The 121,413-nt window shown below is 34.0% G+C and overlaps 1 protein-coding gene across 2 annotated transcripts; it reads left to right on the forward strand.

The window, feature by feature from the left end:
• Positions 1–9,671: 9,671 nt before the first annotated feature.
• Positions 9,672–92,340, forward strand: TfIIB (transcription factor IIB). 2 transcript variants are annotated; one of them, XM_067275461.1, is made up of 10 exons: positions 9,672–9,772; positions 15,072–15,182; positions 24,833–24,914; positions 40,141–40,245; positions 60,110–60,196; positions 63,180–63,309; positions 65,969–66,078; positions 74,899–74,993; positions 91,942–92,018; positions 92,087–92,340. In XM_067275461.1, exons 1-10 carry the CDS (start codon positions 9,747–9,749, stop codon positions 92,218–92,220), a joined length of 957 nt encoding a protein of 318 aa, XP_067131562.1. In that variant the 5' UTR covers positions 9,672–9,746; the 3' UTR covers positions 92,221–92,340. The 2 variants fall into 2 exon arrangements, with proteins under 2 accessions (XP_067131562.1, XP_067131563.1); XM_067275462.1 differs by lacking the exon at positions 9,672–9,772 and adding an exon at positions 9,986–10,104.
• Positions 92,341–121,413: the final 29,073 nt, after the last annotated feature.

Genomic DNA, 121,413 nt, shown 5'->3' on the forward strand with positions numbered 1-121,413 from the left:
ACCGTCATAATTTTACCTTACAGGCATCCAATTCGATTACGGTCGAACTCAAATTTCTTTAAGTTGTCTCAAGAAACTAGAGACAAGATTTATATACTAATGACTAACTGAGGGACAACAACAATGGCGAGCGACACAACGCCAGAGGAAGATCGGAGAACAAACGACGACTCTCTTCATTCAGTCTTGTCGTCGCCGAAGAAAACATAGATCGTTCGTCATTATGTAGGGATGTGTTGCTCAAGTTTTTCGACTCGTAGAATTTGAAGAAAAAACAAACAATGTCAGTTTATTTTTAATCAAATGCAGAATTTACACGTTAAAGCTTATTTATTATTTTTTTCAATTCGGAGTTCGATGCTTTCTTCCAATCTAAAAAGTCTTTAATATCTCATCTTTACGTAGAAATTGTTTGTTTTATTTTAAAGTGTTAGCCTCTAATTTTATCGATATTGTGATCGTAAGCCGATAGGCTTACGATGACAATATCGAAACTCTTAATGTAGGCCTATATAATCCACATAATCTATTGCTATCGAAAAAATGAATGTGTGAGTACCCACATGACACTGATTAATGATTTTAAGTAATAATTATTATATAATGACTATAATTAATATAAAGACAATGAATTATTTATTTTGAAATGTCTGAAGTTTTACCAAAAAGCAACGAGTGAAGCGTTTAAAAGATTTTCAATTGCAAACCATATTTTATAAAAATTTAGATTTTTTTTAATAAAAAAGAGTATTTTTAATGTCGATGAAACGTACTGTACAATTTAAAACCAATTACCGAAATTACGAAAATTGACATTAGCGAGATTTAGGCCGAAGTTTTAAACGCCAGAACGTATGCGTCGGACGTTCGGCGCCGCTTTCCCGTATGTCTAGAAGTTTGACAATGGCGTTTGGAATGTCCAACGCGATTCCACCAATTATCCAAACGCCATTGTTAAACTTCTAGACATACGGGAAAGCGGCGCCGAACGTCCAGCGTAAGCTTAGTTCACGCCGAACGCGATTCGCCGGCGAAAGCGAAAAACGGAGCGAATAACGCGTCAGACGCGACGTCGTTTCCGGCGAATTTTACCATTTCGCCAATCGCTTCGAAGTTCGGAACCGTCGAGCTTTTTCGCTAGCGAAAAAATTTCGCCACCAATCGTATTCCCGCTATTGTCACGTGGTTCTTGTTGTTTTCGAGATGGTTACAGAAACTTCCTACGCAATAGAGTAAATGTTGTAATTACGGATTTTTAATATTCCTCTCACCAAGCACGGTTTTCTTTTCGACGTATCGTTCTTTCTCGATAAATAAACAAACGTGGTTAACGACGGAATGTCGGAAGCGGCCATTTTGTTTTTCGAGATGACGTTTTCTCTCGCAAATAATCGGCTGGTTAAAAATCGCTTTTCGCTATTCGCTCGGTGTGAACTAAGCTGTACACGTTTTCGCATTTAAAACTTCGGCCTCGACCTCGCTATTAATTAATGTCGACGCACTCGAAAATGAATAGGAAAAAATTAATTTAAATAATTAAACTTTTAAAAATAAAATAAAAAGAAGCCGAAAACAGTGGTGGGAAGACGAAAGCGACACCGATCGCGCTCTGTTTTCTATTTTTGTTATACTGTATATGTATTATAATTATATTATTGTTCACGTTGTTAACAATTCAATTATTTATTGTTCGTTGTTTTTAACACAACTTTTATTGTATTGTATCAATAAATTTGTTTTGAATTAAAGCCTTTCTACGATTTTGAATTTTCTTGTTTATCGAATAGCGACAAAGTAGTGACTTTTCAAAATATCTGTGGCGAAATCGGCGACATTTATTTACGAACGAGTAATGTTCTAGAAAGGATGTAAGGCTGCTACACCCGCGTTCGAGTAAATTATAAGATTTTACTGTTTTTCATTCCGGCTTTATTCGAGCCCAAGCAATAGGAAGAAATTTCCGAGTTTAACGATTTGTTTTTAAGCTGGCGTTTCTAGGAAATGAATAACCAAACCTTTTTGGATATCCAGCACAAAAGTTTTCGTTACATTTAAGCATTAAGAATGCAGCCAAATATCTAGAAGGGTTGTGTTATTCTTTCTTTAAATACATCCCGGTTGGCAATTTTCTGTCGACTACGTTACTTCCGATTTCTTTCAATACGAAACCATTTTTGTACTCTGTTTGGTGTTAAAAGCTACACGTATTTTCGTGTTTAATCGAAAAGTCTGATAACAGATAAAATTTGTGCCATTCGTAAAAGAAATTAAAACAAAGTCGCCGGCGGTCTAACTGGACCTACTCGAACTGATCCGTCTTATCGTTACTTTTATTTTATTTCACGAAAGTATTGGTCCGAATGCAGTGGCGTAGCGAATATAACTGGCGCCCGGGGCACGACACTTTATTCGACACGCACGGAGTTTACGTTAAACGACGTTTAACGACAGAACGGCCTATAGACGTTGGTTGGCCGAACCGCGGTTTAAGATGCGTTGCAAAGACGACGAGCGTCTATTTCCGAACGCCCTCTACACGATCTTCGGCAAAACATTGGCTCTTACTTTCTTGGCCATTACTCCCGTTTTAGGAGTCGTTCGGCCAATCGGGTTATTCGTTTGAGACGTCGGAAAAGAGGGCCGACTATATTCCGAAAGCTTCCGGAAATAAAATCTTAAGGCCGTCGACAACCATTGTTCGGCAGTTAATGACGACCCTTTTCCGTTTCGATATTTAATTTCGTCGCCAATACGGTTAAAAATACGAACAAATCCATATTTAGAAAATTTGTCTTCGGAATAGATTTTTAAGGAATTATTTCGACATGGTATTAGCGTCTCCCTTCGTAACTGTAGAAATAAATAATTTTAAATTTTTTATTATTACTATTACATTTTTTTATTTCTATAAAAATATTTCGGTAATTATTAAAATTGTCTCGTTTGTTTAACAGTATGTTCTGACTAGGGGGTTAACTACAATGACTCCGAAGTGCATTAGCGTTTTATAATCGACACGATACTCCAATTTTAAATAAATGCATCTAATTTATATTAACTGTAATTTTAAGTCTTCGCTCATTCGAATATCGAAATTGGAACATTTAAACAAATTTAAAGTATTTAATTTTGTTATTTTTGCTCCAAGCAATTAATTAATGAATAATTTTGTCGATTCGTACCGTTTACGACATTTATCGAAGCAACGATATTCTTATTTATCTAAACTTTTCCGCCAATAAACCTATCACTCGAATTAAAAAATTCCAGTGGTAGCCCTCTAAACCTGCTGTCGAGTGAATCTACAAAGTAGGTCAAGTAACTTGTTTCTAATCGCTGTCGACATTGTGGCAAGCGAGAAACGCCTCTCTGCAATGACATTTATCTGAACCGCGGTCTACCCGAATTGTAAATTGTCGTCGGCCTCTAAACGTTGTCTCTGCAATCGCGTGATATAGTTTGTCTCGGACACCATTTGGGCGCCCCTCTGCCAGTGGCGCCCGGAGCACGATACACCCTGTGATACACTCCCTTGCACCCCCGTCGTCACGCCACTGTCCGAATCAGTGGCGTGCCGTCATTGGAAGCGACGGAAGCGCCGATTCCACCTTCCAATGACCTTCCCTCGTATTTTATAAAAAATAAATTTTCATATTTTAACGTACAGCATTAATTAAAATTAATATTTTATTATAACTGCATTATGTATCTTTTAAAAATTTCTATACTACGTGTGAAAAACACGATAAGATTGCTATTGTATATTCGAATAATTCGGTGGCGAAAGGAATGTCGAAACCGGGTCAGTTTCCAATCAGCCAGATTATATAGGCATTGGCACGTGCGGTTTACGGAGCACCAACCTCACCCGGTTTAGCCGATAGAAGCGACACACGCGTAAAGAATCCGACTTTATATCCCGAAGCGGTTGTGGGCTGTTAGCCGCCCGCCCGTCAACTTCCAAGCAGCCAGATTATAGGCATTGGCGCATGCGCTTTACAGAGCACCAACGTCACCCGGTTTAGCCGGTGGATGCTTCACACATAAAGCTTCTAATTTTATATCCCGGACCGGTTGGGGCTGTTAGCCACCCGCCCGCACGACCGGATGGTCGAGCGGTCAAGGTAACAGCCTACCGCTCTGGGGGACCCGGGATCGAATCCGAACGGGTCGAATAATCCCCAGGAATTTTTCGGGGGTGGTCCGTTCGGATATGTCGAGCCCCGTCCCTCACCACCCGGTCGCCCCATTGTGGGCCTGGCCGAATCCATAATGGGCCTACTAAAAAGAGGCCCTCTTAGTGCCCACAAGGCGGAAAGAGTTAAAAAAAAAAAAAAACTAGATTTATAACTTAACCCAACCGATAGGAGTTTACTGGCACGTTTTTTCGATAGTTCTGTATAGTTGACAGGAGTTTAAAAAAAATCCATTAAAATATTTGATATATTTATTCCGCGTTTATTTCGCTCTCCCATCTTATATTACTTACGGATTTCGATGTTAAACCGGTGATATTACGATTTAGTACGTCCCATCTGTAAGGGGATGCAGAAAAAACGTGTACAATTCTAGTACAGTGTTAAAAAATTAACTGTTACTTTGGCAGCATCGTTTACAACCAAATTTGATGAATGAGACGTACGATGGTACAAAAAAAAAGCTCTAGAATTTATTTTCCTTAAATTTACGATTTACATATCGGTTGTCATAAAAATTTCTTTTCACTTCTTTCCCGAGACTACAGATATTCGAGTACAAAGTAACCGGTTTCGACTTATTTCTACTTAAGAAGTAGTTAAATAATTAAGCGATTAGGGAATTAGAAACATAAATAAAACCCCGACGAAAGAGCCAAAATTTTACTTAAACAAAAGCTTAACCGAACCGATCCCTTGCCGGGTACAGTGGGGACTGATTTCTTCGTAATATTAGACGTAATAAAGACAGAAATTTTTCCAGTTCAACGAGAGTGACCGAAAAGTTGTAAATTTTGGAAATTTCCGCGGACACTCGGTCCTAAAACGAATTAGTTAGAAAACAAATGACTATTAAGTTTAACATATTTAGATTTTTACAGCTACGATGAGAAATGTTTAAAATTTACAACCCTATCGCGTCTTTTGAGGTATACTAGTGACGCGACAAAAGAGGCATTCGACATCGACCGGTATCGGCACCCTCGGGATTTGGCACGCACTCACCTACCCGAACCGTCTCCGATTCCATTCGTTAGCCACTGGTAGGGAGCTACAGTATTTCACTAAGTGGATTGTTTTAAGATTTAAAAAGTAAAGAATATTTTGTTATTTTTATGTACGTTTCTTCACAAAGTTATATTTAATGATAAGTTTCTTTAAAAGTATATTCGTACAATCGAAGAATTTTTTGTACTAGGCACGTATATTCGTCACACATTTTGTTTTATCGAGTAAGCTTTTTTTATAATTTTAATTTTAGCCCTTATATCGTGGCTAGTGATTCAAAAATTTATTGTAAAAAGTTTTGGCTCGAGACCGTATAACGAAAAAGAAAACGTTATTAAAAGAGAAAGACAATGCCTGAATTAAATATGAATACGTCCACAAAAAAATTTCGACATTTCGACGATAAAATTTATGACGAATGACGATTCTTTCGTAAAATTGAAGCAATTTGAAAATCGAAGCGGAATAGAATTTAACATTGGTAGACAATATAAAATAAATATTGAAAATTATAACGAGATAATTACGATTAATAGATATATGTAAATTAATAGACGTTATATGTTTTTTCTCGAAGCGAGAATTGGCATTTAGGGGCCGTAGGAAATTTATTGAATCTAATAACGGAGGTAATTATATTGAACTTTCTTATTTATTAAGTATCGTACTTAATAAGTAAGAAAGATAATCTATTAAAAATACATTTAAAGAAGTGTACGGTTTTTACTGGCTTATCGAACGAACGAATACGAACGGCCCTGACGCGGAATTGATTGATTGCCCCTGTAAGTCGGCTTCTTACAGGAACACGGCTTCCCTATCGTCAAATGTCGCGGCACTCCACTGGTCCGAATGAAAAAAATCTGGGAGTGTGAACATTGCTCTGAGGCGTGTTGCATCTACTGTTTTTTATGTGAAACATTTCCAAACAGGAAAGTCTATGTAGTAGCCTATTGATCCCACATCTTACATATAAATTATTGTTATATAACAAGGGTGGGCAAGCGAGAGTTCAGTAGGAGCCGAAATGTAGGTTTTGCAAAATGCGTGGGAGCCGCAGTTCTGTACTGTCGTGGCAGATAGTATGGTAAGGCGCGCGATTTTATTATATAATATAAATATAATATAAAACAAATATTGGATGTTTTAATAAACATATTTTCACAAAATTATAACAATAAAATTGTAAAAATAATAATAAAAAACAGAAATTAACACTTTCGACAAGAGCCACACCTAACTCAAAAAGAGCCGCATTTGCCCGTGTCTGGTATATAACTTTACTTTTTAAATTAAAAGGATTAGTTAGGCTATATAAAACATACATGTTCATAAATTTAGATAATGAATTTATGACCGTCGATGGTCGTCATGTTAGCTTATATATACTGGAGGAGGCGATCGGACTGAAGGTCCGGGTAGCGTAACTGGTAACGTGTCTGCACGGATAGCAGAAGTTGCGGGTTCGAGTCCCGCTTCGGGCCGATTTCTTTTCCTCCAGTTCCAAATTATTAAAATTATTTATTTAATTTAATTATAATTATTAAGTTTAGTAAGAGATGGCGCGTAACGCCAAGCTCTAGTGCCAAATTGTCTTATTAATTATTTATTTATTATAGCCAACTCTAGCCCGATAATTCGGCTCTTGTGGATGTTTAGCTTTGTAACGGGTTAGTTGTTATTTATTTATATTTATACGCCTTGCCGGGGTTGCGATGGCCGGTTGAGTGCCTTGGGAGGACGTGGGCACTGGATGTGTCCCCAGCCGGCATTGTGATGGTCGTCATGTTAATAAATTTATAGTTATATGCATGTAAAATAATTTGATTCTGTTCTCTTTTTAACGTTAATCTCGGAAAATAAATCGTCGTTGTCAAATCTTAACTCGTGAATTTCGTTATAGAATGTTACGGTGTTACGGAAGCGTAACTCGAGCAAAGTTCGTCAAACTGCCCGCGCGGGTTGCCCCCAAGAAGTAGCCATGTGTTAGCAATAAAGGATAACTCCGAACTCGTTTCTACATTCTGGCGGGAAGCGCGCTGTCGGGCGCAACAACGGGCGTTTGTAATAGTAGTTTACGGTAGGAGGTAACAGTGGCGTAGCTAGGGAGTGCGGTAGGTGCGGTCCGCACCGGGCCCCTGAAAAGCGATAGGCCCACGGGGGCCCCAAAATCGCAATAAAAAAAACCCGAAAAATTTTTTACGGTAATCGGAACAAAGCAAAATTTGGCATTTGGATGCTCGAGCTGAGACCCCTATTACACAGGAAAACCAGCAACTCAACTGTAATCTAGTTATACACTATATAAACCACTATACAAAAATATTTTAGTCCGTTTACGTAAACAAAAGAAAAAGACGGCCGGATGGCCGAGCGGTAAAGGTGGCAGCCTACCGCTCTGGGGGACCCGGGATCGAATCCGAGCGGGTCGAATAATCCCCAGGAATTTTTCGGGGGTGGACCGTTCGGATATGTCGGGCCCCGTCCCTCACCACCCGGTCGCCCCATTGTGGGCCTGGCCGAACCCATAATGGGCCTACTAAAAGAGGCCCTCTTAGTGCCCACAGGGCGGAAAGAGTTTAAAAAAAAAAAAAAAAAAAAAAAAAAAAAAAAAAAAAAAGTACCTAACGCATCATTCATCAAACGAAAGAAATTGAACGTCTAAACGCAATGTTTTTAACGAAATAAATAAATTCAAAAGCCAAAATTTATAGAAAAAATTACTTTTTTTCATTTGGACGTTCCAGATTACCATTACGGAAAAGCACACCCCTGCCGAAAATTTTTTCGGGGGCCCACAAATCTGGTTCCGCACCGGACCCGGAGAACCGTAGCTACGCCACTGGGAGGTAACGTGGCGTGCTTCGTGGCTCAGAGAATTCCGTTTTAGTGTCCACTATGTGGTTTCATGAATGAAAAATTACAAGTTGTGAAAGCGCACATCAATATACAGTATATATACCCACACGGTGGTGTAAGTGGTAAGTGTCGTCTCGAGTATGTTTCGTAACTACTTTGACTGCTATTGGAAGCCTGTTTTAAAATTTTCTCTCTAAAAACGCATATTTTAAAATTATAGATCCTGCCGTCACGATACTGTCGAACCTACGGACGTCGCCATCTTTTTCTTTCTTTGTCCGTCGTTCGCAATAGAGAGGTTTCAAGGTCGCGTGTCACGTGATAAAACACGTTTGCTCCGCCCATTCGCCATTTTTGTGGTAGTTTTCGCTGGCTTAGCTTGCACGTGGTCTGTTATTCGACGTCTTTTTTTTAAGTTTAAACGTACAAAAATACTGCAGTTCTATTATCGTGGATTAAGTTAAAAAAGATTCTTTTCTCGCGGGCTATACTAGCGGTCTAACGGGACGAGATGCGGCTCTGTACGAAGAGAAAATTTCGTTATTTCAAGACGATCCATACGAAGCCAGTTTATCAGACTTCGTCGTAGATCGAGAGTTGTGGCCGAAAGTAGAATTTGGTGACATTATAAACTATTTTGTTTCGACAACAAATTTCTACACCCTGTCACAAATGAAAGCTTATAAATCTTTAGAGGCCCATAACTATTTAACGAGTGGCTGGGTTTCTAGTGATATAAAAGTAAAAGTAATGAATAACGGCGAAGTAATATTGCCTGGAAAGATATGTTTTCTTTTGTTTGTTTAAACTCGTGTTTTTACGTATTTCTTAACTAAGAATTTTTGTCTGAAAGTAAAAGTCTAATTAAAAACAGCTGTGGAAATTTTTTTAATTCAAATTGTTCAGTACCTTTATTTTCTAGTTGAAACTAGCATATAATAAGCCTACTTGCTTTTAGTTTTAATGTGTAATGTTTATAACTTTGCACTAGCTAAATCCTGAAATTACATTAGTTATTCGTTTATAAATGCACTATACCTAACTAAATTAATATAAGCAAATCAGTAAACTCTTTTAGGTTTTAAAATATAACTTAGTGTTTATTAACGTAAATATTGAAATGAAATGTTTCCGACAAACTCTTGTATTGATATTCACTTTATTCGTAACGAAATTTTTCCGGTTAATTCTCGACAGCCATGCAGTTTGCCTTCGTCGTGAAAGCTCCTCAGTTTGGGATCCTCGATGACAAATAATGCCGGGAATTTTAAAAAATGATGTTCCTTTGTTCTCGAGTGAACTAGCGTTACACCCAATTACGCAACAAATCACCATAGTGATATTCGCGACGAATAAAACAACACAAAAACTCCAGTTAAAGCGCACGTGAACACACACAAAACGTAAACGAGTCACAAAGACTCACAAAGATGGCGCTGGACAATTGCGCATCTCATGACGTCACTCGTGATGTCGACACGAAACCTCTCTATGTCTACAAACGACCGCTATTAACGAACGCACTTTACGACGTCTTTGCTTTACCACGTGACATAGTTGACCGAAAATACGTCAGAGCTGTAGTCACGTAACCGACGCCATCGGACCGAGGTGGTCACGTGACACGAACTGTAAGCGTCCGCCGTCCAACGTGCTACTCCGCGATGTGAACAAGGTTAAGCAATGGCGGATTCCACCTTGCCGAGTCGGTAAGTAATCCGATGAGTTTTCGCTTATAGCTCTTATTAAACGTGTCGCCCCGAAAAATTTCTATGTAACTACGACCCGAAACCGATACAAATCCAGTTCTCGCTGTTGGCCGTACCGGCATAATTTAGAACTAATGATCGCTGGGATGCTAGACGCCTGTGCTCTCGACGTTCTCCTACCGGGGTGTTTTCGGTCGGTAGAGGACGCCACCGGCCGGCCGGAAAGTCGTGGTGCTAGGTGACCGTGCGACCGACGTGTGTCCGTTCCCGACGAATTTGCGCTGGGGAAGAAATCCGGATCCGTTTGGCAATTGTTGAGACCGGGACGACAGGTAAGCGGTTAAAAGTTTCGACGTGCCTCGTCTTCTCGGGGCGCGGACGCTTGGGTATTTTGGTTATGGACGACAGAGGGGCAGACCGATATTTGCCCCCGTACTCCGTGTCGTAATAGAATTATGGCGGTAAGCCAGACGTTTTATCGTAGTGGTTTCTAACGTCAAAAGTGAATAAATTGAAATAATAAATTTTATGTTTTATGTCGTCGAGTCAATCGATATATCTAATAACGTAAAAATCAGCTTGCTTCTAAGTACAATATCTTATACATTAACAATGTGTACGAATATGTCGATATGTACAGTATATACAATGTAAACCAGGCCTGGCCAACCCGCGGCCCGTCACGTTAAATTGTGCGATATTTTATATCTATTAGAACTTTTGTTTCCCGTTATGTGTATACCAAAACACTTAAATAAACGAAAATTTGCATGTGTCGTTATTATAATGCGCAAGTATGAGTACGAACTCTTGGTATAACAATAAAATCTCATTTAGTTTGTTTTACTTTTTTAAAAGCGTGTTTGCCTAAATTGTGGCCCGCCGTAATGTTATGCGTGATCGAAGTGGCTCGCCAAACAATTTGGGCTGGCCCGGTCCGACGTAAACGAAAATAAAATAGGCTACGTTTCGCTTTTGGACCTTTGCTCCGTGGGCGCTAACGGGGTCCGAGTTAAATGTCGCCGTTGGCCTTCGTCGCTATTCTTGTACTTCTCGTTTTCGACTTCGGTCCTACCCGTGTACTTTGGTTTTGTTTCTCGTGCTCTGAGTGATAAGTGAGTTTTTTTACCCCGTTATCTGTGCTTTTTCGTATTACGAAAGTAACAAGATCGTTATTGGAGTGTGTGTTAACGTATTTTTCTTATTCTAACTACTTGCTAGCAAATTCTTAACAGACCGATAAATACGTGGCAGAAGAAATTAAAAACTTGGCGGGCTAACTCCGAGCTTGCCGCCGATCGAACTTTGCGACGCGACGCTATTCGAACCGCCGACCGGAGCCCGGATTTTTATTTAATTTTGCCAAAGTATTGGTCTGCCGGGTATTAGAATGAAAAAAACTGGTGCGTGAACACGCCGTGTAGGGGAAGTGTTTCTCTAACGTGTATTGTCTGTTATAAAATATTTTATTTCCAAACTGAAAAAATCTCTCTTTTTCTGTTTGGAAATAGAATACAGTTGTTTACGTAGTATTAGTCACACATCTTACATACAGTAACATATACTATTGTTATATAACTTTAATTTAATCTCTAATTTTAAAATGTAAAGAGATTGTTTGTAAATTTAGATAATAAATTTATAGTTACAAGCATTTAATCTGAATTTTCAAGTAATTTGGTTATTTATTATTTTGTTTGTCCTGTTTTTATGGAGTTAATATCAAAAAAGAAATCGTCGTCGTAAAATCTTAACTCTGATTTGGGCATAGAATGTTACGGTGTTACGGAAGAATAACTAAGCAAAGTTTGTCAAACTGTGGTCCGTGGGCTGTTCGAAATCATAACAGAGGTAATTGTATGTTAATAATAAGATGGCATTACTCTATCACACGATCCCTCAAAGTTTAGTGCAAAAAAAGTAGATACCAACAAGAACTGGTTCTTCCACAAGGAAAATAAGCTGTTTGGAAATGATCGAGGTGTAGTCACGTGACAGAAAGACTGCGGAGTAGGGTGACGTGACACACCTTGTATGCACGGGGCTCTCTAGTTTAAATAATGGTGTCTCGAACGGGGGTACGGTCGGTAAGTAAACCTGTGATTTTATTTTTTTTGTTTATAGCACTTTATATGTGGGTCACCCGGAATGTGTATTTTTGATATGTCTATTAAATATGCCTCATTTTAAAATAATAATAAAATGAATGGTATTTTTATGTGTTGTACAATAGATCCATTTTTTCTCTATTTTTCTTCTATAGTCGATTCGACCATGGACAGCACCACATGTAATTAACAATTAATGGCAAACTACATTTCGTAATAAATAAATAAGATCTAACCTGAGAATAAGAAACAGTAAGAAAACAGACCACATTGTACTCCAGCAGTTGATGTAATAAATCATAATGTTTTTGACATAATACAATAGGCCTTGCTTGGTCAATTACAGCGTTTAAAATAAGAGAACGAGAATTTCGAATTCGACGGAAATAATTTAAAAATTACGAGGATTTCTAAAGAGAACGCTATTGTAACTATTGAGGACCAATAAACAAACAAATAAAAATAACAATTAATATACACAAAAATAATTAGACGACCGATTCCGGGTTACATTTCGTGTAAGAACGCAAGTTGCCCGCATCCTTGTAGTCATACAAAATAATTTCTGGTTGGCTTTAGAAATTTCCAACATTTTTAAGAACCTAACCTTTCTTTGAGTAAGGCCTGTCGTATTGCGTCGAAAACTTTACGATTTATTTTGTCCACCGTTGGAGTATGAGGCAATCTGTTTTTATTACTACATTTGGTATTAAGTGGTAAACTTGGATGAACTTACACAGATTTTTATCGTTGGTGGTTGTACTTCTTTAAAATGAAATTTTGTAGACCCAAAGAAATCTTTTGAAGAGGGGAGCTATTTTTATTTGATGTAAAAGTTCTTTTTGGAGTTTACCTAAGGTTTTAGTTTAGTATTTTGGTTAATTCCTCTTTGTGACTATATGGATATGAAAGTCAATATTTCTGGATGTAAATTATAAAAGAAGCTTTGCACATTAAAGTTTTTTCTTTGTTTTTAATGGAATGATGTCTCGATTTCCCAGAGGGCTCTTTTTGAGGCATGGATCGAAAATATGAAGAATTAGAAGTCTAACACGTTATTGCATATGTCGTTCGAGAAATGGGAGATGTACCAAATTTTGAATTTGCTTTAAAACATAAAACAGAAAATTAAAGTTTGCCAAAAAATTGATAGCAAATGGGAAAAGCATTGATGGGTAGAGCACAGATTCATATGCATAAAAAAATTTCAATAAACAACACAATCTGTGCTTAATGGAAGCAATTTAAATACATAAAACAGCTCAAAGGGAAAATTGTATCAACAGTAAGGATGAAGTATCCTTATCAATAGCATGGCAAACTCTTATATATGATACATGACAAGGCAAAAGTTATATTTCTCGACAGCGCAGGCAATGACGACGATCGCACGGGCTTCCTCTGAAATTCCATTTCAGAATTCTTTCGAAAAAAAGATTTGTTTCATCAAATTTTATTTTGTTTTGTCGGTTTTTCACCCGAAGAAGAACCGTCGATTCGAAAACGTTAGCGAAAGACGTATTTGTCAAATTACGCACCGTTTTGGTTTTGGTTAGAAGTAAGTGTTACAGATTACTTTCTGGTGCTTGCACAAACCTTCATAAAAATAACACATTTAATAAAATTATTACTGGGATGACAAGAACAACACTTTTAAGTTTATCCATAGGAAGTTTTGTAATTTTTCCAACTTTAAGCTTCGTAGTTCACATTTTGGATAAAAACACGTCAAATTGTTTTTGAATAAAAAGTATACCAGTTAATTTATGGTTTGTGAGTTTTGAAAAGGATACAATGCTGTAAAAGCAGCAAAAAAAATTTATAGTGTATATGCAGATGATGTGCCTAAACTTTGAATATGTCAAATGTGGGTTAAAATTCTGTTTGGGAAACTCTTAACTAAAGGATACAAAATGTATGGGGACACCCAAAGCTGTCGACAAAGAAAAATTGCAGGAATAAATTGTTAATTGATGAATAACAACAATATATATAACCAAATACACCAACAAAAAAGCAAAAAAAAGCACTATTGTGAAAAAACATACGAACAAATTGCAAGAGAGGACTTAGGCACAAAATAGCACATTTATGCTTCAAATGTAGTTTTTTTTCACTGTGTGCTATTCAAACTTTAAAGAATCATTTGAACTTTTGCAGTTTGAGTTTGAAGTGTGAGGTATCACTTGTATTTATTATCAATTGAAAATGCAATTTTCTTGTTTTTAATTGACATATTTGTTGTACTTTAGAGTATGCATTGAAATATATACACTTTCTTCAAATACCTTATACACGTGCATGCAGGTGCCATTTATCTTATAATATAATCGAGATGGGTTGATGATGATGATAAAGTGCATATCCCAAACAGTTAGGAGTTGAAATTTGATACACAGTTAGGGTACCTCACAAGAATGTACACTATAAAGGGATTTTTCGAAATTCCCCCCACAGGGATGAGGGAGAGGATTAAGGCTTATCCTAAGAAACAGCTTCTACTGTACTATGTTAGATGCAATTTTATATTTTAAACTGTGCTTTAGTAGAGTACACCATGAGAATGCACTCTAATAAAAAATTTCTGGAAATCCCTGCAGGGAAGAGGTAAAGAGTTAAGGATTTACCTTGAAGAACTTGGCTTCTATTGTACTATTTTAGTTGCGACGTTTTGCATTTTTGACTGTTTTAGTAGGGTATGTCATGAGAATGCACATTAAGAAGGGATTTTTGGAAATTCAACTCTACCAAGGAAAAGGAGGAGAGAGTTAGTTTTAGTCAGTATAAAGTGTAAATAATAATGAAGGGTAGTAAGTAGTGGCACATATACTATAAATTTTGGAAATTAATAAATATTTTAATCATTTCCACTGTTTGGATAACCTGAAAATAATAAATCCAAAATAAATGAATTTGAATGAATATTTGAATTTGTTCCAAATTTGAAGTATAATGTTCCAAACAAGTTTTCTTAGATTTTAGAATTTAAAATTAATCATTTTATTCAAATAAGGTTATCATAGTTCTTGCACCCTGTGAAAACGGGTAAGATAAGCTATAATCTAATAATCGTATCTTCGCTACCGTTACTTTTTGTCCGAGCAACGTCGGGCTCGTCTGCTAGTAATAATATAAAATGAAGAAATCATTTAAATTTTTCTATTAGGACAATAAAATTTCAATATTTTCAGGAATTCCATGGCGAAAGTAGTGTGTCCCGAGCATCCCGACGCGGTGTTGATCGAAGATTACCGTGCCGGCGACATGATTTGTCCTCACTGTGGTTTGGTGGTCGGTGACAGGTGACTCTTTTGTAATTTAATTACAAATAGAATAACATATGATGTGAACAATAATTTAGAATGTAGAATTAGAAATAACTTTTTCATAATGTTCAAAGTCAATAGTACAAAAAAAAAATCTTAAAAATGTTTTATGTTCAATTTAAAGCAACTTTTTATTTTTTAAATAAAATAAAGAATTCATAAACAAGGTAGCTGTAAGAAAGAAACTTTTTCCACTTGACAAAACAAACAAACAACTTTAATTAAAAAGAAAAAAATTAATAATATAGGGACAGAGCAAAAGTTTCTGGAATTCTTTAGATTTTTATAGTAAAATATTTAATTAAAAAAAAACAGTTTATTCAAGAAAATAACTGTTATTATGTTCAATTATTAATGGAAGAAATTCCATTGATTGGGCAGGTCACGGATTCTTGCCGAATAAAACTAGCTGTTTTCACTCGAACTCTGCAAGTGCAATTTTCATCTTGTCAGAGACCTGCTCTCCTTGCAAGAAGTATTGTAAGGAGCAGAAGAGCTGATAGTTGGATGGTGCAATGCCTGGGTTGTATGAGAGAACCTACTGGCTGAGATGAGTCAACCTTGATACATGTGGCCTTGCATTTCATGAAGAAAGTGACACAGTGTTTACCTGTGGCAACTTAGTTTGGCTAGCATTGGCCAAACATTGCAGCCAAGTTCGGTAAATTGTGGAAGTTATAGTGGTACGATAACAATTCTGCAAATATTTTACCAAATACGCAGCACAACCTTGTACTGATAAAATTTCGGTTTCGGTGTGGCTTGTGTTGCTTGACCAATGTTTGTGCACAATCTATTGTGCTTCATGTTGATGTAGAGACATCATTTTTATCTCTAATGATGATATCAAGTCAAGTGTAAGAATGCTTCTTAGAGAGAAGTTTAACCTGTCCCGTTGTTTTCCCGAAATATCTCGGGTCGAAACGTAATGACCTTGCTCGGTGGACCTGCTATATCTTGTTTCTGCATTGGAACGTTTTTGACACTAGATGTCGCTAGTTGTTATAATTTTTATATTAAAACTAACTTCTGAAATATAATTATTTTTATTTTTACATTTGTTAATATGTCTATTTTGCTTGCATGAAATAAAAAATAATTTTGGATGATACAATAGCCATGATTATTATTAAACCAATACTGGAAAGATAATCTATTAAAAAACAAAAACCGTAATGTTTCCAGCAATAAAAACTATTTAATAATAACGTTTTCGACTGTTTTAAACAGCCATCATCAGTTACAACGAACTTAAACAAAAAAGAATGCAGAAAAAATAGAACACAAGCAATACAAATATTTAAAATTCAAAAATAATTCCAAAGTAAAAAATGCCGTCGTATATTAGAAACTAACAAAACTGCGCATGCGCTAAATATCGTAGTAAGAATAAAAATAAAAACAAATAACAAAAATACTTCCGCAAAAATATTTCTATTACAAGAAAAGAAACGTTATGCATTTCGGTAAAACGACTTCCATGCCGTGGATAAAGCATCTGCATCCCTATGGTTAATGCAACCCGTGTTAACGTGGGCTTTGTATATTTCCAGCTTTTCTAGATGTTTCAGCATTTGTTTGTTGGTCGTGGCCCTAATAATAGATGCTTTGTCCCAATGAACGTCGACATCTTGATGCTTAGCGAAAGCTGCTAGCACAGTAGAATCTAAGCTCTTATTGATGGAGTATCTATGCTCCTTAAGCCTCTGCTTTAAATGTCTCATAGTTGCACCAACGTATACCAGATCTGTGTTAAATCGGCGATCTTTTAAAGGTATAGAATATACCCCCGTCTTAAAACTCTGGTTTTCTTTCTTCTTGTCGTTTCTTAATAATCGATATACTGTAGGATTACGCCGATACAACACCTTCATGTTGTTATTTCTGGCTACTTTCTTAATCATCGTGTGCAAGAATGGAAAATAATTGAGAATCACTTTTCTTCCTTGATTCATAGGAGGAAGCTGCCGATTTTTTGCCTTCCGAAATTTGTCGATAAGCCCATCAATCTCCTTACCCCGATATCCGTTTTTCGAATTTGAAGATGAAACATATTTGCAAGAAAGAGGGGTGCCTATGGGGAGCCCTATGTCCTCTATTTTATGTGAGCTTGTATTACGTCGCTTGGAAAACAAAGTCATACCCTTCTTTCAACATCAAATCGTTTTATATGCAAGATATGTTGATGATGTTTTCATCCTTTGGAAAAATAATAGTAGCGCTCTGCAGTTCCTTCAAGAAATCAACAAAAACCCGTATGGTTTGACTTTAGCGCTGGACCAAGAAAGTGCTTCTAATGTAAATTTCCTTGATCTTTCAATCACATGCAAGGAGGGTCAAATATGGACGGACGTTTATAGAAAACCCAGCTATCAGCCCATTATTATACCAAAAAATTCTTTCGATCCTATGAATTTTAAGTATGCAGCTTTTCATGCCTGGATCAAACGTGCTCACACACATTGCACCAGTGTTATTGACACCTACAAGGAGTTAGGTTACATCCGCACTACAGCATTACAACACGGATATCGGGGTAAGGAGATTGATGGGCTTATCGACAAATTTCGGAAGGCAAAAAATCGGCAGCTTCCTCCTATGAATCAAGGAAGAAAAGTGATTCTCAATTATTTTCCATTCTTGCACACGATGATTAAGAAAGTAGCCAGAAATAACAACATGAAGGTGTTGTATCGACGTAATCCTACAGTATATCGATTATTAAGAAACGACAAGAAGAAAGAAAACCAGAGTTTTAAGACGGGGGTATATTCTATACCTTTAAAAGATCGCCGATTTAACACAGATCTGGTATACGTTGGTGCAACTATGAGACATTTAAAGCAGAGGCTTAAGGAGCATAGATACTCCATCAATAAGAGCTTAGATTCTACTGTGCTAGCAGCTTTCGCTAAGCATCAAGATGTCGACGTTCATTGGGACAAAGCATCTATTATTAGGGCCACGACCAACAAACAAATGCTGAAACATCTAGAAAAGCTGGAAATATACAAAGCCCACGTTAACACGGGTTGCATTAACCATAGGGATGCAGATGCTTTATCCACGGCATGGAAGTCGTTTTACCGAAATGCATAACGTTTCTTTTCTTGTAATAGAAATATTTTTGCGGAAGTATTTTTGTTATTTGTTTTTATTTTTATTCTTACTACGATATTTAGCGCATGCGCAGTTTTGTTAGTTTCTAATATACGACGGCATTTTTTACTTTGGAATTATTTTTGAATTTTAAATATTTGTATTGCTTGTGTTCTATTTTTTCTGCATTCTTTTTTGTTTAAGTTCGTTGTAACTGATGATGGCTGTTTAAAACAGTCGAAAACGTTATTATTAAATAGTTTTTATTGCTGGAAACATTACGGTTTTTGTTTTTTAACATGATTATTATTTTCTAAAACATGTAATTTTTGTTAGGCTTAACATCGACAAAACTTCAACACGAAGCAACATGCATCGGAGAAATATTTCAACATGGAATAGGTTAATGCATGCCTCCATATAATAAGTTTTTTATTCAGACTGTGAGAAATTCAAATCTTGATCTTGCAGACTTTTCCAATGGCACGTAAATGACAAACCACATTGGATCGGTCACAGCCAAGTCTGTTGCTCGTTTGTTGCATGGCGGGCATGGGTCGACTTATGCTGGCTGCCACAGCTCGTCATGGGACAGAAAATCTTACCGACTACAGTTCATCTCCACCTTCACATCGGTTTGATAAATTTAAATTCGTCGAACCAATCACAGATTGTAGACTTAGAGACAAAATTCTTGCCAAACCATTGCACTACATGGCAATAAGATTTGGCCTTTTTTTATACAAAATTGATAATTCTAAAGTGCACATGCAAATTTGATCACAAGAAAGAGCTGAAAAACTCAACATATTTAAAAAGTTTATATTGCCACAGAATATCTTTTTACTTGTGATTGTGCATCTCAACATCCATCATTCATGTATAGTACCTCATAAGAAACTGATATCAGAGAACTTCAGATATTCTACAGAGGTCTAGAAAATTCCAGAAAGTTTTGCATCAACCAAGTATATAAGATGCACATATGTTTTAAAAGTAAAGATAAAAAATGAAGCTGTAAAATCAATGGATATGTACAGGTAAATACTGGTTAATACGTGCAGAAAAAGCCTAGAAAGTAATATGGTATCAGGTATATCTGATGGAGTAAAACCTAAAACACTTAATGATTTCAATATTTAAGATACATAGTAAGAAATAGTAATTAAATGAGTAAATTGAGGAAGTATATCAAAAACATACAAATTGGAAATTAAACATGAGGAAATAAAGCAGATAATGACATGAAAACTTTGTATGTTTGAAATCATGTAAGATAGATTGTGGTGATGTATTAAATTTGATGTGGATTTATTTTTGACCTGTGGAGTCGGTAGATTTTTACATGACTCCGACTCCAACTCCGACTTTTTCTTACGATTCGACTCCGACTCCAACTTTGACCAGGGGTGGACTTGTTAACAAAGTAGGCCCAAAAATTCTGACATAATCATGTGACCTCAGAATATTAGCATCAATACATATAGTTCTAATAAAGATAGAATGTAAAAACTTTTTTTATTCCAAAGCTAAAATATTTCTCTGAGTAATGAGTCAATATGATAATTTTTACTTTTTTTGGCTGTTGTATATAACAACTATACTTCTTCCTGTAGACTGGATGAAACTTAATTCTTTCTTACACGAAAAACCTTGACAATCCAGTGTTTTTATATACAACTGCTAACGTTTTCAACCCCTTCGGGGTCTTCATCAGGCACAGCACAAAGGTAGTTTCAAATGCCCATGAATGGAACCAAGAAACCAAAGCGAGTTCTATTCCAATTTTTGAAATCAAAGAAATTGGAAGATAAAAATGGAACATTATGCACGAGCTATTATCTATTATCTACGCCTGCGTACTATTTACGTTCACCGCTTTTTAAATTTAAAACAATTAATGCAATATTAAGTTATTTGTGGGTGTGGGATTCCCTCATAGCAAAATTTCCATGCTTGCGAGATGTTGATTGCATCCTTGTAGTTGATGCACGTGTTGTGCAAACCCGCTTTATATATCTCTAGGGTCTCCAGCGTTCTGAGTTGGTCCGTGTGTTGTGACATTCTGATTATACGGGCGTTTTTGAGGTCGGCAGTATAATTGCTACACTTTTCCTCTGTTATATATAAAAGAGGAAAAGTGTAGCAATCTTTCAAAAATGATCCCGCCCCAAATTTTTGCATTTTTTGGACTCGGAACACCTCAAAATGTCGAGATATGCAAAAGATTCAGTTTCTTTTTTCCTGTATGTACGAATGCTAACTGTATGGGAGGCACAATTTTGAATTGGAGTTGGATGCTTTAACGCAGGAGTTATTAAGCTTGAAATGGTTGGTACACATTCTAACATCTGTTTGCACTTCTCTACGTTTTGAGGCTTCCCGAGTCCAAAAGAGTAAAAATCTGAGTGTCATTTTTTTGACTGATCGTCATTCTTTTCCTTTGTTATAGGCCTATGCTGTATAACAGCCAGGAAAGTAATAATGATGACGATTCTGATTATTTTTAAAAAAATACAAAATAAAACAATTTAAAAAAATTAATTAAACATTAAAATTTGACACATCTACTGAATATATAAGTTCACGTTTATTGACTTGTTTGATGATGGCATCGGCATTGGTATTTGGTATGCATGTGTGAGGGCCTGACTGACTGGAAACAAAAAAATACCTTTTTCTTTGTTTTCCCCTCGATTTCCCTTTTTTTTGTTAGTCATAGGATCGGAGGATGATACATTTCCTTTCTCCCGAAGTTGTTTCCTTTCCTCGAGGAAACACATTGAATGTGTCACGGGGAATTAGACGCTAAATTTCACGATTGGCGTAACAAGATAATGTGACTCGGGGGATAAAAGGGAGAGCCCGACAGACCGAGGGGGTCGAGAGCGTCCGAGAAGAGGCTGCCGAAAGTGAGTCGAAGAAAGAAACCTTTGAGCAACTCGCCGAGACGACCCTCCAGAACTGGAATCATCTGCTTGACCGATCACCCAATGACCTTAGAAGTCTCTCTCTTTAATTTTGTTGAAGATCTGCCGCTTCGTACGAGGAATCGTAGAGGTATGATAAAGAACTAATGTAAACTCTCGGATCGCCCACGTGTGTTAGGAAACTAGACCCAAGTTAGACATTTGTAACCTAATTTGTTATCTAATAATACAGTAGAGCATCGATTATCCGACCCCCGATCAACCGTCACATCGGTTAACCGACCACGTTCTAGTCGGCAAATTCAAATGTCTGCTAGTGATGTGGTGCTACAATATTTGGCTATGTCTTGGCTACTTTAATATTATTTTTGTTAAATTTTTGGTGTTTTAGCTGGCAACACTGGCTCGACCTTGAAAGGGAGGCCAGTATTTAAGCCAGGCTTAATTTTCTATTTTTCTTCATTTCTGTATTTATTTTGTGCAAAATAAAGAAATAATTTAACGATGGTTATTATTTAAAAAAAAATGTTGTTAGGCTTAACATCGATGAAAATTCAACGTGAAGTAGGTTAATAGCGATACACTAATATGCTTATTACATGGGATATACTAATACACTATACTAATAATGTATTTTTTCATACTTTTCGGTTATCTGTTTTTTCAGTTATCCGACCAACCTCAGTTCCCAATTGAGTCGGATAATCAATGCTCTACTGTATTTGTTTTGTTGTTAAGTGGAATCCCTTACTCATATATCGCAATGCCTTACCGACGAACACACCCACCTCCTTCACTCGACCCGACGAATTAAATCCCGACCCAGCAGGACCGTTACTTCCGAAGCGGAAACCAGCCATCCTCGACACGTGTGCCGGTCATTGACCTGTTTGCCAACAACAAGAGGTAGGACGAAGTCGTACCTCTGTTGGTACCCACACATGTATGAATAAAAATAGTAAATACATTCTTATACAAACAAATCAGTTTAATAAAAATATTGTACAGTATATAATATACGAGTATATTGGGTAATATATAAGTATACAGATACATTAAACTAAGTCAAGAATGAGAAATATAACATTTATACTGGTGAAAAAGAGGTTGCTTATTTTGCCATGTTGATTAATTTATTATTTTTCATCTCTGTTATAAACTGATTTACTCCTTACAAAAAGAATCGCTTCTATTAAGTCAGCATTCACCGAAGCTCTTAAATTATATTTAATAATTTTAAGAGCAGAAAATAAACGCTCTACCAAAACTTGGTTAATGACAATGTCGTGACAATCAATGTTGTATTTTGGATAATGTCTGGATAATGCATTATTGCCATTTTAACATCCAAACTTGAAGAGTGGCCAATGTGATTTATTTTTCCAGTGCATAGTAAATCTCATCTTCAAATTTTGTAAGATTTCCTTTCCTCTCTGTTCTCATATTAGAACTCAAGCTTAATTTTGAGGGTAGAGACAAGTTTTATAAAAAAAACTAGCAGATGAGCCAGATGTTGCTCACGCAAAAGTAATTATAACAAAGATTAAGATATTTAGATGGTTAATGTGAACCTAGGTATACAAAATGGCGACCGTCGACAATAACCTAAACGCACCTATATTTAAACTTTTTCTAAAACTAAATCATTTTTAAAACAAAAATTTGCTATTTACCTTTTTCCTGCTTTTGGTTACTTTTCCTACTCTTGGACCAGAAACGAAAAATAAAAAAGTCATCATACTACCTATAAATTCAATCGATGCATGGACAAAGTGAATTGCGAGATTCTATACGTCAGTGGTTCGAACAAAGTTTGCCTGTATTGTGCATAAATTTTACTCCTCTTAAGAACTGCAGCCTTACGATTCACATCTATAGCCTTTTCGTCTACGATAGGCAGTTTACATAGAGGGTGGCACCTCCGATCCACGGCCACCTAGCATTCCGTGTGTCGTTCACATTGTCTTTTGGAGTCGGAAATCACTATTACATATCCTTGGTTTTAACAAATTTAGCACAACAAAAATTTGAGTAGGAAGCCTGTGTACGAGAACAAGTGATTATGGTAATGTCTACGTATATAATAACAGTATCGTCTTACATGTATTGAAATAAATCATTTATGTATATGTTATGAAGCAGTGGACCTAAGAAACAGCCTTGGGTAATGCCCTTGTCAGTTTGAAACATCTGAAGATAGAATTTTTGACTTTTACATAATAAAATATATTTGACAAGTGTGACTTCAGCCATAGTAGGGGCTAGGGTTTCTCATTTCTCGGTCTTTTGCTTGTCCCGTATTATGTATTTCTACATAATTCAAAATTACTTCTGAATTATGTAGAAATTTTCACAAATAGAAAAAATTTATTACAGTTTGTTGAAAACTGCTTACAACAAAAATGCCTTTGAATTGATTCGAAAATTTAAAGAAAAAAAAGAACTTATATCAAACTTCTAACTTAGAAGGTATTTTTGTTTTTTAAATAAAACATAATACAAAATATTATTGTAAATTTTTTAAGATTTTAAAAAGCAAAGATGGTCAATACTCCGATCACTCAATTTGATTCTTATTTTACTAACGAAAAGTCCTGCTATCGAGAATTCCCTTTTTGTTTCAATTGATGTGAGTGGAATGGTCTTTAATGCATTTAAGAGAAGACGGATTTTGTTTTTTTTTCATCTGTAGCCCGAAAGATTCTAGTTTGTTTTCGAGATGTCTTACAATATGTCTTTTGCTCTCTAGTTTTCTTGATATGTCTACCTTGGCTGCTGTAATAGTGGCATCGAGCTTACAGCCCTATAATTCGGCAGTTCGTTTGCTTTAGTAATCGGGTTTATGAAGAAAAACTTCGTACTTGTTTGTATCCTGGCCCAATTTGCACAACCTGGCATAATGCAGTTATTCGAGCTACTCGGCATGGTTAAAAATTAAGACGGCATAAGCATATTTATTCCAGATATTACAGGTTCTGACATGTAAAGAATTTTCAGAGTCCTGTCACAAATAGGCTATATATTGATTGTTAACAATCTGTGACATTCCATAACAAGCAGAAATTTAAAAAAACTAATAAGTAGGCTTAAAATTAATAAATACAAATTATTCTGACAGTTTATGGGTTAATTATACTTTCTATTTGCAAAATTTATTCGATTTTAGCACAAAATAAGAAAAAAGTGAATTTTTAAATTTGTGGTATTTCCCGGAATGAGAAAATTTCCTGGGTTAGAAAACAGTTGGGATCCCGGGTTTCCATTGGAGAAACCTTAGTAGGGGCAGTTTTTTTAAATTGGCACTGTGCAATTTTCTTTCTAAAAGTTGGAGATCAAGACTCAAATTTTTTCAATTCAACAATTTATGAAGACAGAAGTCATTGAATTAGATTTATCCAATTTTGACATAATTAACTGCTTAATGTATAAAAATTGATAATTATCCCATCACTAATGAGCAAAAATTTGTATCCTTAATATAATATAAACATCTTTGAAATGTCAGTAATACTTTATTACTGGCATTTCAAAGATGTTGTTTATATTACATGAATTTTATAATGTATTTATCTGTAGTATGTTTTTGTTGTGTTTCAGAGTGATCGACGTCGGTTCGGAATGGCGAACGTTCTCCGACGAAAAGGCCGATTCCGATCCGTGTCGTGTTGGTGCGGCCGAAGTAAGTAAATGAGACTTTCTTATCTGATAATTAAGTAATAAATTATTATGATTTACAAAGTCTGTTTTGATAATAATGACCCTGTATTAAACAGATGTAGGGTCAAATGTTTTTCAAGACATTCCATCTTCTCTTAGGATTTTGGGATCCAAAGCTACTTGAGATCTAAAACGGAAACCTATGTTTCCTAGATACTGTTTGTGGTTTGGTTAATAATTTTTAATGGATTATCTGTTTTGGACATGCATAAATTTGAATTAAACGACTGGTTACGTAAATAAAAATTTACGTACTATTACTAGTACTGATATTTACTGAACATTGCATAAATGAAAGAAAAACAAATGTTTTTGGCCATTTGGGTTACAAATAATTGTTTACTTTTAAAATGAGCTTGTCTGTTTGATAAAAGAAATTTTTAACTTCTTTACTTAAATTTGAAGTTAAACATTTGAAATGCAGAGCATTCTAAGCTTTGATGATGCTACATAAATCAATGTAGTTATTACCTTTCTGGTGATTTATGTGAATTGGTTTCATGTTTTACTGAACAGCAAGCCGTAAGGAACTTCCTTCCGTGCATATAATTGTATGCAAGATTAATGGACAATATTTTTATTATTCGGAAAGACAAACCTAAATTAGATGATCTCCTGTGAGTATTTAACAACAACTATTGCTGAACCGTAGCTTTAGCTCAGTCCAGCAATGCAATAATCCAGTTCTTACACCTGGAAATTGAGCTAATTTATAAGAAAATAATTACAAGAGTCTATCTCAAGCCAATGTATCAAGTGATATAATCCATACCATCTAATTGTAATTACCTCAGGAGATTTATAAAATATAAAAACATTAATGTCAAGTAATGTTACAAAATTAACAACACAACTGTCTATCAGCATTACAGAAAAGGTTTGTTTAAGCAAGTACTTTCAACAGTATATAACAGAGGTGGGGAACCTTTTTACCATTAGAGGCCACATTTAAATTAGGCAGCAATAAGAGAGGCCGCATAAGCTGATTGACCTAAGAAAGTGACTTTTGTGAAATTATTATAGTTTTTCTATAGATTTAACAATTTATTGCATTATATAGAAAAAATGAAATATAATACTACAAAATTTTAAATATAATATACATATAAAATAATATAAAAATATTATAAAAAAATACAATAAAAAATATTTTTTTATTCACTAAGTTAGTGACTTATTTGGCTTTGTTTTTTGTTTGACAGTAATTGTATATTTGGATCAAGCTTCGTAACACACAGCTTTAATTGATTCTCTAAATGTGCATCTGTAATTTGCGTTCTTAAATTTGTTTTTATTTTTGACATGAGAGAAAATGTTTTCTCGCAACAGTAGGTACTTCCGAAGCAGGAAAGTAAACGGCGAGCATGTTCTCGAAGGCATGGATATTCAACAGCATTTTTCCAGATTTCTATGGGATCCTTTTTAGCGTTAAAAAGGGATTTGATGATACTATCTTCCCCTAAATCAATTAACTCCATTTGTAGTTCTGCAGGAGCCTCGGATATATCTATTAAATGTGGTTCAAATGCCAGTTTCGTAGCAGGAGTGTGCTCGTCAAAATCAGAAAATCTATTAGTATACTCTTCTATTAAACAATCCAAGACACCTACATATTCATCGAATATTTTATTTTCACAGTTCTGCTCATTTAACATTTTAGCTAGCTCCGGGAAGTGTTGTGCAGATATTTCCGATCGACAAAGCAATGTTTTGAAAAATGATAATTTTTTTCTAAACGCTTGGATCTTTTGCCACATTTCATAAATATACCTCGTTTCACCTTGCAGGCAAACATTTAAATTGTTTTGTTTTGTCATCATATCAGACAAAAATGCAAGGTTTCTGAGAAATACTTCATCTGATAGATCACATTGTTTTCCTTGTTCTTGATAAAAGTTTAAAATTTGTCGTCGTAAAGACAAAACTTTTATCAAAACCTGACCTGTTGATAGCCAGCGAACCTTGCAGTAGTATGGTAGGTCAACACTATACGTTTCCTCATCTAAAGAGAGCATCTGCCGAAATTCACGATGACGCATTGCATTTACGCGAATATAGTTGACAATGGCAATGGTTCTATCCACAGTGTCTTGCAAAATGGTAGATTTTGCGCAAAGATTTTGCTGATGCAAAATGCAGTGAAATGATATCAATTTTTTCAAGTTTAAGTTTTCCTTTTTTAACAAAGCAACGAATCCTTCTTTTTTGCCTCTCATGGAAGGTGCGCCATCGGTGCAGACACTGACTAAATTACTGACATTCAATTGTAATTTATTACATACTTCTTTGAAGTTTTCGAAAATATCGGCTCCGCGAGTTCTTCCAGTTAGTGTACCCAACGCAAGTAGTTCTTCGTAACATTGAAAATCTTTAGTTATAGCACGAATAAAATATAAAACTTGTGCCGAATCTGTTTTATCAGTGCTTTCATCTAAAGCAATTGAAAAATAAACATCTTCATTTTGTATAATTGTATGAAGTTGCTCTGTTACATTTTGCGCTAATTCGTGCTGTCGATCTGTTACAGTTCTTCTTGAAAGAGGTAATTGTTTGTATTTGTCGACATTTCTTGGATCTAACATACTCACTGCTTCAACAATACATTCTTTAATTATTTCAATGTCACTAAATGGTTTGCCCCTTTTTCCAAGTATATGTGCTATTTTATACGTAACAGCAACTGCAGCGGAATTTTGATTTACAAAGGCACTAAAAGATGCCTGCTGATGATGCTTCTCATTTTTCAACTTTTGAAGTGCAGCTTTTCGTGATTCACCTTCTAAAGCGAAATATTTGTTCTTTATGAGTCAAATAGTGTTTATTTGCATTCGCTTTTTTTAAAGTATTTAAAACTGTATTGCACAACAAACACATCATTTTATCTTTCTCGGCAGTAAAGAAAAAAATCTAACTTCCATTCTACATTAAATGTTCTGTTTTCATCACCTAATTTTCTTCTCTTACTATTTGACATGATGGATAAAAAAACGAATATCAAATAATATCTTTAACAAAGTGTATACTTTCTAGAAATACAATAAAACCGTGTAACTGTTATAAGCACGCACTATTAACTACAGTTTGCTGAAGATTGCAACAGGGAAGCGTTGAGAGATGCGAGTCAGAGAAGCCAAAGCAAGGTGTGACACTCAAATGGGAGATCTGAAACCGAGTTTTGTTTACTTCTTAGACAAGGTAGATGGCGCTGCTAGCGCTAATTTAAATTTTTTTTTGCAAAGACAATCAGCTGACTAATGAATTGTATGACAAATTTTGTAAATAGTATTTTGTAATTTTAATTTATTTTCAAATAAATATTACATAGAACATTATTTGTTTCTTTTAGATATGTAAATTACATAAACATACAGACTAGTATTCTGACGTCACGTTACAATATGACTGTCTTTGGCGGGATTTTTCGCGCAACTGTCATGGCGTTGATGTACAATAGTTGTTTGAAACGAACTCTACCATTTTGTACTAGGTGGCAAAGGGCCGCACAAGAACCTCGCGGAGGCCGCAGGTTCCCCACCTATGGTATATAACTATTCCCTTCAGGTGATGATGATATTCACAGAGAACAGAATTTCTCTATTTCAAAAATGGAATATAAAAGGTAAAGAGCATTTTTCAAAATTGTTTCTTGTACAGAAGCATGGAAGGTAATTGAAATATATAAATTACAAAAGTTTTAACAACCAGGGTACTCAAAGAAATAAAACTAATAAAAATTGCCAAACTAAAATATAAAAGTAACAAAATTTACTAATTGTAGATTGAAGCTGATATATTAGAGTGACTTCCAGAATGCACTGCCTCCGTCTTGTGGAGTATTGCGAAGATGTTGCACATAATAGGTGTATAACAGAGCTTGCTAAACAAGTAATTGAGGATAAATTTGATCCACTTTGGTTACAAACTTCACTTCTAAGATGTTGTAGGGATTGAAGAATCACTATTTACGTGGAAGTCTCTCTTCATTGCAGCTCCCATGCTGGAACTGTGGATAGTGCTATTTAAGCTTCTAAAATTATAAGTTGTGTATTTCATGGTAAAAAGCATTTCACTTCATTAATGGTGCTGCTCTGTATTAATTTACTTTTGTAAGTTAATTTGGCAATTTTCATTAGTTTTATTTCATTGTGTAACCTGTTGTTAAAAATTTTGTAACTATGTATTTCAATCATGTTTCATGCTTGTTCATGAGAAACAATTTTGAAGAATGTTCTTAACTAATTATATTCCATTTTTCAAATAGTGCATTTTCTTTTCTATGAATGATTATATTGCCTGAAGAGGATAGTTATATACTGTTGAAAATACTTGCATAAACAAATCTTACCTGTAACATTGATAGACAGTTGGGTTGTTAATTTTGTGACCACAGGAAATACAAAACTGCAATCTTTACTGCCTGTATAAATCATGCATTGCTCTTTCAAAGTAGACACTAATCAAGAAATAAGTCACGTTAGTGAAATTATCTTTAAACATGGGTGCAGCACAAGTTTTATTTCCAACCTAACTTGAGATATAAAAGCTAAAAGCAATAGTGGCATGGCAGCAAGATGAATAATAACATGGAGCAAAAAAGGAGTCATAAACTAACAGCCTAAATTACAAACTTGTTTACAAAAATAGTGGCTCATGTAAACAAAAAAAATAGCCTGCACACGTTGCTCTATTATATTTAAACTGCTAACTAATGGTAGAGATGAATTAAATTTAGAAAGAATCTTTAAGGTCTATAGAATACCATTAGTGGACACAAGATGTAACATTTCTTTAGCATATATAGGCTCCACAGGTAGATTGTTAACTACCATAAAGAACACCAGTATGACATCCAAAAAGTAACATATATAACAGCATTGGCCCAATAAAAACAAAATTTACTGGAACGTGAATAAATAAAAGAAATCCCACCTTCAATATGCATCCTTCTGAGCTTGGATTAAACGTGCCTACACTTATTGCATGACCATTTATGATACCTGCAAAGAGTTAGATTACATTCTTAAGACAGCAGTTCAGCAAGGATACCAGAGAAGCGAGATAGAGAGGCTTATTGCATTTTTCCAGAATCAGTGTCTGCATTCTCCCAAAGTCAACCGTGGAAGAAGAATAGTGCTCAATTATTTTCCATTCTTAAACAAAATGCTTAGGGAAGTTGCCAACACTAATAATCTTCAAATCGTTTATTGGCGTAATCCAACAATTTATAGATCGTTAAGAAATGATAAGTAGGAGGAGAATCGGGATTCTTTGACGGGGGTTTATTCCATACCTTTAAAAGACCATCGCTTTGGCTCTGACCTAGTTTATGTAGGGACAACTAATTAAAACAAAGGCTCAAAGAGCACAGATATTCCATTAATAAGAACACGGATAGTACTGTACTTGCATCATTTGCCAAATAGCAAGAAGTCAACATCTATTGGGATCAAGCGTCCATCATCAGAACTGCGACAACAGACATTCAGCGAGGCATCTTGAGAAGCTAGAGATATACGAGGCACATACGAGAACAGGTTGCAGCAATCACAGGGATGCAGACACATTGTCCACTGCGTGGAAATCTGTTTACAATAATACACGTTAATACTGTGTGGTCATCCTGTATTTTTCCTTATTGCGACCTTATTTTTATGTTATTTTTCTTGTTTATAAGTAATCCTCGTGCACATTTTTCTTTATTTTTGTATTTATTCTACACATGCACAAATCCTGTTTGATTTTTCATATGTATTCTATACGTTCTATTTTAATGTTCTTTTTTAATATTTGATTAACTGATGAAGACTGTGAAAAACATTTTTATGTTATTAAATATTTGTTGCTGGATAGATAAAGGTGGGATTTTTTTTAGCATTGGCCCTATTTGTGAATGAGTCCAAAGTGTTCTCGAGCGGGGAGAGGTGAAAAGAATGCACAGAATTTACAATTCACAAAAGCTCAGAACAGCAGAGGGTGTTGAAATTTATAAGCAGTTACAAAAAGGAGGGTGTATTAATAAGAGACAAACTGAATCTGCCACATGCATGACAAGCATTGTGATAGCATTGGATTGAATGTTATAATCTTTAACTTTATTTTAATTTGTTAATTCAAAAACTGCACTTTCAATACACTAATTATTTTACACCAATACTTTTAAATGCACTAATACATTTTTCGTTATTTTTAACAATTTTTTTGAAGGAAGAAAAATACATTTTAAATATACAGTAGAGTGTTGTTAATCTGAACCCCGGTAATCCAAATCGCCGGTTATCCGAACGATTTTCGGTCGGACTGTGTCGTGCCGAATCAAACGTTTTTGATACTAGATTTACTTCTAAAGTATAATTTTCATGTTTTTATATTCTTCAATATATTTATTTTGTTTGTACAAAAGAAAGAAATAATTTTTAACGATACAATAGCCTCGATTATTATTATAAAAATTTTTGTTAGGCTTAAAATCGACGAAAATTCAACACAAAGCGACACGCAATGGAGAAAAATTCAACACAAAGCGACACGCAACGGAGAAAAATTTGAACATCGGCCAGGTTAATATATTTTTTCGTACATAATCGGTTATCCGAACAAATCACTAATCCGAACAACCCCAATCCCCAATTGATTCGGAATAACGACTCTCTACTGTACTACAATGCTGTCAATGAACTTATTAATTCAGTTTGAAAATCAATGCATTAGAATGTATTTTCACAAATTCAAATGCATGTGCTGAATGCCTGTTGCATATATATAAATCATACAATAACTATCAAATATTTACTGTAAAATAAAATAAAAACAACAAAATAGTGTAAGCTTAATATAAATAAATGTGTGTAGAGAACTAAAAGAAAACTCAATACATACAAATAAATAAAATCTTATATCCTTCCGTATCATATTAGTATTGCTTTTCATTTTCTCTACACTGCATTGCAGTCTCTGTAATTGATTCCTTGCCCCTTTTGAATTGCTATGTACATTTGCCAAGCTTTGGAATATTTTATCTGCATCCTGTTGAATTTTTTTGTATTATTGTAGCTTGGTTCCAGGCTACAATAATACAGAAAATTTAGGAGGGAGGTAGGTTCAGCAAGCACATATACTGTGAGCACTGTTTTATGGTTGGGTTTATTGATGATGTCTTTGTTTGTTAATTGTTCTGCTAGTGATCTATAAGTAGCTCCAATGTAACATAATTCTCGTCTTACTCTGCTCTCTTCTACGGGTATTTTGCATGTTCCCGTATGTCGGACCACTGGCTGTTTATCATTCTGGAGTAGCTAGTAAACTGTTGGATTTTTTTTGAAGATTATTGTTTTTCTTGTATGTTTTAGCAAGAGGAGCCACATACTCCATCACACATACTTCTGTTCATACATCTGGTGTCCGCATTTCTTTCTACTTTATCAGACTTTTCTTGATCAGCAGACTTTGATATTTTTCATTTAAATCTAAATTGATACCCTAAAGATCTGATGTATTTCACCTCCTGTTCTTTATCTTGCATACTTATAGTGTGTGCGCACGCACGCGTGTGTGCTCTTTGATCAATGCTTTAAAATCAACCATCTTATAGTTGATTGGGTCATGAGATGTCCATGGTGTAAATATTGGATTATATGTGGGTTTTCTATAAATACTTGTGATTGTGCCTCTTCAGCATGAGTGTAATAGAAATCAATCCTCATACCGGTACATATAAAATCCAATATATCTTCCTAAACCTTTAAGTTCCCAGTACCCGAGACAAAAATTTACAAACAACTAACGTTTTCGATTCTCCTCCGAGATCTTCGTCAGGTTCTTTGACGGTTTTGAAAATCATTTTCAAAACCGTCAAATAACCTGACGAAGATCTCGGAGGAGAATCGAAAACGTTAGTTGTTTGTAAATTTTTGTCTCGGGTACTGGGAACTTAAAGGTTTAGGAAGATATATTGGATTTTATATGTACCGGTATGAGGATTGATTTCTATTACACTCATGCTGAAGAGCCCCATTTTTAACCAGGATGGGTTAGCACTTATGTCACTGATAAATTTCTTGATGTCAGGTTATTTTCTGTAAAATTATTAAGATGTCTTCTGTGTATCTGGCATAAAGTGCTATGCTTTCTTTGTAGTTAGGTAGGATTGCATTTTCAGACAACCTGAGTACCATTTCACTTGTGTGTTCCTGAAAGGGGAGTCCTCATGGGAGCTTGTTTTTTCTGTGGGTATGTAATTCCAATTAATGAGGAGGAGGAGGAATATGTTGTCATGTGTGCTAACTCCATTATTTGTGGAAGTATTTTCACAGTGGTGTTAACTTTCTCCAATAAAAAATGTCTTAGTGTGGCAAAAAGACGGCTTTAGCTTTAAGACTAAAAAATTATACCTCTTCACGAAGTCTATTATCATATTATTTCAATTGCTGGAATTCCTGTACTAGCTTTAATGTTTAATTTCTGCAAAATATGTTTTAAAAATATTTTAAGTTTATATGATGTCATCAAAGTGTAGAATTCTCTGCATTTCAAATGTATAACTTTATTTAAATTTCTAGAAAATTTTTTGTTCATAAAAAATTTCTTATGTTTAATAGCAAGCTTATTTAAAAATTAAAAAAATTTTTTGTAACCTGAGGCAGACCACTAAAGCAGCCTAAAATGTTTGTTTTTTCATTTATCTAACGTTTATTAAACATCAACGATGGGAGAAGTATGTACATAAAAGTATCTGGATGTGTTTGTTGAACTGTTTCAGCTTTTGGGAGTTATATGAGCCATTCACAAGCCAAATTGATTAACTCCACATTTCAAATTTTTTAAAATTTTAGTGTGAAAGCTGTTGATATACTTGTATCTTTTTATATAAGCTTCCCTAATGATAAGGAGCAATACCACTTCATGACAAAATGTTATTGGCCATCAAAAAAAATTTTATAAAAATAAATAAAGATATTTAAAACAATGGAGTCAGAATTTTCTAATCTTACTGAATTGTACTTTGAATGAGTACACAAAAATACAAATTTCCTTTCTTTTCTGACTTATGGAGGCATAAAACTTTCTGAACTCTAAAACATGTACTAAAATGAAATAGAATTAGAATAAAAGGTTAAAAAGCAAACTAGTCTTTCTTAGAGAGAGACTTTTTTAATACGTCGTATTTATACTTAGGAAAGAAAGGAAATTTGTATTTTTGTGTATTCGTTCAAAGTACAGTTAAGTAAGAAAAAAAATTTTATTTCAGAAGCCAATCTAATTAACTCCATACTGTAACGTTAATCTGCCAGTGCACATTGCGATTGCAATGCTGCAGTGTGTGCTGACCGGTGCTTTGTAGATAACAGTAAATTATTTGATGTTATTTCATCACAAAAAGTAAGTAAAAGAAATTAATTAGTTACGGTCCAACTGCTGCAGAAGTGAATATACTTGTGGAATGTTGAACAATTGTTTTAATTTTAGTAGCAATTGTTTTTAGAAAAAAGAAAAGTTATCCCCATTTAATATCGATGGATAAAACTAAAAATACTTGTTTTTATTCCTCCTCTTAACCTGTCCCACTCTGTTTCCAAATATTTTTGTCTCGACCTTATTCGACCCGATACGTCGACCCCGAACGTGCTTGTTTTTGCATCGGAATGTTTTTGATACTAGATGTCTGTGTCATAATTTTTATATTAAAACAAACTTTTGAAATATAATTATTTATGTTTTCGTGTTTTTTAATATATTTATTTTGTTTGTGCAAATTTAAAAAATAATTTTTAACGATACAGTAGCCACAATTATCATTTAAAAAAAAATATTTGATAGGCTTAACGTCGACAAAAATTAAACATGGCGGCCACACACAATGAAAAGAAATTTCAACGTGGAATAGGTTAAACATGATTCTTATAAAAATTTAAGAACAAATCGACATGATGGCACCTCAAATATATCTGATGAAGAAGGCTTCATTTCTGTTGCTGAATTCTCAATTTAACAAAATAATAACAACAACCATTGTAACAATAACAGAATAGTTATTATTCGTTTTTGTGAAAAATCTTTAATCTTACTTGCCAAATCAATTAACTCCCTCAATCACACAAAAAAATGTAATAACAGTAATGATTATCTACAATAATATTTCTACATCTACAATAATAATTCTACAATGAATGAAAGGAATTTAAAAATATATATATATTACTTTGTCACTTATCTTTACTTTTTGTTTTATGGAGTTAATCAATTTGGCAAGTGAGCAGCACATAAAAACTTATTTATTTTTGGGATCTGAAACTGAGATGAAACTGACTTGTAGAATTCATACTGATAAAAACTAGTCTGAGAAGCATGACTTTAAGAGAACCATAAAACTCAGTTTAACAAGTAAACTACATATGAATACTCCCATTGCTTTCTTGAAATATATGTGAATCAAAACTAAACAGTCAGTTTTTATTTACACATTTGAAAACACACAGCAGATGAAGTGCTGTGTGTTTTCAAGTGAAGGCTATATTACAAATCAAAGTTTTTAGGGAATTGATGTTTATGTTTTTAATAAGTAATTATTTTAACATAAATGTGTGACAATGCGCGAAATGCCCACTATGCTTCGGCACCAAAGGACTGAAGGGTTGACATCGTGTTTGCAATGACTAGTTTGTCAGGACTGACAAACTAACAGGTAGACACAGAAACCTATATGGCTGCTACTTTCATCTTTTTAGCGCGAGTGGTCATGTTGTAGGCATTTAGTTTTGAAAGATGGCATAGGTTGAGGAAGTGCACAAAACACAAATTTAACTTTAATAAATGCTCAGAGTTTTAAAATATTACTACTCAGACACCTTATACCTCTGTGAAATTATTAATTTAATATCGCAAATGTTTTCCACCTGTTCCACAGGTCATCTTCAAGCAATTTTTACTTTTGGAATGTTATCTCGTGCAGGTTCGAATGTATATGCGCAAGATATTTCACATTTTAAAAACCGTTGGAACATTCCATGTAAAATATAAAATATAAACAAATAATAAAAACATTAATAAAATTAATTAAATAAACGTATTGATTCGCTAAATAATAAGTTAAGGGACGTAAGCTGACATAATATATATCTATATTTTATACGGGATGAGGATGTGCTGTATGTTTGATTAAATGGGGTGTTTGTCAATCATGAATTTCCACGCAGTTGGCAAATTCGTTGCATCTTTATAGTTCAAACATCTACCTGTTGTCCCTGGTCTGTACATTTCAAATTTTTCCATGGTTAATGCTAACGATGGTGAGCGTACTTGTTTGATAACTTTGGCTTCATTCCAATTAATTACTGATCCCTCCCCGTTTGTGCCATTCTTGATAAGGTAGTAGTGCAGTGTCCTTTACTGATGTCATACATATGTTCTTTTAGTGTTTTGTTTAAGCCTCTGCTAGTGACTCCTATGTATTCTTCATTCAGGTCCAATTGATCATTTTTGTATGGTATTTTATAGACCCCAGAGCATTCATCCGCTTTTGTGCTGTCTTTGTCGTTCCTGAGGGCACTGTAGATGGTGGGTGCCCGCTTATAAATCAGCTTTGCATTCTTACATTTGGCTATTTCCTTCATTATCGTGGACAATCCTTCTCTGTACGTGAATTTAGTTATTTCTCCGTTTGAATTCCCTTTCCGTTTCTTTTTATTAGGTGTTATGTAAGATTTTATTAGGTTTTCGACTATTGACTTTTTAAATCCTAGGGTTGTTGCAATGGTTCTAATTCTATTCAACTCTTGTATTCTGTCATAAATGTTGGATCAATAGGCAAATGCTCTTCTAATAATGGTCCTAAATGCCGATAGTTTGTAAGTGGGCGGATCGTTTGATGTGGAGGGAATGTATAGTGGGTCATGCGTGGGTTTGATATATACTTTCGTGGATAAGGAACCTTCTTTAAATGTAACACTGATATCCAAAAAATGTACCTCTGTTGTGCTGAGCTGTTCCAGTTTTAGCATTAGGCCATGGTTATTCGAATTCATCGCATTCAAAAAATGTTGTATTTTTTCGTCTTTCTTCCATGCAATTAGTATGTTGTCCACGTATCATTTGTATAAAACGATATCATCCTTAAATGTTCTAATAGTAGTTTGCTCCAACTTACGTATCACCAATTCACAAAGTAGCCCAGACATTGGGCTGCCCATGGGCACACCTTTCTTTTGCTTATAAATCTTGCCATCAAAAACAAAAACTGAATGGTAACATATTAGGTCAGCCGGTGGTTTTATGTCTTCAGGATAGGCTGTTATCCTTGGGTCCAACGTGCTGAGGGTGTCCATCAAAGCTTGAAAACATTCGTCCAGTTTAATTGATGGATATAGATTTTCGAAATCCATAACTGAAGCAATTTCTTCTTCTACTAAAGATATGTTTTGGAGCTCGTTAACCACGTTCATTGGGTTCTTTGTGACATATTGGTTTTTCTCAATGTGCTCTGACAGATATCTATGCAGGCTCTTTTCTAGTTTGTAAGTTGGTCCTTTGTGCTTTTCAACCACTGGTCGAATTTGCTTTTTATCTTTATGCGTTTTAGCGAATCCGAAGAGTCTCGGTATACTTGGGCCTGCTATACTTGAGAAATGGAAGTATTGTGGTGATTGGTGATTTCTGTAATTTTTTTACCTTTCTGTCTAGGTTATCAATTATATTTTGATTCACCCTTTTGCATTTTGTATTTCTTATATATTCTTCCAGTGCATTGATATAATGTTGCTCATCCATTATCCATATTGTTTGGATATTAGTGTTACATTTAAAGAAGGTTCCTTATCCACGAAAGTCTATATCAAACCCACGCATGACCCACTATACATTCCCTCCACATCAAACGATCCGCCCACTTACAAACTATCGGCATTTAGGACCATTATTAGAAGAGCATTTGCCTATTGATCCAACATTTATGACAGAATACAAGAGTTGAATAGAATTAGAACCATTGCAACAACCCTAGGATTTAAAAAGTCAATAGTCGAAAACCTAATAAAATCTTACATAACACCTAATAAAAAGAAACGGAAAGGGAATTCAAACGGAGAAATAACTAAATTCACGTACAGAGAAGGATTGTCCACGATAATGAAGGAAATAGCCAAATGTAAGAATGCAAAGCTGATTTATAAGCGGGCACCCACCATCTACAGTGCCCTCAGGAACGACAAAGACAGCACAAAAGCGGATGAATGCTCTGGGGTCTATAAAATACCATACAAAAATGATCAATTGGACCTGAATGAAGAATACATAGGAGTCACTAGCAGAGGCTTAAACAAAACACTAAAAGAACATATGTATGACATCAGTAAAGGACACTGCACTACTACCTTATCAAGAATGGCACAAACGGGGAGGGATCAGTAATTAATTGGAATGAAGCCAAAGTTATCAAACAAGTACGCTCACCATCGTTAGCATTAACCATGGAAAAATTTGAAATGTACAGACCAGGGACAACAGGTAGATGTTTGAACTATAAAGATGCAACGAATTTGCCAACTGCGTGGAAATTCATGATTGACAAACACCCCATTTAATCAAACATACAGCACATCCTCATCCCGTATAAAATATAGATATATATTATGTCAGCTTACGTCCCTTAACTTATTATTTAGCGAATCAATACGTTTATTTAATTAATTTTATTAATGTTTTTATTATTTGTTTATATTTTATATTTTACATGGAATGTTCCAACGGTTTTTAAAATGTGAAATATCTTGCGCATATACATTCGAACCTGCACGAGATAACATTCCAAAAGTAAAAATTGCTTGAAGATGACCTGTGGAACAGGTGGAAAACATTTGCGATATTAAATTAATAATTTCACAGAGGTATAAGGTGTCTGAGTAGTAATAACACAAATTTAACAATAACAAATTTTTGTTTATTTACTGTAACTACCAAATTTTACACAAGCAAGGTTAATATCTCAAATTTGAAACATTGACCTTGATGTTAACTAGTTCGAAGTTCGAAGTTGGAGAGAGAGTTTACATATAAGGTTCGTAGATACCTGGTAAGGGATCTGAGGCAAATTGAAGGTTTGATGGAGTTCACTTTAGAAGGAATTCTCTTTGATGGAGTTCACTTTAGAAGGAATTCTCTTTGATGGAGTTCACTTTAAAAGGAATTCTCTTTGATGGAGTTCACGAAGGATTACTAAGGATGGAGGAAGGTCACTAAGGTGTCTGATCATTGAGGCAACTCTGACTAGGGTGAACTTTTGATGTCAATGGATTTTTGGACAAACGAACTGTCTTCTCGTCAGTGGATAAACTTATGATAAGCTGGACAAACTGTTGTCATCATCAGTCATTGCCTTTTATTGGGTTCTCCCTCTTTTCTTCCTTGCCGTTTTTTTTGCAAGCGCCTATGTCCAATAACAATTTCTCGTCGCCAAGTTCCTGGTGACACATTTGATGTATCATCTTGGAAGGGAAGTGACTCCACAGAGGAATAAAATCATATCCTTTACAATTTTAACAATCGTGGAAAAAATTTTAAAAGTTTTAATTTCAAAAATTTTTTTTTGTCAAGCCTGGACTCTCACAAATGTGCACTGCAGAGAATATTAGTGTCGTTTAATTTTCCAGATTTTTGGTGGTATGCAAGAGACTGATATGTTACACTTTTTAACCATTCAGTACAGTCAAATTTTGAATGATCCTAATGTAACATCTTCATCCGTTCGTATCTTTGTTTAACATATTTTTGGATAGTCTTATTGTTTTTGAAGTTTAGTCTCAAATAAACTTTAATGTTTTGCCCATTGAAATCTTAGATTTTTTAAACATTTAAGTTTATTATTGGAATATTGGAAAATTTATTATTGGAATATAATATTATTTTAAGTGAAAAAGTCATATTATTCATGGACTTTGGGTAACATAAATTTCAAAGAAATGTTTGCCTTTTGATTTTGTATTTCTTTAGAACTTGATTCAAACAAATCCTAATGGTGCTACTTTACAGTTACTATAACTTTTCTATTTCCAAAGTCATATTGCCAATTTACATTGTATAATTTTTATAATTTAAATAATACAAACCATTTTAGAATCAACAATTTTAGTTTAATTAATTTTAAATACAAATTCGTGTGATGTATTCAAATCTAAATGAAATTAAATGTTTATATTTTATAGAATCCTTTGCTTAATGGCAGTGACTTGTCTACAGTAATTGGAAGAGGTTCTGGTGAAGCAAGTTTTGATGAATCTGGCTTACCTAAATATCAAAATAGAAGAACTGTAAGTCTTAAATTATGTTTTATATTGATTTTTAAAAGTAAACCTTTTTCCACCATAAAAAAATACAAATGACTTTTGCGATGGAAAAAATGTAAAATCAACCTCTTCCCTGACATTTTTAAACAAATATTGCACGGATTGTTAGCATGTTTCCAGCAGTTTGGTATAATAAAAAGTAAACATTTTCTGTAGGGTTTCTCATTTCTCGGTTCTTTGCTTGTCCTGGGATTTTGAGAAAAAAGTGATCTATATCCCGGGATCCTGGAAAATCTTGTGATATTAATTGTTTTTAAGATATCAAATAAATCTTGAAATCGAATGATATAATTATTTTTCATGTTTAAGTGATTTAATACATCCTGCAACTTCCAAAATAATAATAATAATAATAACTAAGAGTGACCACACACCCACATTCTGTGGAGATATGTATCATGGTAGTAACCAGATCTAAATGTGATACCGGTTCGGATGTCGCCCGGGTTAACAAGGTCCGCGTTCGTGGGTTAGGCAGAGGCTCACGTTCGAAAAATAGGCCACAGTCTCCCTTGGTTACCTGTGGCGAAAGCAGCACCGGCCCAAGCATGGCTACTGCAATGCCCTCAACAGATGTTTCTGTGGCAATGCATCCACAGACCACAAAGGCTGGAAAACCACGCCAATGGATGAAATGGACAACGGAGATGAACAAGTTTGTCATCCGTACTTATTACACCATCACAAAACTCGAAACAAACATGACAGCATACAGACAACAACTACACCATAGATTCACACGACAGTATCCTCACCTCACTGTCACCGAACAAAGGCTTGTTGATCAAAAAAGAACAATTATACACAACAAACTTATTCCAGAAACAACACTTGAACTTATCAAACAACAGGTTGCTGATCAAATACATCAACAGACAGAAACATTTAACATTAATGAAGATCACGTAACCTGTCAGGATAATCCAGCAACAAGCACTGATTATAGCGCACACACAACAACTACCACTATTGATACTACAAACACTTCCTTATTCATCACTGATAACATAGACATAGATTTAGTTAATATGCTCTCACTTATATTTCAGGAAACACTCACTAAGTATACAGGCACAGATCCCACACAACGACCACGAATACCAAAAATCAACACGTCAAAGGAAGTAGGAAAAACACTAAATTACGTAAACACTCACTCACTACCACACTACATTCATTCAATTTCTACACTCGCAGACATTCATACATTAGTTTATGTTGGGGCAGTCACAGTAGTGACACACCATGGACTGAAAGTACAGTCACAGACAAATACACAGAAAACACAATACTATCACAAGCCGGCCTGGCAGAGAAGAATAGAAACACAAATCAATGACATTAGACAGCAATTAGGCAGGCTGACACAATACACTAAAAGCAACATAACACCCAAATTAAGGAAACAGCTCAAAAACATTTTCAAGAAAATAAAAACACATACAAAACATGAACATCACAACACACACATTACAGAATACATTGATACACTAAAACAAAAACTTGCTGCCAAAGCACGTAGACTCAAACGTTACAAAACATGTACACTACGAAAACAACAAAATAAATTATTTACAAACAATGAAAAACTCTTTTACAGACAAATTAATAACAATGCAAACACTGATACACAGCACAGTGGCACACCAACAGAGGAAGAACTCACAACATATTGGTCTTCTCTTTGGTCTAGTGCTGTCACGCACAATGCTGATGCAGGCTGGATTGAGGAGGAGAACAGAAACTTGCACAACATACCAACTATGCCCTGTGCTGAAATAAACATACATGATTTCCAATACACTGTTAACAGAACACACAACTGGAAGACACCTGGTGTAGACAACATTTACAATTTCTGGTACAAAAAGTTCACATCACTGCACCAGGAACTAGCTAAACACCTAACACACATCATCATCAATCCACAAGACATGCCAAATTTTCTTACTCAGGGCATCACCTACATGAAACCTAAAAACAACAATACCACAGACCCCACACAATACAGACCAATTACATGTCTTCCAACACTCTACAAATTATTGACATTCTGTATTGCAAACAAAATATACAAACATGTTGAAGAACACGACATTCTTATGGAACAACAAAAAGGTGTCCGTAGAAATCACAGGGGATGCAAAGAACAGTTACTCATAGATTCAGTCATTCTACGACAAGCACACAAACAACACAGAAACATACATATGGCATATATAGACTACAGAAAAGCATTCGACAGCGTTCCACACAGTTGGCTGCTATATATCCTACACATGTACAAAATACATCCATCACTCATTGCATTCTTTCAAAACACTATGCAGCACTGGAGAACAACACTACATCTGAGGGTTAGTAACACTTCCATACAAACAAACCAAATTTTTATTAGGCGAGGAATTTTTCAAGGAGATTCCTTGAGTCCTCTCTGGTTCTGCTTAGCCCTGAACCCATTATCCAACATGTTAAACGACACGCAATATGGTTACAATATCAGACACGAAAAAACAACACAGTTTACACTGTCACATCTCATGTACATGGATGACATAAAACTTTATGCATCCACACAAAAACAACTTTGTCAACTCCTACAAATCACACATTCATACACCAAGAACATACAAATGGAATTTGGCCTAGATAAATGCAAAACACTTCACATAGAAAAAGGAAACCTGAAGAAAAAAGATTTTGCGCTTGGAAATGGAGACGTTATTGAATCCATGGAAGAGGGCGAGTTCTACAAGTATTTAGGATTCCAACAGGCCAAACTAACAGAACATACACAAATAAAGCAAAGATTAATTAAAGAATACCAAAGTAGGTTAAATGCTATTTTCAGAACACAGTTAAATGCAAAACACACAGTTAAAGCAATAAACACATATGTCATCCCAGTACTCACATATTCTTTTGGAGTTATACATTGGACTCACACAGATCTTGAGCAACTCCAGAGGAAAACAAGAACAACACTTACTAAGCATAAACAACATCATCCTAAATCTGCCACAGAAAGATTAACCCTTCCACGTAAAGATGGCGGACGTGGCCTGATTGACATAGTTAACCTTCACTACAAACAAATACAGTCACTGCGAGAGTTTTTCTACATTAAACAAGAAACATCACAATTACATAAAGCAGTAACTCTAGCAGACTCGAATAACACACCATTAAACTTACACTCACATCATATGGACACAACACAACATATAAAAAGCATAGACACCATTAAGCAATCGTGGGCTCGAAAGGCACTCCATGGCAGGCATCTTTACGATCTGGCCCAGGATTTTGTTGACAAAACTGCATCAAACAGCCGGTTAGCTCGGGGATGCCTCTTTGGGGAGACGGAAGGATTCATGATCGCCATACAAGATCAGGTCATAAATACTAAAAACTACAGAAAACACATACTCAAAGATGTAACACTCACAAATGACACATGCAGAAAATGTCGCATCATGCCAGAAACTATACAACACATCACCTCTGGTTACAAGCTCTTGGCACAGACAGATTATTTACACAGACATAATCAAGTAGCAAATATAATACACCAAGAGCTTGCAAAGAAACACAAATTAGTAGACATCCACGAACCATACTACAAATACATTCCACAAACAGTATTGGAAAACAACACGCACTAAATTTACTACGACAGAGCCATAATCATGGATAAAACAATTTACCACAACAGACCAGATCACTCTCATTGATGAACACAATAAAATCACATACATTATAGATATATCTGTTTCAAACACTTACAATGTACAAAATGCATGCACTGAAAAAATTAGCAAGTACACACAACTTGCCCAGGAAATAAGGCATCTGTGGAGGATGGATAGGGTACTTATTGTACCTGCTGTTCTCTCCTCTACAGGGTGTGATACCCCACACACTACACAAAAGCCTGGGCACGTTACAATTGAATAGAAACACATACATCACACTACAGAAGGCCAGTATATTGAATACATGTCATATTGTGAGAAAATTCCTGAATACAGACACACACACTGATACACTTCTTTAATTTCTGTTTCAGTTACTATGCTTTGACTTTGGTCCGGCATAGTACATAGCCACCGGTGTTAACTGTGTATATCTTACTAATAATAATAATAATGCTGTGTAAAATATGTATTAAAAATTATCTTTGAATTGAGTTGAAAATTTAAAGAAAAAAATTGAGATCAAACTTAAGTTAGAAGGTAATTTACATTTTTTAAATAAAACATACTTAAAAATTTACAATAATATTTTATATTAAGATTCTAAAAAGCAAAGATAGTTAGTGCTCTGATCACTCAATCTGGTTCTTATTTTAAAAAAATTACTCACAACCAAAAACCAATAACCGATGTGAAAACTCCAAAAAGCAAATGTTTTCGATGCCCCTCCTGGGCTCTTCGTCAGGCTTAATTTTCACACTGGTCATTGGTTATTGGTTGTGAGTATTTTTTTTACACATTCCGGTGTGGTGAGAAAGTACATTAAGTTCTTATTTTAGTAATGAAAGTCCTTCTACCAAGAATGCTGTTTCCGATTCAATCGGTATGGGTGGAATTGTCTTTAATGCATTCAAGAGAAGACATGTTATGTGTTTTTTCACCCATTGCCTCGAAGATTTCTAGTTCATTCTCGAGATATGTTGCGAGATATTTTTTTATTTGTTTACCTTGGCTGCTTTAATAGCAGCATCAAGCTTGAAATGTGATAACTACCAAGACTTCATTTGTTTACATCTTCTTCTTCCTCTAATAACACAAAGACAGATTCATGCCTTAAACATATATGATGTGTTCTGTATACAACCTTCCCAATTTTTTTGACCAGTGTGACATTTGGTTAACTCATTGCAGTCAGTTGATGTTATGGGGAGGCACAGAACTGTCAGTCAGTTTAACAATATTGTGTACTGGCCATTTTGGAACATGTGGTGGATCTCACACAATTTATGTATTTTTATTCGTTGTATTTGTTACTGGTCACATACAGTATGTGGCAATAATAATCTTGCCAATTTTGACAGATTGATGATCTGTGCTGTCTTCTCTCTGCAAATTTTCATCTTCAGATGGCCTGTGGAATTTTGGAAGTATATCAAAATATCGCCACAGAGTTAAAATTGAGTTTTCAAAATACCATTGATGATGGCCTGTTTTCTCGTCAAAATTCTGCTATTTTCTCTAAGTTATGGGGAAGGATGGAAAGAAATGTAATGACCTTGAATGGGTCTGTGCTGGACCATGTTGGCTCTGACCATTTAGTGCTATTCTGAAGCGATCCCATTGCCTTAGTCACTGCTCATGCACAGTAAAATTGCCTTTCGGTTAGAATTACCTTCAAGTACTTTAGTGACAGAGTAGTGGGATGACAAATATTTTTGCATAGTGTTTCTGTTGCAGCCAATTAGCATGCAGCATCCATAATTCTAAGTAAATGTGATGCCATATTTTTGCCCATCATCCTTAGCACTACATATGATGTGGGTAGAAATTCTGAAAAGATGCAAGAAATAGCAAATATTAGTTATTAACTGTAACCTGAAGATGGCCCATAAATTGGGCCGAAAACGTTTGTTATAAGAATAAATATATGTTCTCAGCAATAAGGTGTATTGGATGTATCTAGTAGATTTATTAAGAAGCTGAGTCTGAGTAGGTGATTAGTTATTAAATAATTAACATGTTGACTACCAACTACGATATAACTCAGTTTGCGTTATTGCGTAGGACACCAACTACGAGTTATATTGTAGTTTGTTTCCTTGCCATATTTGTGCAGCTACAATGAAATTCATTGTATATCAGTGTAAATGTTAGGCTCAAAGACTGAAACTGCTCATTGAGCGAAAAAAAAGACCACAATGCATTGTGGCTAACTCAAAACAACTACAAAGCAAAATTCGTGTTGTGGCTTTCACGATATTTGACCGTCACGCATTGTGGTGATTAAGAAAAGCCATAACACGTTCTGAACGTTAGCTGATAGGAAGGATAGATTGTAACTTGTCAATGGGCAATTTGCAAATACTTGCAGAGTTTGTATTGCAGAGTTCATTTTTGACCGTGATGCCATTTCTAGGGTAATTACTCTTTTTTAGAGTAATTTCAACCTCTCAGAATAATGTTTCAGGTAGCCTTATCTTTAGGGTAAATCTAGGGTAAAACTACCCCATGTTCTTATGCTATTACCCATTGCACCACAAGTATTGCTGGAAAAAGTTTTAGCCTAAAACCATTCTGTTTTTCCCTATAACTGGAGGGTTTTAGGATAGGACAACAGGATGTTTGAAAACAATTGGTGAAAATAACTCTGTAACATTCTCGATTCTCATAAAAATGACTGATTTATTAATAAAAGTTCCTGACAAAGTAATTACTTTTAGTAAATTAGTTGTTAGAAAACATTGACATCTCGAGCACCACAACAGATTTTCCTGAATGATTAAATGTTGAAAAGTAACAAAGTTACATTTCTGTATGTGATGAATAATTTTGTTACCTAGTTATATAAGATGATTGAAGATAAATAACTCATAATGAAAAAGAAAGTTTTATTTTCTTGTCATCATCTCGTTATTCCATCCGGAATGTGTGGTGGCTTTTAACCATAATAAATCCATTGCACAGTGGTTTTTAACTTTAGCAGCTGATTTTTATTTCATCCTGTATAGTATATCAAGCACCTACAAGTAGTTAGACCTTTAGCACTTTTTAGCAAAACAAAAGAATTAAATGTGTATTTCTCTCCATATATTTTTCTTTGAAATTTTTTTTAAGTATGAAAATTAAATTTCTAGGAAAACTTATAGAACTATAATGTTGTTCAGCATTAAAAATTGTAAATAAAAATGTTTTGAAACTAGAATCTATATTTTAAAGTTACAAACTACTGTGTGTCGTATTATCCTCTATTGTGGTTGCATCAGCTGACGTTCAGAATGCGCTATGGCTTTTCACCACAATGCGTCGTGGTCAAATATGATGAAAGCCACGACACGAATTTCGCTTTGTGGTCGTTTCGAGTTAGCCGCAACACATTGTGGCCGTTTTACAAATGCCGTAATGCGAAATTCGTGTCGTGGCTGTTTTGAATTAGCCATAATGCGTTGTGGTCGTTTTTTTCTTTCAATGAACAATTTTAGTCTTTGAGCCTAACACAAATATGAATAGATAGCCTCAGGGAACAAGAAATCAAGGTTGGCTTACATGAACAGAACATATATTAATAAATGAACAGAAAATATAATCATAAAAAGTTCATTCAAAATCAAAAGCAAAAGAATATTTTTATTGTTTGTGATAACTTTTAAGACAATCTTCTGCGCAAAGGGCTGGCTTCTCTGTCCAATCTGTCCAGAGATAACGTGTATCTCGGCATTTTTTAGCTTTGGTACAAATTCGACATTACTTTGTTGAATGCTATTTTTTTTTTCAGTAGATGGGATACTCTGTAAATAATGAAGCTCTTGCAATCTATTTTTTTTTTTGAAACTGGTTGCATCTCTTCTGCAATCAATGTCTTGACGAATGCTTCTGAGAACTTTATAAGTTTTGTTTTAGAAGAAATTGCATTTTGAAACAGTTTGTGCACTTTGTGTATATACAGTATATATCTATAATATGTAATGCAATCTTTTTGGCCCATCTAATAGTCTTTCTTGGAGCTGTGTAGTATGATAGCACTTGATCTGATCAGTCAATGCCAGACATTCCGTGATTGTAATCTTGAATTATATTCGGTTTCATCAAACATTTTTCGTTGCAATTGAACACCTCTACCATTTCAGCAACATGCATGTTTGAAATGGTAAGGACTTCTTGTTTGTCTTTCCATTTACATACGGTAACAGGACCATTTTGCTGCCAAATAAACTCCCCTTTTTTCTGTTTTCGATTAATCACATCTCTGGGATTCCCCTTTCTGTTATTTTGTAGAGTTCCCCACACACAAGTTTTTTGTGTAGTCAGTAATTTTGTAAGAGCAACAGAATTATAAAAATTATCCATGTATACTGTATATCCCTTATCGAGATAGTCCTCAAGTAAGTGTAAGTCAACATCAGTAGTGTTGCCTAAATTATTGTCAATTACCTCAGATTTTCTGCTGTAAATTGTTATTTTCATAACAACAACATCAGATTCACATAGGTCATACAGTTTGACACTGTATTTGCGTTTTTTATTTTTTATGTACTGGTGAAAATACAATCTTCCATCCCACATCATTATTGATACGTCGATACACATATTTTTATTCTAACACACAGTTTTGGTACATAATATTATTGAAATGATTCAGTATAGGTCGTACCTTATATAATCCGTTGGAAGATGGTATTGAGCTATCGACTAAGTGAAAATAATGCAGTAACAATTGGAATTTATTTTGACTCGTACGTGATCATCAAAACATTATATTATACAGTTTGTTTGTATTCCAGTAATGTTGTATTGAAGGAAAAGAACAAGAGCCTATTTGTAATAAAGTCCAATAAAAAACTTTCATTTCTGCAGTGCTGATGTCTTTCTACTGTGATACCCTTTTAGATTTTTTTTATTTCTTTATGTTTTGCAATTTCTTAAGCAGCATACCAATTTGTTTGTTTGAGTAATGCAAGAAATTCTTTTAAAAAAATAAGTCCACCGGCATTTGCACTGTAAGATTTGCCGTATCCAATTTCAAACCAATATTTTCTTGGAAAATATATAGTTCAAGATTTTGTTGATTTTCTGTCCACAAATTATCCTTTGGATTTGATGTGGTTGATTGAGAAGCATCATGATTGCTTTCAGATTTGAGAATAGTTTCATCTTCAGGTTTGGAGACTTCATTATCACTGTCCTCACTTAAATCCTCAGAAGGTACATAATCGCTACTGTCGTTACCATCCTCACCAAAAATTTTGTCAGATTCTGAATCACTTAGATTAGTGTAGTAATCAAGTTGTTTTCCAGTCAGTTGTCTTTTCTTATCCATATTGGGATATTTATAATTTGATTATAAAAATAATATAAAACAATACACTCAAAAAAGATGTAAATGAGATGTGCTCGACTCTATATCTGATTTATTGCGAATGAATTTAGACGCATATCTCTGACTCAGCTGTAGCGAAGTAACAGGTTCAATCATGTCTGTGCATGAATTAACTTGTAGTTTGGCTTTGGCGAAGAGCTTTCTATTACAAAAGCCAACTATGAGATAATTCGTAAGACCTTTTTTTTTTAAAAAAAAAAACATATTCTATATGTGTAAAGGACCGCTTTTGGCAGAGCAGGTGTAAAAGCAACACGCCCTTAGTAATTGGTCTCACCTGGCGTTATGTCTGTGAACGGCCGGGAAGACAAAGGGTGTAGCGTCTCTGTTTATGGGACTTGTGTGTAGGCGTCAATGTGTTTACCACATGTTTGTTGACTAGAAAAAATGTAAACAAGGGACGGATGTTACGGTAAGCTGTTTCGTCGGGAGAAGAACGGACGTTTTTGAAAGCTTCCGAGGAAAGGAAGAACCCTGATTGGTCGTAAGTTGTCGTCGAAGAACTCTTTAAATAGTAAGAGTGGCGAGAGAAACAGGGAGAAGGGCAAGAGACTGATAATACAGTAGTCTCGGGCACTTGGACAGCCCGCTGAGCGTAGAGAAAGTGTTCTCCTCTGACAACGATCTCGGGGACGGGTAAGTGCAGAGACTGGATAGGCTGTATAGTTGAGCCAACTCAACAAACTGACTGAAGTTTCCCCAGAGTATAATTGTCCCCGAAGGACAAGCTGTTAGGCAAGACACCACACTTTGTTGTATCGTATGTGTAATGTTGTTAAACTTGTATATTCTGAAATATTTTGTTTGTAAATAAACTGTAAATATTCACTGTATTGAGAGTGGAGGTGTACTTTTCTACAAACCAATGTAAGAACATTCTCGAGTCGTAGGAACGAACTTGAGACGGATTATAGTAAAGATCTTCACTATATGCTTTTTGATGATTACTATGTACTATCAATATAATTAGAGTTTTTAATAATATATAATTAAAGTAAGTTGGCTTTTTACACCAGAATCCTGAAAAGTACCATGGCAGTCAACTTGTTAAACACAAAATAAAAATAAAGATTTATATTTTTAAATTTAAAGTTAAAAGTTTTGCAGTTATTTTAAAAATTCCTGTACTTCATTGCAAGTCTCCTTCCACTTTACACGAAGTGTGAAAGACGTGGGATGGTGACTATGTCGCTCTATGAATCGTCATGTGACTGTGACAGTGACAAGTCACGCTAAGTGGAGAGCCAGCATTTCTTTTGTTCAAATTATTTTGAATTTATGGCCTCCTTGCTTTAAGGAAATTTGATTTTATGACATGAATCTTATTTAAATAAAATTTACGAATTAATTTAAATTAAATCATGAAATTTTCTTATACGACGTCGAATTGGCATAGCTAATACATAATTGATTTTATGCAGTTTTAGTTTTTGTAAGTGAATAAAGTATTATTAATAAAAAACTTTATATAATGAGCACAAAATAGGCTTAAATAGACTTGGTAGAATATTATTTAATGGAAAGAGGAAATACAGAGATGTTAATAAATCAGGGAATAATGTCATAATTAGTCAGGGGAAGTCAGGAAATCACAGATGGAATCAGTTGTACAAATCCTAAAAGTACATCCAACAATTGCTGCATTTTTAGAAAATACAATGCAACATTATTTACATCAACGTAACTAAATAGCTTGCACATAAATACAAACTAGTACACACCCAAGAACCATATTACAAATACATACTTTTTGAGGTTATAGAATGCAACATACACAGAATATACTAGGACTGAGCATAATTGCAGATGAAAAATTTCATTAACACAGACCAGACATGACATTCATTGACAAACAAACAAAATCACTTTATAATATAGAAATACTGTCCAAGCATTCACAATGCTCAAAATATACTGAAAAAATAAGTAAACTACTTATAATTTGCTTACAAAATAGTGTCTGTGGAGAATGGATGAGGTAGTTATTGTGCGTATAGTTTTTGGACAGGCATCTTACTCCATAACGTAATGTGTAAACAAAACAACATTATTATTGTTTGATTTGTTATCATTACTAGGTGCTTATACAGACACTTGGCAATTCTATCATCAACTTTTATTTGGGAATTTTTTTATTTGCTGAGGCGTATGGAAAAATATTCTTTATTTACAAAAAGTTTAAATTGAATTAAAATATGATGTGTTTTAAATTATCATACTACAAGATATCCTGGGAAGTAATGTCAACATACACAGAATATACATACTTCTTGAGGTTATAGGAGAGAAAGGGGCAACAGAAGAGGGGCTCAGGCCCGAAACGCATCTCGGCAAATAAAAAAATTCCCGAATAAAAGTTGATGATAGAATTGCCAAGTGTCTGTATAAGTACCTAGTAATGATAAAAAATCATACGAAGAAAAGAGGACACAGTTTTGAATATACAATAATTATTATTGTTTTTACATTAAACAAGCTCTTTTGTTTATTTCATTTAAATCCTCATCATCAACAAAGCTTTAAATAAAGGGCAAGATGTTGGGATTCCACATACTTATCTTACCTCAGGCAGTACACAAAAATCTGGAAACAGATGTTAAGAGAAACACTTACATCACAATACAGAAAGCAGCTGCATTAAACAAGTCATGTATTAAGAGAATATATTAATCAACTAAATTTCAAAAATCATACTGATATCAATAAAATCTCACAATCCACTATGGGATTCTTTGGAGATTCTATAAAACTGTATCAGCCAAATCCATATTATGCTTAATGTTTTTCTAATTTTCAGTTATTAGTTGATTACTGTCTTCCAGTTTGGTCTATGACTGCTCCATTACTGATTTCCAAACTTCTGGATGAACTCGATAAACTGTATTTATTATTAAATGAATTTATGTAACTTGTCACACACTCAATAGTCCTGCTGTTGCCTGAGTATGCATCGATCTTCTAGACTTTAAAGAATGCATAAAATATTTTGACAAAACTCTTTTTTTATAAATATTTTAATGGTTTAATAAGTCCTGACTGATTTTATTTTAAAATTCCCAATCGATCTACTTGCATCTTACATATGTACTTCTCATCTATGTTCAACCGTGTCACACGAATCTATTTTTTATTTTTATTGTATCTAAGAAAATATAAAACTGGTAGAACATTTACCTCATGAACGTCTCATTCATTTTAAAAGGAACTGTCAAAATATTAATATTTTATATTAGTGGTGAAATTGGATTTTTTCAGGTTTTAGGTCAATTAGTGCATAAGATCTTTTCTTTGTTGTTTGATTATTATTCTGTTTGATCTTTATAATAACTGTAATATTATATTTATATATATTTTAAATTTTTGTTTTATTATTTTATTGTATTAACTATATTTTTATTATAAATTTTTAATTTTTCATACATTTATGCATTAACATGTATCATGCTATTACATAAATTGTGTTATTTTTTGATTTTAACTGTACTTCACTGTTGGAGTTTTTGTTAATTGAGGGTGGATATTTTTTGCCAGCTGGCAGTTCTTAATTGTGTATAAAATAAAATAAATATTATAAATGTGTTTGCACTTAAAGAAGATAACTGTTTTTACAGTAACTATTCATTAATATTTGCTTAGACTTGCAAAACTTTTTTAATGTAAAATTATGGAAAAAATATTTTGTGAAAATTCAAACCCACCGGAACAAAAATCTAGCAATAAAAATATTTTATTGTATGTTTCCCACGGAGTCGGGAATGAATCACAAGGAATGAATCAGGAACTAAATCCAAAATGTGGTGGTTGGTAAAGAAGAGTAACGTGACCAAGAAGATAAAAGGGGGAACAGAGAGGGAACGGGGGGTTAGACAGTGTCCGTCCATTCCTATCAAGTCCTCTTACGCAGTGTCCGTGCAGAAGGAAGCCGACGTTGGAGACGAAGACCGAGCCGAGAATACTCTTCCGAATTTCACACGAGGTATGATTTTCCAATTCGTGTGAATCTCTCTCTCCGGTTTCCCAAAACTTAGGGAAGTGATGTATATCATCCATTATTGTAGATGCAAGGTTTAGTTATTAATAAATTGTTGTTATTTATTCCATTGATGTCATTTATTCGAGTATCGCCATCGCTCTATTGTCGGACCCATCCTCTTCCTCCACTCGTGTAATGCGTAAAACAAACCCAAACCGCCATCTTGACTGTGGGCAGGTCTCACCGACCTGTTAGTTGGAAAAAAGGAGGTATGACTCCATCCACCTCCCAATGAACCCACAAATTGGTTTTTCAGGAGTGGGGTTCGACTCCTTCAAATTATTGATAGAGCGAAAAGGATCATATTTGAATAATAAGGGCAATTCCAGTTGAATTAGGGATTTAAACCTTAGGTAGAAGGACTAGAATTATTATCGGAGGTAGGTCCAATCTAATCAAAGCTATTAGGACAAATGGAGTGCGATCCGCAACTCGTGGCAGGACCAGCTAACCTGAATCCCGGTCCAAATCCCCTCACGCTAGAAGGTTTGGGCAGAATAGCTTCGTTACTGCCTGTGTTTACGGGAGAAACGAGAGGCATCAGAGTCACGGATTTTTTTGACTCATTAGCGGACGTGAGGAAAGTAGCGGCATGGTCAAAGGCCCAAATGCTGGCCATAGCCAAACTCAAACTTACTGGGATAGCACGGGAATTCGTCCAGAAAGACAGACAAATTAAAGAGGTAGACAACTTTGATGAATTTAAGCAATTAATGATAGCGCGTTTTGAACGGGAACCATTTTCTTTTAGGCTTAGTAGATTTTATACCTGTGTACAAAGACGGGACGAGGATGTACAAGCATATGCTGCCCGGCTCCAAGCATTAGCCATGGAAATTGAGATCATACCAGAGCCTGGTGCGGATGCCGCGGAAACTGCTATTTATTCAGCGCGTTCAAAGAAAGGAGTTAGACGAACGTTTAAAAGCGCAATTCCTCAACGGAATAGATATCAGGATCCGCCAGCGGTGATGAGCTACGAGGCTGAAACCTTTGATGAGGCGCTCAAAGCAGCCATCAGTGAAGAGACGATTGAACAGCTTATCGCCCATCCTCGGGGAATTATGCGAACAGTTAGGGATAGCGAGTGGGTGACAGACTCCCCCTCACAGGACGATATCGCTCAATTAACGTCGGCTATGCAAGAACTTAAAGCCAAGGTGGAAGGTCTAACCCGAACCTTGTCGGCAAGTAATGCTAGAACCCCTCCAGGGAGGCGAAATAATCAAGGGAATTATAACAACCCGCCTTTCCGGCGAGGCGGATATCGCCCAGTTAATACTAGCTGTAGACCCAACCGACCAAATGATCAAACCTATAGGAACCGGAACTCACACGGTCGCAGAGATACTAAAAGTAACGCTTCTCCTACGCGTCAACGAAATGAATCTCCAAGAAGATGCGAAAGCGAAAATGATCGAAATAGCTCTCAACCTATGAAAGAAAATCGAAACGGATGGACAGGCATTATTCGGAGCATCCAAGATCAGCGACCTCGATATAATTACTTTACTAAGTTTCCTTATCCTGTATCTAAGCAAAAGCCACGCTATACCGAATCGAGTAGGAACTTTCCTCCACCCCAAACAGATTTGTCTGATGAGAATAAGATGAGGTGGAAGGGCACGATGGGAATAACTAGAACTATCTGAAAGCACGAACCTATAATATTAGTTTATATTAACAATATTCCAGTAAAAAGGCAAGTTAATACCAGCGCAGAACGTACACTCATATCAAATGACTTAGTGAATAAATTGAAAGGGAAAGCTCCCATAAAATTCGGGTGTAGACAGAAATTAGGAAACGACTTAGGGGAGCCGATTACCGCTATAGGATCAGCGACGCCCACATTTAAATTACGGGGAAAGAAATATTCCATGCCATGTGCCATCGTACAAGCCGAGGTCACAAACCTGTGTGAAGGAATCTTGGGGCGAGACCTCATCGAAACCGCACGATTAATTTTAGATCTTGCTCATGATCAAGTCATCCTACCAAATGGTAAAACAATACATTTTTGCACACCTAGATCGCCGTGCAGAGGGAGAAAGTGGTGTAAAAACCGCAATAAAAGAGAGAAAATCCTGTCATACATTTCCCGAGCAGAACGGATACCTTCCGCCAAAGGGAAGGAGAGACAGAAACTACAAATCTGGAGCGCGAGAAGAAGGACCACTGCCCATCGAAAGGCTAAGTGACCCCGAATACAACAGGATAACACGGACATAATCATCCAGCCACCTGTTGCATCACCTGTCGAAGACACATTAATGACTGTACTCCCTTCACTAACAGAAGAGCAATCTAATCCGAGCGATGAAATGGAACCAGGAAGTAAAAGCGAGGAAGCGGAATCTGAGCTCAAAAGTGAGGTTTCCAAAACAGAACCGGAAGTTGAAAAGCAGACTACACCTCCATACGCCCTTCGAAGCTGAGGGCCAGTAGTAGACCAACCAGGGGTTATGCCACAGCCCATTTGTAATTGTAGCCAGATACCTCAGTTTATTTCTCCCGCTACTAGTCATACCTCTTCCCCTTAAGCTCCGGGAACTAAACAAAAAAAAGGCACCAACGGGAAGGTATCCCAGAAGGTGGATGAAGATAACTTATCTAATAAATTTATTGTTAATCTAATTAATCACGTCACTCTAATATATCTTATCCACTTTGCAATCTGTTCATTGGATAGTCCTTAATGAAGCTGTGAATATGCGCTATTCAGCAAAAAGGAAATCCAGGTCAAAGACCTATGCAATCGGCAGATCATCATTAAATATACGCTGATCTCTTAAAAGTTAGATCAACCAGGAGCATGGATTTATTCCACTCTCGAGCCTCTCACCTTAACTATTAAAGGCCCTAATAGGCATCAAAAGGCTCCTTTTATATCTACGACCAAAAAATTAAATAATACAGGGGATAATTAATTTCCCAAATGCGTATACAGGCTATTTGCCAGGAGTTATCCTCACATCACATTTCCGAGGACAGTCAACTCTATCGCTACAGTTGACACAACAATCGGTTGTCCCTCAAATTGACCATATCGTCAATCAAACGGAGATTCAACTCCTTCAGAACTGTCTTAAGGAGCTGCAAACGCAAGAGATGTTAAAATTATCAACGGACTACGATATCAGATTGGCAGATCGGTCCTTATCTAATGTCCCATGCGATCTCAACCACTTGTTACGAATGACATCAACCCCCACACCAACTTCCTACTTACTTCAACCACCATACTTGCTAGTTGTTTTGGTGCTGCTATATTGTTTATTTGCCTTATCTATATTGTCCGTCCTATTATATGCCGCCGCTGACAAACTCCGGCAGGCCGACAACAACCGCAAGAGAACAGACAGGAAGAAATCCCTCTCCATGAAATGGAAGCTACTCCACTTCCAGGAAGTGCCCAACCCTTCCGAGAAACACACCCTCCCCTGGAGTGATATAACACAACCAACCCAACATCCCATTGTTCAAACTTACTAACACCGCCATTTTAAGGTCCTTTTGTTTAGACCCCTCTATCAAGAAGTTTTTGAATTTTGCATAAGCATAACAATATATATCATATTATATTATAAAAATATATTATATTATATTATATTAGCCTAGAATATCCCATTTACTTGAATTTTATCTATTTTTTGAATTACAAGAAAAGTATTAGCTTTTCCAATTAGAATTAATTTAGAATTTTTTCCGTCCTACCAGTCTGAGAGAGAGTACCCTCAATTATATCTGTAAATTGCCTACCTCTATCTGAGCACAAATGAAATTCTCATTCAAATAACTGTTTTATAATTAAATTTTGTGAGTACCAAACAGGATGACTTCATCGCCTCAACAGGAACCTTCGCCTAGGACTACAATCAAACACCAAAGTTAAGAACAACTAACACCGACGCCGCTACCCTATGACAAACTACAAAAAAAAAATCACGACTCACCTGAATCATCCGCCATCTATCAAAGTTCCTGGTCCTATCTCCAAAAAGTCCGCAGAGTAACACTATCCAACGAGCTCACCTCAACCAAAAGAAAATAATGAACACGTGAGACCTTGAACCTTTACTCTCGTACCCCAGCGACCGAAGGACGCTATGTAAATACCATGTGCCACCCTGGAGAACAAGGCTACTTCCGGGAAATTTCATTGTTATTTACGAAAAATTGACAGTTCTAACTCGGGAAAGAAAAATTTTGTAACGCGAAAAAATTACAACCCGAAAATTTATAATAATAATCATAATATTATATTGTCGGGGAAAAAGAATGTTAAACTCTCAATTTAAACCACTGTAATAAACTTATTAGGGAGAGAAAGTTCACTAGGTATATCATAAACATCCTCCCAGAATAAAAATTGAACCTGCCCTTTTTGGACAAGTACGATTTTGGAAAGCCCAAGGTGATGTGAAAATTCGAACCCACCAGAACAAAAATCTAGCAATAAAAATATTTTATTGTATGTTTCCCATGGAGTCAGGAATGAATCACAAGGAACTAAATCCAAAAATGTGGTGGTTGGTAAAGAAGAGTAACATGACCAAAAAGATAAAAGGGGGAACAGAGAGGGAGTTTGACAGTGTCTGTCCGTTTCTATCAAGTCCCGTTATGCAGTGTCCGTGCAGAAGGAAGCCGACGTCGGAGACGAAGACCGAGCCGAGAATACTCTTCCGAATTTCACACGAGGTATGATTTTCCAATTCGTGTGAATCTCTCTCTTCGGTTTCCTGAAACTTGGGGAAGCGATGTATATCATCTATTATTGTAGATGCGAGGCTTAGTTATTAATAAATTGTTGTTATTTATTCCATCAATGTCATTTATTCGAGTATCGCCATCGCTCTATTGTCGGACCCATCCTCTTTCTCCACTCACGTAACGCGTAACAAACCCAAACCGCCATCTTGACCATGGGCAGGTTTCACTGACCTGTTAGCCGAAAAAAAGGAGGTACGACTCCATCCATCTCCCGGTGAACCCACAATTTGTTTATATAATTTGGATTTGAAAATGTTTTGCTATTTTAATGTAACATTCATGATGATTATATAATAGATTAATGGAAAATCTTGGTTTTTATTGAATTTTGTATTATCTCTATGTGCAATACTCAAAGATGTTGCAGTTAATGTAAAAATTAACTCAAAATTTTGTCTTAATGTGTGAGATTGCAACCAAAGGTAGTGAGTAACTTTTTGATTTGTCTACCACTTAATCGGTAAACTCGCTTTTTATAGCAAGCTCTCGGCTGTCATAAGGGGATGGACACTACGAGTGGCGGAGGGTCTTTTATCGTCGAGTGGGGAAACTATGGCGGAAAGCAGATGTTTGTACAATCACTTTCCTATACTGTCAGGGTCCCAACACCAGTTAACCAATTAGTTAGTGGGCTAACACGCTATAAAAACGTCTTGCGAAATAACAAGTGGGAGGGATCGCGAGTAGGTTGGAAAGAAGGTCATTTGGCATTGAGTCAGAGCACAGTCCATTTAACAAATAACAGAGTTTAAATTTAATGGAAATCAAGATAAAATAAAATACAAGTGAATGATAAAAATGGAATGTACGACAATAGTTTACAACTTGCACTATCTTAAGTCTAATGCCTAGCATGTGGTGTGAGAGAGCTTACAATAATATTTTTGTAGTTTCATAATACCTTATTAAATTTGTAGATTCTGGACGTTTTCTATTTAGAGTTCATAGTCTTCTTCAAATGGCACAAAAGTAGGCCTTTAATCTTCTACTAAAAATAGTCATGCATATGGAGGTCCTTTATTCACTTCTTCTCACGATGAGCTTAAAATAGACTCGTAGTCAAATATATGTATGGAGAACCCTCACTTGCTTTAGCGATGAAAGCTGTCAGTGAACTCCTAGATTTTAGCACAAAATTTGCTAATATCCTTGAGATGTTAACCAATCAGAATAAACAAATGTCCTTGCGTGAAAGGATGTCTAGGGTAAAAATTGGGGGTAAAATCCTCATGTTTGACATCAACTGGACGGGGAGATAACGATTTAGAAAAGGAAGTCAGCTTCCGTCGAACCAGAAAACAACTAAGTGTCTTTCCCCTTTTCTGTCGAATGCATTTGGAGATTTAAATAAGGTTTAAGACCTATTTCTTACCGTCATTTAACATTAAGTAGTAAATTTTACAAAGTTACAGAAAGTATCATATCTTCTGCCAGTTGTATATAACAATTTATACGTGAATCTAAGAAATTGAAAGTACCGTGTTTCTTTCCTTTTTCAAGGAAGTTCCTTCAACCAACATCTGTTGATGTAGTTACACAAAGTTTAGTAAAAATGTTCTCAAATATTAGAACATTAAAGTAATTTTTAAATTTAATAGAATTTTACCAACATTTTTAGGAATTAGGGGGGATTTTCACAAATGTATAATCTAATAAACTTGACAATTTTAATTTCTATATTGACTGCTGCCTAATTTCAAAATTTCTGTTGTTTATAACATGATAAAAGTAAAGAAGGCATTTGAATTTATAATAATTTGGATATATTGTTTTCAGGCAGAACATTTATATGATACATTAGTTTGATGTTTGTTAACAATATATTTATACAAACTCACAAAGCAGAAACAACAGTTAATAATACAGAGTAACTTTAGTATCTAACCTAATTTAATATGCATTATTATTATTTTAAATAATAGATTATCAATTTCATTTCTTTATATTCTGCAGATGAGCAGTTCAGACAGAGCTCTTATTAATGCATTTAGAGAAATAAATAATATGGCTGACAGAATAAATTTGCCAAAAACTATAGTGGTGAGTATTTGAATAATTCTTTGATTATTTTTGTTACTAGTTCACGTAGACTTTTTTTAAGCCTAAAATTTTTGGCTTTTTTTCATTAACCTGCTTTGCACACGGAACTCTTATTGGTATAGGCTTTATTATTGGATGTGGATATGCATTTTGGATCTTGATGATCCCTCCTCAGTCCTTATTTTTTATACAGATTTTATTAAAACAAACAATGGTGTAAGGAACTGAGTCCGAACGTTATTTTTATTTTATTATTATTTCTGTTTTATTATCTTTTGTTTGGGGTTTATGTTTATTTAGGACGAAGGTTCCCCACCACTCTCTTGTTAGTAATGAAAAATGAAGATAAAACAACTCGCGGAGAAATAAGCGCCGTAGGAAAAATCTTGCGCACTTGCGCTGCCCGGCGGAAGTAACAGTCCGCAGAAAAAAAAAATGGAGGGGGAGTCCCCACAATCACTAGTAGAGAAATACTTGATAAACCGTCTTAAACATCCCAGAAAATTATGATAAATATTTTGTAAACGGTTTACAAGCTTTGTCGGAAACTTAAAGCTGCCAGAAAAGAAAGTTAATGTTAGCAACTAAGTATGTAAATAAGGGGAGTAACCCAGCTCAAGTGTGCTGTCACCTCACAGTATAAAACCCGTACGTTAACCGAAGAAGGAGAGGTGATTTCCAAACCGAGGTGAAATCCAAATCGAGACGACGTTGAGAGCGAGGTTAATTCGAAAGCGAAGTATTTTCCGATAGAAGTCCAGATTGATAAATGGACGATCCAAGGTGTTAAAGAGGAGTTCGATTGACGATTTGACGATATCGAAAGTATTGAGGAAATAGTTTCTTCGTATAGTGAGGTGACGGATAGACGTTTAATTAGTAAGAGATTTTGTTCATAGTTTCTAAGTATTTGATTGTTGAATTTCAAAGGGGAAATTAATATTAAGTTAAGCTAAGTAGCTAAGTTTATTGTCGGGTTGACTTGTTGATTTTCGTTAATAAATTTTGTTTGGATTATTGACATTTGTACGTAGTACGTTCTAGTTGCTAATTAAATATATTTGAACTTTTGATCTGACTTGATATTTATCGTTATTATTACTAATTTTTCGGTGCACGCTTAAAAGCCCAGGCCTGGCAAACTAATCTCGAATCCGCATAAAGTACCCGTTAGGTTAACGGAAGTTTCACCGACCGTAATTATAGTCGGTTTCCTAAGATACTAAAATTAAGTACTTTACAATAGTTATAAATTACATCACACACATGTTTACAGAAAATATTTACTAAAAGATTTTTCTACTCACATTAGCTGAATATTGAATACAAATTGAAATTAAAAATTGGACAATGAATTGGATGTTATAAAAAAATCTTTTAAAAACATGTCATATAAAATAAAATTGAAGTAGATAAAGAAAAAAATTTATATTAAAAAAATATAGTTTTACGAAAAATAATCTAAATTGCTACTACCTGTAGATGGATAAAATTATGAGTTGGCAAGATTTAAAACAATTATTAAGAAATGTAGGTTTAAAAACTTTTCTTTAAAACAGTTGAAATGAAAAACTTTTATAACCATTATAAAATTTACAAATTACACTGTGTGAGAATCAACATAAATTGACAGGAATACAAACACTGTATTGAAACTATATGGGGGAATGGGGTTTGAAAGGGATCTCTAGTGGACTCTACGTGTTATGAATAAATGGCTGCCAGATCTCACTAATCGTTAGATTATTGTTTAACTTTATTTTATTAATTCTGTTTATTAGTCTATCCCAGTGAGTAATAGTATCATTAGAATATGCCCCTGAGAACATACTTGGAAGAGTAATAGCCTTGTTACCATGTTACTTCACTGCATACAAATTTTGACTGTCCACATTATCTACTTTTTCCTGAAAGGATCCCCCCTTTCCTTTCTTTTTATTTCTTTCTCAGAGAGCATTTTACAGCCTGCAAGCTTGTTCTGTCTTACAGTACACAAATAGTAAATGCCAATATCTGCCGTCTGTGACTTGCAGGCACAACTGGCAGATATTAATTCAGCTTTTGACTTAGATTTTTTGGAGTTATTTGGGTTAATCTGATTGTGATATTCCTGCTAACCTTTACATCTGGACCTCTGCACTAGCCCTAAAACATATGATGCATCATATGTTTCAGGGCTAGTGTAAACTTCAAAATTGTAAACTAGACTACACAGTCTTTCATATCACTGAAACTACACAATTTATATTTTAGCATTTATTATTGAGTTACAATAATTAATTGTAACAGAAAATAGCTACTTTTAAAAATTCAACGATCGTATTATTTCAAAACACTCTCCCTCCAAATCTAAATCAGGATTTTATAGAGCCTGACTAAAAGCAGATTGACTAATTTTTGCAGAGATAAAGTTCTCAACCTCAAATTCACTGTCTTCAAAAATATCACCAGCAGATATTCTAAAAGCAACTTGCAAAGCTCTATTTTGTTTTTTGCATTGAAACATACATCCATTTCATTATTGCATGCATGATGTTGCTCTGAATCAACATTTACTAATATTCCAAATACTTTTCTTGTGTCTTTTATTTACATACTAAGAAGTATACATTCTTTTAAATTATGCTATATAGCTTTAAATTAAAAGAAAGATTTTATCCAGATAACTTGAATATTTGTTATAAAATGAAAATGTTTTGCATGTCTCTTCACTAATAATGGAAAATGAAAGTAAGTTTACTTTAGATCCTGCTAATGAGTAATAAACACACATTTATTACTTCAAATGCTATTGGTAAACCGAAACAAAGCCTTGAAACGACATCATGCAGGTATAAAAAAAATTGGTTGTACTGCCTATTAATGGGAACTACTTTTTAAGAGTTTCTGAAAGCAATGCCATGAAATAAAGGGTTAAATAATAATTTACTTGTTTATTTTATTGTATATTTATTTTACTGTATTATTTTATTGTATATTTTAGGATCGAGCAAACAATTTGTTTAAGCAAGTACATGATGGCAAGACATTGAAAGGTCGAAGTAATGATGCAATTGCCTCGGCATGTTTGTATATAGCTTGCAGACAAGAAGGAGTTCCCAGAACCTTTAAAGGTACGTAAAATTATTATTATTACTGCCGAGACTTTATCGTAATTTTTTATACCTCCACAAAAATTATAGTCAAATAGATATTCTCGTTCTCAGACAGATATTATTTGGATTGACAAATGCATTTATACTTGAGAATTAAAATTTAAATCTAGAACAGGGGTGTCCAACTTTTTTGTTTCTCTGGGTCACATTGGAAGAAGTCATGGAGTTTTGGGCCACAAGTATATTATATATACTTGTGGTCCAATCCCTTAATATACAAGTATATTTCAGGATTAACATGTCTAGATTATAGTAATAAGTATTAAAACTTTATCACGGAAAAGGATATTTAAAAAAATTCTACAGACACTTTCAATTTTTACTTAGAAATAGATAAATTCATTTATTATAAAGGAAACAAACAAAAATTTATTTGAAAAAAAAACAAATATTTTTTTATTTGGGTCTGTAATTAATAAAAAAAAAGACAAACACCATTTTAAAGTGCATTTTTATTCAACTAATATATTTATAAATACAGTAGAGCATCGATTATCCGATCCCCGATCGATTGTCACGTCGGTTAACCGACCGCGTTCTAGTCGGCAAATTCAAATGTCTGCTAGTGATGTGGTGCTACAATATTTTGCATGTCTTGGCTACTTTAATATTATTTTTGTTAAATTTTTGCATGTTTTAGCTGGCAACACTGGCTCCGCATAAAAGGGGGGCCAGTATTTAAACCAGGCTTAATTTTCAATTTTTCCTTTATTTTTGTATTTATTTTGTGCAAAATAAAGAAATAATTCTTAACGATAGAATAGCAACAATTATTATTTTAAAAAATTTTGTTAGGCTTAACATCGATGAAAATTCAACACGAAGTAGGTTAATAGCAATATACTAATTACATGGGATACACTAATATACTATACTAATAATGTATTTTTCCGTACTTTTTAGTTATCCGACCAACCCCGGTCCCCAATTGAGTCGGATAATCGATGCTCTACTGTAATACATAGCCCATAAAGTAGCCAATGCGCCAAATGATATTTTTTACACCAAACTGAAAAAATGGTAGCCAAATCTTGCAATACTGGAAGGAATACTAAATAAAGCTGGAGTTGGGACTCAAAGGATTATGGACTCAAATGCAGGGAAAGGAGAGAAAGAACAAAAGATAAAGAAGTCAGGTAGGTTGGAAAATTAAGGGTCAATATTTGCATAACCGAAGGTCATTTAACCTTTCTCATTACTTTTTATCTTTTGATCTTTCTCTCTTTTCCCTGCATTTGGGTCTATAATCCTTTGAGTCACAACTGCAGCTTTATTTAGTATTCTTTCCTCATTCATTTCCAAGTATTTGAAATGTGTGAAAAATATTTCCACTCAAAAATAAAATATGTATAAACTGTATAAAACTTATTTTTTGAGTTGATGCCATTGAAATAAATAAATAAAAAATAAAAATATTAGTCGGTTTTGTTTATACATTTATTGCACCGCATTGGAACTTGCCTTGGGCCACATGCAGCCCATGGGCCACAGGTTGGACATTCCTGATCTAGAATTTATTAGAATACAAAACTACCATAGCATATAAGATAGGTTTGATGCCAGGAAATAGAAGGAAACTTGCTGGTAAAAGTGACTTACTTTATTTCCTTAAAATACTGGTAGGTTTTCATTCTGAATCCTTATTTCACAAAGTAGACAAATACCGGTCTATTAAAAAGAAATTTATTTGAGTACTTAAAATTGATAGGAGTGATATAGTGCATTATACCTTATAGTAAAATTATACAGACAAAAGTTAATGGTGTCTCATTTTGTAAGTTTTCAGTATGTGCATTACCAAGCGTAATAAATAGATTGTAACAATTTTTGAATAAAGCACGAGAAGGTAAGATGTCCTCAGACTTAGAAAGATCGTAACAAGCATTTACAAGAAAAATTCTATTACAAAAGAGTTACAAAATTAAATAAAGTTATCAACAAAAAATAATAATTAACTATAGTAAAATCAATGATAGAGAGAAAACTTCTCTAATATGGGAACTTAATTTCTGTAATTGCATTTATTTTGACATTACTGTTAAATCTCATCCATAGAACCTTTTTTTAAGGCAGAATCTGTTTGAATGCAAACAAACTTAAATGTGTGGCATCATCAGACTGAAACTGCAGTGAGTGTTGAATGGAAAAGCCTGACCAACAAAAAAAACATTGGAAACGAAATTGGATCTGTCCACATTTATTGACAAGACTGTCTTGTTTATAAAATCGTATTGTCAGTGGGGTATCAGCTTAGAGGTATGAAGGAGTACATGTCAGGACTTGCAATTTGCCACAGAGTATTAAGTGCCCAAATCATGTGCGCATAAAAAAAACCCAGACTGGTAGGTACTTGAGACCTACAAGTCTGGTTCACTAATGTGCAGAATAAACTTTAACTGTCTAAAATTGGTCGGTTGACTTATCCAGCAGTCTATTCCAAGATTTATATTTGTGCAGTGCATTGAGCATAATTCTACAGATTAAAGTGCATTTATTTAACCTTGAGATTAAAACTTGTGGAACCAGCTCTTAGTTGTCTTTCTAACATATGTGAGAGAATAAAATTAATTAATTTTCATTACAATTTTTATGAAAATCGTATTTTTAAATCTTTCAGAAATTTGTGCAGTGTCAAAGGTATCCAAGAAAGAAATTGGCCGCTGCTTTAAATTAATTTTGAAAGCTTTAGAAACCAGTGTTGATCTAATCACTACTGGTGATTTCATGGTAAGTGAAGTCCATTTGAAATTCTAATTGATATTTTCAAGAGAAACATTGTATATTTTTGTTAGAACATACAGATGTATACATTTGTCTTGTACTGACATAATTTGTTAAATAACACAAAATATTATCATAAGAGGTAACTATTTCTTTTCTTGGCTGCATGGTCAATCATTATTTTTACATTGCTTAAAAGTGTCAATTTGATTGATTTGCACAATTCTGTTTCTTAAAGTGAATTATTTTAACCAAAAAAGAGATGCTCTGATTTGTTTTCCTTTGGTGAATGAAGAGGTGGGAACAAGTTTTGGGCAGAAAGATATGAAATTAGGATAGTTTGTTACGTTAGACATTCTTGTAATTGAATTGAATGATGACAAAATATTTATGCTAAAATTCATCATTGATAGTTGATTTTTCATTGAGAGTGCAAAATATAGTTTTATAGGAGTGGAATATGTTTTTGAGACCTAACATTTTCCCAGAACACAATTTTATGTACAGAATTTTCCTGAAAATTATTACTCTCTAGCTTACAAAATAAGACATTTTATGATCAAATTAATAACTACTACTTCATAGTTTGAAATATTGGGTTGTTCGGAAGGTAATTTCATTTTTTCATTACTAGAGGAATTAGATGTATTTTTACCAGCCAATTTTATTTTAAACCACATTTTCATTATATACTTCGATAGCTGACATTTTAAGGCTTATTTGTAAAAAATTTTGTTTGATTCTGTACAATTGTTTCTTTTTCGGTGACCCATCAAATATGGTAAATCGAAAGCGTCATTTTCGGCATATTTTGATTTTTTATAACTAAAAAATCAAAATGCTGTTCAAACAAGAAAAACATTGTGGTACAAATTTAGAGATGTGTTGAGAGAAAGACAGTGCCAAAACTGGTTCACAAAATTGCGTTCTGGCAATTTTAATATCGAAGATACACCTCATTCTGGATGGCCATTCGAAGCCAACGAAAACAAAATAAAGGTACCGATCGAAGCAATCTGCCGTATAACAACACGCGAAATCACTAAGAGATTAAATCTGTTAAATTGAACAGTTTATTATTACTTAAAACGAATTGGTTTCGTTTCAGAGCTCAGTATATGGGTTACCCATGTTATTAACAAGAGATGCTCTGTATGGTGGGATTTTAAAGAAATTTGTTTTTGAGCTTTTACCAGACAATTTAACAATTGATTCGAAAGTGTACTGCCATCGAGTAAACAAATTGAGTAATATCAAACAGAAAAGGCCAGAATTGATCAACAAACAAAGTGTAGCGTTTTACCACGATAATGCCAAATTTCACACAAGTTTGGTAACTCTTCAGTAACTGTTCTAACTTAGATGGGATGTGTTATCGCACCGACCATATTTGCCAGATCGGGCACACTCGGATTATTACTTGTTCCGGTCTATACAAATTTTTTTTTAACTGTAAGACATTTACTTGAAATGACAATGTCAAAAGTCACTTGGATCAGTTTTTTGTAAACAACGATCAAAATTTTTATGAATGTGAAATCGTGCTACTACCAGAAACAATGACAACAGGTATTTGACCAAAATGGTCAATATATAATTTAATAAAATATTTATTTACTATAAGATTATTGCGTTTATTTTTATACGGAAAAACGGAATTACTTTTCGAACAACCCAATATTTTAAATAGGCTTACTGTATGAAAAACACTACAGAAACTGGATGTATTTGAAGTAAACTTAATATCAAAAAACCTTAAATCTGGTAAAAAATAAAATGTTCGTTATCAAAACTAAAGCTTTTGACCATTCACAATGTCCATCTTAAGGTTCTAAAATGGAATTAACAAATAGAATAGGAAGTACATTTAAAATTAAAAACATTTGAAAATTACAAATTTAGGTAACGAGTCACGTGCACAAGAGCATAAAATATATTAAATAGAACATGGAAAATTGGAATAAATAATTAATAATAATAATAATAATAATAATATATTTATTAGTCATATTAGGCAAAAGCCTGTTATTACAGGGAGTTATAACATAGAATGAACATTGATCATAGTCATAATTATAACATATTCAGTTTTTATCAGTTAGTATTATTATATACAATGTTCAGGTCAATTCAATTTCATTCACCCTTTTAGGATTGATTACAAAAGGTTTTTGTATAATTATATAATTTATAAATCATAGCAGTATTTGCACCTTGGAAGAAACAATACATTTGATTTTCTTCTGTGATGAAATTTAATTGGTTTAAATCCATTTTAATTCTTAGTTCGTAGCCTTTTTTACATCCACAGAAAACGTGATACTTAGTGAATAATTCTTGACATCTTGGGCAGCTACTTTTGGAAATTTCATAGATTCTAATAATTAAAACCATATTGCTATTTAATCTCAGTTGAATGAAAAACTTCTTGACTGTAAACGACATATTAGATAACATATAGTTGTTATTGAAGGGGTAATTTAGCAATATTTTATACCATTTAGGCTCTCTTCTCTTATGTATTTCTTCGATATCTTGAGCTAATGAGATTTCCAGTGCATTATGTATTAGTTGTTTCCTTATAAAGTCGCTAATTTCTGAATTTTCTAGTAATGGAGCTATAGAAACTCCGTATTCATTGATTATATTCTTCATTTGACTAATCCAGGTATTTTTTTGGGGTTTTTGACACATTTTTTTATACAGCAAATATAATAGTTTTGTTGGAAGGTTGTTATTGTCTCTGATCTTATATAGAAAATTAACAAATCTTTTGACAAAGAAAGGAGCCAATCTAAATCTGCTGAGTTCGATTCTAAGAGCGTAACCAGCAATATTGTATTCCAATGTAAAAATTTTTCGAATAAACTTATTTTGAATGGATTCAAGTTTCTTATAATTTGTTAGACTCCAAATTGGTGAGGCGTAGGATATCGCATTAAAAATTATAGAGGTAAACAGTCTAAAATGACTAAATATATTTTTAAGCTTAATATGTGTACAAAGTTTCACCATATTATTAATCAGACAATTTGATTTGTGAACGACTTTTTTATATTGCTTTTCAAAAGTTATTGTGGGGGTCAGTATAATTCCCAAAAATTTTATCTCTTGTACTATCTCTAATTGTACTTTGTTCATCGAGAATGATGTGCTTTTTTTGCAAGTTTGGATCCATTACGAAATATCATGACTGAGGATTTTCTTGGATTGATGCTTAATTTTAATATATGGAAATATTTTTGTATATTTCTAATTTTTCTTCGAAGACCTGCTGCTGTGGGTGCGACTAGTACGATATCATCCGCATATGCTATAGAGTGGATTACTTGGCCGTCTATATAAAATCCATCATCTTCTTTCTCAAAACATTCATTTATGTCTGCTAGGAAATAGTTAAAAAGATGTGGAGACCAAGGGTCACCTTGAAGAAGACCTCTATCCACTTGTAATTCTGGCCATTTCTTATCAAATTGTTTAATGATTACTTCGTAGTGTCCGAACAATTGATCGATTATTCTAATCATACGTGTATCTGCTCCGTTTTTGCTTAACTTCTCTAGTAATACTGCAATAACCACTGAGTCATATGCTTTTTCAATGTCCAAAAACAAAGCAAAGACTTTTTGTCTTTTTTTATATAATTGTAATTGGATTAGTGTCGTCAATGAAAATAATGCAACTTGGGTGCCTCCGTTTTTTGTAAAGGCAAACTGTGTATAATTAAGTAGTTTATTATTCTCTGTCCACTCGTTAAACTTTTCTGTTAGTACTGCTGTAAACAGTTTGCGAAACCCAGACAAAAGAGCGATAGGTCGATAGTTGGCTGGACAGCTTCTTTCACCTTTTTTAAATATCATTTGGAAGATGATTTTATTCCAATCTCTAGGTATTGTACCCGTATTATAGAAATTATTGTATAGATTAGCCAATAGACGAATTCCTTCGATCGAAAAGTTTTTGATTATCGCGTTGGTGATGGAATCGGCACCTGGAGCGGTTCTCTCTTTTATTTTTTTGATACACCTGTGTAAATTTTCTTCATTAAATATTTCTGTTAGTGGTTCAGTCGTAACAGTTAAGTGTGGTATACTCTGCACATTGCATTTATATTTGTAGGAAATGGAAAATTCCTCAAAGTATTGTTGCCAATTATCATACGTTACATAGCATTTAGACTCAGGAGTTTGTGTTTTATTTCTGACTAAATAATTAATACAAAAAATATTAAATATGAAATAATATAATAAATAAATATAGAAATATATATAAATATTGTAGGTAAAGAAATATAATAAATATTGTAAAATTGGAGTTGGGCTGCTAAGAAATGACTGCAATTAACATTAAAGATTCTGTAGTTGTGTTATATGCTTGGAGTGCATTATTTGAAGTTATATAGTAAAATGGTAGTAAACAAAACTGTATCATATTTTTTTTTCACCTACAAGATTTATATATATTGCTGTATTTATTTATTATTTTATTTGGTATTTAAAATTTTTTTGTGTTAATTATTTAATCTTATTTTTTATACTTTATTTAATATATGTTATGCTTTTGCACTTGTGACTTTTTATTTAAATTTATAATTTTTGAATATTTTTAATGTCAAATATAATTCTTGTTTTATTCATTAATTCCATTTGATAATCTGAATATGGCCATTGTATGTGGTCGAAAACGTACATTTCGATAAGAAACATTCTATTCTCACTGGATTTAAGGTTTTTAGATATTAATTTTGGCTTAACATGTCAAAATGATATGTTAAGCCAAAATTAACCAAAAATAAAAATGCACAACACTAAAGTGATAAATCAAGTCTTTAAATTAAAAAAAAAGAAAACATATAATCGTAAGATAATGTCAACGATTATAAACTTTGATGTAATATGTTAATTAATGAAAATAAAATTGTGACTGTTGTTGTTGACCTGTTTTTAGCAGGTCAGCTAATTAATGAACTTTCAATGTTCAAAAACAAAATTTTGTTACGACAATGGTCTCGTAAATTTTTTGAAAAATATTTAAAATGCAGTTATTTTTTCGCAAAAAGGTAGTAAAAATATTTAGTTTTTCATTATTTTTGATCTTTATAAAAATATGACCATTTTTTTTAATGATACTTTTTATTTTATATTGTACAGTTTCATTTGTACAGATCTCATTTTACATCAACAAAAAATATAATTAAAAGGATTACTGACTTTCAATGTTAAACAGATTTATATTGAAGCAAAACTTTTCAAAACTGCAAGAACTTCTGACAGCTTTCATTTCTTCAGGCAAAAATATTTGAACACCAAATGGTACTTACATAAGTAAAATGGTTGAGATCAAACAAATAGAAAACTTAGATTCAAATATAACTTAATATAAAACAAACAAAAACATTTAACAAAATTTTATTTAAGTATACATTTATACAAAAATTGGTACTTCAGTCACTATCCAAGGTGTACTAGAAAATGTACTTGTACATGCATTGCCCTCATACTACAATCCAGTAAACCACATTACACCATTATACAATAAGGATCAACTAAGCAGTCTGTAGACCTGTAGTGTTGTGGGGAGACGAGGATAATTGCAAGAGTGATTTCTCTGCATATTGCTTAGTTGATTTTTATTGTAGTGTGGTATGGTTTACTTCATTGTAATGTGAGGGTGATGCAGGACAAATACATTTTATAGTAAATCTTGGAGTAATGGCTAAAGTACTGTTGTTGTATAAATATGTACTTAATTTAACTTTTATTGTATTTGAATGTAACAAGGAAAACAAATCAGATGACTGAAATATTTTAAAATAAAAATTTATGTGAAATTAAACTAATATATAATAGTTAAAACTCCTTGATTCTTCTTTGCAATTGTATAAATATTCACTCTAATAACTATTTAATGCAGTAATATTTCTTTATTCTAATGTTTTTGATTGTCTTAAACTATCTTCTTCAGTTAAATAACATTATAAAAGAACAAAGACCAACAGTTTTTCTAGAATGTATTTGATTTACAGAATGCTGTAGATCAAAAGTGTTTTGGACAGAAAAAACATTAAAATAATTCTCAATATGAAGAAACATTTGAAAAATTTCAATTGAATTATTTTTGTCAATATTATTTAAAACTTTTAGTGGCAACATATTCTTTTTAAAATATTGCTAACAATTGAAAGTTGATGGAGTAAGTTGATTGATTCCACATCAGAATTGTTATTGACCATCAATCCTTTGTATGTAAGTGCTGACAATGTTTAAAAATAAGTAGTGTCCTTTTTGGCTGTCATATAAAAACTCAAATAATTTATTTTGATTTTTTCCAATTGTGAAAATTTTTCTTCTTGGAATTTATATGAATATCCACAAAATAATTGAAAAAGTTTATTCCAAAGATTTTTGGAGGGACCATTTTTAGTTCTTCTCCATTATAATCGTAATGTTTTTTTGGCCCGGTTCTGATCCGAGGTTTGTGCTCAATCTGCAGATATTTCCGTGACAGTAGCTATTCTTTTGGCACAGCAGCATTTGATGGAATCCATTGAAGCAGTGTTTCTCTAAAACTGAACTAACACTTCTTAAAATTCTGATGCATTCTGATAGGTCTGTATTTGAGCTTTGTAATAACTTTGATGCTATGTTAATTTTAGATAACATTTTGTACCAAATAACACCACCACCCAAATTTATATTGCAAAGTTCAGATATTTTAAATGTTAGCAATTTACTTTTAGTCTTAGTATTGTCATCTTTATTCATCCAAATAAATTTCTATTAGCGCATCATATACTTCTAAATTACATCTCGACGGTTTTAATGAAACAATGTGACTTTCGCATCTCGTATCACTTAAACCTTTTCAAGCTAATGATGTTATTGTTACGAGCTGTGAGGCTCGGGATATAAAGCCACAATACAGTTTACCGAAACTGACACTTTTTAGATACGCTAACAACAAAAACGTTATATAATTCGTTAAAAGAAAAGCAAAAAAATTTCTAATGTTCTTTTTTTTCGAATTGTTCTTTTTCTTTTTCTACTCTCCGCACCGTGGTGCTAGTCTCCCCCTGGAGCCGGCGCGACACTGCCCTCCTCTTAAGGCATGCTCGTCCCGAGCATCATTAGACCTATAGTACCACGCCAAACGAGCCACGTGAACAATCTCGGGTGCAGTTCTCGACCTCTTCTGTATTCGGTAGGTGACATCGTTGATTTTAGTCACAACAAGATACAGCCCGTCCCATTTTGGCTGTAATTTAGGGGACTCGATGCTTAGTTTACGATAGGATCCATTTTGCCGGTGGTATTGATCAAATAAATATTGACCAGAAAATGTTAACAGTCAGAGGATCTAGACAGTGATATATTGCATCTCTGCAACATTAAAAAAGATATTCAGAAGCAGCAGGCATTGAGGGCTGAAGAAAAAAGAAAACTTACACAACAACTTAAGGATTTAAAACAACACAAGAAAATGTTAAGAAAAGATCACGAAAAGGAAGTAAAAAAGATTGAAATGAAAATAAATACACTCGAGGAGAAAAAGCTAAAACTACATTAATATAATAGTTCTTGTGTTCTGTGAATTGTAATTAATTTTTTATTTTGTAATTATGTGTATTTTGAAAAAAGAGAATTAATACTAAGAAGTTTCTCTGTATTTTGGTTGTCCATTTGTAAAAAATAAAAAGATTTTAGAATAAATTAGACGCATTTCTTAGAGAAGCTATAGTAAAAACTTACACCTATCCCTCTTTATATACAGTCTATTTTCACGCAATGGTTGACAAAAGAAAACTATTTCTTTTTTTTTTCAAGATTGATTTTTTTACGAGGGATAAAATGCATTATTTGAAAATTTTTAAATTTAACTTTTTGTTAAAATCATGTTGCTGTTTAAAAAAGTTACTCTTTTTGTTGAAAGATTGGTTTTAAAATTGTGTGTTTTTAAGTCAAGAGTTTAGTTTAATTAAGCACAGTATAGTACTATTTGTACATCAAAGAATACTGTTCGTTGATTTTATGCTACCTTGTGTTTACTAGATTTACATACGAATAATAATGATAAATGACGATAAAATAAAAAGCTCGTGTTTTGTTTGTAAATTGCGTATTTTTTCATTACATTTAAGTTGTGGATTCTATCGAGCATTTTTCTACAGGATGTATGTACTGTGTTTTTTTAATGTGGTAGTCTTTGAAACATAGGCTCTATCAACTGTGAAAAAAGAGGGATAGATGTACTCAATGTTCACGGTAAATGAAATGCTGGTTTATTATGTCAATATTCCACACTGTAAGGAATGTGAGGATCAGCAAATTTGGACAAAGTTTGTCAGGCAAAGTCAGGAAATTCAAAACAAGAATTTGAGTAGGAACCCTGTATCTACATCTTATTTATCTTCACCAGATAATTTCCTACCATTAGTACTTTTAATAATGTAAATTTGATAGTTTAAAAATGCATCCATTTTCTCCTTTCCAAGAATAAGTATTTTTTATTTTTTTATTTTTAAACATTGAAAAATTAGTTAATGATTTTCTAAATATTATTTTTATGGTAAAAATAAAATTATTTGTTAATAGGAAAGTGAATTTATTTTGAATGAAAGTTTGGAAATCAAATGATCTTATATATTCCTTTTTTCTTAATAGGAAGTATCACTGGATGACAAAATGACCATGAGCCTTAACTTTGCATTTAAATTATTTTTTTACTGTTCAGTAGCAAAATTTGTTGTTGATGGAAAATAACTGAGTTGTTTTAATTTTTAACATTGATGAGTTTTTGATATTTGAATAACAGATTCTTATGTTTCAGTCACGTTTCTGCTCCAATCTGGGACTTCCGGCCTCTGTACAGAAAGCAGCCACTCACATTGCCAGAAAAGCAGTTGAAGCAGACATTGTTCCTGGGTAAGTTATGTATTTATGTTTGGTCTCATTCTTCCTTTTTAATTAACTTTATTAGCCATTACTTTTGTTTGGCATTCCAATATCCATCCGTAACATTGCCTGTTGACATTTCTTATAGAACTTATGACCAATTAGGAAGTTTTCTTATTTGCGTTGCAAAAGTATCGTGGGTATAGAACCATAGCAACTAAACCTAAATTTTGCAGTTTTTCAATAAAATATGCATATTATATTGAACAAATTCTGCTTGGGACCATAAGCAAATACATAAAATTTCAAATGGTTGGATAAAAGAGCAAATTAGTAGTGTGCAATAGCCCACTAAAAATTTGCTATTTTTGGTAGGTCCAGTTTTCAAATCCCTATTTCCTGATTGTTAGTTTTACAGCTAGTCACTTATGGTTTATGCCATCGTATTGTCAGTTTGATTATCCCTGACTTAATTCACCACACTACACCTTTATTTGTTGCTGCGGTAGTTTTATTGAAAGAACTAACGTTTTCGTCCTACTCGATAGGCCATCTTCAGGCTTAACTTTCGAAAACGGAACCTTGGCATTCCATTAAAAGAATACATTTGTTTAAAATTCAAAGCCTTGGTAACAGAAAAAAAAGAAAGAACAAGGTAATATATACAAATAAAAATATACAACAAAATCAAAATAGTGAAAATAAGAAGTAAAGAAATAAAAAATAAAATAAATAAAAATAAATCTACTGGTAATACTTTATATAAACATAGTAGCAAATTGTTAAGGAATAATTGATGAAAGATGTAAATATAAATTAAGGCAAGCCTATGAGGTCGTGTTAAATTTCTTAACTACAAATTTCCAAGCTGTTGGTAGGCTGTCTGCATCCCTCGCATTTCTTTTAATGGAACGCCAAGGTTCCGTTTTCAAAAGTTAAGCCTGAAGATGGCCTATTGAGTAAACTGAAAAGTTAGTTCTTTCAATAAAACTACCTCAGCAACAAATAAAGGTGTAGTGTGGTGAATTAAACTAATTATTTGCTGAGCATGTATCTGCTTTATGTTATCCCTGGCTTTTGATCTGATTACTTTTAGCAGATATTTTTATGTATTTCAGTTTAGTTTATTAATTCAAATGTAGTCCTTGTTCTACACAGCACTAAAGTAAAAAGAAAGTAAAAAATGCAGTGTAACACATTGATTTTTAATACGTTATATGAAAGTAAATTTTTTGGGCTATTTGGTTACAGAAACACTTCATCTAACTTTTACGTAAGAACTCAGATACATTAAACTGGACAATTTTAAATAAATAAATGCAAATTGAAGAAAAATATACAGGGTGATATATAAAATATATAAGGGGTGCCCAAATAAAAATGAGACTTGTTTTTTTTTCTGTAATGGTCAATTGGTTGGAATTTGTGAACATACAGGAAGCTGTAATAATACATGGACTACATATATGCTACACATAGTCACCTTGTTGGTTCAAGCAAGCATTCAAGTACATGACTAAGTTTTTGATACTTTAACTCTTTAAGCATTAAAATTTTTGTTTTTACTACGTATTTGTAGACTGAATTGTTTTTACCCTAAGGATATACTTTAGTGGGGATATATGGTCTAGTTTCTCCCCAGTTGTGGAACAGTTCAAATATATTATTGGGGGGTTTCTATTTGTGAAGTTTTGTGATATTTTCTTGCTATTGTTTTTGTCAATATTTCTAAAATTAACATGATTTTAAATGTTGTCATAAATGTATACAAAAATATGATGAGAAATGCACATTCTTTGCTTTATATATAAAATAAATTATATATTAGTTACTCATCTTCTAGAAATAAATAAATAATTCTTTCATTAAATACGATAAGTTTCAATAAAACGTTTCGTAAATCATTTTAAAATATCGTAAAAAATATTAAAATATACGCGAAAACGAATATAACATAATTAACTAAACAATAACATTAATGCCCGATACAGTCTAATCTACACGCCATCAATGCCATAAGATATCGGGCTAGATAAAGGCTATAATATATTTTAATTATGAAATAATTTGGTTCTAGAGTTAGATGCTATTTCTTATTAATTTTAATAATTATAATTTAATTAATTAATTTTAAATAATTTAGAATAATTATGAAATAATTATTTTAAATAATTGTTTCTTAATTAAATAATAATATAGCCTTTATCAGCCCAATATCTTATGACGTTAATAGGATGTAACATAATTAATGATATAAAGTAACTGGCATTATAACGATAAATAATATATTATAAAATAAGATTGATATAAATATAATAAACGAAAAGAAGTCAGAAGAAAGTGTAGATAACATTTCATTCAACAATACAATAATATTTAATTTATATAAAAGATATACAGTATATACAAAACAACAATGATTTTATAAACATAACTAACTGACATTCGATATCTCTCTTAAACGAGAATGAACTCAACCGAGCGGGAAGGGAGTAGAGGAAACGTAAACAATTTGTAAAACGAAACCAGTAAAACAACTTTTTGTTTGGCCGACTTTGTCTTGAACCAATTAAGCCGATTTAGGCCGACTTCGTGTTTAAAGAGTTAAGTGATGAATTCAATGGTTGGCTGCTGTTCTGGTCTTAACCTATATATGATCATTTTATAATATAGCGTCAGTTGAGCATCTTGGAAAATCGTCATGTGACAATATGTCATCACCTCAAACAATGTTTAGTTTTAATTTTAAAAATTTTCTCTAAGATGATAGTGCTTTATTGCATGTTATTCTGTAGACCATGTTACACATACTCTCAACCAGATGACGCCATTTATTAGTTCATGTATAATTGTGACTGGAGGGTGCGCCCCTCTTTGATGCCTCATCAGGACTGACACCACCGTGTCTCGTTTGACACGAAACCGTGATGGTGCATTGTTTTATTTTTGAAAGTAGATCACGCGAGTGGCCGTGTCTGCGATCAGATTTTGGATGGAATTTAGTATCTAAGTGCAATGGAAGTAATGCACTTAGATACTATGTTTAACAGAAATAACTGTTTAATTTCAAATGAAAAGAGTACATGACATATTTTATGCTAAAATGAAGTAAACCGACTATGCATTTTAGGAGATCACGAGAAAGGTTACAATAAATTGCACGTTGTCATAAATACTTGAGGCTTTATGAGATCCTCTAAAATAACAGGTGAAGATGTTGGGTTGAACTGTCCATTTCTTGGTATATCACTGGAGAAGGTAGGCACGATAGAAATGTTCCAGATGTGGGAACGTACTCCTGTTGAAACTGATGTTATTCTGTATAAAGAGACAGAGTTCTATATTGGTGGAGGAATGGGCAACGACTGACTCATTTGGCCATTAATTCTGATATTAAAAATTGGTAACACACAGCCGGGAAGTCAAAGGATCATGGGAAAGTGTTGCTTTTGCCGTCGAAAACTTATAAAAATGAGAAGTTCTCATGTAGTAGATGACAACAGCTATCAAATAGGTATGATAAAATTGTAAATATATTTTTGTTAAAGTTTGGGTTCTCACATAATTTTTCAAGAAGGGAAATTTGTTTTTATCAATATTTATAAATCTTATATCAAAATGTAGGTAAGAATATTTTCCATCATGCTGGCTTAGTGCCAGAAATTAAATATGAAATTTTATCTGTTGTCAAATTATATAATTTTTTTCATTATAAATTTAAATCATATTTTTTTTTGTAAGTTATTTTTATTATTAATGAAAATAAACTATACAATATAGTTAATATGTGTGATTTTTTTTTAATGTGTATGGTGAAAATTAGATTTTTGGCAACTTTTCAAAATGCTATATGTAGTGGCCTAGTGATTACTTAATGTTTGCTATGAGTGTTGTAGAAAGTAATAGTACAATCTGTTTTTTATATATAGGTTAAGGAGCAACGTGTTTGGGTGAAACTTTGCTTTCAGATGGGCAAAATTTTACCCAAATATTTTACTGAATGTGGGCTTTGTTTCAGCAGGCCTATGAGCAGATCAGTATCATAAGTTGTTTAAGTATTTTAAATTTGGCAGAACATTGTGAGGAAAATTCAAGGTCTGTTGTTCATTGTTTCTATTATTATTGAGATCTACTCCATCGTAAATTTGTTCTGTAAGAACAGGCTGTTACCGAGGAGTTTTATATAGAAGTTTTAAGGCATTTGAGGGAAGATGTACAACGGGAAGAGGCCTGATATGTGGGAAAACAAGAGCTTGGTGTTGCATCACAACAACATGCCCAGTCACACGTCGATGCTTCTTGGCCAATATTTGGTGGACAACAACAAGGCCATTCTTTCCATGCCTGTACTCTCTAGACTTGGGCCCCTGCAGATTTTTCCTGTTTTCAAAGTCAGAAAAGACAATGTTTTCAAACTGTAGATGAGGTTAAACAAAATTTGCAGACAGCCATGTGCCATTTCACAAAACAAGTTCCAGAGATCATTCCAACAGTGGCAAAAACAATGAGAATGGTGCATTGCAAGCATGGGGAGTAATTTGAAGGGGTCAAACAAGTCTAATATTGTCATCACAGTAATGAAGTTTGCATGACAAAAGCTTGGTCTGTTTTTAAACTAACCTCATATAATAGAAATTATTGTTAAGAAAGTTGTCTAATAGAAATAAAATTGAATTCAGTGCTGTAAATGATTATTTTTAGCACAGATAGTAATTAACAGACTTCTTGACATCCAATACAGGTACTCCTCACTTTACGACCGAGTTCCGTTCCAACAACTACGTCATTAAGCGAATTGGTCAATAAGCGAGGAGCTTGCGCCGGGAATATAGGATCGTTGTAAAATTATACAAATTATGCAAAAAACTTCAAATTTATTCATAAAAAGACTATTATAGTACGCTATTAGCCTATTATAGTACTATAAGACTATTATAGTACGCGCAAGCCTATTATAGTATGCTTAGTGTGCATGTCACCATTCGTGACCCATTCATCCCACTAGATGGCGGGAATTTTGGTTTTTTGTCGAGAGTTGGCAACACCAAGAAAAAAGTTGTTAAGTTCCAAAAGGCGCGGGAACATAGTGGAATGCTCTTGTAACCGAATTAATGTAAATAGTTGATTTTTGTTTTGTGTGGAATAAAATCTAAAGATAGATTTAGTGGACTTTTTGCTTGATTGGACATACGACAGGGAACCTGGCGTACGAACAAGACGGTCAGGTGAGAGTTACGAAAATTTATCATTACACGAGACTAGGATGGGCCTGACGCGACATAATGGCGCCCGAACAGGGACGTCAGGTTCTAACTGATTTCACTTATAAACGTTTTACAATTGTTGTACGAACATTGTTTACGTTTGGAAGTATTTATTTAACTGCGGAAAATGAGTACTGATTGGAGGATTTAGTGGAAATACATCTCTGCATTATTTCTATTTGAGCTTGAATCGAGGTTTTCTCTATGTCTATCTTGTCTGCTTTTGATCTTTGAGTTAATTAATAAGATTCACTTCATGGAGCCCTCAATCAGATTACGTGGATCCTACCGAGGTGCTTTCACAAAGTTCACCGATAGGGTGCAAGAATTTCTGACGTCGAAGGTTGAAGATTTCAATTCATGTGCTGGATTTTTGGCCTAGTTACAGGAAAAATATTCTAAAATAGAAACCATCGATAAAGAAATATTAGATAAGTTACAAAAGGATGAGAAGTGTTCTCAACAGATGTTGGATGAAGAAATTGAGGGTATTGAGAATTACAATGGTACATTCGTAGACTTGAAAACAAGACTAGAGCGTCGTTTGAATACGTCGGAGCTGGATGAAACACGAAGCGAAGGCGAAACTGACTATTCCAAGGGAAATTTTAAGTTACCAAAGATTGAATTGCAAAAATTTGATGGCTATTTGAAAAATTATCTTTCCTTTTGGGGACTATTTAAGAAAATACATGAAGATCCCAATATTTTGGATTTGGATAAATTTCAATACCTCATTCAGTCGACTCTGAAGGGCTCAAGGGCCAGGGAAGTAATTGAATCGTTCCCCGTGACAGCCGAGCATTACTCGCAAGCAATTGAGTGTTTAAATTCGCGTTTCGGAAGAGAAGATGTGCTCATCGAGGTTTACGTGAGAGAGCTCCTGAGTCTAGTACTGAATAATGCATTGGGGCAAGAGCACAAATTGCCAATTGTGAAACTTTATGATCGTATCGAGACACAACTACGATCCCTTAAAATGCTTGGTGTTACTACGGATAAGTGTGCTTCAATGCTCTACCCTTTAGTTGAATCTAGCTTACCGACCGACCTCTTGAGAATTTGGGAAAGACACCTAAATTCGATGCTACTCAAGTCTGGAAGAGAGAATTTCAACAAGTTAGAAACTCTGATGCAGTTTTTGCGTAACGAAATTGAAAGCGAGGAGAAAATTTCCTTAGCCACAAGTGGGTTTGGCTTTCAGAACAAAACCAAGAAGGTAGTACAAAGTAAAATTAAGGCTGCTTCTCCCTATAACAAGACTGTTCCAACTGGTATGGAACTTTTGACTTCTGCTCAAGAGAAACCATTCAGGGATCAGCAGTGTGTATTCTGTGAGAAATCCCATGCTAGCGCTGAGTGCAGGAAGGCGGAAAATTTGACTTTAGATCAAAGGAAACAAATCCTTATAAAGCGAGGAGCTTGTTTTAAATGCTTAAAACTGAATCACATATCTTCTTCATGTAGAGCAAAGTGTAGTTGTACAGTTTGTGGCAAACCGCATCACGTTCTTCTCTGTAGGAATAGCCGAAAGGTATCTCCCAACAATGCTTCTGTTGGTGAAGGTGACGGCGCCTCCCCAGTATGTGAGCAGGCATTGGCTAATGTGTCATCAACTCCACGTGTCTTGCTACAGACTTTGGTTGTGATTCTGAGGGGAGAGGAAAGGTGTCTCAAAATCCGTGCAATTATTGATACTGCCTCCCAGAGGTCCTATATCTTGAAGAGCACTGCAGAAAGAGTCGGTTACCAACCAATGAGAAAGGAAAATTTGAAACATTCGTTGTTTGGAGGTTCATGTACGGATATTTGTGAACACGATGTGTACAAGGTGCACCTCTCGTGCGTAGACGATAAATATCGTTGTAATTTTGATGTCTTGGACCAATCGACCATTTGTTCTGACCACGCCCCCAGTTACACAGGAACTGTGTCAGGATGAATTGTCAAATATGGGGATATCCTTGAGCGATTGTCAAGGTCCCATTGAATTGCTCATAGGAGCGGATGTCGCTGGCAAACTAATGACAGGAGGACTCCGGACACTCAAATCAGGTTTAACTGCTATTGAAACGAAACTCGGTTGGACGATCTTAGGACGCACGAAGGAGCATTCCGAGCCAACCGAAAACTTGATTGTCACTTCGATGTTAATTGGAGATTTGCGAATTCCTGATCTTTGGGAATTAGATATTCTTGGAATAAAGGACCCTGCCGAAAAACAATCAAAGAAGGAACTGGAACAAGCGTCTATCGAACATTTTGAAAAGACGCTGAAGAGAGATCGCGATGGTCGGTACATGGTGTCCTTGCCTTGGATAGAAGGTTGTCAAGCTCTGCCTGATAATAGGGTTCTGGCCGAGCGAAGATTAAAATCTACAGTGAAGACTCTACAGAATAAGAACCTGGTCGATGCCTACGAGGGAGTCTTCAAGCAATGGCTTGAAGAACAAATAATCGAAGAAGTAAAAGACGTCAAAACGAATGAGATTAACTGCCATTACCTTCCACACAGAGCTGTCATCAAAGAGCATTCCACGACGAAGATTCGTCCAGTCTTCGACGCCTCCGCTAAGGAAAGAGGCAACGTCTCTTTAAACGATTGTTTAGCAAAGGGTCCTAACTACTTGAAAAAAAATCATAATTAATAATTAAATTATAATTAAAAATAGTCAAAACTAAAAAAAACGAAAGAAATGTGTTAATTTTGAAGAAAACACTTCAAAGTACAATTTCCTTTTTCTCGCCTTAGCGCGAAACTTGACACTGATGAGTCATTGTTTACACAGCTGGATGACCTTGAGAACAGCTGGTGTCGTGTTTCGCGGGACATTCTCATGAAACTCTCGGGAGGAGAAGGGTAAAAAGTAGGGTGAATACTAGATGGCTGGATATTTCAAAACTTTTTTTTTTAATTACGATTTTTATTGAAATTTCCGACCCCCCCGACTTAATTAAACGTAATTATAAAAAAATCTATTAATTAAAAAAATTAAAAAACTATTGGATGTTGTTTTTTACATCAGAAAATAGCTTTAAATAACTTTACCGAAGTAAAATCGGTGCGCTAGAAGTTTAGAAGGATAAATAAAGTTCTATAAAAAAATCCCATAAAAAAACAATTAAGCGTTAATTGCCCGTCATTAAGGGTTAATTAAAATCGCAATAAAATTTTTTCGCGCGGGAAAAAATTTTTCAAAAAATTTGGGGACTGAAAATACATCCGAAAGTCCAAAAAAACATTTTTTTTTCGCCGATTTTTTTTCTCCGAGGGTCTAAAACACCATTTTCTGTGTAACGCTATGTAAACCGATCGAACTGAGTTCGATTGCGGACAGAAAGGGGTTTAAACGATTGTTTAGCAAAGGGTCCTAACTACATTGAATTGATACCCAGTATTCTAAATAAATTTCGATTATTTGAATACGGAGTAATAGCTGACATTTGAAAGGCTTTTTTGCAGATAGAAATAAGTGAAGCGGATCGCAACTTTTTCAGATTCTTGTGGTGGGAGGGTGGCGACCCTGGAAAATTAAAGGTTTTCAGACCTCGCAGGGTAGTGTTTGGAGTAAACTCGAGTCCATTTCTCCTGGGAGCCACTCTAAATTATCTCTTAAACCATGTTCCAGATCATCTGCAAGAAACAACTTTAAAACTCAAGAAATCGATGTACGTTGATAACTGCGTTACGAGTTGTCAGTCCAAAGAGGAGCTGGTGAATTTTATGAGACAGTCTAGAGAAATCATGCGTTTAGCATGCTTTGATTTAAGAGGTTGGGTATACAATGGTATACAAACAGAGACGTCACCGGTTTGCGACGGCGATGAAAGGACATTGGGAACTTTGGAAATCCAGCCCGATGAAATAGTCAGTGTGCTAGGATTGAATTGGAATATTTCAGAGGACGTTTTATACTGTGATGCAAACCTTAGGGTACCTAACGATGAAATTTTAACAAAAAGAGTGGTTCTGTCATTGGCGAGTCAACTTTTTGATCCAATTGGATTCCTTTCTCCAGTGACGTTAATACCAAAACTTCTGATGCAAGAGTGTTGGAAAAGAAAGTTAGCTTGGGACACCCCATTACCGCACGATTTAGAAAGAAGATTGCTAAAGTGGATAAAAGAATTAAAATTTTTAAAGGAGGTGAAAATTCCTAGAAGGATAGTAAATAGCTACAATACAGCTGTCCCACTCTCATTTTATATATTTTGTGATGCATCACAGTACTCCTATGCCGCTTGTATTTATCTCAGACAGCCAGATACCTGCAACATAAAGTGGCTGTTGATACAGGCTCGTGCGCGTGTTGCACCTTTAGGGTCTGTATCGATCTCAAGGCTTGAACTTCTAGCCTGTTTATTGGGTGTCAGAATGATGAACACGATTAAAGGGGACTTCCCACTTGAACGATTATCAACACTTTATTGGACTGACTCCATGAATGCGTTGTATTGGATCAAGAATCAGGAATGCTGGGCTACATTTGTTATGAATAGAGTAAACGAAATTAGATCTTTAAGTAGTCCAGATGACTGGAATCACGTTCCAGGATACTTAAACCCTGCAGATCTCCCATCTCGGGGTTGTAATGCAAGAACTTTAGCCGAATCTCGCTGGTGGGAGACACTTCAATTTACAAGCTTACCGGTAGAAGAATGGCCTCGGCAGAAGGAAATGCCTGACATGGAGATAGTGAGCTCTGAAAGAAAAAAATCTGTGATTTCTGCGCTGGATGTAGAGAAAGCAGAAAAGTTTTATGAGAATTATTCTACTTACTGGAAAATATTACGAGTAACGGCTTGGATATACCGGTTTACCTCAAATCTCAAAGGACGACCCCTTCGAATGTCTGGGGGGCTCACAGTAAAGGAAATAAAGCACGCTGAATTAGTATTGCTGAAACTGATTCAAAGAGAAGAATTTCCAAAGGGGATAGATAACCGTTTACGAAAATTGCACCCAGTGATAGACAAGGAAGGTCTTTTGAGAGTGAAAACTCTCGTATTCAGAAGTAAAGATAGTGAAGATTTCCGATTACCCATTATCTTGCCTGGGAATCACTATATTGTACAGAAATTGATAGAATGGAAACACAGAGAATTAAACCACGCTGGTGTTCAAATTTTAATGAATCATCTGCGCGAGAAATACTGGATACTGAGGTGCAGAAAATACATTCGGCTTATCACACTGCGATGTTCTAGGTGTCGAAGATTTGTTGTGTCTCCAGCCCACCCTGAATCTCCGCCATTGCCTGTGGATCGCATAAGAGATGCTGCGCCATTCGAGGTTACTGGCGTTGATCTAGCTGGTCCACTGTACTTGAGGGATAAGCAGAAGTGTTGGATTGTCCTGTATACTTGTGCAGTGTACAGGGCTGTACATCTCGAGTTGTTGACGTCTCTTTCAACGAAGGCGTTCCTGCAAACATTCAGACGATTTGTGGCAAGAAGAGGACGCCCTTCTGTCATTTATAGTGATAACGGTACAAATTTTGTCGGTGCTGCCAAAATTTTCTCTGAGGCTGAACTTACGAAGATTAAAGATGAAATTCTTGTTCAGAGCATTATCTGGAAGTTCATTCCCCCAGCTTCGCCTTGGTGGGGTGGCTGGTGGGAAAGGTTGGTAGGGTGTGTAAAGCAGATTATGAGGAGAATTTTGGGACGAGCCTCGTTAACATACGAAGAGCTCTACACAATTATCTGTGAGGTAGAGGGTTTGATGAACTCTCGACCACTTACTACACTCTCAGAAGATACTGAAGATTTAATCCCGTTGACTCCTAATATGTTTCTGCAAGGGATAAAGGAAACTGGACTTCCCGATTTAAACCACTTGGAAAAGGTAAATCTTGGGAAGAGATTTCGTTATTTATGCAAGTTGAGAAAAGATTTACGAAATAGATTTCGAATTGAGTACCTGGGGCAATTGCAAAACCCGAAGGGGGTAGCCAAGGGCGCTAAAGTAATTGCTGTGGGAGATATCGTCTTGGTTGGGCATGACAACCAAAAGCGACTTGATTGGCCTCTGGCGAAAGTTGTCGAGATCTATCCAGGTAAAGATGGATTGGTAAGAGTAGCCAAAATAAAAACACAGGTTGGATTTCTCATCCGTCCTGTTAGGAGACTGTATCCCTTGGAAATCTCTTCGGTGGATGAAAAGTATGTTATGCGAAACGAATTTCGTGGCAAGACTGTAGACTCTACTGAAAACGATTGCGAGAGGACCTATGATCGGTCCCGAATGATCTCTGCCGCTACAGGGAGTGATGTGACCACCTCATCTGAGAATTCTCGAGTCTCAAAAAGGGGCAGACCCTTAAAGGCTCCCAATCGGCTGGATTTGTAGACTGATTCGAACTCATTCAATTAGTACTATATGTGTTTGTTATATTTAAATTTAATTTAATTTTGATTTTGACTGACAAAATCAAGGGTGGGAGGATGACCCATTCATCCCACTAGATGGCGGGAATTTTGGTTTTTTGTCGAGAGTTGGCAACACCAAGAAAAAAGTTGTTAAGTTCCAAAAGGCGCGGGAACATAGTGGAATGCTCTTGTAACCGAATTAATGTAAATAGTTGATTTTTGTTTTGTGTGAATAAAATCTAAAGACAGATTTAGTGGACTTTTTGCTTGATTGGACATACGACAGGGAACCTGGCGTACGAACAAGACGGTCAGGTGAGAGTTACGAAAATTAATCATTACACGAGACTAGGATGGGCCTGACGCGACAATTCGCCACTGATTGACTCTGAAGTCTAGAAAGGGGATTTCCCAAATTGCAGGTTGAAACTCGATTGGTCGTAAGTGCAAGTGGTCGTAAAGTGAGGAGTACCTGTAATGCAGAATTTATTTAGGATGGATTACTTCAGAATAAATTTTTGTATATCTCGAAAATTTCAGTGAAAGATGAACTTCAAATAATGAACACCAAAAACACTTTCCAAATCTGAAATTTTCCTTTTTAAAGAAAATTTTGTATTATTGAAATTATTTTTCCACTAAATTACTTGAAATTTTAAAACAACACAAGCTTAGTAATTAGTACTGGCTTCCTTATGAATTTAGCCCATCAGTGGCTGAGCGGATAAAATACTGGTAGTTGGTTACAGCTTCACATGGCTGGCCACATGGAATTTTTTGGGTTTTCTTGAGGTATACCTGTATTTTCTTTGATTGGTGTTTGAAAGGGACACCAATTAAAGAAAATACAGGTATACCTCACCTTATGTCGGTAGTTGGTTCCAGGAGAGGCGACGTAAGTCGAATTTACTTGTCACTAGGCTAAACCCAGTTCTGTATTTTATTTATAAATGCATTTTTATAATATATGGTTAATAAGAATCTATTTTAAGCTTACAAACAAATAAATTTTAGTTTTTAATATAGTACAGAAAAAACGTAATCTAAATTTACGAATACATGTACGTACAGTACATACTTGTAAATGTACATGTTTACAATTTGGTGATGTCTTACAGTACATCGCGGACTCCAATCAAAGAAAATACAGGTATACCTCAAGAAAACCCAAAAAATTCCATGTGGCCAGCCATGTGAAGCTGTAACAGTTAGGTTAATTTTATCGTAACAGCCAGATGCCTAAATTAAATTGAACAACTGAAGTGCCTTTGATTGGTGTGCTTCTCTCTCGTTATGCCTGAGGAAGAACCCAACGAGGTTCAAAAATGTTTGCGATTTACAGAGAGAGAGAGAAGCACACCAGTCAAAAGGCACTTCAGTTGTTCAATTTAATTTAGTTTCACTCTGGTGTTTTTTCCTTTATACTTTAAAAGCCAACTGTTACAGAACAGGCTGTTTGCTAAACTATGCGATGAAATGGGCAAAAATAAAAAAATCCCTTATATACGGAAGTTAGATGGTTATCGCAAGAGAAACTGTTAACCCGGAATTGCAAGAGAAATTAATATTTTTCCAGGATAAACGAACACCAATTTCATTGTTTTTACAGAATAATAAGTGTATGTTGTTGTTGGCTTACTTAGCTGATGTATTTTTGCATTTAAATGACTCAAATGTGAATTTACAAGGACGTGATAAAAACATTTTATTAATGACAGAGAAAGTTCATGCATTCATTAAGAAGCTTGATATCTGGATTATTTGCCTTTGAAGCAAAAATTTGGATATGTTCCCACTCACTTTGGGTTATATTGAGAAAATTTGAATGAACAAGACACTATTATTCACCACAGTTTGGATTGCATGAAGATGAATTTGTATGAGCTGAAAACTCAGTTGACAGAATATTCCTGGAAGATAAAAATGATTTCTTGAAGAGATGGGTACTGAATCCGTTTAGTGAAAATGTTGTTGCCGCTGCTAAATACCAGTTGAGATTCACAGCCAGCTCATTGAAATGTCTGCCGACAAAATGCTATAACTGCAGTTTACATCTGAAGATTTAAATACGTTTTGGCTTGTTCGTCAACATGAATATGGAAATTTAGTCACAGAAGCATTGAAAAATATTAATCCCTTTTGCCACGTCTTATCTCTGTGAAAAGGGTTTTTTGTCTATGGTTGTGCTAAAAACTAAATACAGGAATTGTCTTTTGTCATTTGAAAACAATTTGGTTTTGTGTGTTTCTAACGTAGGTCCATGTATGGAGAAAATTTTAAATGAAAAACAAATGTAACTATCACATTAATTTCTTTTTTTTACATGTGTACTTATAATAAGTAAAATGTGTATAAGTTTATAATAAATGACTTTTTCTCAAAATGATTTTATTATTGTTTTGCTCTTCCTCTTTAATATTATCATGACCTCCGGGTTGAGAAATTCTGATTTAGACTCTTAAAGGAAATATATGTTGCTTAATATATGTCCTAGCTGATGTTCAAAACTAATTAAAAATTTCTTTTAAATTACATGTACAACATGGCAACATTGTATAAATAGAACAGTTATTTTCGTTTAACTTTTTTCGACAAAGGCCGATTAATGAGTGGCCGAAAACATTCGAATGTTGAATTTGGGTGTTTTGCTGGAAATTTGAGGTTTAGGTGAGAGTGATACACCTACAAAATAAACCGCATACAAAACCACATAAATAAACTGGAACAATATATATATCGTTCCAATTTATTTTGTATGTGGTTTTTTGTATACTAAAGTAATAAATTTTTTAAATTGCACATGGACTTTATGGACACACATAATTTGGTGCATCCCTCTATGTGTATAACCTACCTTTGGAATAGCTCATTTACTGTGTGGTGCATTCCTTGGGAGCTCAAGTTAACACATGCATACAATAATTCAAATTTCTTTTGTAACTTATGATGATGTGATGTTTCTATTGTTGAACATCTGTGTTTGAACTTGATTGCTAGTGCTGTTGCCAAAAATACTTTTTAATCTAATAATTAATAAAGTTGATGGCAAGTTTTAAAAACTTATGGATTTCTTTGTACTATTACATCCAGTCTGTGTGTTTTTATCAAAGTTTTGTAGTCTGTATTAATTCTTAATACACAGTAAAACCTTTAATTTCAAATTTTTTCATAAATCAAATTGGATTGTTGATCCTGGTGAACACTTTATGTAATATGATGAATTTCTCCATTTATTAAGTTAAACTATTGTAATTATTCCAAAAAACAACTTCAACATTTTATTTTGTCAAGGAAACATTTAATAATCACAAACGTTTTTGGCTTGTTCTACAAACAGTCTTTAAGTGTTAGAAATTCCATTAGAATGTAGAAGTTTAACAGAATTTCGAATACAACAAATTTAAATATGAATAAAAGAACACAAAATAATGGAAACACCATACAAAATCAAATAATGATAAATGATGAAAAACAAAATATAAATATAATTGTAAGAATCTGAACTTTAACAAAAATCGGTCGTTGATATCGTCACACTTGTTCAATAATTGTTGTCGTCGACTTCCTGAGAAAATCTCCACTTACACTTTCTCAATGGTGAAAATGGTGCATTCTTGTGACCTGTTGACCTCTTAGCCGGGCAATATCGGGCTGGCATCAGAATTGACAGCCAAAGAGTCAGTCATCGCCTGTTCCTCCAAGAGAAAAGTCATTGCAAATATCTCTAATTTTTAATCATGTCAGTACCCGATCCTACCCGACCAGATATCTCACCTACTTGCCTCTGACATTATCTACCTTTGCGCCTTTAAAGACAGCCTATCAGAGATTCAGAACTTTCCCAACGTTCCTAACTAGACTGTCACCCTAGTTACAATGAGACCCTAATCAAGGAACATCACCTTGTGGACATCTATTCCAGGTATTTATCAACTTGCGAACCACTGTAAACTTTCTTTCTCGAGAACTGCGAATTTAGGTCTATCTAGACATATTTTAGCTCAGCTTCTTATACTCTCTATTGATAAATTGTATACAATGTATTTTCTTTCCTTTACAAATAAATGGTTGTTTCATTAACCTAGTTTCTGCGTGAGTCACTTCCTGCTCACTAACTCGCAGACTCCATCCCGAACCCAATCATTTGCTTGCCTGACCTACGTTCAAATACCAAATGAACACACTGTCTCGGCTTCTGTGTCAGTCCTGATGAGGCACAAAAGAGGTGCAACCCTCCGGTTGCACAATAAATATATAAATTAACAAGGAAACAATGAGAAGCCAAATGTGAGAAAATGTACAGAAAAAAATTACTTCCTTGAAAGAATGATAATCTATAAATTTGTACGTCTTGGTTTTTTCTCCACAATGTATTTTTATGTTGATGACAATTCTTCCTTTGTAAATGGATACTTTCTCTGTTTTTTATTTTATGTTGTAATTTTTTTTTTGCTAATGACAAATAAGCTTAAAAGAAAAATCAAATGGAAAGAATCTATATGATGTTTCTTTCCATTCATTTTTCTAGTTTATGCTAAGAGAGGAAACAGTCAGATATTGAACTTGTCTTCCTGGATTCTGAAAGGTAGACATAATGTTGGCTGGAAGTGTAAAGCAGCATCAGCAAATGCTGATCTGGCAATTTATTGCAGATCAACTTTTTTAAGTAAAAATGTTAAGACAAAGTAATTGCTATGAAATGTGTCAGAACATTCAACACTGCTTGTAAGATGTCTTGGTAATTACTTGTACATAGAAATGGATAATGTAAATTAGAAATTAACATTCTAATTTTTCTGTAAGAAATATATAATTTAAATATAACCATCTAGAAATAGAAATGGATAAACTTTATAACTGATAAAAGTGTATCCATACAATAATAAATACTGTATAATATCAATTAAGTTTTTTTTCTGTAACTTAGGATCGTAACAGATACCATAAAATAATCATTAGCCGAACAATTGTTTTCTTATCACAAACTACCATTCTTCAAAAGATAGGTCTTGTTATATTTACAATGTCATTCCTAAACAGTCTTAGTAGTGCAATTGATACTGTTTTGCTTTGCCACATCAGAATCGAAAATCTCTGATTTTTATTCCATCAGCTTTGGCAATAATTTTATATTTTAGTCTACAGTTTTGATGTGAGTATTTTAGCTTTTACTTAATAATAATTAAGTAGTAATTTTTATTTGCGACTTTTATTTTAATAAGTTTTTGAAACTTAACCAGGTCCTTAATTGCCAAAAATCTGTGATCACTGTTTATAAAATTGGATTGATTTCTGATTCTAACAAGGTTTTCTCACATCAGTTGTGTGTTTACTTTTTTTAGACGCAGTCCCATTTCTGTGGCGGCGGCGGCCATTTACATGGCAAGTCAGGCGTCTGAAGATAAGAAGACTCAAAAAGGTAGTTATTCATTCTCTCAAATTAAGAAAAACAGACAAAAACAAAGTTTTGTATTTTTAATTATTTAGAAATTGGTGACATTGCTGGAGTGGCTGATGTTACCATTCGTCAGTCTTACAAACTGATGTACCCCAGGGCTGCCGAACTCTTCCCCGAAGACTTTAGATTCCATACACCTATTGAACAGTTGCCTCAAGCGTGAGACTGTTCTTATATGTATACATACATATATTTATATATAGAAGTCATGCGTTGTGTCATTTCCAGACACATCTGTTACTTTATTCTATGAAATTTTCTAATAAATTTTCAATACAACAAATAGATTGATTTGTGTCTGGGATGAGGAAACCTGTTTTTTCAACAGGCAGAATGTCCAACTTGTCCCAAACTGTGAGCAATGTTATCAAAGTTGCAGCAACGTACATTGCATGCAACAATTTGAAGAAATGTACAGTACAGTACATTGCAATTTTTGCTGCAGTCTTGTTTCAGAGTAGTTTTCCTCTAGGTTTTTTTTCAAGGATTGTGTATGACAATTGTAAAGTGCACTAGCCAGAAGATTCCAAGAAAAAGGCCTCTATAAAGTTTTAAGTGCAGCTCATATACTGGTGGTCAATTTTACCCTATGGCAGCCCAGCGAAATGGCTGAGTCTGTAGCGAACTTGCTTGCCACACGGGCAATCTTGGTTCGATCCTACCTTTGCTCGACTTTTTTTAAAAATTGTTTAAAATATTATAACAACTTTATTTAAAAGTTGATGACCTAAAATATTATCAATTAAATCATAAATAATTTTATTTTATTTATGAAATGACTGTTACAGCTAATTAAAATGTGAATTAAAAATAATATTATATTTTTAAAAAGTTGAATAATTTCAAATGCATTTTTAATGAAGGTAAATTAAAACTTTAATTAATTACTATTGTCATTAAAAAGTTATTACAAATTTTAAGATATTGTAAGCTGTGGAGAGGTTAAAAATATTCGTTGTAAATTTGAGGAACCAGTTTCTACGTGGAAGAGTAGTGTATAGCTGTTGTCCTATTATACATAGGCAGATGGTCAGGAATTTTCAAGACCCTAACAGAACTAATTGAACAATGGTCCTTATCTGCTACAATATGAAATATACAGGTTTACCCATCCTTATTCCTCTAGAAACTCGAACTAACGTGCCAGTTCATTCTTGACTTTTCCAGGATTGGAGCGTTCTGTACTGTGAAATATTATTGGAATTTTTAAAATATTGCGAATTGAAAATGTCTGTTAATGAAGAAATCGCAAAAGTATCAGAAGCTGCAGATGAAATCAGTCAAGATTCATTATACGATGAAATGTCAAAGTTGAGGTTAAAAGATGCGGTGTTTATTACGAAAGCTTGCTTGCTGAAAATAATTTGATTGCATCGGAATCTTGTTTATTAGTTTTGTTGAAACTGTGTCTTCTATTTCTTGTTTTATTTGATGTCACAACTTGATGAATTTAAAGACATTTGGCAAAATCCATCAAGTTGTGACATCAAACAAAATACATCAGAATCTTCAACTTCAACTTCTCGTGAAGCAATGTTGATAGGTGAAGAAATTTACAAACGTACCATGGACATGCTGGCTGAAAAAAATACTTGTGACTGATGAAGAACTTGCTCATGAAAATGAAAACTGTGACGAGGAACCTTTTGAAAAAGTCAAAGACCATAGCTCATCAGATGTATATGAACCAGAAGAAAAAAAAAAGGAGAGAGGTAGTCCATCTTTCTTCGGATTACAAAATTAAAGTTGTTAACATCGCAAAGGCTCACCCCACGTGGAATCTACAAACATTGCAAAAGAAAAGAATGCAGCCGGTTAAAAAAGAAGGAATATTTATCCCAATGGGAAGAAGAAATAAAAAAAGGAGGAAATCAATTTGATAAGTACACAACAATCAATTCCTGGACACGTGATCGTTTTGTTGAAACCCAAGAAAATTATCAACAAGTGACTACTAGGAATTTACAACAGTGAGCTTTAGCAGCAGCACGACAATTTACAGATTTTGAATTTAAAGCTTCTGACGGCCGGGTTCATAAATTCAAAAATAAGCATGAAATTTGTCAACTAAAAGTGACAAAATTTGCTTCAAAAAAGAAACAGTAACGATCAAAGAAACCTTGGCTTCTGCAGACACTTTTTGAACCCAGATGTTCAAATTGATACCAAATTTTAACAAAGATTTTGTTATCAACACTGACCAAACAGGTAAATTATTGCAGAGTATTCACAAATTCATTTTGCTCTTTATTTTTATGACTCTCTGACAAAATACTTCAATTTCGGATGTTTTCTCTTTCCAGGATGTCAGTATCAGTCAGTGTACAACAACACTCTGGATGAAAAAGAAAGCAAAACTATTTTTGTCAAAAGGCACGACATGAATAAAGTGATGCATACATATACCGCTCAATGCGCTCTCACTCTGTCTGGAAAAGTCCTACCTCAAGTATTTGTTTAAAAGAAGCAACTGGTAACTTTGGCTCCCGAGTTCAAAAAACAGTAAATAAATGTGCGCAAAAATATAAAAATGTCATAATGTCTTCAAAGTCTGGGAAGCTAACGACTGGACTGTATATTGACTTTCTCAACTGTTGTTTAAAGTTTTATGTGGGAAAAGAGCAGTTTCTATTAATTATTGACTCTTGGGGTGGACAAACAAAGCGTGAATCATGATGAAATCTTTCAGGATGAAGAGAAATCACCGACTTGTACAATTAAAGTGATTCCTCCAAAATGTACTCCTCTTGTTCAATCTTGTGACCTCTATTTTTATAGACAGGTAAAAAATCTAATAAAGCATATACAAAATTGCACTTATCTAATTGAAAATAATAGAGAAATAAATTCTCATGAAGACTGTATAAAAATGCAATCAATAGTGCATCATCAACTGTCATTACCAATTTTTAATGGAATGATCCGGTATGCCTGGTACGCTTCCAGGCTTTCTGATGAAAGAGAAATTTTCATGAATGTAAACAAAGTATGTTTTCCAACAGATCTTTTAAAAAAAGGTTGTTCATTAAACAATCATCCTTCATAAATTGTGCAAGATGCCAAAATAGTTTTTGTTTTTAATGTTTTTATGATAATTATCATTTTGGTGCTTGTATGTAAAATAAAAAATTGACAAATAAAGACGATATTGTAAAAATTTATATATAAATAAAACCCTACCCAAAAATTTGTTATAGTGGTAATTAAACTTTTAATTTACCTCCATTAAAAATGTATTTGAAATTATTCAACTTTTTAAAAATAAAATATCTTTAATTCACATTTGAATTAGCTGTAACAGTCATTTTATAAATAAAATAAAATTATTTATCATTTAATTGATAATATTTTAGGTCATTAACTTTTAAATAGAGTTGTTACAATTTTTAAAACAATTAAAAAAAAGTTAGCTGAAGTTAGCTTATCGAACCTAGATCGCCTGAGTCTGTAGAGAATCTGGCAAGCAGGTTCGCTACAGACTCAGCCATTTCGCTGGGCTGCCATAATGTAAAATCGATCAGTATATGAGCTGTGCTTAAAACTTTATAGAGCCCTTTTTCTTGGAATCTTCTGGCTAGTGCACTTTACAATTCTTCTGGGTGGACACCCTTGAGGTATACTACAAACCTGCGAAGTCTCATTCTGAACTGAATTTCTGAGACTGTAAGGTCCCCTTGTTAGCTAAATTAACATAAAGAAACAACATTAAAGAAAACAATCAAAACATCACAGTAAAGCATTCAACTGCCACACCACTTTTAAAAGAACTTTGAAATATCTTCAACAGAACATTTTCTACTGGAGATAATTCAAGGTTCTTGTGAAGGTGGTGGTGTGTATAATACTTCCAGTCTGATAAAAGTTTGATTTAACTATCACACGTGCTTCAAGAATGTTGTTCACTATTCGATCTCATTCAACTTGAAGCAGTGGAAAGCACGAGCATTCTGACTTGCAGGATAACAATAAACAAGTTCTGTCGCCAAGGTTTTCACCAAATTTTCACACTCAACCATATCTGCATGCTTTATCCTCTTCACTTTCCTCATTGATTAAATGCATTAAAATAATTACTGTTGAATTTGTGTTTGAATCAGTCAAACTCGTGTTAGGTTGAAGATGCCAGTTGATTACATGTCCTTTCAAAAGTTTGAATTGATTACATAATTCGAATACCTTGCGTTAAAATTCATGTTATCATTGGAATAGATATAATTTCAAAATATGTATAATATTTAAACCATATCTGAATAAATAATAATTTACATGGAATTAATTGATTAAATTATTATTTTGTGTCAATAATTTGTGGAACTAATTGATTGATTATTCATATATGGTTTAAATATTTTACATATTTTGAAATTATATTCCGAACATAACATAAATTTTAACACAAGGTATTCAAATTATGTAATCAGTTCAAACTTTCGAAAAAACATTTTATTTTACATGTTTTATCTCTTGTGTTTAGGTGATAGGATTTCTTTCTTTCTTCTCTCTCTTGTGTTTAGGATGGCATGGGAGATGAGTTCATATGTGGGTGGCAGCAGCACAGACACAAAGACAAAGATTCCATTTACAAACTAACTCGTTTTACAGTGAAGAGAAAAATAAAGCTTACCATTATTCTCAGATGATTGTGACATGAGAAAAGTCCAAACTGGATTCTGAAAGGTTGCTTTGATCCAGGTGGCTATTCTCATAGCACAGGTCTAAGCATTTCGAAAAATGTTCTTGGGTGTTGGAGAGGTTGGTGACTTTAGTTGATGGTTTCTTTTTTCCCCAAGATGATACTTTTGGAGCGTTAAGGTGATGGACATTTCTCAGCTCAATGGTGAGGAAGTTAGAAACTTGGATCTATTTGTGGAAAAGACTTGCCAATGTTAATGAAGAGAAGATGACAAAGATGCTGTGATATTGGCAGGTAAAGACCACTATGTTTATGGATGAAAAGACTGGATGTTTTGGTGAAAAAAGAATGCTAAATGCAAGAATGACTAGAAAGACTTTGTGTTCTTTGGGACAGGTTTTTACAGTCTCCTTCCCAAAATTTGACATTTCAATTAGTTCAAACCATTTTTCTTTCACCACTCAATTGGTCCTTTGTCATTAAAGGCTGAATTTGAGACAACACGACAGACCTGCCCACGACTGAGCAGTTAGCCCGATTCCCATGGAAAATATTGAACTATTGAGATTGCCGCTCCTTAATGTGTTTTCTTTCCTGTGTTAATGCCCCTGTATAGTTTTTATGTAATAGCACTTCCCCTTTATCTTTCTCTTGATAATTGGAGGAGGAGGTGGAATTTCCTCGTTTTACATTTTCTCTCCTTTTGTCTTTACGTTTATTCTAAACATTGTCATTGGGCTCTTACAGTAGTACAGAAAACAATTTGAATCATATTACATATCACATGCAAGGGTCAAATATAAAAATTAGTTAACATTAATATAAAATTAAAAGTCTATATATATATATATAATAGAGATGGGATGATGATGACGACGACGATAACAACTGCAGAGCCCAAACAGTTAGGAGTTGACAGTTGAAATTTGGTACACAGGGCACATCATGAGAATGCACACTAAAAAGGGATTTTTGGAAATTGCCCTTGCAGGGGAAATGTAGAGGATTAAGGATTACTTTGAGGAACTCAGCTTCTACTGTACTACTTCAGGTGTGGTTTTTTGCATCTTTGACTGTTTTAGTAGGGTACACTAAGATGAAAAGTACAGTAAAACTGAGATGCATTTCATGTGAAATATTTCCAGGATTTAACTGCCAGCAATTATTTTCCATTTTCTGAACGAAAGATACCACTGAAAAACCAATATCCAAGGGACATGACACTGCTTCCTGGCATCATTCGGGAAGAAGACAAGTCTTACCAGATCTCTGATTTCGTGAGGAAGTAACACTCATTTCTCACCCACTTGCAGCGGGCTGGACCAAATATCCTCTGTGGCACACACTTCACGCTCGGCTGGAATTAAAGCAAGGGTGACAGTACATTTCAATCGGGCTGGGACAGTCTCAGATTTCTCTCAACTTTAATTCTCAAAAATAGAACAAAATTTTAAATAGAACCATTTTATGGTTCTAACATGTTATAACAGTTTTTAAATCAACACATAAATGGTGTTTTCAAAAATAATTTTAGTTTAAACATTCTTACACCTATTTTTCCACTCTCACAAACCATTCAAATTTACCAGGTAAACAAATACCGTCACTAGTGAAATGCCATGTACACCAGAGGCCAAGGGCACAAAAGGTAACTGAGCCAGTTACCTTTTGTGCCCTTGGCCTCTGGTGCAATGCAATGCAGTATAGGTACTCATCCAGATGGGTTGAGGTGGCAGCTTACCACTCTGGGGACCCAGGTTGGTGTCTGGACAGGTTGAAAAATCCTGGAAATTTTCGGGGAGGTTCATCCAGATATATTAGGCTCTATTCATGATTGTCTTGTGAGCCCAGCTGAAATCATACTGGAATGACTCTTAGTGCCAACGGAACAAAAAGTTTTAAAAAAATTTATGCTCGAGCCAGTTAACTTTTCAGGTGAGCTGACAGGAGTGGGACCCCTAAGAAGGGCACAGCTCAGAAAATAAATGTTTTCATCCTGACTACAGTTTCAGATTGGTGGAAGAAAAATCCACCTGATAATTTAAAAGATCCATGTGGAAATAATACCAGCAAATAATTAAATTTTTATGGACTGGCATGGGTGGTCCCACCACCGCCTTATCTTACCTGCATACGCAGGTAAGAAGGTTGACCGTACTTGAATCACCACAGTTTACACATACCTTATAATACCAAGTACAGTACATGTAATATCGTAAAACCACTAAGGGATGTTTGTGAACACAAGTAGTGCCTTCCCTGAGTATCGGGACATCATAAAAACTCGCTAAAGGATCGTGATTTGTTAACGCAAAGATGTATATAGCTCTTTCCGCTAGTCACGAGGAGACCAGTCGATAATACAATAGGAGTAGTATAACGCGAAGTATGATATAAGACAACAAGAGTCAAATTATTTAATGAGAGCGCTGTAGTATATCAAATCTGGTGTTTCTATACTCTAAATATAAGGTGTACTTAACACCAGTATTTGGCAATTAATCGAGATTGTCAAGACGCTATCTCTAATTATGATATGTGTCGCACTGTTATAATGTTTCCGACCTCACGCGCCGCCTAACACCATATATTATTATATCTATTTGCTTTTTTTTCTATCTTAATATTATAGCGAAAGTAGATACGCACGTGATATTGAGACAATCTATCGGGCAGAGGCACAGACTGTGTAACTATGTATTCTGGGGCAGCAGAACATATTAAAAATTTAATTGATAATATTATTTATTTATGTCGAAACATTTTTCACACAGTGACTGTGCTAATATAATTTCGTTGGGATATTAAAAATTATATTACTACACTCGGTAAGTAACACCGGGCACAGACTATGTGGTTGGGTGGGTGAACGATCTATATCAGCGAGACTTGTTCGCTGATGGCAGATGGATATATTTGAGGTACAGAATCGCAATCACTGAGCCCTTATCGTGCTGCCCTGGCGCTCTCGCGCCATATGTTCTGTGTGGCTTTGTCTATTCTGGTCAATATCCACTTCATTCAGTCAGACTGGTATCTGATTAAACGCAGGCAATTATTGTACTTCTCATATTTATCCTTGTGTACTCCTTGAAAGGGACACGCGTAGGTGAGCTCAATATTATTGCTCAGACAAAAGTATGAATATAGAAGCTGATTTTATTTCGCAGGAATTAGAGATGTGCTCCTAGACAATATGTTCAGAGCTTTTTCCATAGAGTTTTTATAATCCAATAATAACATGTCAGAAAGAGTCAAAACGCAAATGACGATAGTAGCGGAATTTGCCAGCATCGCTCGTGGCGATAGATCGTTTCCAATAAGATATAGAGTATGAGAAATTGATTATTTTATTATGCTCGCTTACCACTTATTCGCGTCAAATTAAGGTGGTTAGGGTGAAGCGTTCCGCCTATAAATGATTAATGCATCGCTATGGAGTTACTTCTAAAAGTTGTCTCAGAAAAAGTTTATATAGTAGAGCATCAGAGATTAATTAATGTGCCTTATTCATATTACTATAAATCATAAGTAACGAACGGAAGTTTATTACCAAAGTCGAAAGGCATCAGTCATGGAGCATAACTCGCGATGAGAGATACACGTGAAAATAACGAAATAAGGACGAGGTAATATTTTACTTGGGAGGCACACGAACAGGTACGTGATTGGTCTTGTCTGTTATTCTAGTTGATATCTTGATCACATAAGCGGGACGCCGCAGGAGTCGAGTATCATAGAGGAGGCATAGGTTTGTTTATGTGTGGTGTCGCTCAGAATATAACACACCTGCAAATAAAAACAAATAAAAATAATGCTAGATCTCCTTAGCGGATGAGGGGAATAATGGATAAAAGAAATGGTCTCGAACTGTGGCTCGATTGAGGCAGAAATAACATTGTACCCACTTGTAATCAACCGAGAACAATTGTGTTATTGTTATAAAACACTTAAAGATTATCATAACGGGTCACCATTGAGGGAGCTACATGTGGTAATTTCTGGGAAGAACAATTGTACCGATAGGCAACATAAGTGCAACTAACGCTTTCGTGACTGCACAGTGGTCTCAAATTCGTAATACTGTTTTTTCTGAGCAACCTTTGGCATAGAAGTATGCTTATATTAGTGGACTGACTATGCAAAAACTAGGAATACTTTTTTACTGTGTGGAGTCGAACACATCCATAATCTAATATATAACTTAGCCGAGAAGTATATTTTTGTTAGTGTTCGCATCTCTATAATATACCACATGACAGAGGACTACAGTCGGATCAAAGATACCATGAGACTTGATAGCAGATAAATCTGTGTTAGGAAAAAAATTTACTAATTTTCTATTAGAATAATAGATATCGTCACTAATCGATCAGGAGTGAGAGGCACGTAGCAGTTGTCATGACATTGTGTAAGTAGCGGTGGATTAATCGAGAAGGCTATTCTCGACGCACGGGAACATCGAATATCACGTCTGAACAAACATGAGAGGCACACGGATAACTCGCACCTAGAGTAGTTAATAGTCTGTGAGCTGGATGTCTTGAATATAAGGGATGGAGTAGTCGTGTTTTTGGTCACAAATTCGGCAAGTAGCGCTCAATTTCGAAAACTAATACACACTATTTATAAAGTTAGCGAGACACTCCACATGGGATCTGCACGCATCCTGTTGTAACTATTTAAAAGAGAAACATTGATCAAGATTCTAAGAGAACACGCGCTGGCCAGAAATATGAGTTGACAGTGGGATTTTAACTACCTAGGTATGTTAGATGTATAGGGCCTAGTAGAAGTTTTGCCACTCGGAATAAGAGGGTTGAGATACCACTCAACTCTAAAAATGCAGAATATAACGACTGTCGTTATTTCTTGGGATGCTGTGAAAGGGAGATAATCTAGACCAATTTCGCGATGGGGTATATAATAAGAATGATGTATTTTGTCAAATTCGTCTGTTTCTTTTTATCTGACACGAATCAGCGCACTACTTCATGATCCTTAATTACCTGTCTTCGATGAGCAAAGGACAGTTTATATACACACACATTAGAAGTAATATAAATTCAGAGACTTGGTAAACTCTGCTAACAAAATAATTTGTGAGGGAAATATCAGCTATTTATTTGACTCTAGGAAAATTATGTTGCTACTACTTCTACTCTCATTAGAATAAAGTATTAAACGGAACTAAGAATGAGAATATCTCAAAACAAACGCTCACAGTATTAGTAGAGGGAGTCAATTTACAGTAAACGAAACTATTCAATGACGGAATATTTCCAAAATAATTTAATGAGATGTGCATTTAAGTCAGAGTGATAGGAAAACGCAGGAGATATACTTCACGTTAAATTCGTTTATAACGCGAACATATAAAATATAATCGATGGAGCATACAAGTCATCAGTAGATGGGTATACTTTTCAAATACTGGAATGTATGGACTTGACACTGCTATAGATGACACCCGTTTTAGAGAGAGATTTAGATATTCTACTCTAGTTATAATCAATTAAGAATCGAGCAAATTTATTTCAATACAATACGTATATTCAGCTCAGAAAAATTTTCCGGACTTTTGACGAAAAAATGCCAAGCAAAATGAATATGTTTGGGTCAGATCGGAAGTACGTATGTTTGACCGAAGAATTTAGATTATTTCGCTCATAACGCATTGAATATATCAAAAGTGACCACCGATCGGGACTGAGTCGAATTGCTATCTGTTGAGGAGCGCTAGCGTAAACTAAACTAATTAATCCAAGAGAGGTCTGATATTGTAATTCCACGTATGGTATGTGAGAGAATCAGTGCCAATAAATTTTCTTGAGTTATAGAGATATAATTCAAGAGAACGTTTTTCACTGTAGTTCTTTTTCTTGTTTGTTTATGTTATATTTGAGTCAATTTATTTAAAATATGTATGTTTCGAAGCCTTTTTTACACATTTATACTCTATAATTTTTATATATTGTTGTTAAACTAATTAAGGTGAATTTTGTTAATATTATAATTTATAAATAGATTAAGTTATTATTTTAGATTAGTGTTACTCTTATTATGTGTTCAGAAGTCCCACGTGCCCTAAGAAAAATTTTGATATAATAATTTAAATGTTAGACCAGTTTTGATTATAAAAGTGTTGCTACACACATAGGTAGAGATAGTATTTAATCCTGAAACCACTGGTTTAATCAGCTATCACATTGGATTAAAGTCGGTGTACTCAAAGTGTGAGTGCATGTGATAGCTTGGACATATTTCTAAAATTAATTGTATGACCCTTCAGGACTGACAAAGTGAGAGAGTGTCGTTCTCTCGCTATTTATATTATTTTTTTGGTAAGTGTTGAGACATTGATCTTTTTAATATTATTTTTTTTTGAATTAAAATTTTTTTTAGTGTTCATATGTCTAATAGCTGTACGCACTGGAGAGACCATCGGAATATGATGAAGCTATTGTGTATTTCATAACCAGAGAAAATTGTGCACTCGACTTACGAATATACTTTTCGAAGTAAGATAATATATTTTTCATAACTATATTACGTGGGGCTATATCCTCCGAATCTATTTTTCATAGCTTAATGCCATGCATTTTCCACACAGATCTTCAGTTACTCAATATAACTCTAATAGTCGAGGATAATAGATATGCGCTGAACTTCATGTATATATTTATATAATAAAGGATAATAGTGAATGAGCTTTGTGCAAATTATATTCTTTGTAAATGCGCAATGAATATATATATAAAACAATATTGTAATAATTATGTAAGATTATGGGATTAATACATTCGTGGCCAAATATAACATATATTTAATTGATGTCGGTAATCACGCTGACAGATAAGAGTTACTTACTTGTAGCGGTACTCAATGGTGATAACAAGAGGACAACTAAATACACTGAAAAGCAACAGACGCACTGATACACTATTCACACTACAATCGGTTCTCTCTCTGACTAGGGCAATCAGATATGAATAATGGCTGGCAATCTCATTAAGGAGAAATATAGTTAGACAGTCCTCGAAAACCTGAGCGAGTCACCTAGAGGATGACGCACATATTTCTTCAAGACTCCACACAAAAATTATTTTTCAATTATTTTAGCATACCATTCTTCGGGTTCGCAACAACACGATAAGCACACAATTTCACTATGTACGGAGCCGCTCAGAGATTTGGGTTCGAGAGAGACCCTCAATCACGGATAAAAATAGGCAGACTACTGTGCTTAGATATAAAGTCAAAGTTCACCTACAAATCCGAGTACTCAATTACTTTAATATATTATAATTAATACAACCCAGTCGTTTCTCATAGAATGATAACAATGACCAATAAGTTAGTGAGCTGCCTCCGCGCGACCGGTTTCCAACGGTGACTTTTCGTGACTGTTTACTAGTTAGTAAAGGGTCTATACGGGGCTGGAGTTTTGACCCCCTTCCTATTCTATGACGTAATCTCTTTTTCCCCTTTTCTGATAGAGAGATAAGGAAGTAGGATTAGCTGTAGATATTGTTTAGAAGTGTCTGCATATGACAAGGGTTGGTTTACCAGGCGTGGGAAGTATGCCATCTACACTAATCTGCGTATAGATAACGACACTTCCTACAACATAAATACATATCAAGTAATTTCAGTTATTTCAATTCGTTACCTCATCAAAAGTGTCTTCCATAGTATCTCGGGCTAATTAAAATAAATTCGGCGAAAAGAGGAGTTTATTGTATAATATCGCCATTCCCCCGAGGCTATCGAGCTAAATATAATTTGTGCAATAATGTATTTCTATGTCGCATATTCTGTATTGTTATTAATAAAGAATCATGCTTTTAGTATCTATATAAACATGCATAATCGGTGCAGCCGAGTTAATGGTTACAGTTCCTTTTCAATAGTTTATTTTCGGTTGTAAATGGATAATTATTACTTAAGCGTTACTTATCCTTCTATAATTATCCGAGTGGCTATTTACGTTCGTAATCTCAATCAGATAGCATTGACATGTAAACCCCGTTTTTCGCCTTCCTTCCTCCATCTACTCTATACTTAGTCTCAACACCTTTTATTACACTTCCTATATTCAAACGTCGACGAACCTCACCGTGAGTTTTCCTGTCCCCCCTTGGACGAACAGAAGAAATAGGACAGGCTGTGCGAGGAAAAAAACCAAACGTCGTTTGGCCAGGTAGTCTTTATGCTAAGTAGAGGTCGCTTCTGCGACAACGCCCGTTCAAAATACTTGGGGTCACGTTTCTAAACACCAGTTTTTTCCCCCACTTTCTTTTATAAGAAATAGAAATAATAAAAATGGTTTACTGCCGAAAAAACGGTGAATGCGAACCGTTAAAGGCGGATACGGCGCAAAGCCGGATGAATGGTAAATGGGCAGGAAAAACGTTTACGCGTTCTCAGTCCATTTCACTTTCCTAGTAACAATAACGGAAACCAATAAAGCGAATCGTGAGATTTTACAGTCAGATTCGGAAGCTTACCAGTCTCAAAAATAGTTCTTTAATCAAGTTAAAAATTTGCCGTGGCTCAAACTTAGACCGGAAATATTAAATCTGTTACCTATAAAACAGACTTTTTTGAAGATAATGATCGATGCCCGTTTTTTCGTAACAGCGTGTTTGGATAAAATCGTGTTAGATAAATGTTTGGCAAATACATAATTAGCATCAGAAAAAGTCTGTTTAAAGCTAAAAATACAGGTATTTATTTGCAAAAACAGAGTGCAAAAAGGTTTTTCCCGCAATTTTCAAGAATGACGATAGTAAGAAAAACAAAATCGTTGAGTAATCTTCACAAATGATGTTTATTGTCCGTTATGAAATTGCTTATTTATTCCATAACTGTGTCTGTGTAAAGTTTGTCATCTGTAACATAATTTAATGTTTACAAAATTTCTTCTCTTACAGACTAAAATTAAAAGAAGTCTACGACGAAAATATATTTGGCCAAAGACTTATCGTTTTCTTCGTTAATGAAAAATTCTTTTCGTTTAAAAAGAATAAAAATTCAGTCGGTAATATATCTGGCCAAGAGTCATTATTAGAACTATTAAAGCCCCACCAGCGATATTCATTGAGATTAATGCGCTTCTTCATCTGCATTCAATGAGAAATTTATGAAGTATTTTAGACTCGATTATTTTCAAATAGTGAATATAGAATCGTGCTCTTTTTTAGGACTGTATTATTTAATTATATACATTATAAGAAATTGTAAACATAGATAACTTGGCAAAACGATAGAATATTTCATTTTATAAACATTGCCTACTGGATCTCAATATATTTCGAAATTTTTCTCGGGATAGAAAATCATTTATATTTATGAACTTTTAAACTTTATATGCAGCTTGACACTTTCTGAACATCAAAATTTTTAAGCAGCCTGTTTAAGATTCTCTAATTTATAATGATTTTAAATCTCCATTTAATTTAATAAAAATTAAAACAACTGAAATTAAATATTACAAGTGATTTTATGCTAATGAATCTACTTAAAATATCATATATATATGCTTAGTACTTAAATCTATGTAAAATACTAATGATCTCGAATATAATCCATAATGCCAATGAGGCCGTTAAGGAATCAGTCTATCGTTCCGGAGTAAACGGGTTCGGATCCGACAGTCAAAAACTCCCAGAAATTTTTCGGGAGTGGCCTGTCCTGGATATGTCAGCTCCACTTTTGTCATTATCCAACCGCTCCATTGTGGGCCTGGACGAACCCGTGAGGGGCCTTAAAAAAGCCTTCTTAGTGCCCACAGGACGAAGAGTGAAAAATAACATTAACATTTCATAATTATAATATTTTATTGCAAGAAAATATAAAAGTTAATAATGTAAAGAATATGATGTTTAAAATATTATAGATTATGTCATAACAAAGTGTAACTTTAATATGAATTGTGTAACTTAAAGAATTAAATTTCTGATAACTAACTTTTAATGATGAAAGTTTGGTATTTGCTAGTTAACTGCGTAATTAATATCTTCAAATTTACGGTTACTTTGTGAAATTATTGTCAAAGATAAAAATTTTTAAACAGCAGTGTCCTTAGGAGGAAAAAAATTCTTGACGAGATGAATATATTTCAGAATATAAAACAATAAAACAAATTCTTTTTATACGAATTTTATTTATTTATTCTAAATAAAAGTACTTTAAGGCGTTTCAGCCCGAATAAATAAACTGACAGCTTTTGTTATTAAAATAATAATGTATAATTTAGCAGGTGAATATCTTTCGCGCGAAGAACTAAGTTGAAATCATGTTTCCTTGCTTTATGGTCGAAGGCCTTCTTCATCGTACTTTTGACCTGAAACTGTACGTTAAGTCTAAAGAGTTTTGTCGTTCGTTGGAGCCTTGACACTTTCGCCTTTCCAAGGACTCTTACAAAATCATTGAATTGTTTATTTCTTCCCATTTTTTTTCCCTCCGTTTCAACGCAAAAGATTTCATTGTTTCAACACTCATTTGCATAGCTGCTGTATATCACAATACAATGTCGTCTGCTAACTTCTCATTACCTAAATAACTCTTTGTTTCGATAATTTATCATCTCAGAATTCATTATAAAAGTTAATAAAAAGGAAATTAAAATGTTCCGAAATATTTCAATTTATCTTGATACCATATTATATATTAACTTAAATGAATCTTGAATTTAGGAATTTGTAAATTCCTAAATACTAAATGTAAAAATCTATTCCAGAGAATTGAAATTGAAAAGCCAATTACACAATCAAAAAAAAAAAAAACCATTTACCATTTTCTAAGAACTTCTTCCATTGAAAAGTCGGTCTTAAAAATTGCCTTGCCTCAATACGTATATATTAAATATACGACTATTTGCATTTACTCATAAAATTTTATTTGAAATGACTCTCAGTGGTATTAAGAAGATTATTCAAAGATTATATAATAAGGTGGCAGTGGGTAAGGGTACTCTCCAAGGTTAATTTTTTGTTCTGGGGCTGAGCCCATTTAGATTATAATTAATTAATAAGAATTCAGAATAGCAAGGTATAAGTTTATCTAATTACTTATAGTATTCGCAATTAACATTCACACTGCTCAGTTGTGTATTAAATAAGTTACTCTTATCTTAACTAATTTAAATGGTGGTGCAGTCTATCAGGACTGACAATTAAAAAACTCTAAAAATTGTTGCAATAAACAAAAAATGCAAATTTATTAATTGCAAGAGGGAAAAAAAGGTAAAGTTTTAAATTTCTGCTAAGTTGAGGGAATAGGTCTCGACAATATCACATCAAGATCTCCTGATAAATATAATGTTGATCACAAACTCCAGGATATAAAAATACTTCTTAAGCGGTAGGTATACATATTGGAGTGTGATTCAAACTACATTTAATCACATCAATAGAATATAACTTTTTATATATAAATTTGGATCTGGATTTTTAAAAATCAATAGGATATTATATTCCTCATATTAGGGAGTTGGTGAGGGAGTCACAATAATTTAATGTATATTCATCTAGAGGATGTAGAAATCTCAAATGTTATTGAGAATACATAATATGTATTATTAAAATATAACAATATAATTAGTATTTGTTCTGGGAATTAAAAGCGTTTGACCTTATTGTTTATCAAGATAAATATGATGTACACATATACGATACGCATTGTGTCGACAAGATGACATGGATTCTGGAGGGCTTTGTCTAGTTCTCATCGAGACATATAGAGAGGTTTATAATCTATGTAATTTTATATAATACTTGTGAATCACTTGACCTCTTGAAGTGAGTGGGTAATTTGGACCTAGATGAAAGAAGATCTGTTAGGGTGCAAGAATGGTTAAGTGATATTTACGTTACATAATACAGTCTGTCTAAGTAGTATCGAGTGGGTTCACGCTTTCAGTTATCACGCACAGAGCAGGAGTACGTTCTGGTTAAGAGAGGGGATATTGAGCTTTTGGCACATTGTGGCGATAGCGGGGATGTAGCTTTTGCACTCTATCATAACTCTTTTTTCCGATTAGTATCCTTGTTAGTACTCGGGGTAGGCGACAATCGGAGATCGAGGATGAGTACGTAGGGAGGGTAAATATGTCGCGAGAATGAATTAGTCGATGCACTAATGGTATACAAATTTCTTAACACAAAATGCAATAATTATGAATTAACCGACAATGATATTCTTTTGAAATATCAGTAATGTAAATTACATTTATAAACACTTTCTCTGGTGGGTTAGAGACCAATGTTTATTATGAGCGGGTAAATTGACGTTAAGCAGTATAGATATCTCACTAGGATTTTAGAGGCAAGTATATTTCTATTGTTATTTTGGCATTTATGTAGGTGGGTGAGTTGGTAAATTGATTAGGTATTGCTATAAACTTATTATAATATCTAACCATACTATATATGATGAAGTAGGAAATAGTTAATATATTACAATAGATATTATCGAAAGAATGATTGGGTTAATATTGCTCTATTTAATTCCTTTATATATATTGTTCTCCGAAAAAGCTCTGAGGTAGGTTACATCTATACCTGGATATAACAATTAAATCCCAATTTATTTGACAAAAGTCATTATGTTGTTCTAAGAATATTATACTTAGAGATTTTTTTGATTAATACACTTTGTTGTGTAATGCATGTGAAATAGTGGTAAACAATAAGAACAGATATTTTTCTCTGTCTGTTAGATTAAATCACTCAAAATAATGCTGGAGGTCAGATAATTGCACATACGTTGAGAGGTGAGAACGTATATATAATACTGGAACTAATAATTTTTTTTAATCACTATAACGATTTTTAATTATGTTTTTGACTGATGAGCTAGAGAAGATAATCTTATATCCTAGATCTGTATTACTATGAGGGTTTATTTCTTATTTAAAAGTAATAATATGATAAATTTTTAATATTTAGTTTGTTAGTGTTATATGAAATTACTTTCCGAAGGTACATTAGCGAAAGAACTCAAATGTGTTACTATAATATATATTATATTTTGAAGATAAAACTAGGTATATGAATTTGATGTTACTATATCTCCTCACAAAACCTCTTTTATGGATAGATAAGGAGTAATTATATGCAGTATAACATGTCACACCCAAGATGATTTCATTTACATCTCTGTAGTGATGTTCCTAGACAGATTTCTGTATTTCTTAATAGTTATTAATCAAGTGGTGTTGGTGTGAATACATTTCTTCAAAATAATATTGTGTGAACTGTTGTACAATGCTGGTGTCACATGATTATCAAAAAATTTATTTGTGTACTCGAATGATTCACACTCATATCAGAATATCTAAATGTTTGTTACTCGATGGTATAAGAGTCCACTAATCTATTTCACATTTACTGAGCATAAAATTTACATAAGTTATTCAAAAATATACCTTAATGTACTTTTTGATGTCTTACGCTGTTATTAGTTTATTTTCTTCTCGGCATTTCACATAGCACACATGATTCAGTTATTATAGTTTTTTGGACATATTAATAATTGTTAAACGAGTTGTATGGGTCAAAATGGATCCATGATCTTGGCTGTCTAACATGATGCATTATTTTATATTGAGAGAGTGCGTGGTGTTTTTATCATTGTGAAGAGATTACCTATTTTGAGAATTGATTACTGAATTATTCTCAGTAAAAGTAAAATTGGTATGAAATTGTACTTAAAGATTTTATAAGTTATAATTTATGCTTTTATTTTTCTTAGCTCTCTGTTAATACTAACGATTTTATATTGATACTCATAGGACGATATAATCGCGCTATACTGAAATATTTAAATTTTTTTATATAAATATAAAAGGAAATTATCTATTTTGGAGGTAGTACCCAGAAATAGGAACAAGCGTAAGTTAGATATCAGACATACTTTGGTTGTCTTTATTAATTCTACGTCTCTATCGAGAATAATGCAGAAACTTGACTATCAATCCTACACTGAGAGTAATATTTTCTGAATGATAGTGAGAATAGTTTTTATACTACGAGAGACAATGACAGATATACATTCTCTCGTGATATTGTAGACTCTATAATATGTATTAAATTGGTGAGTAATATGACGCTCGAAGACTGTGTTATTACAGTAGGAAAGGAAACTCCCGCAAAACTCACTTCACGCGATACACTTCAATTCTGATCAAAATCTTTATCAGCAATAATTAACGAGTAAAAACACTGTAGCATTCTATATATCGTCAGACTGTTAAATATTGCTGTATTTGATTTTCTCGTGTGCAAACATACATACATATCTGAGTTAAACCCGGTATGTATGTAGTTATATTACTATAAAAACATATATATGTGAAATTCAGAATAGATTGGATATGAGAGATATAACAGCAGAGGAGGTGAAAAAAGTCTAGTAATATACATCTATTATTTTTACACTACTTGATAATTTGATAGCTGATAGATACGCTCGTAATATGATATTACCAGACTTGTGAATTCTGAGAGTGAGCAAGAAGTAATTCTACAGCAATATCACGATCTGCGCAAAAATCATGATTAAAAGTGGGTATTCTAATTTCAATATATTATGTAAACCGTTTCGTTAGAAGACACTGAACATCGTAAGAGATTGAGGAGAACAGAGGTCAGGAGATTCGCGGATAAATGTCACTGAGCTTATTTATATTCTTGGCATCACTTCTAAGAGTGAGATTATTCGATATACATACTTTCCATCGTATATTATACACCACACAAGCAGGTACAATAGATTGTCGTATTATGTCTCCTGAAAACATAACGTATCACATGCGTTTATATAACGTTAAGTACGAGTTTTCTTATTAAGAATAGATAGATTTTTTTATGGCTCGAGTGACGGATAGATCATCGGGGTAAGATGTTGATATAGTTAGCTCGAGCATATTTCGACCTTATAGGTCAATACTTATATTGCATCACACTAAACTTTCGAAATACAAAATCTTACGATGGTCCACGCGCAACGTACGATCGAATCTGCTCTGTGAGTTTATACAAAACTGCGACGATTTTGTAACGTTAACACGATGATATAAAGGATCTACTTTTACTATACATTACACGATTGGGTCTTAAAATATCTCTCTAGTTACGTGGACGAAGGTGAGGGCGCATTGGAGTATCGAAATTCTGAAGTCGACACTCAGTTGAACGAGACACTCTTTAGTCTGCGTTCTCTTTTCTGGGTAAGATGTTCGATAACAAACTCTCATATTTCTCTCAGTTCTTTGGTAATGTTCGGAAATATTGAATTAGCTGGAAGCTTGTCACAGATCGCGCACAGCATAACTGCACGATTAAACGCAGGGTGGAATGAAATATATGGATATTCTATACTAATAATGAATATCGCCTAGATTATCTGTGTAAGGAAGTAATGTGGGTAGACAACAATAAGATATAAGGGATTTAAAAATACATCATATATTAGGACAGGAGAGAACTTATGTATCTGATACTCTTTCCGGTAACTAGGTCGAGGATATACTCGCTATATCAACACAAGATATTAAGTAAATCTATGGGATGATGGCGGGGTGGGTTTCCCAACAACGACCTGCGACTTAAACCGGTAATTAAGTTGTTTACTCGGTTGATTTATTTTTTCTAGACTTCAATCTCTCTACTTATTTACAAAATGGGTATACACAATTTTAGTGAAGGTAGAGGAGGGGGACTCGAATATAGATGTGATATAGAGCATCCAGACGCGGAAAAAAGTTAAACCTCGGAGTTTTTTCGGGACTTCTTTATCGATCTGGGAAAATATTTCTCGGTAGTTGGAAACATATAGCTGTCTGAATTAAACATAGAATCTTATAAATTGTCCCTGGGTATTTGCCTGGCCTAGAGAAATACACCACTTCGCGTTTGAAGAACGTATTCTGCCGAGAGTAATTTCCTTATTTTATATATGTAAATTTTAATTGTAACCGCGATAGAACATCGAAAAGTTGAAACTCGAGTTGTCCGAGTATGCTTGTAATACTTTTACTCATTGAGGTTATATTTAGTAAACTTAGTAATCAACCATGCATCTATATGTATATATTTCGCGAGTATTGTACTGGTATTAGCATAAAAACCGCGTTAGACTCTGAAGCAGTTATTCTAGTAATTAAATCATCAGAATTAACCAGTATATTTATAACTCTAAGGCACACGATGTAACACAGAAATGAAGAATACATATTTCTTTTATACGGAGATAAAATATCGTTTTATTATGTGAGAGTACGAGTATATATGTGATAATCTCGAGTATTTTCAGATCTTTATATATCTTAGTGAGTGTGATAACTTGTTTTATCGTATAGATTTGGTTGGAAAACTTACTAGATTTATACCAGCATATTCTATTATATTCGCTTGGGTTATTTGGCATGGTATAGAGAAAACACAGACGGCAGTCGTATAACGTCTCCTGTAGGTGGATTGGATTTTTATATATATGATATATTCTGAGATTGATATGGACGCGATATAGAACATCGAAAAAGCTGAAACTCGAGGTTTTTCGAATTTTTCTGATACTTCATCCGTAATATTTTGAAACTGTACCTAATCCAAATTCTATAAGTGCTCTGGTAATTTCTCTGGTTTCTAGATAAGCTACTACACACGACGTTTTGTATAAAACTCAATCATCCAAACTGTTATATTTTATTTTTTTTATTAGTATAGTTAAAAGTAGGTATTGTCAGAGATACAGCGATAAGTACCAGACAGTAGTACTAATTGAAAACTCGAGAAGATTTTTATCAGAACTTTTTTCTCGAACTATCGATACGTTTTCCCTTTATCATCTTATATTTTTCAATCTAAAGATACAACATTCTGAAATAATGAAAAAGAGATGTGATAAGTAACATATGAATAAAAATGATAAGACTGAATATATCTCAAGGAGCTCTTTATCATCTTTTTTATGTTTCTTATTCTATACACCCAATTATGAGATAATGTTTTCGTCGTCTACAAGTAAAATTAATTTTTAATTAGAGATTACAAAAAATCTATAATTATCCGCTTTACTCTGAGCGAAAGATATCGCTCTCTCCGCACGCGCTTTCTTGTATGTTTCGCATAATAACCAAGTAATTCACCCAAAAAGATTACTAAGATCTTGGTCGGTATAATATTCTTATGCAAAACATATACAATCGTAAAAATGATCATTCTAGATAAAATAAATCGTGAAGATAAAATAAGATACAACAGGAGTCTGTATCCACACAACTTTCGATGATTAGAATAACCTAGAGAAATGGAACAAATAAAATTACAATTATTTTGCCGATAAAATAATAGTAAACTTCGAGAATGGATATAATCTCGTCGTGTGTTTTTCTAAAAACCAGGAATCCGCGATTCCTATAGAAATTATATGATATACTGGGATTCAAGTTATGTGATTAATTCATAAATAATGCTTTACGAGAGAAATTAATTTTAGATATATAGTCATTTATAAACGCGAAACATAATTAATTCTCGGATTGACTTATTAAAACACATTCTCTGAGAGAGTGCGTGCATACAATTATACGTGAAGATAATATCAGATACAATATATAAGTTTGACATAAATATAAAAAACCTTCTATGCGAGAGGGAAACTAAGGTGTTTATCACAACCCACTTGAGCTTCAGTGGATTTTTTATGAGAGTTGTTTACTAGAACAGGAGAATTACTCATAAAATTAAAAATGAATTGAATTTTATAAGAGATTTCGTTTCAAATATATATATTTTAACTGGAAAATAGTATAAAGATTAAAGATAAAAGTTAGGATCATAATGAGTATCTTCTCTAATTATCTTTTTGTGTCGGTGGATGTTTCTTATAATACTCGGTGTATGTATACTTCAATTATAAAATTTCTAGATATTTAAAATAAATATAGCATGCGGAATTGTTTCTTAATTGGAGGAGGAGAGAGTAGAGGCTTGGATGTTATTACTAACCTAGACGAGGACATAACAAGAGCAAGTAAGTATCTGGATATTATGATAAAAAGTTCTCATAATATAGTATATATAACAAGTTAGATAACTACACTCTCTCCAAAAGATAACAGGTCGCGACACTGTAAAACTCTTGAGTTTCAACTTTTCGATGTCATCCCTCTACTAAAAAAATTTACATATATAGAATAAATAATCCTTAATTACGGTTTTAACGCAGGTCGTTGTTGTAAACTCGGCATCATCGAAATTACAGTTGTGGATTAGTAAGTTTTCGAAATATTACGAAAAGTATCAGATAAAGTCGAAAAACTTGTGTTTCAACTTTTCGATGTTCCATCTCCTCTACTAAAAAAATTTACATATATAGAATAAATACCTTATTACGGTTTAACGCAGGTCGTTGTTGTAAACTCGGCATCATCGAAATTACAGTTGTGGATTAGTAAGTTTTCGAAATATTACGAAAAGTATCAGATAAAGTCGAAAAACTTGTGTTTCAACTTTTCGATGTTCCATCTCCTCTACTAAAAAAATTTACATATATAGAATAAATACCTTATTACGGTTTAACGCAGGTCGTTGTTGTAAACTCGGCATCATCGAAATTACAGTTGTGGATTAGTAAGTTTTCGAAATATTACGAAAAGTATCAGATAAAGTCGAAAAACTTGTGTTTCAACTTTTCGATGTTCCATCTCCTCTACTAAAAAAATTTACATATATAGAATAAATACCTTATTGCGGTTTAACGCAGGTCGTTGTTGTAAACTCGGCATCATCGAAATTACAGTTGTGGATTAGTAAGTTTTCGAAATATTACGAAAAGTATCAGATAAAGTCGAAAAACTTGTGTTTCAACTTTTCGATGTTCCATCTCCTCTACTAAAAAAATTTACATATATAGAATAAATACCTTATTACGGTTTAACGCAGGTCGTTGTTGTAAACTCGGCATCATCGAAATTACAGTTGTGGATTAGTAAGTTTTCGAAATATTACGAAAAGTATCAGATAAAGTCGAAAAACTTGTGTTTCAACTTTTCGATGTTCCATCTCCTCTACTAAAAAAATTTACATATATAGAATAAATACCTTATTGCGGTTTAACGCAGGTCGTTGTTGTAAACTCGGCATCATCGAAATTACAGTTGTGGATTAGTAAGTTTTCGAAATATTACGAAAAGTATCAGATAAAGTCGAAAAACTTGTGTTTCAACTTTTCGATGTTCCATCTCCTCTACTAAAAAAATTTACATATATAGAATAAATACCTTATTGCGGTTTAACGCAGGTCGTTGTTGTAAACTCGGCATCATCGAAATTACAGTTGTGGATTAGTAAGTTTTCGAAATATTACGAAAAGTATCAGATAAAGTCGAAAAACTTGTGTTTCAACTTTTCGATGTTCCATCTCCTCTACTAAAAAAATTTACATATATAGAATAAATACCTTATTTTAGTTCTGTTTATCGCGAGGCAATAATCGTGATAAACAGAACTAAAAAATAAAGGCATTATTTATTTATTATTACATTTCATACAATTTTATTTTCTAGAATTTATATATTTTAAAAAGTTATCTGTCAATGTAAAAACCCCAAAAAAGGCTTCTATGGGAGCAGCCAGATATGATCCATTTTGTACCAACAACTTTAAAATTATCCAAATGAACAAAAAGTAATATTTACAGATTTGTCTATTGAAATGCCAAATAACTTATGCTAGAAGAGCTCCAAAATCTTATGTATCTTTGAATAACTTTATAATTTATGCAGGAATGATAGATTGTGACTACCACGGAAACATTAGATTTGTGATGTATAATTTTGGACAAAAAATTTTTTGAAGCAGTAACAGCTATTGCACAAATATTTTTTGAAATAATTATGCACCCAACCCTTATAGAATTAGATTCGTCAGACATCACTACAGAGATGAAAAAGACTTTGGTGACTGTACTGAAATTCTCTTTTCTCAAAAGGTTTTGGAAAGTAACAAAAATTAACTTATCTCAAAAAATAATTTTGTACTCAAATATTATTTTGTAATGTACTCAAATATTCAAATAAAACAACAAATATAAAAAAATGTTTTATTTCTTTGTAGACAATAAACCCCAAATCGACTGGGAAAGTTTCTCGTCTTTGCCATTAGAACATACTATTCGTAGGTTTAAAAATTATGTCGGTTGGGATATCGTCGGTCGGCGATACAATTTATCTCACTCGTTTATTTTGGAATTCGCAGAAAAATTAAATTTTGGAAATTCACATGGAAAAATTACACATTTCCCATCATATTTATTTTACAACATATTACTTTTGCAAAATGGATTTAATTTGTTAATATCAGGTATTAGATGAACATTTCCTAGGCAATTTTTTGGACCATATTGGAATAAAGTTGCAAAATTCCAATCTCTTTCGATTTGATTTTATTATCCTCTTCATACATGAGTTTGATATTAAAAAAGTTTTAAAATACCAACAATTACAAACCACAACTTTATGCAAAATACAAGATTACCTAAACTGGAACTTTGTTTCTCATTACCAAAAACTTGACCAACAATTTATTGACGATTTCCAATGTCGATTTCCGGTGTCACGTTATAAAATATTAAAAAATTAGATCAAGAATACATCGTTCGCAAATGTGAAAATTATTTCTGTACTTACAGAAATATGTCTTGCTTTAGATAAACTGAAGGAAAAACTGGAAACACTTAAATAAACTGTATTAATGTAACGTAAAAATAAAAACATTTTCAGTGTTATATTATTTCAAATTACCACTCACTTCAAGAAATTAATTTCAATATTAATAATAATAAAACTTTGATTTATATCAAAAAACAAACCAATCACATTTCTTATGTAATTAATTCAAGTATTATAAAAGGTAAATCTTCATAATCAGAACAATTTTTTATTTTAAAAATTATATACTCAACAAACTTTAAAAGATTATTCACTCAAAAAATTAATTTTGTGCCCAAACAATGAAAAATTTCATGTTTTATAAACAGATCAAATTATTTATAAAAGTTAATTTTTGTGATTAGTGTGTGTCAAACCTATACTACTAAGGTTTATATCGAGATTTATCCACACATTATTCGGATCTGTGATGGACACCCTGTAACTCCTTATTAGTTAAGATAGAAATAAGTTTTATCACAGGTGTATTCATCTTTTTATTGTATATAGCAGTGGTATTCAATCTATGGGTCGCAAGAAATTACCTTGGGTCGCACTGCTAAAATGTTTGAATACCACTGGTATATAGTATTATTGGGTTTTATGATGTAGGTTTGGACACAATGGTTTATATGGTATATAAGTTATATGGTTTTTAAACTTGCTTTATAGCAGGGCTTCTTAAACTATGGGTCGCGACCCCATTTGGGGTCGCTTAGCGAAATCTTGGGGTCACGAGATTTTAATGCAAAATATTGAAAATAATTTGTGAGAGTTTGAAAATGGCATGCTTTGTGTCGTAGGTTTCGTGAGTTGCACTTTGTGTCACTTCTGGTGCAGCAAGACGATTCAGCAACACCGATGTAGTGTGAACTAGTGTAGTGTTGTTGCTTTTCAGTGTATTCTAGTTGTCTCTGTTCCATTGTAACACAAGAGTGAACTGTGGTAGTACACCATTATTGTTTTTGCAAATTTGTATATATCTTCAATATATATGTATATTTTCATTGTATTTCATATGTATATTGCAAAATATTTATATATCTTTATTTTATATATATACAGTAGAGCATCGATTATCCGAACTTAATTAGGGACTGGGTTGGTCGATAACTGAAAAGTCGGATAACCGAAAAGTATGAAAAAATACATTATTAGTGTAGTGTATTAGGTCTGGTTTAAAATACTAGCCTCCTTTCGTGGTCGAGCCAGTGCTGCCAGCTAAAACATGCAAAAATTTAACAAAAATAATATTAAAGTAGCCAAGACATAACCAAATATTGTAGCGCCACGTCACTAGCGGACATTTGAATTTGCCAACTAGAATGCGGTCGGTTAACCGATGTGACTGTTAATCGTGAGTGCGGATAATCGATGCTCTACTGCAGGGGTGAGCAACCTTTTTAATCAACGGGCCAATTTAAATTTTAAAATTTTTTGGCGGGCCGCACATAAAGTAACACTTATTAATAATTTACAAAACTTTATTTATAATAAACATTAGAATGAAAAAATATAAAATTTAAAAAAAGTAAAGATTTCATATACAAATTTTAATGCAAAATAAAAACAAACAAGAAAAGAACAGAAAAACGAATTTACTTGAAATTTTTAATGAGAAATTTGGCACTGTTTTTTCGATACAAGCTGATCAATATCAGCTGGAATTGATGAGGTAGCTACACGTACGCAGCTTTCTAATCGTGCATCACTCAGTCTCGATCGGTGGTCACTTTTGATTAATTTCATGGTTGAAAATAATTGTTCGCAAACATACGTACTTCCGAACAGAGACATCATTTGCTTTGCATTTTTCGTCAAAAGCGGAAATTTCTCAGGGCTCACATAAGATTTATAAAAATTTTCGATATTTACTGAGAAAAATACATTTTTTAAATCGGTATTATTCTGCATGTCAATCACTTCCATTTGAAAGTCTTCGAGACTGTATCCACATCGATATTAAATGGCGAGGAAAACATTTTCGTGGAAACCGCCGTCTTCTCAGCTTTGAACATTTGGAATCGTAATTGAAATTCGTTGATTAAAATGTCTATATATTGTGCGTATTTTTGAGAAGTAGTAACGTTTTCTTTTTCTAAATGTGGAAAGTGAGACACATTATTCTGCAAAAGATGCTGTTTCCACAATTTTAATTTGCGCTCAAAGCCCTGAATTTTATCATACAAATTGTGAATAAACTGTCCTTTGCCTCGAAGTTCCATATTAAGATCATTGAGATGCTGAGTCGTGTCGATAAGAAACCCAAAATCGCACATCCATTCTTTATTACCAAAATGAGGAAAGGCATATCCCTTCATATCCAAGAACAATTGTATTTCGCTTTTTAAGTTGTATACTCTTTTTAGCATTGCATCTCTACTAAGCCAACGTACTTCAGTATTAAAAACCACGTCGCCATATTTAGTTTCTAAATCTTTCAGAAATTCTTTAAATTCACAGTGATTTAACGTGCGCAACTTTATAAAATTGATTAGTTTAATTATTGGTACTTGTGACATTTGGCAAACTCAATCTTTTCGCACACAAATTTTCCTGGTGAATTATGCAGTGGTTAACGAATATTTCCGTCTTGACAATAGCCTTCTCGATACTCCTACCTCCATGCTTGACATTGCTCGTGCTCCATCTGTCGATATAACAATAATCTTTTCTAATGAAATTGAAAATTTTCCAACACAGACTTTAGTTCATCGTACAGTCTTTGCCGATTGTAGTCCCTTGCATTGGAATAAGTGAACACAATTCTTCGGTAATATTAATATTAATTTGGTGTCATACCACGTAAAAATATAGCCAGTTGTGCCGTATCACTAATATCGCAACTCTCATCAAGTGCGAAAAAACAGTATTCGAATTTTGCAATGCATTCACGAAGCGTTGTTGCTATGTTCTCGGACAAGTCTTCAATTCTCCTTGCAATGGTGAATCTGATAAACTAATGTTTGAAATAATATTTATTTTATCAGGAAATGTATTTCTGCAACAGCAGTCAGACATTCTTTTATCATCTCTCCATCCGCAAAGGGTTCATTTTTTTTTTTTTTTTTGCCAGTATTTGACTGACAACAAAACTAGCCTTTACTGCCGTATTTGATAAAATAGCTTGATTTTTAAAAATAGCCTGTTGGTTTCCCAAGTTTTTCTCCTTTTGATTAAACTTATCTATCCGGAGTTGTCCTGTTGAGTTTTTATATTGTTGTTCATGTTTTGTAACGTAATGCCTTTTTATGTTATATTTTTTTAATGTCGACACAGTCTCTGAGCACATTAAGCATACAGCTTAATCTTTGACGAAAGTGAAAAAATAATCAAATTTCCACTTTTCTTGGAAATGCCTGTGCTCATCCGCAACCTTCCGTTTTTTTGTTTGCTTTTCTCGACATGTTATTATGGATTAAAAAATTTGAAAGTTAAAAAAAATTTGTAGAAAACTTAATTTTGAATAAAAAAAACTCTAATATTACCTTTTTGACAATAATATTGCACTCACGCCTTTCAAGAAACACAAGAATTGCTAAAATTGCTAGTTAACAGCTTACCAGTCTGACTGATTGTGTGACAGAAGCAAACACAAACAAGCGCAGACGCGGCGCATTCGTATTGCATGTTTAAACAAGTTGCCAACAAGTGTGTATCTCGTCACAAAAAACTGTTTCGGTTTAGTATGTACTACCATTGTATTATAATTAATTTTATAACAATATATTGATGGGAGAAAGTCGATAAAATAAATTCAATTTTAGAAATGCTTGGCGGGCCGCATAAACATGTTTAACGGGCCGCAAGTGGCCCGCGGGCCGTGTGTTGCTCATCCCTGTTCTACTGTATGTGTATACATATATTATATTTGGGGGGGGGAGGGTCGCGAAAAAATCACAATCATAAATGGAGTCGTGAATAGAAAAAGTTTAAGAAGCCCTGTTTTATAGTATAGACAGTTGTACATACAGGTTTTTATACAGTTTATTATGCTATACAGG

Source organism: Centruroides vittatus, unplaced genomic scaffold (assembly GCF_030686945.1).
Source record: "Centruroides vittatus isolate TY-2023 unplaced genomic scaffold, ASM3068694v2 contig_620, whole genome shotgun sequence".
NCBI classification, from domain to species: Eukaryota; Metazoa; Arthropoda; class Arachnida; order Scorpiones; family Buthidae; genus Centruroides; species Centruroides vittatus.

Coding starts and splice junctions, on each gene's coding strand:
- TfIIB (XM_067275461.1), top strand. CDS start 9,747: ATGGCGGATTCCACCTTGCCGAGTCG. Junction 9,773..15,071: donor GATTCCACCTTGCCGAGTCG/GTAAGTAATCCG, acceptor CAATATTTTCAG/GAATTCCATGGCGAAAGTAG. Junction 74,994..91,941: donor GAAGCAGACATTGTTCCTGG/GTAAGTTATGTA, acceptor TACTTTTTTTAG/ACGCAGTCCCATTTCTGTGG.